Source organism: Amphibalanus amphitrite, unplaced genomic scaffold, assembly GCF_019059575.1.
Source record: "Amphibalanus amphitrite isolate SeventyFive unplaced genomic scaffold, NRLGWU_Aamphi_draft 000189F_arrow, whole genome shotgun sequence".
In the NCBI taxonomy this organism is placed as follows: Eukaryota; Metazoa; Arthropoda; class Thecostraca; order Balanomorpha; family Balanidae; genus Amphibalanus; species Amphibalanus amphitrite.
In genome coordinates this window covers 599,971-744,149 of record NW_024881684.1, presented here as the reverse complement: position 1 = coordinate 744,149, position 144,179 = coordinate 599,971, and the positions used below count along the sequence as shown (strand labels likewise).

The 144,179-nt window shown below is 47.2% G+C and overlaps 1 protein-coding gene and 1 long non-coding RNA gene across 4 annotated transcripts; one reads left to right on the top strand and one right to left on the bottom strand.

The window, feature by feature from the left end:
* Positions 1–40,835: 40,835 nt before the first annotated feature.
* LOC122384431 lies at positions 40,836–45,394 on the bottom strand. Its single transcript, XR_006257036.1, has 2 exons — positions 45,217–45,394; positions 40,836–40,993 (listed from the first exon to the last, which is right to left on the bottom strand). It is a non-coding gene; the product is annotated as an uncharacterized LOC122384431 (long non-coding RNA).
* On the top strand, positions 44,176–140,344 carry LOC122384430. Of its 3 annotated transcripts, none has more exons than XM_043371812.1 (4): positions 44,176–44,740; positions 72,825–73,014; positions 116,088–116,323; positions 140,034–140,344. In XM_043371812.1, exons 1-4 carry the CDS (start codon positions 44,545–44,547, stop codon positions 140,195–140,197), a joined length of 786 nt encoding a protein of 261 aa, XP_043227747.1. In that variant the 5' UTR covers positions 44,176–44,544; the 3' UTR covers positions 140,198–140,344. The 3 variants fall into 3 exon arrangements, with proteins under 3 accessions (XP_043227747.1, XP_043227748.1, XP_043227749.1); XM_043371814.1 differs by lacking the exon at positions 44,176–44,740 and adding an exon at positions 69,208–69,419; XM_043371813.1 differs by lacking the exon at positions 116,088–116,323 and having other exon boundaries at positions 44,357–44,740.
* The last annotated feature ends 3,835 nt before the right edge of the window (positions 140,345–144,179 follow it).

Sequence of the window (144,179 nt, the reverse complement as noted above, 5' to 3'; positions counted from 1 at the left end):
GCGGGAGTCCTGGACCTCATGCTCCGCTGAGGCCGAGCCCATCACGTGGGTTGGATTGCCCTGACACATGGATAGCCCTGGGCGGTGTTTCACGGCCCCGCGCTGCAGCACGCTGCGCTGCGTTGCTGCATTGTTGCGGCGGTTGATATGAATTGGGCTCCACGCTAGCGTTGCGAGCCATAGGCGCGGGAGCCGGGGGGGGGGGGCAGTGGGTGTAGCTTGCCCCCCCCAACTCTGGGGCCGTGGGGGCGGTGCCCCCACAGCTTTGAGACGGAATACCACACTTTTTTGCAAATGTTTTCTTTTTAGTTGAAAAAGCCGAGGGATGAAAAATAAGTGGCCTAAACCAGTGAGAAAACTAGATTTGGGGGACCCTAGGTTGATCTCTATTATGGTAAGTAGTTCCCGCGCCCCTGTTGCGAGCTTCCGAGTCTGTTGATGTTTCCATGGAAATTGGAAACCCAATGCACCGGTGCGCGCAACGCACCCTGTCTAAGCAAAATTTTACCATCGATGACCACTAGTGACATGACCTCTGGCTATGACCGGATCCAAAATTGGCTGAAGTATTTTTCTTCTTTTTGCTACTTTTGACGCTACTTCGAATACCACTTAAATGCCCAAAGCTGAGTTATAAGAATGATGCTCAATCCCCATTTCCCCTCCAACAGGGCGTGAGAGTCTAGGCATTCATGTGGGGCACGGGCTAACAATGACTATCTCATCGGCCATGAACATCTACTGCCATTCTTTAACACCGGTTTCGCTGCGCTGAGCGGTGGCCGTCCCGTTTGTTGGATTCTACAGCTGGCTGGTGGAAAGCGTTACCGGCCGCCCGTCCACCGCCCGCGGGCCGGACCGAGCGGTCCCGCTGACCCTACCTGACCTGAGCCCGGCGCGATATGGGACAGGCAGACGGGGGTTCGGGTCAGCGAAGGCAGCGCCCACTGGTGCTGGGGACTTTTTTAATAGACCTACTGTACGTCGTAACTCTATAATGACCTTTGCTTATTGTCACATGTGCGCCGCATTCGCGATTGTTGCCGACGCCTGTTTGCAGTAGAGGTGGCAAAACTGGAAAATTTTGGGAACTGGACCCGGACCCGGTCTGACTGGCACATTTCCGGAACCGGTCAGACCCGGTCTATGTCAGCGTTGGAACCAGATGGACCCGTTCCCGAAATCCATTACGAATATTGTGTACAGTTGTAGGTATAGCAAGAAGAAATTATTTTCTTTCCAATTGGGCATACTTGTGTTACAAAGTAAAAAACTCATGCCATGATCATTTTACTTCGCTTCACAGTTTGTATTTTAGAACCAGATTCAGGTCATATTTAAGAATATAAGAAGTAAGAAGACCAATGAATTTCATGCTTACCTAAGCCCCTTTTACTGCAGCTGCTAAAAATGATGTGAACTGGGGATCCATGGAGCAGTGCCTTCACCAGTCAGAACCTAACATCAACATTGAACAAGATACACATACTGATACATACCTTTTCTAATATTCTTGGTAAAAGATATTCGTCTTTAGAATTAAATACATTAGTCCTTACAACTATCCAACGTCCCAAACCAGAAAACATTCAAAATCAAAATCGAAACATCAAAACTTTGTGGGGTCCGCCAGAAATGTCGACACCGATAGCAATGCAAGGACAAAACAGGCGTTAAATCACTGCAAAATTCTGTTGGGGTTAAAGTACTGCAAAGTCGTAATAGCTTTAAACTTTAAAGTACTGCAAGGTTGCGATCATGATCATATCACGATCATAGCCAATTCATTAACGTAGAAAGCAAACTACATTTTGCTGTTAGTACCTAGATATAGAATTAATATCAAGGGTTCTGGACTTTGGTCTTGGCGTGTTTGACCTGGGATCCATGAGCAGTGTAACTGCATATAACAATTTACAAACGTATCACAATGCTGAACTAGTAGGAAAATCCGTTCCTGATGCACATCTACTCGTTAATGTATTTCGGGTCTTTGTATCCGATGTCATTAGGCGTTTAGTATGTTATGTGCTAGAGTAGAGGCTTTGTCCTCTTCCCGAATGTGTTCCAAAATTGTAGCCTTTATGCAGTAGATTAGCGTGCGTAAGGCTTAGCATATATGACGCTCAAACGCGCCATTTTCATATCAACACGGAATCATTGGCCTTGGAGAAGGGCATTGGTATTGACTCAGTTATTTGCCAGCTGATGCCGTATGATGGCACTAGTAGAGCGCTATATGTATAATACGCTCTGCTTAGCGCCACCATGCGGCGCCAGTTGGCTAAAAATCTGGTCAATACCACTGTTTCTGGAGAATGCCTTGGATTCATTTTGAGCTTTTGGATTTATCCAAGGGCATGTTGGTTTTTGAGTCGTCTTCTGGCCGTGATAGAAATAATTTCAAAGCTGTTTGAGTTATGAAATGCTTTTGAATATCAAACATGAACTCCGATTTCTGGTGGGCAGGGCATAGTGACTTCGGTATGTCAATGTCATTGAAAAGGCAGGTAAGAATGCCACTGGTCAGCCTTGCTTCAATTGGATTTGTGTCCATTTATAAATGGATTTCAATTATACCTACTTGCCTACATATGTCATTGGTATTTGATTTCTACAGCTCAAAATATTGTTAGGTGTGGTACAGCAAACTGAATGGAAGTGATGCATACAAACATTTGGTGAAATATTTTCTGGATTGCCAGCACTTAGTTTATTTTGTTGTAGGTGACAAGATAAGAAATTGAAGCAAGACTGACCAGTATGCTACAGAATAGGTAGCCCAATCTGCAGGAATATTAATTAAAATTCAAAAGTGGAATTGAGACTTATGGATTGGAAACTGCATCAACTATGTTTTCCAAAGTATAAAAGATATTAACATTTATGTACCATAAAGCACAGGGGAATGATAGGACCCGGTTGGACCCGGCCAAATATTTTGGGGGACCCGGTCTGGACCCATCCGGGTCCAGACCGGTTCCCCGGGTCCACATTTTGCCACCTCTAGTTTGCAGGTCAGCCCACTACAGTTGTTATTCATATCGAAATACCGATAAACTTTTAGGCGAAAAAGGCACTATCCCAGGCCCATTTCTGTTGTTTTTTTGCGATATTAGGTAAAAGCAGAAGCTTCTTATCCTAGTAAAAATAAAATGGGAAATCATTGGAAGGTGGCACACTACCTTTAATGTGTCAAAATGATGAGAGCAACGCAATAAACCAATAGCTGCCCGAGGTTTGGTCAGGTTTAGTTAGGCTATAGGTTACGTTGAGTCCAGGGGTAGCCAGTAACAGTTGGTAGCATTAGGCCAAATGGGCGCTCAAAAACTACTACCCCATAGGGTTTCCATGTTAAATCGACCTTTTTCAAGCGAGCCTCACACGTAAGCTAAAAGATAAAGTGCCAATATTATTGTGGGGAAAGGTAGCTTCAAGCCTCATCTACAACCTTTTTATCTAGCGTTTTTCGATGCGGAGGCCATAACAAGTCCAAAAAGCATTGGGCGCTGCCCGAGGTACCAAAAGCCCCTCCATGAGAGCACAAGTTCCTGCGCATGCGCACATTGCCTCAACCCTGTACTGGCGTACATAAGTGATACTGCTCACGGACTCGGTCAGCCAATCAGCGTCCCCGATTACATTAATAGATGTCGCTAGCATCACGTGAATCCTGCTTGCGAACACGTTTTAAGAATGAAACAGCTGCGCCATTTCCGCCTTCCATTGATTCCTTCCATCTTAGTATCAACTATACGCTTTTCAACTAACTTTAGACTAAGTTTTAAACTATGGTCAGTATGTTATTTCTGGTACATATATTTAAAAAATAACTGCTTTATGGATTTGGTTTTACTCGTCAGAATAGAATACTCTATTTTTTCCATATTCAAAAAATATATCACCTACCATGTAACTCATCCAGGTAAAATGGGCGCTTTCCGCGTCCTTGGTGTACCCGTTGTTCTATATACCCTGGTTGAGTCAGGGGGATGTCGTCCCGGTTCTCCCCATGCATTATTCGCCAATCAGCTTAACCCGGCAGTTGCTGGGGTATTTCGCCACCCACCGTTTGCTGGGGGGGGGGGGCGTTAAACGCCCCCAGCCGATAACTCGAGAACCAATAGGCGCAGCGAAACGCACGAGGCGGCAAACGAAAGAACGCGACGAGACGCTTCAGATGAGTACTTTAAAGTTGAAATTTGAGGTCATAGGTCGGGTCAAGGTCAGGTCAAACACCTGAAATCGGGCTTTCAGTAGCATGGATCTCAGGACTTCGCAATGGGCGCCTCTCGTCATAAACTCTGTCAAAACGGTGCACAATCCATCATATAAGATCTACAAGAGTGTCAGCTCCATGTAGGAGTCAGTCAAGCATAGGTCAGGGTCAAGGTCGTCAGGTCAACCGGGTAGGCACATATCCCCGAAAATCAAAACTGATATTCGCAGCCTGTGACACAGGTTTTATGGGTAATTTGGGGCGTAGAACACGATGGTGACATTCATTTTGTCATATGTGTACGTGTTTGGCTCAAAAAGTTCAATTTAAGAAATGCATGTATCATGGTCGTAAAGTAGTCACGAGAAATTGCCAAGGTTCAGTTCAAGATTTTGGAAAATGCGGAACGATAACCAATAATCGAAGATAGCCATTTATTTGTTCAAGATATTGGCAGTCTAATGGCGTTTACGGCATGTCTGTATGTCTATTTTGTGATTTTATATGATTTTTTGAACATATGCCGTTTTTGGTCGAAAACTCAGAAATCATGACGTCACTAAAACCTCGATATCTCAAAAATTTTCCGACCGATTTTTTTGAAACTTTGTCATAATAAACTTTATTCAATTCCCTACAGGTACCCAAAATTTGGCGCGCCTGCGGCGCGCCGTTTTTATGCTATGGCCCGGCGAAAAAAGTGGGGGCGTTTAACGCCCCCCCCCCCCCAGCAACTCGCGGGTTAACACTACCAGTGACGTCACTGGTGGACCGCCAATCGGGGCCGCCCGGCCAGCCGGCCGGGCCCGTAGAAGGCCAAACGCAGACGTTTTCAGAAAAGCGTATGCCGTATAGATACAGTCCGCAGTCGTGGATGGAGTTTTGCTGTAATTCGGCTCTCCAAGAGTGCGTCAGGGTCAAGGCTATAGAACTCCAGGTAAGGACACCAGCCGTTTGACCTTGAACGCCGCCGGCCGGCCGATGACGTCATTGGAGGCAAGCCGGCTCGGCGGACACAAGGCGAATGCATAACGGATGGGCGTTGGAACGTTGCGGGAGCCGGGGAGATATTTTAATGTGGTTGCATACCACCATTGTTTTGTTGATGGATCTACAGACTGCATTCTTTTAAACCTCGATGCATCCTAGGCCTGGATGGTGCGTACATTCGTGGAACGATCACCCCATCCGACGTTCGTGGTCGAAGCTGTCTATGTATCTAAAGACACTAAGACGGGTGCAATAACGGCGATCCGATCCCGTCTCTGGCGAATCTAGAGGGGTCGTAAGAACCCAGGCCGAATCTGACCGTCTATTTTTAGGGAAACGGGGTGGGTGAATTGACAACCGATGGCTTAGGAGATGATGAGAAGGCATCCCGTCGTCGATTGTTGTTTGACAGACAACACATGTTGTACTGGGCGTATGAGCAACAGAGGTAATGCCTGAACGTAGGCAAGCATAATTGGTCTGTCTTACTGTTTAGGAATACAAAATGGTAATGGAGATCATTGAGGATATGATCTCTACCATCTCTACATTACGGGAATTCACTAATTACTACGGCCCATAGGGGCACCGCCGGAGCTGTTGTTTTGCCATCGGTCCCAGGCAACTCCAGGGAGCTGCAGTACCCGGCGGCCAAAGCGGCCACCTCGTCGACTCGCATGTCCTGTGGGATTCCGTGATGCTTTAGTGCTTCACCCACAGAAGCACGGGCATAGCAGTAGGATGTGGGGCTAGGTGTCTGTCCACCTCTTCATTGAAAGAACAACGTATACAGCGCCTGGTCCCGCCGAAGCTCGGTATCAACCGTGACTTATTCACAACTGGCGGATCCAGGAAGCGGTCTTGGACACTGCAGGGGCTTACCCCAAAAAGGTTTCTCGGAATTAATTTAAAAAACTCGGATTTCGATTCCTTGCGCACTGCTGTGCAGTGTGATTAACCAACATTTCCTCAGAAAAGTTGTGAAGTTTTTTTCATTCTCGAAAAGCGATTTCGGGCGCTGCCCTGGTTGTGGGGGAAGACATTTGCCCCAAATGCCTTCCCCTGAATCCGCCAGTGGGTTGCCCCACTCCGAGCTTGACTAAAAACGTCTTCAAACCCCACCAGAAACCGATGGTAAGGTGAATTTAAATCCAATAACTCATCTGTCTGCCCGCCTAAATATACCTACCACACATGGTACGGCACCCGGCCCTGTCGGAGCTATGAGCCTATCGTGATATTTTCGGCTTTCCCCATCCTAAGCTCGATTAGAAACGTTCTCCTTCCCCACCCGATTGCTGATGTCAATCAAATTCAATACCTCATCTCTGTCTGCCCGACCATAACCCATTCATTGCACACCGTTCAGCGCCCGACCCCGCCAGAAGTATCCATAGCGCGCTGAGCAGTTGCCTCCAGCCGCGTCATCGCGAGGCCCCGCGCGGCCCATAAATGAATACATTGCGCGAATAGCCGTGTCGCCCCCCTGGTCAGGGTACTAGGACCCGGATAAAGGTCATAGTGAACCGGCATCTGATAAAACCCGCTCACAGCTTAGCAGCCGAATTCGACCCTTCGCCCTCGTAAAGCACAAAAGCTTGCCGGTCATCAATCCACCTGCATCTCCTCATCTGCTTACTGCCTAGTAGAGATGCCACAAATTTGCAATTTCATTACCCGCCCCGCCCCGCAGCTACCCCTTGCCCAACCACAACTACCCGCAAGCTGATTTTGGCTGAGCCGAACCCGCAAAAAACCCGCAATTTTGAAAACCTGCTTTTGCAAGAAAAAATACAGCTGGGTCAATGCTAGAGCCATGGATGAGATAATAATGTGTTATATCATCCATGCTAGAGCTATATAAACCTTACTTGCTTCATTGCTGTGCAGAAAAAGACAGCCAAACAAATAGTAAGGACTTGAAATTGCTATGCTAAGTCCTCAGGAAGTGCACACTGGATAGTGGAAAACGAATAATGCATCAATACATTTGAAATTCCTTTCTGAAAAGAGTTCAGTAAAATCTTTCTCTCACCTTACCCTTCAGCATTGGCTGAGGATCAAAATTTTACTCTGGCTCCCTCTCAATGTTAGGCTTCTGGAATGATATTGTTATCAAAATGAATGTTGATATAAAAGATATGCGATTTCCAGTTAAAAATAAATAGTGACACGGTGAATAATAGTATCCAGTCGATCTACACATAAAACAAATCATGCAAAATCCCAGCAAAAACCAACTAACCACCAATGAACCACGCGTTTCTGGAAACATGCGTCAGAAGCGTCACCAACAGCTGATTGCAAAGAATGTTACAGCGACTAAATTATTGCGGCCGTAGTTAGTGCGAACTTGTTGCGAAAACACCGATGTATAATGCATATTCATGTGCCATTCTGATAAAGTTATTTTACACAACAGCTAAAGTTTTACCATTCAGAGGTTAATAACCGGTAAAGAAATAAAGAGACAGTAAATACTAAATTAAATGTAATAATTTCATACATGGTCTTGGTAATGCTCTCCGGCTCTCTCGTCATACAAATGATAAGCACGTAAAAAGACAAAAGAAATAAATGCGACCAGCTACGTAGTTTTGTATGTAACATGTATAACTGCTATTTTGAGGTATTCAAAAACCAAGACAGAAAAATTGATTGTAAAATTATTGCGTCATCAATGACAGCTTTCCTTTGCCTCAGAGACCAAAATTGACGCAGTCAAATGCCAATCCTTGTCAGTTGTCAGAATGTCGGAAGTGCGCCAGTATTGTATTGCGTTATATTTGGGCCGCCCAGTCAATATTTTGATTTTTTTGTAAGGGTAATTGGTGTGTTATTTTCGTAATATAGGGTGGAACAGAACATAGGATAGGTAATCAATGAATTTGCATCAAATTTTGTTTAGTTGATAGCTCTTTTTTATGCCGACCAGACGCAAATAAAGTAGCATGTGGCATTTGCTCTGATTCTGGGTTCTTCCATAATGTATATCTAGTGCACACTGCACATAGACTTCAGTTCAGCTTCCTATAAGTTTGCTTTCAGGTTCTTTTATGTTTTATGGAATGCTTTCATCAGCAATTATTTATGCTTTGTAGTTTGTTGCTTATACCTTGGTTTGGTCATTGCTAGACTGTGGATGCTATTGCTGGTTGTTTTCAGTTTTGCATTTGAAATGTGCTTCCTTGATATATTTCTATATTTGGTTCTGTTTTAAAAGTTGTTTTGATGAATATTGTATTGCTAACCTGAGCAAATGCACTTGGCATTGTGTTTTGCATCAAAAAAAAAAAATATAGGTTCTTAAGTCTGACCGCCAAATACCCGCCACACGACAAGTTTTGCTTCTCGAACCCGCCAAAAACCCTGCGGGTTTTGAAAACCCGCAGAAAGCGGGTTCGCGGGTTCAAAAGTGGCATCTCTACTGCCTAGTGCCTATATCGACCAGTTACTGCAGCCGTTTTGGAGCGGCTCACGGCCGATAACACGCCGGGCGTGCGCTAGCCCGGCACCGACACCGGCGCGGCGCCGCTGACCCATGGGGGGGGGGACTGCTAATTAGTTGAGCCGGAATTGGGATAGAAGCCGGTATGGGATTGGGATGGCAACTCAGCGAGACTAAGAGATTGTGTTGTGCCTTCGGTAGGCCCCCAAATTCACCGGTGTAGTGCCCCTAGGGCCACCGGTTATGAAGCCTTTGGAGGCACTGGTGTGGGCACTCACAGGTAGGTCACCGGTGTGAGGCCCTCAGAGGCATTGGTGCGGGGCCCCGAGGTGCCGCTGTAGGCCCTCTGAGGTGCTAGTGTGTGGCCCTCAGAGGCGCCGGTGAGAGTCCTCACAGTTGCCAATGTGGGCCTTCAGAGACACTGCAGTGTGGGGTCATCACAGTCGGGTGTGGGACCCTTAGAGCTGCTGGCTCGAACCCTTTATAAGCCGACAGGGGCTCTCAGAGACCGACAAGGGGCCCTCAAGAGGTCTGCGGTGTCTTCAGGAGCCCTGTGGACTGTGGAGCAGAGTTGGCCTACGTTACGTTATTTTGAAGTTTTCGGTAACCCGTAGCTGTCAGTTCCGTTTCGTAGCGTAATTGGGATGTTTCGGTAGCGTAGTACGGAAAATAATAGAATAACGTAGGAACTACGAAATGGATTCCGTAGCAATTACAGGTCAGCTGTATTTGTATAAGGTACATATTTTTTTTTCTTCAGTTTACTCATATCGTCACCAGACCTCCGGCCGTTTACACTAGAGGTGGCAAAAGATGAAAATTTTGGGAACCAGACTCGAACCAGACCCGGCTGGACATTTCTGGAACCAGTCGGACCCGGTCTTAGTTGGAATCGGAACCAGTTGGACCCGTTCCCCAAAAGTCAATTAATACAAACTACTTGTAGGTATCATTAGTTGCATCATGTAAAACAGCATATTTCCCACTGGGAATACTCATGAGATACTGTGTGCAAAGAACCATTCACTTCATATTTTGCGGTAATGTGCAGTGTGCAAGATGTATAGTTAATGGTAGGACCCGGTTGGACCCGTCAGAAAAGTTCCAGGAACCGGTCTGGACCCATATGGGTCCAGACTGGTTCTTTGGACCGGGTCCTCGGGTCCACATTTTGCCACCTCTAGTTTACACGGATGTGAGACGCCTGCTATATGAATACCACTGAGTCTTTCTTCCGGCCGGACCGACACCGGGGATTTCCCACTGGGGAGTCCCAGGGAATTCCCTGTCGGAAGTCCAGCGCATCTAGCGAGTAGCGCGTAGGCACCGCCGCACCAACGATGCTGCAAAGCCGGCGATCATTGTGCGCAGTATTTGGCTTAGTTACTAGAGACTAACCGTTTCCACTGGGTAGTGGATGATGACATATTGCATAAAGTAGTACGATAAAATAATTTGCTGCGTTAATTAACAAATACCGTAATTCAGTAACGTAGAAATATATAACGTATCGTAATTCGGTATCGTAGTTTTGGCCAAAAAAGCAAACGTAGCGTAACGTAGTGCGTAACGTAGCGTAGCGCAGGCCAACTCTGCTGTGGAGTCCTCAGAGACCAGCAAGGTACTCTCAGACGCCGATGGGGGCCCTCAGAGTCGTCGGTGTGGGGCCCTCAAAAGTCACCGGTGAGTGGCCACTGGCCGTCCGATGGGAAGGTCCCGTCTGGGGCCGTCAGAGGCTCCGGCGTTCAGCCCTCAGAGCCGCCGATAAATATATGGCCAAGAAGCACTGGTTTGGGCCTTTGGGACTTCATTCAGGGGTGCCGGTTGAACTCAGAGGTGGCAGTGTGGGGCCCTCAGCTGGGCACCGGTTTGGGGCTTTCACAGCCGCCGGTGAGGGCCCTCGCAGGCGCCGTTGTGGGGGCCTTCAACCATTGGTTTAGGGGGTCATCACAGGCGTGTGTGGAACCCTTAGAGCTGCTGGTCCCTGATAGGCCGGTAAGGGCCCTCAGAGGTCGCCAATGGGCCCTGAGAGGCCGGCAAGGGGTCCTCAAATGCCGACAAGGGACAATAAAAAGCCGGTGTGTGACTCTTATGGAGATAAGTGTGGCTATTCGGAGCACATAAGGTGTTCTTTCGAGCCCTGTGGGGCCCTTCTGAGTCGAAAATGCCAGCGTGGACCCTCAGCCGCCAATTGGAGTCGCAGGGCCCCTCGGGCCCGAGAGGCCCCTTGATCTGATGGGGGCACGTGCCCCTGCCCCCCCCCCCCTCCGGGTTCAGATAGAGAATGCAATCGGCGGTGCGAGACACAACAATTGCAATCGTTCCTTCTCCCGTCGCGAGGTCGCCCATCCGACCCATATCCCAAAATTGTCAACCCTGGGACTCGGGTCGGCAATGTATCGGCAAGGAAATCAGCTTCAGGTGGGTAAACAAGTTATTAAGAGTCATTAGTTGTCGTTACGTTCAGTAATAACAACGATAAAGTGTCAAATGTACCCGACATACGGCTTGGAGCCGAGCGCGCGCGGTCTCCACCAGTGACGTCACGCTAATGCTTAGCGAGCGGTCCATTGGAAATTGCGGGGTGATTCTACCTCTCTTATACGGCCTTGCGTTGAGTTTGGTTAGAAAGCATATCACCTCTCCTTGGTTGCGAAAACAAGTGCGACGCCTGCTGAACACTGAAATGTGAGTGTTACATCACTTGCCCAACGCAGCTTTTGCTAATTAATGACGTAGGTAATCCACGGCAACTGGTGTTCATGTGTTACTGTTCCGGCATAGTTCATGCAGCAATGCAAAGTATCTGTGTAATATGAATAACTCAATCTTCTGCCAAGGTCAGGGCGGCAACATGAATAGTTTGGTGTATAAGGAAGTTGAAACTATTTTAGGCTGTCAATACAAAAATGGACTGAAGTGTTTTGCCACTGTGATTCCATAAAAGCATTTGCAATGACTCATCGGTAATTTGGATTGCTGTGTCGTTTGTCAAAATCCCCATGAATATTTTTATTGACAAAGTACAGGTATTTTGCTTTTGGTTAACACGGATATTGCTCAGATGAGATCAGGTGCCGTCACCCGTTTGTGAAAAGTCTCCAGACTTGCCAGTTCTTCCCTCGCCCGTATAGGGGGGGGGGAGGGGGTCGAACGGACCCCCCCCCATGGTTTTTCGCGAATAACTCGGGTAAAAAGCGGCCGATTGCGACGAAACTTTCAGTACCCTCGCTTTCATCAATTTCACACCTACCCTGAAAATTTCATGAACCTGACCCAAATGACCTTTGACCTGTCACCTACTTTTCGAGACCATGTTTGGCTGGAATCGCGATTCGGCGTATGTCAGCTCGCATTAGCCGCGCGTTTGCAGTCTTTTCGTGGTTTCAAGCGTTCAAACATGTGATATGATGTTGCCCCTATGCATTAGGGTGGGTGTCAAGGTCACCTGAAGGTCAGGTCAGGTCATTGACCTTTGATGACCTCGGTTCACTTTTTCGAGTTTTACATGTTTCTAGGCCAGTTTTTGGAGCTGAATTCGAATTTAGCAACCATATGAACATTTACGAAGTAGTTTTGGTGCCTTCGTAACATGTTACGAAGCTGTCAGAGGCGGTTGCCACCTACTACGAATACCCTTACTGGTTGACCTGACCTGACCTGACCCGACCTGGCCTAAATACATGAAGACATCATCTGTGATCAAAACTAACATGATATTCGTGATCAGCACCCCGAAAAACCTCATAGCAGCCACACTTTACGACGTTCTAACAGGTCCCGATTTTCCCGCCATTAGGGTCATTGACCTGACCTGCAAGGTCAATCAATGACCTAGGACCTTAAAATTGGGTATCATCGGCTTCCTCTCGTCACGGGCAACACGCTCGTTTTTTCCGCGAAGCTCTAGCTCGATCAGGGGCGAAACGGCAAGGTGGGGGTCCAACGGACCCCCCCTTATACGTTCGCGGCTGGAAAAACACCAATACGGGCGAGGGAATAAAAAATAATCCGAATTTCGAAAAAAACGGAATATGTGATAGTCCCTGTGCTCTTCTATATGCATACCAAATTTCAGATCGATACCTATCTCTCGTTTTTAGCCAAGTTATTGCAAAAAAAAAGCTGTTCGAAAATGATGACTTCAAATTTTTGAACTCAATTTTTTAACGATTCTAGACTACGTAGGGCAAAACAAAGACCACCATTGAACTCCCCGTGACGAGCTGCATCGATTCGCTACCCATTTAATGCAAAAATATCAACTTTGAAATTTGACCTAATTTTACCCGACCTTGACCTAAACTTGACCAAAACGTAACCTGAGCTGACCCCAAAGGCTGCCTGACCCACATAATCGCATTTGTCATGTAAAATGGACCATAAAACATAGATCACACCGCACACGACACTTTCATATTGTGACCCCCCAGTGACCTGACCTCTGTGACCTGACCTGGTATCAGTGACCTCAAATAGCAAAATATGTGTTTTAAGAACATTTCCCCATCGATGATTTTCAATGAAATGCATTTTACTCGATTTTACAACGCATTTCTTGAAATGCCTGTAAACGGTGAAAATTCGACTTTTGACCTGATCTGTGACGTCATCGGTTTGACCTAGGTCAATAAAATTGGGCCACAATGTAGTTCCCTGATAGGGCTATCCAACACCGTTTGCCGTTTGTCGCTAGGTTGCGTGGTTCTCGAGATCTTGGGTGGGGGGGGGGGGGCAAATTGCCCTCCCCCCCCCAACAAGGTGCGTTGCTCGGCAGAGCCCAACGGGGCGCGGGTTAAGATATTTACATTAAATTTGCTTAGAAAAGTCATCAAATAGTCTTACAGAACAAAACATGCCTTATATAACCTGACCCAATCTTACCTATAACCTGCAACCTACCACCTACCAACCTACCTAGTTAGTGCAACTTTTGGCGAAATTTGTACAAATTTCTTCAGAACTGGCGAGTCTGGTGACTTTTCACAAACGGTGGCAGCACCGGAGCCACTAGCTGTAAGATTGCCAAAGTAAGGTTATTATTGATACCATTAATCCTTTTTCCAGCTGCTGAAAGGTAGACCGGAGGGCCTTAAGCAGCAGCAGCAGTGGAACTTGGAAGGCTTCCTTGAGGCTGCCTGGCCTCTACAACAGAGACGAAGTTTAGATGGAATTTGTCAACAATGTGGTCCGTGCTGCAAGAGGTGAGATCATGTATACTTTAATACCTAGGGTAGGTACTAGTCACGGTAGGCAGTATCCCAAAATTTGTTTATTTGGGTGGGAACAGGCAGACATTAACCCGCGCCCTGCTGGGGGGGGGGGGTGAAAAACCCCTGTGTTATTTTCGCGAATATCTGAAAAACCTGGCACACCTATGACAAGGTGTGTTTTTGGCACACCTTATCATACATCAATTCTACACATGTTGTGAAAATTCCAGAACAAGGTCGTTCAAGGTCAGGTTACCAGGTCACTTGAAGTGACCCAGTGGCACGGGAACTTCTTCCAGACTGGGGGGGGGGGGGGCTGAACCATAATAGAGATCAACCGAGGGTACCCCCAAATCTAGTTTTCTCACCGGTTTTAGGCCACTTATTTTTCAGACCTTGGCCTTTTCAACGAAAAAAAAGAGAATATTTGCAAAAAAAGTGAGGTATTCCGTCTCAGCTGACTGAAAAAACTACCGTTTTGGCAACCTGGAATAAAGGTTTTAATCTGTGGCAGCGGCGGCCGGAGCCGGTCCGACCTTTAGCCGGCCGGGTCAGGTAACCGGGACGGCCGCGCCCGGGCCGGCCAGAGACGGAGTCGGGTGCCCGCCGGCGAGCCGTCGGCAAGGGCGCGGGGCACATTAGTTCACTGTTCAGTCTTGAGTGCGAGTGATGTACAGGGTGGAAAGTAATTACGCGAACATACTTTTTCGTTTTATAGCAATGGAAAAAGCGGCGGTGACATGAAAATTTCATCCTTTCATATACTCCTATTTGGCCGTTTTCACGACGGAACTTTCGCAGAGGAACTTATTTGATACCTAAAAAGTACCTACCCTTAGAGGCCTTAACATCCCTCAAACTGAAATATTTTATGTTCAAAATAATTTTAGAAGTTTAAATCTGGGCATTTTTTGCCCTCAAATCACTTATTTATTTACAAACACAGCAATTTTTTGTTCTAGTAGCCCACCTTTCGACTATGAGGTATTAAATCAGCGTGGCAACTTGCTCCCTCTTTAATCCAGTTTACATAGGGTTTGTTGCAAGCTTATATCTCCGTCCGTGATGTTGCAAAAGATGCCAATGGTGCTTAACAATTTACAAAATGATCCCCTCTAAATATATGAAGACCACTGCATCGAAATTATCGCCAAATTAACGAGTTAGAGCCTCGTCAAATATGCTATGTAAACCGGGGGTTTGCTCCCTCGGGTATCTAATTCCGGAATTCTTAAAAACAAGGAAAGTATATATCGAGTTCTCTTTTATACCTATTCAGTTATGTTTTAATGGTGATTAAAATATGACAAATTTTTTAATTACATTTCATATAAGAAAACACGCAAAACAATGAAACAAAATAACTACGGCAGATAATTACCTTCAGGTATCTAATTCCGACCAATCAGCACCTCAGTAGGATATGACGTCATACAAGAATGGTGGTGAAGGCCGTTTGCAGTCCCGGCCGGTAGGTCACGTGACCGCCGGGCGCCTCGGGTCACGCGGCGGTCGGGAGTCGGACGCGGGGCGTGGTCGCGGGCGGACGCGCGGGGCATCATGCTTTGCTTTGCTTGCTTTGTCAACTTCATATAACTTACTATCGCATTCGTGTGAAAGCCAAACACTGCTCAGTGCCCTTAGAAATTGAGTTTTGGAAAGCTCAAGTCCCTATAGCTCCTCAGGTCGGCAACAGTTGAAGCCTCATCTGAACCCATGTGAAAAAACGAGGGTAAGGAACCTTGTGTTGCTTTTTCTTTTACCGTCATAATTATCTCAAACCATCACAATTTTGAGTTGCCACATTGTCTGCTTCACTACATTCGTGTAAAACTTGGGTGAAGGCTGGTGGCTCAAAGAAAGGTGAAGATATTTCTTTAAGTGCCTAATCCGTGAAATTGAAATATCCCGGCTTTACAAATCTACACTTTTCATTTTCTCCACGATACATTTTTTAAAATTGTTTAAATTTTATCTACATTTGTTAAAATCGGGGCTTTGGTTTTTTGTAAACTAGATCATAAAGTTTAATATAGTTTTGTGTAACCTGATGGCTGAAGAAAATAGTAATTTTGCTAAAATGATGTGCGGAAATTTGTTGCTTTCCAAATCAAATTACTCATACCTATATTTCATTCAAAATTAGGAGGCATTATTACTGTTTTTTCTTGTAACATGAACTGAGTTTGGGTACGGTGCTCCGGAAACGTTGTGGAACTTAAAGCTAGCTAGAGCAGTTTCCATAAAAATTGTTTAGATAGTTGACATGGCTTGTTGACAACTCTTTTGCTGTTTCTAAAAAAGTGAAAAAATATTTTCCTGCATTAAGCACACAAGGCATGTTATTCTCATAAGCTATCGAATGTGTGTGTGTGTTTTTTTAAGCTGTTTTTTTAAGCTTTTAAGCTGTAACTTCAGTTACTTCACTTTAGAACATATTGCCCAGAATGCGTCACTGATCATGAGCTGGTATATCATATCATATGTAGCAAATACATAAATGAGAATAGTGTGTCATGAATTTTTGTGCATGCTTCTGGATCATCTGTAATTACATCAAAGGCTCGGCTCAAGAGTGTCCTGCCGACCAGCTTATGCCCAACCCTTTCTGTCCGCAGAACGTCGCCTGCGACTCCCGCACGCCGTTTGCCCCGGCCGTCCGTACTGGTCTTCGCGCTGCGAGCCGCGCTGGAGTTCGCGGCGGCGTCGTGGAGCTCCCATCGGGACGGCGTGTGATGCCCGCGTCGAGCTTATAAGCCGTGAGCTTCGATTGGCGGCTCACGCGGTCACCAGCTGTACATATGTACAGCCTCGGCCCCGACGACCCCGCTAATGGCCGAGACCGGCATACCCCCGGCATGGGTCCGCTGTCCGGCGCAGCGCTGGCCGCCCGCATGCTATGCTACTTTTGGCTGTATCGCTGCCCAGCGGGAGCGCGCTCCACGCTGCGGAAGAGGTACACGTTGCGACCCGACTGAGGACTGCAACCGGATGGTGACACGTCGGCCTCTGCGCCCTGGCCGGGGCAGGCGTGACCGACGTCACAGTGGAGGAACGCCCAAACAAGACCAGCCCACCGTCGGAGCAGCATGGAAATATCATGTTCTGCCTGGACGTCGGACCCGGCGGCCGCAGTGCACCTGCACACGTGCGGAGAGGGGCGCTGGAGGCTACTCTGGAGCTTCTGCCATTCCGCGGCGCGACTGCTGGCAAAACGGCGGCGATTGAGGCGGTTGGGAACAGCTGCAGCAATGGTGATGGCGGTGATGGCGACATGGCGGTTTGGGACTTCATCTCAGCGCGGCCGCCGCCCAGGCGCCGCTGCGCCCGGCTGCTCAGCCACCTACCGGATGGCGGGGTGGCCCTTACGGCCCTCACGCCCGTTCGGTCTGCGGCCACGTTGTGGGGTGGCGGTCGCGGGGTTAGCGGCGTTGGACTTCGTCCTTTATCCAGACTGCACCGTACCATCTGAACGGATGGATCTGCCAAGAAAGATGACATCCAAGGCGGCTATGAGGCGATCACAAAGCTTCACCCAGGGCACTAAAAGAGTCGGGTACCAAAGTTTTTCCTAGTATATACTAGAATTATACCATATCATCTAGAAAAACAACTAGAACTGGGAGCTTTTTACTATATACCGAAAATTATCCTAGGATATGGCTGCGCTGAAGCGCGGCGCAGCTGGCGCTCGTGTTTCAATATATTGCGCTTCATATTTATACACAAGGCGGCCTGTGGTTTCACGCGGTTCCATGGTGTTCTCCCTACATTTAAAGACTTACAAATTGTGCTGGCTAGGTATTTAATAACTATCGTGTGCATTAAAAGATTGGCTCTTCATTATGCATGGAATTGTGTGAACAAAGGCCTTTCTGAGTAACTGTTTACAAATTTGCAAACTGCTGTACTTGACTGGGTGGTGGGCCAGCCTCATGCTTTCTCATTCTTTTGCGTAGCAATGTGTTAAAAAAAGAAGTTTCAAGGAATTTTATCAATTGTGATGCATTGCGACACCTTTCGACTTATCTCTGAGCATATTTGGTATAATCGTATTGCAAAGATTGCGTACACCGGCTTTATCTATTTGCAATGGCAGCTTTCGTACGACATTTGTGTATTGTCTTTTCTATGTTTGTCGCTACTCGTTTGTATGTATTTTTAGAGCCCTGACAGGCTGATGAAGGATGACTGAAGTCTTCTGAAAGCTATCATAACTAAGAAATGAAGCTGGTGTTATGAACAGTGAAAAGTGTCCCAAAATTTTATTTCAGAGTGAAAAATTGTTCTTGAAAATTGGAGATGAAAGTGGAAAATTGATTTCAGTTGGATGTCACTTCCCACCCAAAACTGGTAAATTTTGGGACATTGGACTTTTGAACAAACTTAACAATACAATATCACTGTCCCAGGCTCCAGCTGAATAACATCAACATATAACTTAATACTTTGTGTAAGCATCTCGTACAACTGTGTTGCTGTGATAATGAAATCAAAACACATGCATCCTGCATCCATGAAAGTGGATAGTAAGTAGAAAGAAGCATTTGTTGCCTCATGTTAGTGATAATTGTGCAATTTCTTGGTATTTTAAGTTTGTATGAAAACGCGTAAGATTTAGGTGATTGAATCTAAACATGGAAGATAATTTTTAGGTCAATTTTTACTTTTTCTTTTTTAATGCTGTTCTTGATACTCAACCTCACTCAAAACACACCAGTTCATAAGTTATTTCAGGGCTTTCACAATAGCCATGTCTTTGTGGTCAATCATCCTCAGAGCAGCCTGAGTCAATTCCATTCATGACTTCCTTAGCCATATATCTCTGATCCTTTTTCAGGACAAGATATGCACTACTACATATGCTGTGCCTGGCTCAAGATTCCTATATGTAGCAAGGCTGCCCTACCGACACTGGCAAAATGAATGCTTCCTTGAACAAGGCTAACCAAAGGTGCCATCAACCGTCTTAATCTGAACAGGAAGGAAGCCTAGTTTTCAACATAGACAACAGCTTGTGTGAAGCTGTGACTTTCAGGGTGTGCACCACCCGGTGTTCATTTGTTAACATCAATAATGTGTGATTGATTGATTGATGAGGAAAGGAAATCCTTCTGAAGGCAACATCTCTCGACCATTCTAAGATCCTGTTAACAATCCACTACCTTAATATTTACAGGTCTTTTAAATAACCATGCATTATTCCTCTGATAATGCTTGTTATGTTTTCAAATAGGTTGATGTTCTTTCCTGATTTTTCAAAGATAAGTATCACTTGAGTTTGTTTTTATTGCAAGTGTGATGCATGTAATTTCATCTTCATGTTTTCTCAGATCGAAGATCTTGCTCGCAGCTATGCCTCATTGCCTACCATGGCCAAAACCTCTTTGAGGTTTACTGTAGGTAGTGTTCTCCATCTGATTGTTATGTGTTGAGGATGAGCTGAATGTTACTGATATTGATACCTGATATCTAATTGTGGTCAATGTTTAGTGTAACACCGTGACATCTTCCAATGCCAAAGTTTATTTCCAACGAGCCAAAGCTTATTTGCATTGCAATTACGAGCGGTAGTGTGATGTGTGGAACGTGTAGTATGTACGATTGGGAACCACTTACTCTGTAAACCAAAGTGGCATGTTTGCATATACATATGAGAATGTTCACTGTTTATCGTCTTTATATAATAAAAGCATTGGCATACCAGGAAGTGGATTGTTCGGTGGTCGCCTAAAATGGTATCAGAGCTGCAATTTTGACACCATCGTGTTCGTCATGCTCAGCCACGTCGAATGATATGTTTTGTGTATGGGTGAGGTCAATTTAGGATGTTGACCTCCGTCCAAGGTCAGGTCAGGTCATTACCTCATGATGAGGTCAAGTTGCACGTTATTCAATTTGGCAGGTCTTTCTGAGTCTATTTGTGTCTTTTCCGTCTAAGATGAAGATCACTGTCAGCGCCAAAATAACTGTCTCTATATCCCCCCCCCATCGGCTTATAATGGCCAGATCACCTGACCGACCTGACGTTAGGTGACCCTTAGGAGAAATCCGAAGTTAACGACTTTTGAGAATAAGGGAGTTTGATAAGTTCTGTAAGTTTCATCTACCTGTGATAGATCTCCTTGAATTGATGGAGTTGCTATGTTACGACGTTTTTGAGACCGTGCAGAGGTTCACTTATGACGTCATAGGTCAGTGACCTGACCTGACCTGAAAATGAGGTTGGTGCCACAAAATCCGGCTTGAATCAAAGGTCAGGTATGCCAACTTACAACCCTCCATCACCAGCGCGCTCACCCCTACTTTACTTTGCAGCAATGGTTTGCCGCACATTAACGATAAAAGTTTTGGTCTGTCCGAGATTCGAACACAGGGCCTTCCGATGTATCAAAAACATGGGGTCATATATGGACGAATATCTCGAAAACGGTTGGATGGGCTTGAACTTTTCATCCCAAAAATGGAAATAAAAATGTTGTAGCTATCTTTTGACATACTTTGCATGTGGATGCCCACACTACGAAACCTTGAAAACTGAGCGCGAAAAGTCGCATTTTAACACGCAACCCTATGGGCTAGTAGGAAAAGTCACGCCCATGCTGCCATATGACTTTGGAGGGGGCTGGCTTCACCAAGAGCTTCTCCTTCATGGGGCCGGCCGGCTGTTAAGTCGCAACACCGGCTGCCGAGTGCCAACAGCTGCGTGCGCTGGCGCCGACGCGTTTTGGGCCGCGCTGCTGACGCCCAAGCTGCGATATCAACCATCTATGAATAAGTGGCAGCGGTGGCGGCTTGTCAGTTGTTAACGTGCCTTAACAGACGTTGCGAATAGCCCGCGTTGGAATCGCATGGTTGGGAACACAACGCAAGTAAAAATGGGCTTCCTTGATGAACCTACTTTTTAAGCATTGTAGCCTTTGTAATTTTGGATGTTTTGCTGTAGATATTATTTTCTACATATATACTATATAGGCACTCACGTGCTTTAAATCGCGCAATGCAATTGAACCATGGTAAAGACAATAATAAATGAACTGAGAGCTGACATGCCCCATGCTTTGTGTGTGTATGTGTGTGTGTGTGTGTGTGTTTTTTTTTTTTGCGAGTCGATAAAAGTGGTTTTGGACACTGGATGAGTTTTTAGGGGTGTGGTGAGGGGGGATGTAATTCCACAGACATTCTGTCAGATTCACTAATGCAGTAGGTCTGTGCGGTGTTTAGTTATCGGAGCATTCATTGAAAGTCGTGAATAGGGCCACCGAGTACCTAAAGCCGTGATATTCCCCCACAAAAACTTCTTTTAAATAACCGGGGATAGGTACATGAGCAGAGTAAATGCTATTACGAACGCCTATCACAATGCTGAGCGAATAGGAAAATCCATAGATGGAGAATTGTGCCGCGTTACGGGTGCTCGGGCGCACCCAATCCACCGTTACCCCAGCGGTGACCTTGACCCGCATCGTCTGTCTCGGCTCCAAAGCCAAACCGGCGTGGAATTGGGAGCGTTCGAGCACTCATGGTCCAGCGCAATTCTCCACCTAAATCCATTCCTGATACACATTTGCTTGCTCATAGTCATGTAACCCCGGTAAATTCACCCAACTTTCATATTGGTCGCTCCATAGACAGATGGCCACAGAGATCAACTTAAAAGGCCATTGTTGCATTCATTTAGTGGAGATCATTAAAGAGCCGTGACAGGCCACAAGTCGCGTGACATCATACGTGTAACGACCAATGACGACGGCCTGCAAAACCCAATGGAAGCGGCTAGCAGCGTGCAATAAAACAGGGCGCTGCTTTCTAAATGTCTGTCGTGCGCCATAAATGAATATATTCTTTGTAGCCTGGCAACTCAGTATCTTTTTTTAACTATTGTACTAGTATTTAGTAATTTCATAATTTTATAATTGTGCTTACGCTTTATGTTGATATTAGTGATAAATCCTTAGATAAAGTAAATCGATGTGATATTTAATAGAAAAATAGCAAACTAACGCACCATTCATTCGAAAGCTGGGGAACCTACTAAAAAGAACTACTAAAATTCCTGAGGAACCAAAGGATCAAATGGGGATTAAATAGATGCCTGCTATTCCGTCGTGAAAACGGCCTTTATGTGCGATACACTGCCAAAGGCGTTCAGGCATAATTGACATGAGCATGTCAAGCACTGTTGGCCAAAGCTTAGTCCACGCCTCCTGGAGCTCTCTGGTGAGGCAATTGATGTTGGTGGCTACTAGCAGCGCTTAGACCCTCTCCTGAAGAGTTGCCTGGATATTTTTGATCAAATTGAGGTCTGGGCTATTCCCAGATTGACCATTATGTATATGCCCAGAAGAAGACAGTGCTGCCAGATGGAGAAGGCTGTAATCCTCCAGATCAGTTACAAAAATCCTCCAGATTCCTCCAAATCCCATTGGCGGATCCAGATAGGCGGTCTTGGACGCTGCGGGAGGGCATATCTCCGAAAAGGTTTCTCCAAATTCTAAAAACTCATCGGATTTCGATTCCTTTCGCACTGCTGTGTAGTTTAAAAGATGCTTTTTTATAATAAAAGTTGTTTAGTTTTCGTTTTATCCTTGAAAAAAAAACGAAAATTTTCTTCGATTTTGGACGCTGCAGGAGGGGGGGGGGGGGAATTTGCGCCAAATATCCCCCTTTGATCCGCCAGTAGTTCGGTACCTTCAAAAACATATGGTACAATCGTACACGAAATAGGAACAAATAGTCACCATGATATTCGTGGATATAGCTACAGACTGAGACATTCCAGTCTCACGGTGATAAAGGGCAGTGATATATCCTAACGGGTAGGGTGAAGCTGGGCAGGAAAATGTCTTTTGAGTCTTGAACGCGTTGTATTTTTTCATGAAATTGAATATATTAATCGGGTGACAAATCCTCCAGATTTTCCTCCAGAATCAAAAATCCTCCAAACGCGAAATTTGTCCGCAAATAGAGTTCAAAATCCTCCAGATTTGCGGAAATCCTCCAAATCTGGCAGCACTGGAAGAAGAACAGGTTCTCAAAGCACCAGTCTTGCGTCTTTTTGGTTGTGAGAGGAAGGACTTTATCAATCATGAAGAAGAGTTTCTTTGCGTCGGGCACAAAAGTGCGCTCATTCATTTTGCCCCTTTTGGTGCATTGGTGGATGATAAAGAGACTCGTCTGGAAGGATGTTCCACTAGTTGTATACTTTATTTTTGGTGGCCTTTTTGGTCACTGCATGCAATTCTGACACCATCCGGGCGCTCATAACACGCTGATGTGTGTTCCTTTGCCTGATGTTTGAAGGTTGGGACGGGCGGGACGTCGGACGCATCAGCAGCCCCCAACGCAGTTGTTCTGCAGGTTTGACGGATGAAATAGCTTCGAAGATGTCTCACCCAACCACAAAGCCAGTTGCCTGTCCTCCTCTGTTCAGGTTTGGCGGTCTTTAGAAAACTTAAATTGACAATCCTGCTGTTAATTCATGAATTTTGGCCATCTCGATTGTTTGTACGGCTTGATTTTCGAATTTTCACGGATTTATGTATGAATCGTGATATCTTAGATCGGGTATCCGGCCAAAGTAAACCATTTCGCCTGTTTTCGGGTCGACTGTTGTCGTTTGGTCGCGGAAATGGTGACCACCCATTCGGCGCCTGAATTCGCCGAGGTTTTGCTGCCGCCAACGGCTTTGCTTTTCAAGTCCTTTTAAGTTTTATTATGCTTCAACCAAACGTGTAATTGATTAATGCTGGTGCCGAGACCCTTCCGAGTCCCTTCCGCACCAATCCAGCCAAAATAATCACAAACGCTTTCCCTGGCAACACCAAATTGCGATATTTGCCCATTGTGGTCTTGTGCAGCGTATGGCGTTTGCACCATTCGAAGTCGAGACGTGTTAAAGACCTTCCAAGTCATTTTTCAAAGTAAGGTCACTTTTGGTAGATGAGGCGACAACAAACATGACCAATCATGTACCATGACATCCCGCGCTCATACAAAATCTCCACTGACGGGCGAAATTGTAAGAAATTACATGTTCGCGTAATTACTTTCCACCCTGTATGTGTGAGTGCAATACACTACAATCTGCCAAATGAGTTGCCGAGCCAGTGAAAGAGGTGGATTTTTCACTTACATGCTTTCTTCCCTTTGTGACCCACAACCCCTAATTTGGGGAGGACAAGCTGCCCAACGGTTCCTAGCCTCATGAAAAGTTGTGAGGCACCGCCCCCACGGCCGCAGAATTGTGGGGGCAAGTTTCCCCCACTACCCCCTTCCCCTGTTCCCACGCCTATGCATGAATCTATGAAATTATGTTGGTAGATTTCCGATTTCGATTCCTCCAGCTGGGGGGGCTCAAATACATTACGAGCCCCCCCAGCCGAAAAGTTGGAGGGGCTCAGCCCCCGCTAGCCCCCCCGGTTCCCGCGCCACTGAAGTGACCTCACCTCATAAATAGTTTCAATGTCTGCCATAGCTACACCAAGTGACCGATCGCTTTCAAACTTTCAGCGATTGCTAAGAGCAATAGCATGTACAAAATGTTCATCTCCGAATTTTGATATCGGTGACCTAATTTAAATACTTAGACTATACTTCGATGATCCACGGTATACTTTACTTCGTGCTATGGACGCTGGTGAGGTGACACTTTGGGCTATGGTTGATGTGTCGAAATGTTTTGACATGGTGCCTCACGAAAAGCTTATCAACAAGCTCAGTCTCTACCGCAAAGAACCATTTTGGTTTTTTGATTACTTAACCCGCGCCCTGCTGGGGGGGGGGGTTTGAACACCCCCCCCCCCTTGTGGCTTTTCGCGAATATCTCAAAAACGGCGTATCATACATCAATTCTACACATGTTGTAAAAATTTCAGACCAAGGTCATTCAAGGTCAGGTCACCAGGTCACTTGAAGTGACCTCACCTCATAAAAAGTTTCAATGTCTGTCATAGCTACACCGAGTGACCGATCGCTTTGAAACTTTCAGCGATTGCTAAGAGCAATAGCATGTACAAAATGTATATCTCAGAATTTTGATATCGATGACCTAAGGTCAGGTCAATTTTGCGACCTCCCCATTATAAGTCAATGGGAGAAAATTGAAATGCGCCTCTTTTGGACGAAAGACATTATAAACACTCCCAAACACTGAATTACAAGTGGTTTAGACACACTGAACATGAAAATGGTGTCCGTGACCCCTGTTTAGTGTTTATGCCCTGAGGTCATCTTAGGTCACGAATGGTATCTAACAGTTTTTCGCAAATAACTTTTGATAGAGGCATGCTAGAACAATGAAAACGCCTTAGATGTGCTCAGCTCGACGATACGGATCGACTGATATGCAACATGACCCTTTCCGGTCAGGTCATGACCTTGACCTGAGGTCAAATTTTCAAGTTGACCTTTCAAGGTCAAGTTATAGTTCATTCGATGCGTCTTGACGAGAGGAACACGATGCCGGTAAAAGTAAGCTCGTAGAAGGCTTGAGTCAAAAGTTATTGCAGAAAAACGGTTTCCGAAAAAAATCGGCTATTTTTGCAGTTTTTGCCCCCTGCAGGCAAAACCGTCGACGTTAGGTCAAATCTGAGAGAATTGTTCGGAAAGGGCGTTAATAGGGCTATCGAATGCGCTTTTCCGCGGCGCTGTAGCTCTATTGGTTCCCGAGTTATGCGTTGGCTTCTTGGAAATTGTCGACATTCGACCTGGAAATCGGCGAAATTTTGCCTTCAATGACCTCTGGTGACCTGACGTTTGACCTGACCAAAAAATTGACCGAAGTGATTTCCTCATTATTTTTGACGCTCTTTCGAACGCCGCCTTCTGCGTATCGCTACGTGGCCCAGGAGCCGAGTTAGAAGGGGTGTGTTCAAACACCCCCCCCCCCCCCAGCAGGGCGTGGAAATCCAGGACCCCCAGCTGGGCGCGGGTTAAGCGGTCATACCCAACATGTACAACTTGCGAGTACTTACGGATGCGAAACCAGATCAGATGTAAAGGAAAACTCTGTAGGAGTGTATCAGGGAGGATCTATGAGCTGCATTTTGTGGTCTTTTTCGCCAATGACCTATGTTTGTACGTACCAGACAATGTCCGCATTGTCCAATTCGCTGACGACACGCAGATCTGGATGACCGACAAAAAGTGTGAACTACCTAACCTAATCAGCACAATCGAGCCCGGCCTCCAATGTCTATTGAATTGGGCCTGTGACCACGAAATGCATGGAAATAAAGACTAGAAGGGTCAGCTGCCTCTGCGGCATACGTGAATTGCGTCGCCATTGAACCACAGTCAAAGGCTGTGGTTGTTTACATGGGGCCCTATGTCGAAATCGTGTAGTTGGGTGGTTTGGTGCTTTTTTCTATGGAATTGAAGGGGTGCATGGGAATTTCGGGTGGTGTCCCAGAAACAATTCATCAGAGAAGACGATGAAATGCATTTTGGGTAAGTGGTTTGATGTTTTTTTTATGATATTCGAGAGGTTAATTATGAGCACCTTCACGCGAATGGGACTTGGTAACAGTTCTGCTATTGAAGCATCATGTAATGATAAAACATGACATTTGTGGTATTTACTTTGTAGTTGACTGCAATATTGAAGTCTTTTTACTCACTTAAGTAATTGTTTTGTGTTCTGCAGAATGCTATCTGAGTGATCCGTTGTCATTGTCTGCTGGGTATATATTAGCCGTTTTCACGACGGGCTATCCGGCGAATGCACCTGATTTGACCAAATCTGCACCTAATTTCTTTTACAGCAAATGTCTTCATATTATGAATTTATTTCAGTGTTTTAACCCTCGCATGTGTAGGGGGGGGGGGGGTCGGATGGACCCCCACCATGGTTTTTCGCGAATAACTCGCGTAAAAAGCGGCGATCGCAACGAAACTTTCAGTACCCTCGCATTGATCAATTTTACACCTACCCTGAAAATTTCATGACCCTGACACAAATGACCTTTGACCTGTGACCTCTTTTCCGAGACCATGTTTGGCCGGAATCGCGATTCCGCGTATGTCGGCTCGCATTAGCCGCGCGTTTGCAAGCTTTTCGTGGTTTCAAACGTTCAAACATGTGATTTGATGCTGCTCCCATGCATTAGGGTGTGTGTCAAGGTCACCTGAAGGTCAGGTCAGGTCATTGACCTTTGGTGACCTCGGGTGACCTCGGTTCACTTTTTCAAGTTTTACATGTTTCTAGGCTAGTTTTTGGAGCTGAATTCGAATTTAGCAACCATTTGAACATTTAAGAAGTAGTTTTGGTGACTTCGTAGCATGTTACGAAGCTGTCAGAGGCGGTTGACACGTACTACGAATACCCGTCACGACGCCTACTGGTTGACCTGACCTGACCTGACCCGACCTGGTCTAAATGCTTAAAGACATCATCTGTGATCAAAACTAACACGATATTCGTGATCAGCACCCCGAAAACCCCCTTAGCAGCCACACTTTACGACTTTCTAAAAATTAAATTAAACAATTGCATTTATTATATTTGAGTTATTGTATTGTATTGTATTGTATTTAACATGTGGGGGGGGGGCATCCACAGGTAGTTGTGGCTATCACGCTCCCGCGTCATATGAGAAGGGAACAAAAAGACATCACACTCAACATAGTTATCACACAAAACTCACCAAAACGCATGGCTATGCATGAATATATACAGCTGACATACATGCAACCCATATGCTTAAGCCTAAATCAGTGTTGAAAGCGACGTTTGAGCGATGATTTGAACTTGTTTGTTGACATGTCCGGAAAATCACTGGGCAGAGCGTTGTACTGCATGGCTGCACGGTAGCTGAACCTTCGCCTCTGTGTGGATGCCAGGTAGCCACAGCCAGGGGGCGTCGAAGTCTAGTTCCTACCAACCTGGCACTCCCATGCCTACGTCACCACGAGGACGCCCGAGGGCATTTACATGTTGAAGATAGGGATATTGCCAAAGTTTAGAGCCGCCTGAAGGGGAGCCTTGAGATAGATGGTAATGTAAATGTGTGCTAATATGATCATCAACATGTTATTTATCCAAATCCAGGGCCAATTAATCGATAACCTGTCACGTTTTCCAGTGGTGATGCGCTAACGTTCGCGGTTCTTGCAGCCAATAAGGGTGTTTCATAGTGCGATTCAGCCGTATTATAGACTTTAATGCCATAAACCGCCACGGAACATACGATTTGCAGCTCCCTGGCGTGATAGCTGCCAGTAGGGCTCCGGAGTCGGAGTCATGAAGTCGGTCGGAGTTGACAGTTCTGACCTGAGTCGTCGAGTATGAGTCAGAGTAGATTTCAAAAGCCTGGAGTTTGAGTCAGTCACCGAAATTCGATCCCCTCCGCAGACCTTTCAGGGTTCCGTAGTCGGAGTTGTAGTTGGTCAGAGTCGACAGTTCTGACCAGAGTCAGTGTCAGAGTCGATTTTGAAAGCCAGAGTCGGAGTCGGAGTCACCAAAAAACCATTGCCTCCGCAGACCTGCTAGGGCTGTGGAGTCGGAGTCAGTCAGAGCCGACATTTGAAATCAAAGTCAGAGTTGATTTTTGAAAGTCTGAGTCAGAGTCGGAGTCATCAAGAAACCCATCGACGATCCGCAGTGCCATGCAGTAAGGGCGCTGCCGATCGATGCCCCTGAATTGCCTATGAATTGAATGAATAGATAACAATTAATCAGGTAGGTACCTACCTTCTATCATTCATCCCTGCCACTTGGAGGACTTACTTTCAGTAGAAAAAGACGCATTATTTTGTTTGTTTATTTATTGACAAATATTTTTTGAGCAGTTAGGGATACAGACACAAAACACAATGATAGCACCTCGCTGGTGCAAATAATTGCTAGATAGATGTTGAGATGTGTTGCCATTGAAGAATCTACTGATTTTCCTGGCGGCTCTCGTTTTCAAGTAACTACTGGTCTTGTAAGATCTCTTGATTGCTCACCGTCTGGCGTCTTCCAAGGTTTTCTGAAAGCTAATCAAACGTTACCATGGCTGCTTTTTGATTGCATGGCGCTTGCTGGTTCTGCAATTGGTGGTCCTTGCGTCTGATCCTGTTGCTTCATGTTCCATCACATCACATTAAATTTCTAATGGAACAGCAGACACTTCTACCTAGTGAAATAGGTATATTTCACTATCAGTCGACTTGCTTTTACCCCTGTGGCCTGCTCGCCCCTTTATTTTTTCCACGCTGGAATCTATCAATTATTGAAAAAGCCTCGGATAAAAAAGCAAGAAAAGTATGTCAAGTTCAATAATTGAGGGTCCTAGAAAACCAGAAAAAAGATCAAAAAGACTGTCCATCCCACTTCCCTCACTTCATAACAAAAACCAGGCAGCAAAACATGCGAAAGAGTCCTTAGCAACGCCCTAGCAACGCATTTGTCTGAAGTGCGCAATATGTGTCACATCTGGAAAATTTAGTAGCTACTTGATTATTCAACTAGAGTTGGACTATATCAGCTAGGCTTTTATATGAAAAATAAGTGTTTGCTTATCGAATTTATAGCAACTGGTTGCTTAACTTCAAAATAATGATTTATTACAGAAAAAGCTTGTTTGCGACATATTTGTAAAGAAACAACAGAAATAGCTTTGACTCGTGCGCTATTCTAGTACATTTTTGGTAGAAAACTTCGTCCAACCTTATGTTTTAGGGCCTTGGCCACAGCCTGCTATCCCGTCTAGTCGCTCGCTCGCGCATCTCCTCATTTCGGCAAAACATAGCGGCAATGTCAGCTGGCTCGCCCGTTCGGATAACCTTGTGCAGTAGCACCAGCGTATCGTACGACGATAGGTCACCAGCCGAGAGAGCCCCCCCCCCCCCCAGCGCGTCCCTTACATTAGCCACGTGGTCATACTTGCGACGGCCAGACACAACCCTTGCGGCAAAATTAATGACCTTATCAAGTCGTGCGAGGTTCCCTTTCGAGCAGTTCCCGTAAACGGGCAGGCTGAAGTGCTCTGAAGTTACTAAGTTACTAGTTACTCTGAAGTGCTGCTACCTACCTGTGTAACACAGCCGCTGTGTCACTGTCGTGTGATCGATAGGCGCTATCACAAGTGTATTCGCGGCCATTGGGGCGACGTAAGAAAAGAAGAAAACATCTGGCCCCAAGAGCTTTGAATTATCAGTTAGCATGCAACTTTTCCTTTATGTGTAAAGAATCTACCATTATTTGTTACAGAAAATTGCATTTAAAATCTTAGTTTTATGTTTTTCCATCGTTTGCACAATATATTCTTTTACTAAGCTAGAAACACTAATTAAAAATAGTTCCAGCATCATCGTCAAGAACAATAAGGAAGGCTTGAAGTGAATACAATAATCTAAACGGTTTTGCAAGATGTGAAGATCACTCCTAAAATTGCCTGTAGAAATATTGAAGGCAAAAGTTCAACTTTTTCACAAGACAGATGTCTATAAACCTATTCAACATGTGACAACTCAGCCGGTATTTCATCGCCTACAGCCAAGCTTTCAGTAGTGACCGCTAGAGGCGCTGCTATCGATGTCCTCCCGTGCCGCCTAACGTGTGTGCGCAGCTGCTTGGTGGCCGAGATGCCAGGTGGTGTTGAGTGCTTAACAGCAAGAGCTTGGGCTGTGTTTTATTTATTGCAAAAAAGAGCCTTAGATATCTTCAATTGAAATACCTACAACTTTACAAAAATGTTAATTTTACAGCACCTATTTCATTTTTTCTCTAATTTACTTTGCAATCTAGGTATTCATTTGATCCCTACCCACCACCTGCCCATAATCGCATATATGAAAGTAGGATCCTGAGCTTTTTAGGAGTGAGTTGTACATTAATTTGTGTCTCTTTTTCAGCACTGAAGAAGCTACCTAGTACCTAGCAATAGTCAACAAGACAAAAAGCAAACAAGAAGCTGTATTTTGTAGATTTTAGGCATGTTTTTCAAATGTCAAGCTACCCAGAATTGGTTTATGCAGGTATGTACCAGCTATTTAGCAAAAGTAGAATCAAGAATGTTCATATGCAAATACCTAATCACCTAAAATGAATGCTTGAATGTTGAACAATGAATGCAAGCAGCTGCTGATCAGTGTTACTAAGCATACATTACCCATTTTGACATTTTCTTTAGAAATAGTTGTTCACTTTCAGCTATCTTATGTTATTTTTATATTATATATGTGTTAGGTGTGGAAACAGTATTTATAGTGTAAGTAGTTGGTACATGTTTGCCTTACCAGTTTGGCCCATATTTGCACCGCGTATTTGGAAATTCCGACCTCGACGAGCGTCTGTGGTAGAAAACCACCACTTTGATAGGGGAAACTACTGCTGTCTGCTACCATTTGCACTGCATGTGTCGCTTTGGTTGCGACATCTATCATCTACGCATATACAATTACATATAAACCGCGACATCTGTGTGATTCTAGTTAGCGCTTAGCTAGGGCACCAGGGTGGATCCAGACTTTCGGTTTTAACTTGAGGGTGGGGGAACTCATGGCCGGCCCGATCCCCTGCAGTCCGGTTGCTGAGCGGGCGGCCGGGGGGGGGGGGGGGGAGGTCCAATATGATGCCACGCATTGCCTGTAGGCATTTACGTATGTATTGGTATGTATTGTTATTGGTAAAGTTACAGCTAAAAGTTATTAAATAAGTTAAAAAAAAAAAAACACCGACGGGGAGCGCGTCCGTTTTTAAGATATCCGCGAAAAACGAATCGTCAAATTGATGAATCGATAAAAATCACTAACATCTCAGGAGGCACACTGTTGAGTGCTGATACCAATCCATGCGTATATACCTATAGGCAATCAGCGAGTCTTTTCCGGCATCATATTTGACCTTCCTCCCCCCCCCCCCCCCCGCCTCCCCGCTCAGCAACTTTGACTGCCGGGGATTGGGCCGGCCATGAGTCCCCCACTGCACCCTCAAACTGAAAGTGTGGATCCACCCTGGTGCCCTAGCTAATCGCTGACTAGAATCAGCGCACACAGATGTCGCGGTTTATATGTATATGCATCACAGGGGAACACTACCGCTTCAACCCTATTGGCCGCACAGTGGGCCAGGCGCATCAAAAAAGCGGAATTAAGTCGAAAATCAACTTCGGTGAAATTCCTGTAATTATGGGATAGAGTATTGTAAAAATGTCCAAAGTTTCCAAATAAGCAAGTTTCCTTTCCCCAATGTCAAGGCAGATAATGCTATAACGTCGCAAAGTAGGACTTACCGACTGGAGATGGAAATGACTGCTGTGTACCATATTCCGTTCCCCCGATTCAAAAGCTCTCAGCGTAAAATCATTAAAGTTATTCCGTACAAAATAGCTTTAAAAAAACAGCCGGTATTTCTGCGCATGTTTCTCGTACTCAAGTTCCCGGGAACTATTTCATGCTTACTAGTAGCGGTGGGGTTTGCAGTGCCTGTTCGGAACCGTGGTAGTGCAACGACGCAATGAATTTATATAAGGATATAAAGAAAACGTCACCGAACAACACGAAGATATTTGCTGCCTGACTTTCCTCAAGGTGTATAGCTTGCTGCCCAATGCAAATATTTTGCGCATTTTTGCGCGAAATGGACAAATAAGGGTTTAACCCTCGCCGGCATAGGCCGTTTTGCATCCCTCGACGGCACAGGGGGATGCGACCCTCCTCGCGTTTGGCCCCTAATTGAGCTAGAGCCTCGCGGAAAAAAAAAACCATCGTGTAGGTCGTCACGAGACGAAGCCAACGGTACCCGGTTTTAAGGTCATAGGTCAAATGGTAACCTCTGAGGTCAGGTCAATGGCCGAAAGTCGGGACCTGTTTGAACGTCGTATAGTGTGGCTGCTAAGGGGGTTTTCGGGATGCTGATCACGAATATCATGTTAGTTTTGATCACAGATGATGTCTTCATGCATTTAGGCCAGGTCGGGTCAGCTCAGGTCAGGTCAACCAGTATGGGTCCTGCCGGGTATTCGTAGTAGGTGTCAACCCGCCTCTGACAGCTTCGTAACATGTTACGAAGGCACCAAAACTACTTCGTAAATGTTCAAATGGTTCCTAAATTCGAATTCAGCTCCAAAAACTAGCCCAGAAACATGTAAAACTCGAAAAAGTGAACCGACGTCATCGAAGGTCAATGACCTGACCTGACCTTCAGGTGACCTTTACACCCACCCTAATGCATGGGACCAACATCATATCACATGTTTGAACGCTTGAAACCACGAAAAGACTGCAAACGCGCGGCCAATGCGGCATAGTGCCCGCCTGTCCCAGGCATATGTGCAGCGCAGAAATTAAATAATGACGTCATAGGTCAGTGACCTAGCGTAACCAATCAAAATTGAAAATGGATATCGGATTCGGCTTTAGCATGATATTTTACCCTGTAACGAATCGTTTTTGGCACCGCAGCTGTGCTCAATGATTTAATTCCGCTTTTTTGAAGCGCCTGGCCCACTGTGGGCCGTAGTATCTAACGGTGGCGGCCATATTGCGCAGACCAGGAACCGTCTGCCGCCTGTGTTGAATAGGGAATTCGGGACCTCGATTTACGTTTGCGGCCGGCGCATTCGTTACGTTCAAGTTACGTAGATACGGAACCCGGCATCTCACGCAGAATTGAGTGGGGAACACGATCGTATCTTCAGAATTCCTCAAATTCACTCGCCGGACCTACATTTGCCCCGGCCGAGGGGGTTGATTGAACCCACCTCGCTAATGCGCCGCTAATTAAGCTAGAATTAAGCGGTAAAGTGGTCGTATGCGGCAAAGCATAATGCAGAGTGACTGGTAGGAGCCCGCTGTAAAGGTCTCAGGTCAACCGGTGACCTCTGAGGTCAGGTCAAGTGATCTAAGGCACGGGTTCGGTTTTTGGTAAATAACTTCGCCAAAAATAGCCGTAGAGCCGCGATTTTGGTATCATCATGTTCAGCTAGCTCAGGCGCATCGAGTGATATACTTTTTGCTCGGGTCAGGTCAACATAGGGTGTTGACTTCAGGTCAAGGTCAGGTCAGCACCCCCAGGTCACGAAGTTGGTCGAAAGAGGTCATGTTGCATATCATTCGATTCGGCAGGTCTTCCTGAGTCCATTGGTGGCTTTCCCGACTCGCTAGCTCAATTTGATCGGGAGTTATTGAAGAAAAATTGTGACCCTTGTGACGTCACAAATGACGTCACGCAAGGGCAACAATGCAAATATGAAGCATAGAACCTTGCAAGGAGTGCATGAAATGATTCTATTTGCTTGTGATAGTTTCAGATCATTCTCGGGGCCAAAATAGTAATTTTCATATTCCCCCATTGACTTATAAGGGTTTAACGTATTAGTTCCTTGTATCTGAGGATTTTTTAGGATTTCATCTCGTTCTCCAATCAATTCTGCGTAAGATGCCGGGTTCCGTGTCCACATAGCTTGAACTTAACGGATGCAGCGACCCACGGGCGTAGGAACGTCATGAAAAGTGGGTGGGCCACCCTGTCAACGGGCCTCCTTTTCCAGGGGGTCTCCTATTTTCAGGGGCCTCCAACTTTTGCCTCGTCCTGCTGGCTGCTTTCAAGTATGACCTCCAAATCTAGCTTCTGAGATCGGGCAGATGTACCCAGGGGCGTAACCGCTTAAGCGAACAGTGCGGAAAGTCCGCATCATTATAACACTTATTCACCCTCCGATTTTTTTTTAGAATCTATTTGCCGCAAACGGCGCATGACCCCTGAAAAGCCTTACACAAATGTCTTCCTCGTTTCCCAGGTGCCCCTATTAGCTTCAAAGGCGCCCTCTTTGTTTGGCATACCCATAGGTGGGCAAGTCCGTTAAACCGCTAATCCGTTAATTAACGGAACTAAATTTTGGGTTAACGATTAACGGACTCGCTAATTTTTTCCAGGTGTAACGGACCGTTTTAGTTCCGTTACTTTTCGGCTCCGTTAATCGTTAAAAATTAGTCCGTTAATCCGTTAATCGTTACTTTTATTTTGAAGCAAAAAGTTTACTGTAAAGTTATTGGTGTGTATGAAACCTTCATGCGGCGAAGTTTTTCCTTTCTGGATCTGGCAGCATTTGATTTATTTCAGTTGTAGCCAAATAACAACTATTACACCAACCTTGATAGTAGCACAGGCATTACAAAAGCGAAGCACACGTGTGCGGTTTGCATTGCTATTACGTGATTTGAAGTTGAGGTTTATTTCAATGATGATGACCAGCATTTAGGATGTCCACGGAAATTACCGTGTAAAATGTTAACGATTAACGGACTAAAGTAACTTCCGTTACTTTTGTTGTGAATTAACGGATTATCGTTTAACGGAACTAACTTTTTAGTTAACGGATTAACGATTAACGAAACTAACTTTTTGATTAACGAGCCCATGGGCATACCTATAAGCGCCCTATTAGTCATCAGATACATCCCTATATGTCCCACAGTTGTCGCATACAATGTGCGCTTATCATAGGCGTCTCTCTTTTATGGACACTTGAAGGCGCCTCTCTTTGCCATGCCGGCGCCCCTGTTTCTTATGAATGCACCCCCATGGCATTGATCAATTGCAGTGCAGACCTCTATTGCATGTGGATTGTGGACGCCCATATATGTAGGCCTCAGAGGCACCCCTCTTTCGCATTGAGGCGCCCCTATGGGCTTCATAGGCGCCCCTCTATTGCACGTAGGTGCCCTACTGTCTCAGAACCGCTCCTCTTTGGCATGCAGATTGCAGACGCCCATCTTTCGACGGAGGAGCCGCTGTGGTTCTTAGAGACGGCATGTTGCTCCCAGACGCAGAAGGGGCCCCCGGAGTCGACAGTGTGGGACCTTCAGTCGCTGATGGGTGCCCGCCAGATGTGGACCCTCGGAGACGCCGGTATGGGGCCCTCAGAGATGCCGGTATGCCGTATGTGGCCCTTAGAGACACCGGTGTGGAACCCTCAGATACTTCAGTGTGAAGCCCTTGCAATTGCTGGTGTGGAGCTATGAATGCGCTGGTTTAAATCCCTCAGAGGCCGGTACATGGACATTAGAGCTTAGTGGACAGTGAGAGCTTGTGTGGTGCCTGCAGTGGCCTTGTGGAGCCGTTAGACATCAACATGGTGCTCTCAGGAGCCGGTGAGTCCTCAGAGTCTCCGCTGCGGGGCCTTCAGAGCTCCGAGATACTGGTGTGGGGCCCTCATAGGTGTCGGTGTGGGTCCTTCAGATGTACCTATAGAGCCTTGAGATGCACAGGTGTGGTGGCCCACAGAGGCGCCGGTGTGGGGCCCCCAGAGCCACCGATATAGGGCCCTAAGAGACACTAGTATGACCCTCAAAGGCGCCGCTGTGTGGCGCTCATAAACACTGGTGTGGAGCCATCACAGGCGGGTGGAGCCGTTAGAGGCCGGAAAGAGCCCTTAGATGCCTACAAGGAGCCTTCAGAAGCCAGTGTGGCACCCTTATTATGGGGATAAGTGTGTCTACTTAGGAGCCCTTGAGGTGCTCTCATGAGCTCTGTGGGGCCCTACCGAGCCGAAATATGGCCACGGCCAGTTGCCGCCGCATGGCTCTTGATTGTCAGCCGCATGGATTATCATTCTCAGGGGCCTCATCTGCCTAGTTTGAATAGAAGGGCCTCTCAGACAATCAGTCTCATGGGCCTCCTCTGGCTAGTATAAATAGAAGGGCCTGTTAGACCATCAATCCTAGGGGCCTCTTCTGGTTAGTATAAATAGAAGAGCCTCTCAGACCATTAATCTCAGGGGGCTCCTGTGGACAGTATAAATAAAAGGGCCTCTCAGACCATCAGTCTCGGGGGCCTCCCTAGAAAAGTGTAAATGTGGATAGAGGGCCCCCTCAGAATCATTAGGAGTGGACCTCTCTGACTATCAGTCTCAGGGGCCTCTTCTGACTAGTTTGGATAGAGGCCCTCCAGACCACCGGTTTCAGGGGCCTCCAGTGGCCAGTTATATGAACAGAAGGGCCTCACAGCCATCAGACTCGGGGGCCTCTTCTGACTGGTGTGAATATTAGGGCCTCTCATACCATCAGCCTCAGGGGCCTCCTCTGCCTAGTGCGAATATAAGGGCTTCCCAGGCCATCAGTCTCAGGGGACTCTTCTGACTGGTGCCGGATTGAGTGACCTCCCAGACCGAAAGTTTTGGGGGTCTCCTGTGGCCAGTATGAATAGAAGGGCCTCTCAGTCTATCAGTCTCATGGGCCTCTTCTACCTGGTGTGATTATAAGGGCCTCTCAGGTCATCAGTCTCAGGGGCCTCCTCTGACTACAGTGTATGTAGATGGATAGGCCTCCCAGACCATCAGTCTCAGGGGCCTCTTCTGACTATTGAGGATAGAGGGGCCTCCTCTGACTAGTGAGGGTAGGGGGCCTCGGCTAGACCGCCAGTGTCAGGGGCCTATTCTGACTAGTGTGGATGGAGAGGCCTCCCAGACCACCAGTGTCAGGCCTCTGACTAGTGTCAGGCCTCCCAGACCGCCATTGTCAGGGGCCTCCCCAGACCAGTGTGGATATTGGGGCCTCCTCAGATCCACTAGGGCCTCTCAGGCCATCAGTCTCAGGGGCTTCGACTGACAAGTATGAACAGAGGGCCTCCATGGATCCACCACGGCCCCTTGGAGTCCGTGCGTGGGGATTCGTGGAACTTATTTTTACCAAGTTTGTTTATTCTGGAAGGTGACGATGTCCTCTCAAATCGAGACGAGGGGCCTCGAGTAAAAAGTGGGTGGGCCAAAACACATGGCTGCCCCCCCCCCCCCACCTCGAAAAGTGGGTGGGCACTTGCCCACCTGCCCCCCCCCCCCTGTTCCTACGCCTATGCAGCGACCGCAAACGTAAATCGAGGTCCCGAATTCCCTATTCCCCAACACAGGCGGCGGCCGCTTCCTGCTCTGCGCAACATGGCGGCACCGTTGGACACCATCTGGCGGCCGATGCGCCTTCCACATTATAGAGTTCAGTGATATGCATAGATGTCGCAGCTATAGCGACACATGCAGTGCAAATGGTAGCAGACAGCAGTAGTTTCCCCTACCAAAGTGATGGTTTTCTACCACAGATGCTCGTCGAGATCGGAATTTCCAAATTCGCATTTGCACCATGTCTTATCACAAAAGGACTACTAGATTTATGCATTAGCCCTGCAGCTTATTACTGATTGCCTGCTTGCACCATCTGTCCATTCCACGCACAGGCCTCATCTTAGCAAAATAGTTTCATCTCACTGTGTTCTTATTTTCCAGTTTTCTAAAGGGTCGTCGAAAAACTAAGAAGTGAAAGCGAACCCTAGTGAAAAAATCTTACAGGGTAGCCCTGTATGGTTTACCCTACAGGATTTTTGAAGAAATTGTTACCAGGGTTCCTACAGGGTATCGTACAGGGTACCGTGCACGGTGTCGTACAGGGTACCGTACACGGTGTCGTACACGGTGTCGTACAGGGTGCCGTGCACGGTTTCGTACAGGGTGCCGTGCACGGTATCGTACAGGGTGCCGTGCACGGTGTCGTACAGGGTGCCGTGCACGGTGTCGTACAGGGTACCGCCCTAGTGAAAAAATCCTTAAGGATAGTCCTATGTATTTCTTCAGGACGATCCTTAACAAAATCCTTGTACGAAATTGATACACAATCCGTAAGGATTTTGTAAGAAATTCCTTAAGGATTTTGTTAGAAATTCCTTAAGGATTTTGTTAGAAATTCCTTAAGGATTTTGTTAGAAATTCCTTAAGGATTCTGCGGAAAATCCGTAAGGATTTTTAGCTAAATCCTTAAGGATCTCTAGCAATGTCTTTAAGGACATTGGTAATAATCTTTAAGGACTTTGTGGTTTTTCCGTAAAGATTGGTAGCAAAATCTTTAAGGATCTTGGCGACAATCCTCAAGGATTTTGAGGCTATTCCTTAATGAATGATATATAAATCCGTAAGGATCAAACCCTAGCAAACACATTTGTACGGTCTCTGGTGCTATATTTTTTACTTGAAATAAGCACATTTAGCCATTTTTCATTGCCAGGAATGGAGCAGCCGCCAACCACAGGCGACCGGGTATACATATATGGAGCTGTAGGCATTCGCTGGTCGCAGCTGAGGCTCCGAGAAATATAAGCCAAGGACTTCCGAAAAACATATTTACAGGAAGATAAGTCTACACTTTTTCGAGTCAGCCACGCTTCAGATATTATCACGTCACACGTCCTCGGCCGCCTCTCCTACGCCATCCGGCATCCACATTCTACACATCTTGAGCGGTTGAGTCGCCCGTCGCCTGTCGAGTCTCGCATCCTGCGTTCCTGTAACAAGGCGGATATTCCTATGTAATAACAGTAATATACTGATCAACAATACCTACTCAAAGGCTCACGAATTCTGCTCTTAGGCTTAGACTGTAGTCCCAGCCAAAGAATATTGGTGAGCCTTTGAGTAAATTCAGTTCAGTCATTTCCAGCTTAGATGCCTGTGTATGTTCATCTAGCAATGCATCACATATGCACCTACGTCCTACTACCCTGAATCCATTCTATTATATTTACCTGGGCCTCGTTCCAAGGCATGACGCTAAAAGACGCTACCGGTAGTACTTTCATTTGCCGCAGCCAAATGAATGAGGACGACGATCGCCATTAATTGAAGTGAACGTTTCAGCGCCGTTTTTTTTTTTTTATCTATCAATGCAATAACTAGGATCAATTATTTCATTGATACACAGTATGGCAGAAACTTACATGGCCCGAAGAGGAGACGGCAGACGGCACAACACACTCAACAGACTCGTCCGCATCCCGCGAGCGGCGGCGGCACAATGCGACAGGGGGACGCGCGGTCTCCCCTCTTGCCGGAGGCGAGGATCAGACCGCCCGCTGCCGCCCGTACAGTCTTTGAAACGGTCAGCGGTCGCTAAATTCCAGTCGGTACGGTCTCTGAAAGAGCACAGCGCAAACGCTGTGGCACCGGTGACACTAAGGCCAAGCGATACATGCATACTGTGGCACTTGGTTGAGATACCAATAGGTACTTTTTATCAGAACTATTCGTCTATCTGATTTGGAGTCTGGGTGAACCCAGCGTGGACATTTGGGTGATCATCCCAGCTAAATATTAATTCTGAGTTAAGGTAGCCAACTTGTTATCCCTGGCTCACAATCACCGGTTTTGGCACTCGCAATATCGAGAAATGCCATAAATCGAAAATATTTAATTTCAAAGTTGCAGCACAAAAGTGGGGGCAAGCTGCTCCCACTGCCCCCCTCGCCTCCCGGTTCCCGCGCCTATGATGATAACGAACGCTGCTTTGGTCCGTCACAAAGTTTTTACATGCCGTATATGTCATATGGTTAAGAAATTAACGGATACGGAGCACGGAATAATACTAGGGATGATTCAATCACTCCATAATGATTGACGTACTGGCTGCATCGGCTATCCTGAAGGATTAAGCGACACTAGCAAGTAGCAATTTCCTTACGGAATGCTGAGCGATCCTTAAGGATACCAAACATCGCCCTAAAATCCTTACGGATCGGCGAATGTGTCCTTAAGGATTCTAGAAGGTCCGTAGAATCCTTAAGGATTTCATATCTGATCCATATGGGTCCTTATGGATCCTTAAGGATTGTGGGGATTCTGGCGAAATCCTTAAGGACTTTTTCACTAGGGCGTGTACGGTGTCGTACAGGGTACCGTGCACGGTGTCGTACAGGGTGCCGTGCACGGTGTCGCACAGGGTGCCGTGCACGGTGTTGTACATGATACCGTGCACGGTGTCGTACAGGATGCCGTGCACGGTGTCGTACAGGGTACCGTGCACGGTGTCGTACAGGGTACCGTGCACGGTGTGGTACAGGGTGCCGTGCACGGTGTCGTACAGGGTATCGTAAAGGATCTCGTACAGGGCACCACACTCGCCATTCTATAAGTATTCCGCATCTTGTTATTGTGCTGTTGAGCCGATTGACCAGGAATGCTAAAAAGACCCACGAGTTTCCGCGTTACCGACAAAGTCAATATTCGGAATAAATGTATTTCTGGGATAAATACACAGCCATTTCCGGGTCACATCCCGTCACATTACGACACACGTCGTCGCGTCGCGGCTGCCGCTCCGTCCATCGATCTACGAATCTCGAGTGGTGGTGTCGCCCGACGATCCTCGCATCCTGCGTTCCTGTAACAAGGTGGATATTCACATGTTACAATGATAATATATTGATTGAAGGGACCCCTGCCGTCGAAAGTAACTAATCGGCATATAAGTGATACATACAACGCGATACAAAGTGATCGGCATACTTTTTATTTATTTATTTATTTATTCAAATAAATCGCCAACAGGCTCATGGCCCATTAACAGGCGAAGTCATACCACAACATAAAATACACACACTAGGTAAACACTAAGCACTCATTCGCAATTAGATGACACTTAAAAATACAGAGATCCATGAAAGAGATCCATTAAATAATAGGATATAATATAAAAGTACACAGTAAAAATAAAATTAAATTAAAAGAAAAAAAAACAATAAGAATAGGAAAAGTACAAACAAACTTTAAAATCTCTAAGACACGGTTCTCAAAGGCATGTTCCTGCAGTGGACCACGACGAATGATTTAAAAGAGATAAAGGTATCCGACGTGAAATCCACCTGAGGATTCCTGGCGATAAAATCATTTGCCTGGGCCGCCAGCCTTGTAAAAGTTCCTGTCTTTACCGTCGAGACTCGAGCAAACGGCACATTAAATAACTGGACGTTCCGTGTTGGACGACTTGGTACATGTAGTGCGAACGAGGCTAATAAAAAAGACGAGTCGATGCGTCCAGAGTAAATGCTTTTCAGGAATAAAAGATCGAACTGAGTGCGCCGCGCCTCGAGTGACGAAACATGGAAGAAGTGTAAAAGATGACAGTATTCCAGGCAAATTGATCTGTCCGTGTCACCGGCCCGAGCTGCTAACCACATTAGGAATTTGTGCTGGACTCGTTCTAACCGTTTTAAATGAACTTTGGCTGCGCCAGACCACACAACACTACCGTATTCAAGAATAGATCGGACGTTTGCGTAATATGTAGCTACCAGAGCCCTCTGATCAAGTTTTTGTCTGGGCAAGCCGGTCTGGAAAGATCTGAATAGCTGTCCGAGGGCTCTGTTTGCTTTTGCTATTGAACTGGTAATATGAGCCGAAAACGTTAGTTTAGAGTCCAGCACAATTCCAAGATCGCGAACTTCTGCGACACGCTGAAGGGGGAAACTGTTGACAAGGTAGGTGTGCAAGATGGGTGCTCTTTTGAGAGTGACCGTGAACGAAAGGCACTTCTGAGCGTTGAGAGAAAGACACCAATCGGTGGACCATTTGCAAATGTTGATGAGGTCGGTTTGAAGGAGGCCGCAATCAGCAGGAGTTGAAATCTGCCGGTAGATTTTGACGTCGTCCGCATACATGACGCATTTGGACGACGACACAACCGTCGGCAAATCATTGATGAAGAGAGAAAAAAGCAAAGGGGCCAGAAGGGCCCCTTCCGGAACTCCGGATTTTACTTTAGCCCACTCAGAAGTTCTTCCATTCACGATCACTCTCTGCTCTCTCTCCGACAGGTACGAGACGAACCAATCCAAAATTTTGCCGCTAATACAGTAAGACTCGGATAGTTTGAACAGGAGTAATTTATGATTAACACTTTGGAAAGCCGCAGAGAAATCCGTGTATATTGTGTCCGTCTGGCACCCGTCGGAGATCGAGCCCCAGGCAGTGTGAAGGTAGGTGGTAAGGTTGGTGATACAGGATCGGCCAGGCAGGAAACCGTGTTGTGCTGGGGATAGCACTGGTGCAGCGTGTCGCAGAAGCTCGTCAACAACAATTTTTTCAATAACCTTGCCAAAAAGTGGAAGAAGAGACACAGATCGATAATTTCGGGGATCTTTTTTGTCACCCTTTTTGTGTATCGGCACAATGTTTGCCTGTTTCCATTTGGATGGAAAAATGCCTTGTCGCAGTGACATGTCGCAGAGTTTGGCCAGTGGCACGGACAGCTCTGAGGCACACTCATGAACAATACGAGCACTGATCCCGTCGGGCCCGCACGCCTTGGTTGCTGGTATATATTTCAGAATCGCACACACTCTATCCGCGGATACAGCGATACGGTTCAGGGCCGGCAGGTCGTGTCGCGTTACAGCGGGGTAGGTCGACACGTTGGGATCAGTGAACTTAGATGCGAATACCCTGTTCAGTAGGGAGGCTCTGCCAATATCGTCTGAGATGAGCGTTTCACCGTCTCTTAAAATTGGGTGTAAAGATCCCGTTTTCCTAAAACATTTCAGAAACGTCCAATATCTTTTCGGGTTCGACTTAAAGCTATCGACTAGATCACGCAGATACATGGCATAACGCCGGCTACAAATGTTTTTAAACGCCGAGCGCTTGTCCGAGTAATCGCGTCGTGATTCATCACTGGGACTCCGGCGTAGTCTCCGGAAAGCAGTCTCCTTCGCTTTGAGAGCCTGACGCGCAGCGGCGTCAAACCACGGCGGAAACAAACGACGCAGAGTCACACGTGGTACATGATCACATATAGCAGCCTCCAATAGTGAGTAGAACAAATCAACTGCGCTGTTCAGTTCCAGATCATCTAGCATGGACCAGGGCGAAAGTGCCAGAACTCTACGGAGTCCTTCAAAGTCTGCCCTCTTATAATTAAAAACTGTGGTCCGTGTGACTAAGAGTGGTGAAAATGCCGGTATCGGTATACTAGTGAAGACCTCCAAGTGATCGGAAACAAGCCAGCCGTCCCTAGCCACAGCACTGCAGGTAAGACCACGGGTAAACACTAGGTCGAGGGTGTTCAGTCCTCGTGTTGGCTGTAAGACCCACTGTTTCAGTCCAAGGAGGTCACAATTGTCCAAAAACACGCACGCGCGGTCAGTTCGTCGCTGCAACACCGGTGTCGCCGAGGAGTCGTCCGCTGGCCGCCATTGGACCTCCGGCAGGTTAAAGTCGCCGACCAGGACCAGGCTGTCACACCCCGATAAGCCGCTGATCGCCTCGGTCAGCCGCACCAGCGACACGTCGTCATCAGGCGGCCTGTAGCACACCGCCACCGTGACGGAGACGGCCGCCAGCCGAAGGAGCAGCATCTCTGAGCCGGGCGGGTCGGGCAGGCGGAACGGCTGCAGCTGAGAGCGGACCGCGCAGGCCACGCCGCCGCCCAGCGAGCCGCGGTCGCAGCGGAAACCAGGTGTGATTCGGTAGCCCGGCCGACAGTTCAGAGTCCGAGACGGTGTCATTGAGCCACGTCTCCGTTATGGCGATGAGATCCAGGCGGCTCAACTCAGGGCTCGCAGCTCTGAGCTCTCCCAGCTTGGCTTTGATGCTGCGAGCGTTTAGCAGAGAGGCAGTCAGAGTCCGTTGCTGCGTGCCGCCGCGCGGTGCTCGGGATGGCCGGCCGGTGTCTGTGGCGGGCTGAGAGGGCCCGGGATTGATCTCGACATCACCACATCGGATCAACAATCGGCAACCTTGATAGGTGGCATCGGTCTTGGAGTCGTACGGGACTCGGGTCGGCAGTAGTGACCACACCTTACCGCCCGGGTGACCGTGATCCGTCTGCTGATGATGGGTGGCGCCGCCTGGCGATCCGGGGCAGCTGTGCTCAGCAGTGCCAGCAGCAGGAGAACGGCGACCGTGGTAAGCTGCACCCACGTGCGTCTCCGATAGATGGCGCCACCGTCGAAGCGGAGCGGCGTGACCCCGTGGCATCCGCGGTCAGCATTGTATACAATCGAGCGGCGGGCAGACGAACGTGGCGCGCCTCCGCCTGACCCCATCAGAAGTTGTCAGTGTCGAAATACCGAGCGATGCACGGCGACCAGACCATCACCACGAAAACGACGGCACTCCACTACACCGAAAGGTAAGTCACGGACCCTGCGGCACTTCAATACGCCTCACAACAGAGCCACATGGCGGAGCTCTCCATCAGACGTCCGCACCTCACAGAGTCACCGGCCGCATTCATTATTTTGATGTTGTATCACACTATTGCATACCTATCAATCTCCTATCAACCAAATACAACGCAAATTCAACGTGAAATAAATGCTGGATCGATGTCGAAAAACGGTTGATCCTCAATGTTGACAATCAACCTGGATATAACCAATTTTTAATATTGAATTAATGTTGTGTGCTACTATGTAGTAGCGTCGACGCTACTAATGCGCTCTGGTATCTGATAGTAGACATTTAAATGTCTATTTTTTCAGCTATCTTTTTCGATCAGCTATTTTTGAGTGAACGTTTCGGCGCCATTTTTTTGTCTGTAATGCTGCCAATATTGAGAACAATTTTCGTATTGTTACACAGCAATACAGCATGGCAGAAACTTACCTTCAGGTCGGAAGAAGAGACGGCAGACGACACCGCACGGCACACACTCGACACTTCCGTCGGCTCTCCGCACACCGCGAGCGAGCAGTGAATGGGACGGACGGAATGCGGCGGAGGGGGACGCGCGCTCCCCTCTCCGCCCCAGGCGAGGATCGGGACGCCCGCCGCCGACCGTACGGTCTCTAAAACGGACAGCGGGCGCTAAATTCCAGTCGGTACAGTCTCTGAAAGATCACCACAGCGCACAAATGCACACTAGTTAGTCCCCGAATAATACAGTACAGCAACGCATCAAATTAAGTTGATAATGTTATGAAGGGATTGGGGAGTTATGAAGTGAATCGATTCTTTTATAGGGATCAATTCACAATTCGTAATTCCCTATATATCGGGACAATGTTGACAACATTCGAATGCTTATGTCCCCGCCAGTTCTAATAATGAGCAGTACCGTCCTGAGGAGATGAATAAATCCCGGTAGGTTGCAGATTGTCCATTGTCCATTGTGTCCATTGTCCAACATATCAACGCACCGGGGCGAGGCATTTCTCCCTAGGTAGGTACTCCTCATACTTTACTTGACAGGTGCATCGTTTATAACTGTTCTCCACGTAGTCCGTGTGGAGTAAATGATCGCATTTACTTGAGAGTTAAGCGAGCTCTTTAATTATGATTTGTGCGAAAAACGATTAGCGGGAGTAGCCTTCCATGGGATCAGCACATTCTTGTAAGATTCTTCAATCTTACCAGAATCAGCATTCTCGCAAGAATCTGCCTATGCCAGGCAGATTCTTATAAGATCTGTTTGATGTTGGCCAATCTTGTACATACAAGCTCTGCTAGGCCTTGCAAGACTGTCTTCAAAATCTTATAAGATCATGCAAGATAGTGAAGATTCTGGTAAAATCGTATAAGACTTTTTCACATGGGTGCGTACATGGCTCCCTGTATGACTGCGTACAGGGCTCCCTGTATGACTGCGTACAGGGCTCCCTGTATGACTGCGTACAGGGCTCCCTGTATGACTGCGTACAGGGCTCCCTGTATGACTGCGTACAGGGCTCCCTGTATGACTGCGCACAGGGCTCCCTGTATGACTGCGCACAGGGCTCCCTGTATCATTGCATACAGGGCTCCCTGAAGGATTCCCTACAGGGCCCTGTAGGATTCCCAATAGGGCTCCCTATCAGATGCCGTACAGGGCTCCTTGTAGGATTCAGTACAGGGTCCCCTGTTGGATGTCGTGCAGGGCACCCTGTAGGATTCCATGTACAGCCATATTTGCCTGCATGAAATCCTGTACGGCTACTCCAGCAACCCTGCACGACCCTGTAGGGACGTACAGGATTTTGGTACAAATCCTGTAGGATTTTTTCACTAGGGAAAGGGCTCTTCAAATCCTGGTTGGATACTCAGCACAGCCGACTCAGCCAGCAAAGCAACAGCAGCGGGTCAGCTGCCGGCTGCACGAAACACGCTGGCTTCTGGAACTATGAGACCGGTCTGCAGCGGCAGCTGCAGCTCTGTTGGTGCTGATCAGAGATGTCACTCGGATACCAACTTCTTGGTATACCGATACCAAACCGATACCAAGTTGGTATTTGGTATTTCAGTTCTTATGCTTTTGGTATTTTGTTGGTATTGCGAACCCTGACTAATATTGTATAAGAGGCTGAAAATTAGCTTAACAGTTGGTATTTCCCTCATAGTTATTCTCAAGTTGGTTTGGTTTCGGTATTTTCACGTTTTTTTTTGTTAGAGTTTGGTTTGGTATCGGTATTCCGATTTTCTGTAATTGACATCACTACTTGGGGCGTTCCACGACAGATCGACTAAAAAATCGCGAAATAACACACTACCTCTCATATTTTGATGAAATTTCGTCTATGGGGTTATCTTGCCCGGCGATTCGTGTTGTGACATTTTCAATCTCATTCGTCGAATACGTTGGAGATATTGCCCCAGGCAAATTAATGGCTAACATAAGAACTCTAAGTTTCATCCGCAGATATTAAGCTAAATACCCATTAGATTCATATAAAACTGCATAGCATCACAATTAAAACTAACCAAAGATTTTCGTGATATCAATTATTTTTGAAAATTTTGATGTTTTATTTTTAACATAAAATTGATTTATAAAAATCCAATTTTGAGAACGTGGCCATCTTTTTTACAATTTATTTTTGCAGCAAAAGTCTTGTCAACGTATTGACTTTCAATGATGAAAATATTAAAAACATGTTTTTCCCCTGAAGGTCGCTATACAACATTGAATTTCGTCGTACAGTGGAAAAAATAACAATAAATGTCAACCGATCTGAACGGAGTACACTGTAAACGAAATTGACAAGTCTTGTGTAATATAACCAATCATCTCTTGGTATGTTTACCAACTGATACTTTTTGAACAAGCCGTTGTCTGGTGCATTGCTTGTCAGGTGACAACTACGAGTCAATAGTTACTATGCACACCAACTTCTCAGTATCCAGACCAACTCTACATTTGTTTCAACGTTTGTTTCTTAACCAGTTTTGGAAACTTGTTGCCGCATGGTTATTTAACCGGCGCCTAACTTGTACTGGTCAGCTGGTCAGCATACACATGGTCAGCTGCGCCTATGACGTCAGACTTGGCGGACCAATCAGCGGTCGCCGCCCGCCGTTAGCGGGCCCCGGCGCGGCGGTTTCAAACCAGCAGTTGTCGCGCGGCCGCCGTGCAGCTTGGAGCAGCGACGAGGGCTGTTCCAGCATTTGTGCAGTAAAAAGTGAAATCTGTGAACTGTGGTGTTCGTGCTGTGAGTGAGGCCCCCTCTGGTCTGCGGGACGCACTAATCGTGCCTATACCCGCGTTCGAGACGCCTCCCTTCCCCTGCGCGCGCAATGTAAGTGGGCCAGACCTGTGCATGCACATGTGAGCAGATGTTTTGCGGTCGGTGTTTTTTATATAAATACATTTATTTGCCTTTAATTCAACTCTTTGTATTTTTAGCTTAACTGATTGACATATATGGGCTGTAAAAGCTAATCTGGTTGGCGATCATGATTTATTCGAATTATCTGCGTGATCGTGCAACTGCCATGATTGTTATGGTTAATGTTCAGGAAATATTCGTCATACGGGCAATGGGCTTCTGGCTTGATGCGGTGCACAAAAATATGTTCTTCCACATACGCAGCAGTTCTTGCTTCAAAGACTTATATGCTGACGGTGCACGATAGGTATACCTACTGGCCTATACCTACCTCATGCATTTACCACGTCCATTCGAAAATATGCACTCGGAATTGTCTCCAGTCAATAGTATTAATTACGTGACCGTAATAAATACTAATGATTCCAGAAACTTCTGAATGGATGTGGTGCATGCATTCATTGATTATATAACCCATCAGTATTTCGTTTCTTGTCAGCGCAAGCCTTTGAGCAATAACTGATGCCAGTCATGGTTTTGCGCACCACTTCCAGCCAAAAAATAACCTGTCCGTATAGAAAATATTTCCTGAATCAGTATCGTGGCTATTGAAAACGAACGCGAATCGTAAGTTCTTAAGGTTATCAACGCAAACAAAGCCATTGTTGACAAATTCGAACAGAGCGTTAGTACACTTACTTGTTGACAATTTGTAAGCTAGCAATGCCCAGTCAAAGGTAAGTTCATCAACAAACCAGGGGTTGGTGAACCGACAAGGAAACGAATATGCCTATCCAGAAGTTGGTAGGTCCACAAGGCCCAGACTAGTACTCAACAAGGTGACGCCTATGCGAATTGGAACCAAACTTGTAGACAAACTGTTAGTTTGTTGGCCAACAAGCCTGGGGTTGGTGAATCGACAAGGTATCGACAAGGTGACGCCTATGCGAATTGGAACCAAACTTGTAGACAAACTGTTAGTTTGTTGGCCAACAAGCCTGGGGTTGGTGAATCGACAAGGTATCGACAAGGTGACGCCTATGCGAATTGGAACCAAACTTGTAACAAGGAGCCAACTTGTAGATTTGGTTTACAGTGTAAGGTCAAATGTGATCAAGAGCTCGTTGCAACGCTGTTCATTTTTTATTAAAGATGCTTAAGACACCTACGAAAGCTAAGTTAGGACCCAAAGATCCAAAAACGTCAATAATGGCGTATTGTTTTCAAGAGAGCGAGGTTTAACCCCCTGTGGCCGAGGGAGCGAATGCTGTCCACCTTTGACGGTTTTCTCATCACTGCTGGGGACGCATTGGCGATAGAGTGCTGAAGCTAGAAAGTTATTACAATTTAGCTAGCTGATTATCTTGTGACATCAAATGAACTTTCATATAAGCTCACTTTACTGAACTATGACGTCACGTAAGTGAGCCTATCTTAAAGATGTCACTATTGCGAAACGCCAAACAATAGTTTACGGGGAGGACGTAGGTACTTCACGCATTCTTTGCAAGGTCCGATGCTTTAGTTTTGCTGCTGGACCTTGCGTGATGTCATAATGACGCAACGTCATTCATGACGTCACTAACGCTGATTGAGTCGAGAGTTTTTCGTTAGTAGATTCCAAACAAAATGACGACATTGAGGGGAGGGACATCAATGTACTCAGAATGAGCTGTCGAATCGACAGATACTTTTGCTGTAGGTAGGTATTATCTCAATCGACCAGTTTCGTGACCCGAAATACTTTGTCAGATACCGATATGACGGTGCTGCGACAATTTAGGGGGTTTATTGACCGAAAATTGAATCCCTGCCTCAAGGCATTTGACCTGACCTCGGTGGTCACCGGTTGGCCGTAATGATAAAACTTTATTTGGAACAGGTCAGCAAGATGTTTTCCTCAGGTCGAGGTCACACAAAAAAAAACGCTGAGGTCAAGAAGCTGGTCAAATGAGGCCATTTCAGCCGTTTTCACGACAGATATCAGACGAATCTAGCCAAATCTTTTACTGCAGCTATTTTCATAACGTAATTTTATTCTAATGTTTGAGTAAAAAGTAACGACTGATAATTTGATAAATAAGGTCAATGAGCAACTAGCGCAAACTAAGCTAAAATCAATTAAGAATTAACTATGAACCAAATTTGACCGAATCCCATCAAATATCAGTAAATGTGTGTCAGATAGCCCGCGCCCCGCTGGGGTCTGCTGAGCAACGTGCCCTGCTGGGGTCTGCTGAGCAACGCGCCCTGCTGGGGGGGGGGGGCAATTTGCCCTCCTAAGATCTCGAGAACCACGCAACATAGTGACAAGCAGCAAACGGTGTTGGATAGTCCCAACAGGGAACTACCTTGTAACCCAATTTCGTTGACCTAGGTCAAACCGATGACGTCACAGGTCAGGTCAAATGTCGAATTTTCACCGCTTACAGGCATTTCAAGAAATGCGTTGTAAAATCGAGTAAAATGCATTTCATTGAAAATCATCGATTAGGAAGTGTTCGTCAAACACATATTTTGCTATTTGAGGTCACTGATACCAGGTCAGGTCACAGAGGTCAGGTCACTGAGGGTCACAATATGAAAATATCATGTGATGCATGTTTTATGGTCCATTTTATATGCCAAATACGATTTTGTGGGTCACGCAGCCTTTGGGGTCAGTTAAGATTATGTTCCAGTGAAGGTCAGGTCAAGGTCAGGTCAAATTAGGTCAAATTTCAAAGTTGATATTTTTGCATAAAATGGGTACCGTAAAGTGGGGCTATTTGAGACAGTACGGCAGTGGCTTAGTAAAATTGCTGTAAAATTAAAACCGTTTGATATTTTTAATCAATTTTTGCTCAAGCGGATGTGGAATTGAACAATTATTTCCATGGATAGGGTTTTTTTAATTTTGATTAAAAAAAGAAATTCGGCATTGAATGAGAAATACAGAAAAACCACAATTTAAGTTATACGAAAAGCACCCCTACCTGCAGCTTAACATGGTTGAAGCTTTAAAAACTTTGCAACCGAATCTATCGTAACTATCGTTTTACTTATGGGCTAATCACATTTTACATGAAGACATTATATATTACTAGCGGTAGTGACAATTGTGTAACCCGATGTCTCAGAATCCCGATGATACCCACCTCGTCTTACGAAAAATGGTGACAGACGTTTGTGGAGGATTGTCGACGAACTCTTGTTCCGCGAGCAGTACTTACACGCTAGCGGAAAATTCACCAATCAGCGCTCGGCAGTACTCGACGCTGATTGGTCCGACGCACGTGACGAAATTGCGGGGGACCGCAGTTATTCTGTATGGACCCGAATAGGCTTTTGGATTTCGGAGGGGTTTCTTTAAGATTATATGCTGTTTCGAGCTGTTTTCGAGTTGAAATATATTTCTTATGACTGTTAGCTATATAATGGCACCATAAAATCATGATTTTAATAAATATTACCGATGTAATATCGGCCGAAAAGACATGAGGAGTAATGTTCGCTTGTAAATAGCATTTGGCCAGCCGGCAACTGTCGAGAGGGCTATACATATTTTAGAGTGTTTGATTAGGTCAGGTCAGGCTAGGTTTGCTTTAGGATAAGTTAGGTTACAAACAAGCAACTCCGGGCAGCGCCTCTCCTTGGTTGCTAAAACGAAGCAAGCGAGTGCGGATATTACGAATTTACGAAGTCCAAAAGACAGCTACATAAACGTCGGCCCATTCTGGATTTTTTCATATGATACAGCTTATGTATAAGAGAATAAAATGTATAGAAATAAGCAAAATCGAAGGGTACTCATTTTTCTCAAATTTAAAATTTGGTATTTGATTTTTAATTAAGTTCACCAACTAGTTAAGGACGTCATCACGTTAATCCTCAAATTAAAGCCTTAAATATGTGAAAATGATCAATAACATGGCAGAAATGTAAAACTTTTATTTTAAAATAGGCCAAAAATGAGAATGAGCTTTCGCTTTACAGCATCATCAGATTCATTGTTTTAAAAAATTAAAGCCTGGTCCATTTCCTCCATTTCAAACATTAATGCAATGCGACATGTCTAAAACTTTTAAAGTTATGACACTTTAAAGATGATAATGTGCCTTGCCTGAGTCCACTTTTGATGACGTGTGTCTCGGAAATGTGACGTCATATCTTGACAGAAAATTGGCTCCTTTCTTTTTACATGTAGATGAAAAGTTTCACAAAGTTTCAGAAAAATCGGAGGAGGTGAGGTTCAAAATGGTCATTTTTTGTCCCACTTTTGTGGAATGCCCCGTACCCGCGCACCCCGGCTGGGCTGGGGACTGGGGAGGGCCGGTCGAGGCGGCGGCGTCACCCGGACACGTTATTGCGGCCGGCTCGGCGCGGCGGCGACACCTGGGCCGCGCCGCGGCAGCAAACACGCACTGCAGCCGGCCGCTAACCTGGCGATATTAAACGTGCAGCTCGGCTAGACGCGGGCGCGTCCAGACGGCTGATGAAAGCCGGCCGAGTGGCCGGGCGCGCTCAGTTCTCTATATACCGTGGGCGCGCTATTCACCGACGACGGGGCGACACGGCGCAATGCGAACATATTGATCGGACCAATCGCCGTCGTCAGTGCATCCGCGGTGCCAGGATCATCGCTCTATATTTCCAGCTGAAAGCAATCGCTGCACGTGGCTTAACTGTCTTCATACGGGCAAAGCAAGTCATAAACGTCACTGGCGCTGTCAGCTTTATCACAATAAGCGTCGCACTGACCGGTTTAGTGCACCCAAATCGATGCAATCCATTGGCGCCGTGCGAGCACCTGTTTTACCTCCCCCGTCACATCCGTTTGCTCGAAATGACGCAGGTGCACACACGTTTCTTTTTTTTCGGAACAGTACGACCTCCAGACGTGCCCCCTTAGAGCTAAGCGAGGTTCTATCAAATGTGACACATTGAATAGTTGAGCTTTGACTCACATTTCTTGCGTAAAATCTATGAAATCCTAAATAATCCACCGTCGCCCACGCCACAGTGTGCTACGTAGTGCCCTTGTCGTGTTTATTCCGGCGCCGGCGGCGTGCGTCAACCTACCGAGGTGAAATTTTGAAGATGTATGGGTCGCATTAACACGTATATTTTTATAACAATTTGAGCATGATGCGGTTTGTGATGCAGCTTCGGCGCGTGCTCAAGTGTGCCATAGAGTTAGCATTAAAAACGTGAAAAACGGACTATTGCTCCGGAACGGTAAGGACTACGGGTGCGTATAGGCCAGGGTTCATAATATAAGCCGTTTTCACGACGGGCTATCCGGCGAATGCACCTAATTTGACCAAATCTGCACCTGATCTCTTTTACAGCAAATATTTTCACTTTATGAAATTATTTCAGTGTTTTAATCGATGATGCTCTCTGATAATATGACAAAGCAGGCATATAAGCAATTAGTGCAACCCTAGCTGATAGCTGCTAAGAGACACACTGAACCTCATCATCATCATCATCATCACTTCGTCTACACTGGCGGATCCAGGCCTGCGTTTTTGGGGGGGGGGCAACTCATGCAGGAGCCAAACCTAGGGTACCCCCAAATCCTGTTTTCTCATCGGATTTAGGCCACTTATTTTTCATCACAGCCCTGACACTATGAATTTTTTTTTAACTAAAAAGAAAAATATATAAATGGTAGCCCACCCGACCCATGCCTTTATATTACTTTGTAAACACTTACCATTGTTTTTATCGACCAGTTAAAGGGACCCTCCCACCTTAACATTAGATTTGAGCTGAGATAGCCAAAATGGGGTCCCTGGCTCACAATTACCGGTTTCGGCACGCACTCACAACATCGAAAAATGCCTTAAATCGGAAATATTGAATTTCAAAATTGCAGCATTTTGATTCAGAGGGGCTAATGCTTTTGGATACCCCTCTGAATGTGTGACGTCAGCGGAGATCTAATGATTTTTTAATATTTTACTAAAACGTTTGGTAGCATGCGGTGGTATAGGCTGCTTTGCGCGCAACAAATGCCGCACTTTCAAATAAAGTCGCTAGGAACAGCAGCGGATATCCCAAAAAGTAAACAAAAATAAAAGTCTAATCTCTTGAAAACCGGTGAATATTTTTCGATAAATTTGGTAGATATTCGTTTTCGCCCTTTATGAACCTAGCGACATCACTTTCATGCCAATTCATTAACTTTTTTAAAGGTGGGAGGGTCTCTTTAACCCGCTTCGAGTCAGTGCTTGGGTCCCTTTGCGGGCCGGGAGGTGGTAAAACAGCCCTGTCTAACTCGGCTCCTGGGCCACGCCCTGATTGTACTATGTTTCATTATCGTTTGGGGAGGGGGAAAACGGGCCACTTTAGGCCTCTGGGAAGGGGGCATGGCCCTAAATGCCCCCTCCCTGGATCCGCCAGTGTAAGAAGAGACCATTGGAGCTGCAGTTGGGTACCTCAGACATCAGGGTACGCCCTCAGATGTATGTATAGGACTCGCATGGAGACCTCTTATGCTATAGTGTACTGAAAGGACCCAAAGGAGCCTGTCTATATGGGCTCCCGGAGATAGACGTGGGCCCTCAGGAGCCCACCAGAGCCCCAATGAGGGATAAGTGAGGGATACCAAGTGCCTGCAATTGCATATTGCATAAGCCATAACGCCTTTACAAATCAATATATTACGCATCAGTGGCAGATCCAAGGGGGGCCACATGGGTCATGACCCCCTTGGTGCCCGGGGGCACCACAGGCCTGTCAGGGGCACCACCGGCCTAGTAGGGGCACCACCAGCCCGCCAGGGGCACCACAGGCCTAGCAAGGGCACCACGGGCCTGTGAGGGGCCCCACAGGCTTGTCAGGGGCACCCCAGGTCTGTCAGGGGCACCAGAGACCTGCCAGGGGCGCCGCCGGCCTCGCAGGGGCACCATGGGCCTGTCAGGGACACCAGAGGTCTAGCAGGGGTACCACAGGCCTTACAGGGGCACCACCGGCCTTGCAGGGGCACCTTGGGCCTGTCAGGGGCACCACAGTCCTGTCAGGGCCCAGGGGCACCAGCGGCCTAGCAGGGGCACCACAGGCCTGCCAGGGGCACCACCGGTCTAGCAGGGGCACCATGGGCCTGTCAGGGGCCCCACCGGCCTCGCAGGGGGCACCACCGGCCTCGCAGGCATCACGGCATCACGCAGGGGCACCTTGGGCCTGTCGGGGGCATCACGGGCCTGTTGGGGGCACTTTAGGCTTGTCAGGGGCACCACAGTCCTGTCAGGTCCCAGGGGCATCAGCAGCCTAGCAGGGGCACCCTAGGCCCGCCAGAGGTACAGCCCACCGCTAAAGTAATGTAGGGTTTTACCAAACTCAACGGTTGGCTTTGACTGGCGATTGTTTAATGCGAAGTGATTGAAAAGAAGATGTCAATAGCTAAAGTTGCAGCTGCAAGGGTGACGATACATATAAGCTACATTCAAAGTTTCATTGTAGTCTGGCTAATCGTTCCTAAGCTTCAGAAGCAGAACATACCCATGACTGAAACCCCACATTACTTCTGCTGTGGACTGTATCACAGGCCTGCCAGGGTCCAGGGGCACCACAGGCCTAGCAAGGGCACCACGGGCCTGTCAGGGGCACCTCAGGCTCCCGTGCCCCCCCCCCCCTCCCCCCCAGATCCGCCAGTGATGCCACACAACGCGAAACACCGCCAACTACCAGCTTGAGCTGCCGCGCCATAAACACGTGCCAACAACAGTCTTTTTTTTAAGGTCGACTCCGCTCGCGCAACTTTTGACTGACCCTCACTGTTTGTTTGTTTGTTTTGTTTTTTTGTTTTGTTGGGTTAGGCCCTTTCGGTCGACAAGACCATTGCAGAGCCGGAAGGATGATAGGAATTAGGGGGAGACATTGGTCTGGGCAGGCACCCTAGTGAGTCGCCGGGGCTGAGCCCGTCCAGAGGACAGGCCACTCAGCCCCAAGGCACTCACTGCAACCGGCTACGGGGTGCGCTCCCTCAGGAGCAGCGGTGCCGCTCCAAGGGAGCAGCCCGCATGAGATAAAGTTGCCTGTCCAGCCCGGAGGGGGGTTGCGGCGTGGAGGAGAAGGATTTCTGTTTCCTGAGGATAGAAGCACGGATAGGTGACCCTCACTGCTACTATATTGCTTCCATATTATGCTGTGGAAAGCTTTACTTCACCAAGTGGCTAAAAACCTCCATCAAGGTATATTTTCTTAGCAATTTTTCTGGCGTTTTGGGGGGGCCAAACAGGCCACTTTAGGCCTTTGGGGGGGGCCATGGCCCCCGTGGCCCCCCCCCCCCTGGATCCGCCAGTGTTCGTTTATTGATCAAGGCATGCAAAAACAAAGTTGAACAAACAGATAAGACATGATGCAAAAGCACGCAATGTACTTAATTCGAGGCACCATGTCTGGGTAAGGGTAAACCAAGGGATAAAACACCGGCCGCCGCCACAGCACCGGCCGCCGGGCACCAAAGCCTGATGTCGGTGTCAGCCGCCACACAACCCACCTCGGTCACCAGCCACATGAGCAAGTTTACCGCGTGCAAGAGTCTAAGTTAAAGTTAATCTACCGGTGTCAATCAAAAATTTTTGAAACGCGCGGGCCACCGCCCGACCACCAACACCGCCGAGATCAGTGTCGTGTACCAATGTTAGGAATAGTTGAGGTTGTTCAAGGTCAGCAAAAGAAGGCGAGATACGGGTTAGTGTATTAATCATTTCAGTTCTGGGATTCGCATATTTGGGACAGGAAAGGACGAAATGTTGGGACGTTTCGTCAGGATATCCACAGTCACACATAGGGGAAGGACATTTGAGGATTTTATATAAATTGGAGTTCAGATATGTCATTTCGGTACGCATTCTAGTATGTAATGTATTTCCCTCCTTTGTTCCGAAGCTGTAATACTTTGGTGGATCAGGTAACCCCAGCCGCTCGCGAATTTCTTTTTTAAATGATTTATGATTTTGATTACGGATGGTTTCTGGTAATTGGTTCCAGTTTCTGTTTGTCGCTGGAAAGAATGACTTATAATAAGATGATGTGCGATGAGGAAGTCTGGTGTGGGTGTTTGCATTTCTTAGTATGATGTTTGTGTCGCGTGCTCGTGTATTTGGTATTCTGGACGTGATGTAATTTGGTGTGGGCTGGTTTGGGTCGCTGAGTTTGTGATACAGGATGAGTTTGTGCATTTGTCGTCGTTGCGTTAAAAGTTCCTAGCCCAGTTCTTTTCGCAATTTATCGGTCGGTGTTCTAAAAAGTGTACCAATCACCAGTCTCGCAGCTCGATTTTGCAATGTCTCTAGTCTGGTTGTGTCCCGTATAGTAATATGTCCGTCGTAGATCGCGTCACAATAGTCGAAATGTGGTCTGATATAAATTTTATAGATTTGGTCAAGCATTTGTCTGGGTAGGTAACGTGCTATGGGGTAGAGGGGACTAAAGTCCATTTTTTTTTTCAAAAGGCGCACGGCCCGAAAATTGATTTTAGAATTGTCACGTGCAATGTGATGGTTTTTACAGAAATCAACGAACACCGGCTTGGCACGTTTCGAAATCAGACCAGACTGGTCGGCTCTATCGACCGGTCTCTGACTTGCGATAGTTTGGAAAAAAGTATAGACATACGACTCATAATGAGGAACTGTGAATCGAAAATGCTTTCATACGGGGTCTAGCCATAGGCACTAAACAAATGATTAAACTGCTCACGTGGATGACCTCAGGGGGCGTCGAAGTCTAGTAGGAAAATCTGGCAATCCCTGGCGTGACGTAACGTCGGGGATGACCGACGGCACCTTGCACTGAAAGATACGGCAGAACGGCTATTTTTGAAAAATGATTAAAAATACTTTTGTGCTGTTATGACACATAAAACGCTTATCAGCATGTTCCTCATCATGTGATAAAGCCATATCCGTGGTCGAAAATAGCTGAGCCCCTCCCAATTTCCAACCACCGACCTCATAAGCAAAGGATGTAAGCGTAATCCTTAAAGGGACTATCCCACCTTTAACATGGGGTTTGAGTTGAGATAGCCAAGTTTGCGGCAAGGCTCAGAAGCCACTATCTATCTAGGTTCCAACCCCCGCGGCCTCTTGGTGTTGAAGAAATTCGTTCACTTCATTTGAAAATGGGCCTTGTACAAGGCCCTATCGCCTTGTACAAGGCCCTATCTTCAACATGGAGCGACCGTTAGTGTGACGTCACCTCGTTTAGTCATTCTGATTTAAATGGGTTTGTTCGTTGAAAAATCGCTTAAAACTTGGTCTGAACTTTGTTGTGGTGCCTACAGAGTAAAAAGAATCAGCTTTATGACAGTAATGTGGCCTGGGGAAGGAGGTAATTTTGGGCTGTGACGTCACATATTTGAAAGTTTGTGTTTGGAATATGGGAAGCCTAAGATGTTTAATGAAAAATAAATGCCAGAACCGTGTTCCTGGTCATCTAATCTATAAAGTCGGGCACAATTTAACTGGTTTTAACAACATTTTAGAAGGTGGGATAGTCCCTTTAAGGGCGACTTTCCAATACATATCCGTACATATGCGTTCTTATGGAAATCGGTAGTGTGGCGATTGGCGACGCGCGCGACATCTGTGTGGCGACCAAGTGGCGACTGGGGCGACACCTGGTGGCTGCTTTTCAGCTGTATGTAGGCATTGGGGTTTTGCCAGATATCGTTCCTACTGCTACACAACTATGTTGACCTAATACTAGAAAGTTATTTTGCCAGTAAAAGGCAAGCAAATTGGAAGTCAATTTATAAAATTGCTTATAAATGTTAACGAGAAAATAATAAAGAAGTTTTGATTGAAAAGTTATTAAAATTTTCAACCGTGAAACTATATTCTGGTAGGTTTAGTAGAAATTAGTCCGTGCAACCTTGTATTTAGGGCCTTGGATGACCTGTTTGCAGACCTACAAAAGTAACACACGGACTGACATTTTGTTTTAGATTTATTTCTGTTGAGTACCAAAAAAAAAAAAAACATGAGCCAGCATATCTGCCGATCTATTACAATGCTGCTCGATCGATTTCTGCACTGGGAAGAGGTCGGGTATGCGCCAACTAAATCTGGAAAGACTTTGACTTATAAAAAGACGACTGAAGTTTGTAGGTAGCATGCGAGAACACAATGTAAGACAACAATATGGAACGTCACCAGCTTCAGCAGCTAACAATGACATGTTTTCCATGAGCTTGCCGCTCAGAATTTCGGCCCCCCGACAGATTCTGTGTTGAATGTTTAAACAGTTGCCGCTTGCTATTTCTCAAGTGATGGGCTGGCTGTGGAATCAAGGTTAATACAGGAGTGACGTTAAATTTGCATGCAAAATCAACAGGATGGCTCAAATCTATGAATTTACAAACATTCTGCAATGTGATACGATTTAAAAGCTAAATTGAACAACTTGCTCCGTTGCACTGTGCTTATCTTTCAAAAATGGCCGCGAAATTCATCTCGGCTTGCGTTATTTTCTAGCGTCTCGCACGTGCCAACTCCAATATAATGCTTCGGGCCATAAGCCTTTTGAAAAAAAATGAACTATAAGTGTTTTGTTTACTTTTTGGCATATATTTTTTATATCAGGCCCATGTCACTCCACTTTTGATGACATCATAAGGGGGCCTCAGGACAATAATGGCGCGGTGCGCAACGATCGCTTCAAAGCTACTTGCCAACAGTTGCCATTTTTTAAAATATTATTTTGAAATAAAGTTACAAGTAATAGAAATATTTTAATAAAGTTATTGATTAAATCAATACCATATCTAAAAACTTACTGAAAAATGATTTATTCATAGTAAACATATACTAGCTCGATGCGTTTTAACGTTGCTTTCCTGCAACTGCAGAGGATTTTTAAATCGTCTATATCTTCAAAACCGGCCATTTCTTAGCATATTGCTGCTCTTTTTTATCGCTAGAAAATTGGTTGGACTTTCCAATGACATCAACGGCTGAGCGATATGTGTAGAGTGTCACCAACAATCTTCAAATGAAGTTAGTCATTTTTACGTCGTAAAGGAATGGAGTACCCCTTGCGAGCATCAGGGGTGACGTCACTCAGGATCTGTCTCTGATTGGTCGGCGGGGGAGTGACTGTACCTTCTATAGATGGCCTTGGTTTATATGTTCGTGGAATCGTAGGTCGGTAGATAGAGTTACACCTAGGTGAGTGTGATTTTGTTTCATTGGTATGGGGAGTCCTCCGAATGTTAATTTTGGAATTTACGGAGTGCGTTGGTGGGAAAAAGCTTGTTGAATGGTTTTTGCAGGGTTAAATGTTATCGCCCAGTCTTCTCCATAGTTGTAAATAACGTCCAGGTCGTCTTGAAGTGAAGTCTGTGTCAGTTGTATGTCTGTCGCGTGGGGAGAGTATAGAGAAGTGTCGTCGGCGAAGAAGAGAATGCCATTTTTGTCTTGGTAGATAGTTTATTTAAATAAATTAATGCTAGTAGAGGTCCTAAAACCGATCCCTGCGGACAGCCCGCTTTCAAAGTCAAAAGCGGTGAAAGATCATTGCCTAAAATTACCCTTTGCTTTCTATCAGTCAGGTAAGACTTGAGCCAATTTAACAACTGTCCCGTTATCCCAAATTCGTGTTTGCATTTATAAAGTAATTCCTTATGCCAAATAGCATCAAAATATTTAGATATGTCCAAATAAATAGCAGTAAAATTGTGTCCATCGTCAAGTGATTTGTAAAGGTTATCAGTTAAGTAAAGTAGTTGATCCTGTGTGCTGTGTTTTTTCCGGTATCCGCTTTGTTTATCTGTAAGTAGATTATTTTCGGTGAAGTGGGAGTACATTTGCTTGTGAACTATTTTTTCGAATATTTTTGACAATGGTGACAGTAGGCTTATCGTACGGTAAGAAGTGAAGTCAGATGGTGAACCTTTGTTTTTAAATATTGGCCGAACATTGGCTTCTTTAAATGCTTTTGGATATATACCGCTAGACAGTGAAGCATTGAACAACATGGCCAAAGGTTTTGCTATTAGAAGTGCTGTCATTTTTAGGAATTTTGTGGGAATATTGTCTGGTCCTGTTGATTTGTTGGGGTCAATAGAGTTAAGATAATAGAGGACTTCCTGTTCTGTTGTGGAGATGTTGGCGAGGATTTGACCATTTGACCTGATTTGACCAAATCTGTACCAGACGTGCACCAAATGTGTACCAGATGGCCGTCGTAAAAACGGCTATTATGTCCAGGGCACGATGTGCCCAGTGCTCGAACTGGCTAGTACCTTGAATGGACTATAGCTCATAATGTCTAGGCCGTCCAATTGTGGCCAACTGGCTGCAGATAGGGTATATTCAAAGAGGCCAGTAGGGGAGAGTGGGGCAAAGCGGCCACCCGGGGCAAAGCGGCCACCCATCGTTTTAGCCCTTCATAGCTGGCGTCAGTTCCAATTTATGGTTTACAATTATACTTCTCTGCACGGTCGTTCGAATGAGCCAGACCGGGGTTTCAGGCCCATCACCATTGTTCTGTGAAACACGGAAAAGCATTTCTTGCCAGGTTACCAACTATGTTTACAATTTTTAAATGTTATGTTATTCCATAACCGTTTGGAATTTTTATAAGCGTTCTTGTCCATGCATTGCATGGGTATTGTACATGTATTCTACCAATTTTAATGTTTTTTACCCCACTAATAGCTAAGCTGGAATATTTTTGTCTCGGACGGTATGCGCGAGGCAAAGTGGCCGGGGCAAAGTGGCCACCCCCCAATTGGGCATAAGTTGCTTCCATCTGGATAAAAAACATTATTTATATTCAAATGTGTCGTCATGCATTCATCTTTGCCACTTTTCAGTTGCATGAGTTACCAAATAATGCAATTAAATGTTTATTTTCATGAAAATCCTTTCTTTGTTTACCTACAGGTGGAAGATGATAAAGTAAACATCCATCCTCGCTTAACCTTGTCACCATCAAATACCCTAGTCGTACACGAGGCAACTATTTTGTTTCTCATATCGGGACTTGAGAAGACGCCGGTGGCCGCTTTGCCCCAGGGTATGGGGCAAAGTGGCCAATATGCATAGGTTTAAAGTTTTGTCAATATCTTTCATATGTGAACGCCTTTGGAAATAAAACGCAGTTGAAATTAAAGGCAACTTAATAGGGATCACATTGGTATAGAAAGAATCTTTCCAAGTTTAAAAATCAAGCGTTGGCATCGTGAGAAGTGTTAGGGTGGCCGCTTTGCCCCACTCTCCCCTATTCACATTGTCCCAAAGAGGTCAGGTGCATATTATTAAGGCCAGGGCTCATAATGTCCAGGGCATGGATGTACTATTACTCTCTTTAACCATCTGTATTTGTATTTGTATTTAAAGGTAGTGTGCCACCTTTGAAAGATTTCCCATTTTATTTTTCCTAGGATAAGAAGCTTCTGTTTTTACCTAATATCGCAAAAAAAAATCAAAAATGGGCCTGGAATAGTGCCTTTTTCGCCTAAAAGTTTATCGGTTTTTAGATATGTATAACAACTGTAGTGGGCTCACCTGCAAACAGGCGTCGGGCAACAATCGCGAATGCGGCGCACTTGTGACAATAAGCAAAGGTCATTATAGTGTTACGACCATACGACGTACGGGAATGAGTTATCAGCTGTCTAATCGTAGACAACACAATGTCGAGCCTTAAACTGTAAGCCCGTATTGGTATTGTTTCTTTTATTTGGCTGTCGAACATTATTTATGGTTTGAAATATGATTTTATGTAAAATAATTGATATGAAAAAGCCGTCTTATAAGTTATGACCCCATTTCACCACACGCAAGTGGCAGAAATGACAATGATCAGCTGACGCATTTTTCTTGGCCGAAGTCAGAGCGCGCGGCCCGACGCACCACGCGTATTTGGAAATTCCGACCTCGACGAGCATCAGAAGCCAACTAACAGGCGTGTTCGAAACCGCAGGAGCTGATGATGAACGGGTTTATCGAAACTTGATTGGATGAGCATATCGGTAATAGCGATTTCAGTGTGTGCATTTATTGTTCATAGTGGTGTGAAATGTGGTTGGGGTACGACCGACAATCCGTCGGGGCGAATTTCGCACTGGGGTACTCAAAATTTGAAGAATTTAAGACGTTTCCATGAGTTTTGAAGGTATGGATAAGTTCTAAAAATCCGGTTCTCCTTATCTGGGCCATTAACTCCATACGGTCCAAGAAAGCTGGCACACTACCTTTAAAGAGCACTCCACAGCAGCAGTGGCTTTTCTGGCTCCGCGTCACAATGTCACATGCATGGTAGAAAGGATAAAAATATTCACTCATACATACAAATTACAGGTGCAACGGCACACCAACATGCATGTCACCAGTCACACACATCCACACTCTCATACACGGCGTCAAATCAGGTAATAGAAGGCAGCATTCGTCGTTTTAAAGCGCGTTTGAAGCCCTGTCCACTGAGCGAAACCAGTTCGGGTGGCAGCTGGTTGTGCAGCGCCGGCGCTCTAGCACAGAATCGTCTTTTACCCGCCTCGGTCCTCGACCTCGGCACACTGAGCAGACCGTCCTGCCTGGTGGCGCGCTGGCGTACCTCCTCATTACGATGGAGGACGGCTGCTAGTGAGTGGGGCTCTCCTCTGCGGAGCACCCTGTGCGCCAGGCAGAGTGTAGAGTGATCGGCCAGCTGCTGGGCCTCGAGCCAGCCCAGTCTCTCCCGCAGGTCCGCCACGTGATCAAATTTTCCTCGGCCGAAAATCACCTTTGCAGCGAAATTTAGGATCTTCTGTACTCTGACCATGTTCTTTTTAGTACCGTTACCATAAACTGATATGCAGTAGCGGACCTGCGAGAGAACCAGGGCTGTTACAAGGGAGGTGATGACACCTCGCGGCACCACATGTCGCACGTGCGACAGGCCGATCAGGGTCCCAGTGCAGCGGCGGGTGACGGCACCCACGTGACTGTCCCATGTCAGGTTTTTGTCAAACGTTACACCCAGATTTTTGACCTCGTTACAAGGGACGAGGGTTGTGTCACGGAAGGTGACTGAAATTTGGAAGGTTGCGCAAATTTTGGCGGTTTCCGAAAGCAATGAGTTGAGTTTTGTTCGCGTTGACCTTGAGAGCATTCGCGCAGAACCATTTGTCCAAAGAAGCAAGTGAGTTTTCCATGCTAGTGATGAGTGCTGGGAGTTCACTCTTTTTGCCTGAGACAATCACCTGGGTGTCGTCTGCGTACTGCAGCACTCTAGCATCGGCGGCGTGTAGCGACAGGTCGTTGGCGAACACCGTAAACAGCAGTGGTCCGAGGGCGCTGCCCTGAAACACTCCGTTGGTGTTCGGGAGCGGGGGCGAGACTCGCTCGGCGCCCGTGACGTCACGCAGGACGACACTCTGCGTGTGACCGCGTAGGTACGCCTCGAACCACGCCGTGTCGATGCCGTGCAGACGCAATTTGCTGATAAGTATATCATGGTCAATGACATCAAAGCACTTGCTAAGGTCGATCAGGCACAGAAGGGAGATTTCCCCACCGTCGGCGGCTGTCAGGATGTGATCGGAGACAGTAACCAGCGCGGTTTCCGTCGAGTGGTGAGGGCGGAAACCGTGCTGGTTGGGGGATAGGAGGTGGTTTGATGCAAGGTAATGATAAAGTTGGCGATGAACCACCCTCTCTACGATTTTGGAAATTATCGGAATGATGGAAATCGGGCGGAAGTTAGAGGGGTTGAATGGGTCACCGGTTTTGTGGATAGGATGGACGAGGGAATGTTTCCATGAGGCTGGATAGTCTGACAGGACGAGGCAGGTGTTGATGATGTGAAGGATAACGACGCCGACGGCAGGGAAAGCAGCCTTCAGCGCCCGAACACAAACACCATCAGCGCCGCGAGCGGGAGAGTTACGCATACTCAGCAACGTGCTGGTCAGAGTGTCGATGTCAATCGGTAAGAGCTTAAAACCACAGGCACCGACCCTGGGCAGACGGCACTCTACCTGTGGAACCGCGCCCCGGCCCCGGTCGGCTACCTCAGCAGCCACTCGCGGTCCAACAGAGACGAAAAAGCGGTTCAGCTCCTCGCTGGATAGCTGAGGCAGCACCAGGCGCGGATACAAGGGGGGGGGGGCCATGGGGGCCATGGCCCCCCCCCTTGGCCGATTTTTTTCAAAAATAAAATAAAAAGTTAAAAAGTTAAAAAGCTGAAAAGGGGGCCTCCTGAAAATAAAGTGGCCGAAATCCGATGAGTTTTTTTTAACCTACCCACTTAGTTATTTCTTAGAAGACTAGCTGAGAAGACTTCTTTGTTAGAAGATTGGTAAAGCTTTTCATAACTTGGAGGTCTCTTATACTCACAGAGATGACCACTTTTACAGGGCCTCCTAACCTGCACAGAGGGCCTCCAAGCCTGCACAGATGTTGATATGTTGCCTGAACAGCTAGATAAGCTCAATAGACGCAGTTTTTTTTTGGGGGGGGGGGCCCAACAAGTGGGAAGATGGGGCCTCCAACAGGTGGGATTATGGGGGGGGCCTCCTGGTTTCTAATGGCCCCTCCCTTGGAGATTTTCTGGATCCGCCCCTGGGCAGCACCGGTGTACCGGAGCGCTTCCCACCCACCACGCTCCGAATGCTCTGCCAGACAGACTGCGGCCCGCGCTCCCTGATACGGTCCTCAATCCCCTCGCGAGTGTCACGGCGAATGGCAGAGCGGACGGCACGGTTCAGATCGCGGTAGTCGGCCGAGCTACGCCCGCAGGCACGCAGGGCGGCACGGCGGCGAGACATGAGTTCACCGGTGGCAGCCGAGATGGGAGGGGCCGCCGGATTTCGCACGCGAACAGATCGCAGCGGCGCGTGCTGGTCGAGTATGTTCGTAAAAGTTGATAAAAAGGCATCCCACTTCTCGGTCACGGTTGGCGATCTAAAAACGTCACCCCAGTCGGCATAGTGTAAATCTAAAAGGAAGGCGTCCTGATCGAGTCGCTTTAGACAGCGAGACTGAGTGATGACAGGTTGGCGACGGGTACGAGGCAAATTAACACGTAAGCGAATGAAGTGATGAGGGCTAAAATCGCAGTAAATTGCACGACAGTCAGAGACTAGGTTTTGACTAGATGTGATGCAGACGTCAAGCAGGGAACCTGAGGTAAAAGTGGGCACGTTTACGAGTTGACACATTGAGTAATCATTTAAAAACTCTTCGAGACGAGACCGAGCCGGAGCGGGCGCACTTTTTAAAAGGTCACAGTTGAGGTCACCGCACATAAGAAGTGGCACCGTCGGATGAGTAAGTGTTACGCTCTGCACCTGCGTCTCCAGGTCCCTGAAGTCAGCGTCCAGCGCCGTCACCGTGTAGCGCGGCGGCCTGTAGAGAGAGCACAGGACGAGCCGGCGCCCACGGTCCGCTCTCACCAGCGACCAGATGGTCTCCAGTCGGCTGTCGGGCGGGCGCTGGGTGGCCGGCTTGAGTGGCGTCACGGTCAGGTCCTCCCTGGCGACGACTGCCACTCCCCCGTAGCCTCGGCCATCGGGACGGTCCTCGCGGTGGACAGAGTAGCCGGGAATGACCAGCAGGCGGTTGGGCACGGTCGGTTTGAGCCAGGTCTCTGCTAAAAGCACGATGTCGTATTTCTGTCTGTGGAGCACCTCTGACAGCTCCAGGAGCTTCGGCCGCAGAGACTGCACGTTGAGCGCGCCGATCAGCAGGCCGCGGCTCGCCGACGTAGGCCGCGAGCCGCGCCGAGACCCCCGTCCGCGCGCCCCGCGCCGCTGGGGCCGCCGGCCGCCGCTGCGCCGCCCCGCGGGGCGGCCGCGGCTGACAGGAGCAGATGACAGGTCAGCCGGCCGCGGCACCGGGCGGCCCCGGACCGCCGGCGTCACGCCACCAGGGTCGGCTGGACACGCCGCGGGTCGCAGGGCAGGAAGGGTCACGTGACCGCAGGCCAGGGCCGTGTCAGCCGCCGAGAGGTCACCGGTCAGCCGAACAAACCGGTTCAGTTCAGTTCAGTTCGTGTATTCACATTAAATCCGCTGGTAGGCGGCTTTTCATTAATGCAATGTCAATTGATAAGATAAGAACAGGCTAAGACATACACCATTCATCGTATCACACATTCATCACAATGAATCGTTAAACCGTGTCTACCTACGTCTGATTTTGTAACAAGTGAAGTTTGACTGCTCGTTTAAAAGACACTCGCCCTTCGTAGGTGGCACAGAACACATTGTACGCATCGACTCCGCTATATAGTAGCTGCCTTCGTCCCGCCTCAGTGCGTATCCGAGGAAGCCTGAGTCGCTCGGCGTTACGGGTGTTGTGGCCGTGATCGGTTACGCTTTCCAGGGAACTGGCAATAGCGGAAGGCTGGCCAGTCTGAGCAATGGCTCGCACGTTACATATTCTGTGGTACAGTACCAAATTTGTCGCGCTGAGCCACTTCAGATCTCTGAGGACATCGGTCACGTGGCTATACCTTCGCCGGCCACTTACAACCCGCGCACAAAAGTTAAGCACTTTTTGCACACGATGAAGTTCAGTGGTGCCGCATGTACCATAGATCGATATACAATAGCGCAGTGTAGACACAACAAGAGATGTCACAATCGGTCTCAGTGTGGCAGGCGGTAGCACGTGCTTCGCATGGTTGAGCGCTAGAAGCGCCCCCGTGCACTTTGATACCACATGGTTGACATGGTCATGGTACGTAAGATGCTTGTCCATGATAACGCCGAGATTTTTAACAGTTTGGGACTCGTGAACGGTAGCACCAGCAAATCTAATGCAAACGGGTGGCAGTCCTTTGAGCATCTGGCGTGTACCGAGCACTATCATCTGTGTTTTTGAAGCGTTGACTTTCATATTGTTGGAACAAAACCATGCAAAAATCCGCGACAGAGCACGCTCCATTTTCATGACTAGGTTGGTCAGGTCGGCCTTTTTTCCGGAGACGAGGAGCTGAGTATCATCGGCAAACTGCACAATCGTGACATCGGGCACATGGAGACACATATCGTTCGCAAAAATGGAGAACAAAACACAGCTGAGAGAACCACCTTGGAAGATTCCCGATTCAACTGGCAAAGACCTTGAGAAAAGGACAGAACCATTGGCGTTTTGCACTTTGACCTGCTGTGAATGACCATCAAGGTAATGCCTAAACCAAGTGGTTTCGATGTTGTACAAACTGAGTTTTTCTAGCATCTTTTCATGACTAATGACATCGAAACATTTGGAAAGGTCTAGGAGCACAAGAACGGAAATTTCTCCAATATCCATCGCTCTATATACACTGTCGGTGACAACTGCCAGCGCCGTCTCTGTAGACCGACCCCGTCGGTAACCGTGCTGCGCATCAGTGAACAGTTCGTGCTCCTGGAAGTATTCGGTGAGCTGACACTGTACTACGCGCTCGACAACTTTCATGACACTGGGTAGCATGGAAATTGGTCTAGTGTTACACGGTTGTGAACTGTCTGCTTTAGCACCCTTGGGAATAGCCGTGACTAAAGCGTGTTTCCACGAAGTTGGCACTAATCCTGTTTCTAAAGAACTATTTACAATGTCCAACAAAACATGGCCCATACCGTAAAAGAACCGTTTGATCATGTCTATGCTGATTCCGTCCAGGCCGGTAAAAGTAGATTTTTTCATGCACTGGATGAGGCTGAACAGAGCGTCATACGATACAGTCCGTACTCGGAATGCGCATGTGAGTACACGCGGAATCCTGACGGGTGGAACCGTCTCTGGTACGGGAACGCTAGCCACTGTAGTGGGGCCTACACTCGCATAGTACGCATTGAGAGCATCCGGCGTGCAGGCCGGCACTGTAAGTGTGCCCTTTCCCGCTCCAACAACTGGTCGCAATACAGTCCACATTTTCGCTGGTCCTGCCTCAAGTAGCTGTTCGGCAAAGAAGGCTGTGTGATCGCGTCTTATGGCTGCTCGGCACTGCCGGTTCACCACTTTGTACTCCGCGCGGCCGGCGGCCCCGGAGCTGAGCAGCGCGCGCCGCCGTACCAGCAGCTGTCGAGTGGTGTCCGTGATACGTGGCGCGCCGGGACCCCGGCCAGCCCGAGGCGGCGCCGCGCGGCCCGGGGAAGGCTCGGCCGCGCCGGGCCGAGAGGGCCGCGACTCCGAGGGCAGGCCAGACGGCCGCGGGTCGGCCGGTCGTCTGCGGGTGACGTGGTGTCGCAGCTGCCGATCCGGCTCCCGACGGCGCGACGACTCCGCTGTCGACGGTGCAGCTGCTGGGATGCACGCGAGAGAGAGCACGCGCACCACGGCGAGTAGGATCAGCAGCCGGGCGACGTCTCGATGCATGGTCAGTCAGTGTTAGTTGCCGTCGGTGGGAACACCCAGTTCACACAGTCAGGACGCGCACTCCACTGTCCACTCTCGCACGGATTCGCCCTACCAAAGCTCACTCTCACAGCTCACTAGCCGATCGTTTCAAACGTTCGCTCCCTCCCACACAATCGCGGGGAACAGGCAGGCCGAGGGGGAGACGGGAGAGGAGCGAGCAGCGCTCGCGACCGCACACGGCGGCGCACTCAGCTGAACATCGCCCGTATAGGGCGATAGTTAAAAATTGTGAAAAGCCTGAAAAGCCAGCACACTCATAACTCATGTTTTTACCGGCCAGTTTTCAAAATTCTTTGACCATAAGATTGCCTGTGCATTTCTTAGCCCGCGCCCCACTGGGGTCTGCGTATAACACGCCCTACGGGGGGGGGGGGGGGGCTCTTCATAGCCCCCTCCTAACTCCGAAACTACTGGGCTGATCGTCAAAATTGAAACGGCGTCTGATAGCCCCGGAAAAAACTGTCGAGCGAAACCTAATTTCATTGACCTCGAGGTCACTGATGACGTCACAGGTAAGGTTAACGTAAAAATTATTGGCATTTTGGCTTGTTCTCATTTTCGGCTCTGGCCGCCGTCTTACAAGTCAGATCAGGCTCATTTTTGCTTTGCACACTCGTGAATAGATGCTTCAGATACCCTGAGGGTACCAAACTTGTACTTTGATTTTCAGGTTAGGGTCGGGTCATCACAGGTCACGGAAATATTATATCATGTGTCGGTCACGTGACACATGTTTAATGGGCCATTTAGGTCATATAGTTCGATTTTGATGTCGTTTGTGTCATTTGAGGTCATTTTGAGTTGAATTAACCTTAGGTCAGGTCACTTTCAGGTCAAAAACTTTTGGTCCCCAAACCGTACTGATTTTGAAATAGGAAATTAGCCTCGGATACCCCTCCCCCACCACGACTCGTTCAGTGTCAGCTATGTCATGTGACGGTCGGATACCCCTGCCCCCCCCCCCACCACGACTCGTTCAGTGTCAGCTATGTGACGGTCGGATACCCCTGCCCCCCCCCACCACGACTCGTTCAGTGTCAGCTATGTGACGGTCGGATACCCCTGCCCCCCACCACGACTCGTTCAGTGTCAGCTATGTGACGGTCGGATACCCCCACGACTCGTTCAGTGTCAGCTATGTGACGGTCGGATACCCCTCCCTCCCCCCACCACGACTCGTTCAGTGTCAGCTATGTGACGGTCGGATACCCCCACGACTCGTTCAGTGTCAGCTATGTGACGGTCGGATACCCCTGCCCCCCCCCCCCCACCACGACTCGTTCAGTGTCAGCTATGTGACGGTCGGATACCCCTGCCCCCCCACGACTCGTTCAGTGTCAGCTATGTGACGGTCGGATACCCCTGCCCCCCCACCACGACTCGTTCAGTGTCAGCTATGTGACGGTCGGATACCCCTGCCCCCCCCACGACTCGTTCAGTGTCGGCCATGTGACGGCTGGTGGCGGTCCGTTGCAGTGGCGGCAGTGTACTGTCAGCCATGTGACGGCTGGTGGCGGTCCGTTGCAGTGGCGGCAGTGTACTGTCAGCCATGTGACGGCTGGTGGCGGTCCGTTGCAGTGGCGGCAGTGTACTGTCAGCCATGTGACGGCTGGTGGCGGTCCGTTGCAGTGGCGGCAGTGTACTGTCAGCCATGTGACGGCTGGTGGCGGTCCGTTGCAGTGGCGGCAGTGTACTGTCAGCTATGTGACGGCTGGTGGCGGTCCGTTGCAGTGGCGGCAGTGTACTGTCAGCTATGTGACGGCTGGTGGCGGTCCGTTGCAGTGGCGGCAGTGTACTGTCAGCTATGTGACGGCTGGTGGCGGTCCGTTGCAGTGGCGGCAGTGTACTGTCAGCCATGTGACGGCTGGTGGCGGTCCGTTGCAGTGGCGGCAGTGTACTGTCAGCTATGTGACGGCTGGTGGCGGTCCGTTGCAGTGGCGGCAGTGTACTGTCAGCCATGTGACGGCTGGTGGCGGTCCGTTGCAGTGGCGGCAGTGTACTGTCAGCCATGTGACGGCTGGTGGCGGTCCGTTGCAGTGGCGGCAGTGTACTGTCAGCCATGTGACGGCTGGTGGCGGTCCGTTGCAGTGGCGGCAGTGTACTGTCAGCCATGTGACGGCTGGTGGCGGTCCGTTGCAGTGGCGGCAGTGTACTGTCAGCTATGTGACGGCTGGTGGCGGTCCGTTGCAGTGGCGGCAGTGTACTGTCAGCTATGTGACGGCTGGTGGCGGTCCGTTGCAGTGGCGGCAGTGTACTGTCAGCCATGTGACGGCTGGTGGCGGTCCGTTGCAGTGGCGGCAGTGTACTGTCAGCTATGTGACGGCTGGTGGCGGTCCGTTGCAGTGGCGGCAGTGTACTGTCAGCCATGTGACGGCTGGTGGCGGTCCGTTGCAGTGGCGGCAGTGTACTGTCAGCCATGTGACGGCTGGTGGCGGTCCGTTGCAGTGGCGGCAGTGTACTGTCAGCCATGTGACGGCTGGTGGCGGTCCGTTGCAGTGGCGGCAGTGTACTGTCAGCCATGTGACGGCTGGTGGCGGTCCGTTGCAGTGGCGGCAGTGTACTGTCAGCCATGTGACGGCTGGTGGCGGTCCGTTGCAGTGGCGGCAGTGTACTGTCAGCCATGTGACGGCTGGTGGCGGTCCGTTGCAGTGGCGGCAGTGTACTGTCAGCCATGTGACGGCTGATGGCGGTTCGTTCAGTGTACTGTCAGCTATGTGACGGCTGGTGGCGGTCCGTTGCAGTGGCGGCAGTGTACTGTCAGCCATGTGACGGCTGATGGCGGTCCGTTGCAGTGGCGGCAGTGTACTGTCAGCCATGTGACGACTGGTGGCGGTCCGTTCAGTGTACTGTCAGCCATGTGACGGCTGGTGGCGGTCCGTTGCAGTGGCGGCAGTGTACTGTCAGCCATGTGACGGCTGGTGGCGGTCCGTTGCAGTGGCGGCAGTGTACTGTCAGCTATGTGATGGCTGGTGGCGGTCCGTTGCAGTGGCGGCAGTGTACTGTCAGCCATGTGACGGCTGATGGCGGTCCGTTCAGTGTACTGTCAGCCATGTGACGGCTGGTGGCGGTCCGTTGCAGTGGCGGCAGTGTACTGTCAGCTATGTGACGGCTGGTGGCGGTCCGTTGCAGTGGCGGCAGTGTACTGTCAGCCATGTGACGGCTGGTGGCGGTCCGTTCAGTGTACTGCCAGCTATGTGACGGCTGGTGGCGGTCCGTTCAGTGTACTGTCAGCCATGTGACGGCTGGTGGCGGTCCGTTGCAGTGGCGGCAGTGTACTGTCAGCCATGTGACGGCTGGTGGCGGTCCGTTGCAGTGGCGGCAGTGTACTGTCAGCCATGTGACGGCTGGTGGCGGTCCGTTGCAGTGGCCGGCCGGCCGCGGTGGACGGGCCGGCGCTCGGCCACTCTCCTCTGGCGGCTGCAGCTGCCGCAGACGGAGACGGACCTGGACTACCCGGCGCCCACAGAGCCCCGCACAGTGCCGGAGACGGACCTGGACTACCCGGCGCCCACCGAACCCCGCACAGTGCCGGAGCTCGACCGACGCACTAGCTGGTGAGAGACGTCCAGTGGCGTAGCCAGAAATCAGCGAAAGGGGGGGCATGGTGCTCGAGGGGGCGACTTTTTCCCTTGAGAGGGGTGCCATTGTCAGCTCGCGACAGGGGCGTCGGTCTAAAATGTAACGTCATGTCCATGCATGATTTACCAAGTGTTGCAAAATACGAGTATAAAAACCAGATTTCGCTGTTTTTTTTTTCATAAAATCCAATTAATACAATTTTGAGCCCGGTGCTTTTTTATCAAAAACCCTTGATCTTGATGAATACTTACCACGATATGGGAAACTACGGACATTTTATTCTCAAAATACACATCCATGCGAATTCGAAACGGTAAAATATACGTTGATTGATAAGCACAATCTTTATTCTTTGCAAAAAGAAATATACAGGCTCACTCACTGATCCAAAGTGACCCCCGCGTCGTGCTGGTGGCTTGTGTTTTCAGTGTCACGTTGGGGAAGAGCGTTTTCACGCGCCCCCTCGAACTCGGCTCCTGGGCCACGTAGCGACACGCGGTAAGCGGCAATCGAAAGAGCGTCAAAAATTATGACGGAAACACTTTATTCAGTTTTAAGGTCAGGTCACCAGAGGTTATCAATTCAAAGGTCAAATTAAGTACATTTCAACAATTTTGGAAACTGGCAACGGCTAACTCGGGAACCGATAGAGCCACAGCGCCGCGGAAAAGCACATCGATAGCCATTTTACAGGCCTTTCTGAAAAGTGTTCTCAAATCCGACCTCGGGTTCACGGTTTAGCCTCCAGATGTCAAAAACTCCAAAAATATCAGTTTTTATGAAAAACGTTTCCTGCAATAGCTTTTGACTCAAGACAGTGACGACATTTATTTTGCCAGTATCGTGTTCCTCTCATCGAGACGCGTTGAATGAAGTATACGTTGACATTGAAAGGTCATTTTGATGATTTGACCTCAGGTCAAGGTCATGACCTGACCGGAAAGAGTCATGCTGCATATCAGTCGATCCGCATCGTCGAGCTGAACACATCTGTTATGATTTCACCACTCTAGCACGCCTCTATCAAAAGTTATAGCCAAAAGACTGCTGGTGACCGTTCATGACCTCTGAGATGATCTCAGGGGCATACAGAAGGGTCACATGTGCATTTTTTTCCGATTCAATGTGTTATGTTTTCCAATGAACCGATGTTTGAGAGGGTTTTGAACGACATTCGTCCAGAAGAGGCGCATTTAAATTTTCTCCCATCACTTATAGGTAATGGAGGGGTCGCAAAATTGACCTAACCTTGACACAAGTATCAAAAGTTCGAGATAAACATTTTATACATATTGTTAGTCTTTTCAATCTCTGAAAGTTTCAAAAGTGATCGTTCAGTCGGTGTAGCTATAGCGAGTCTTTTTCTTTTTCTGAGTCTTTTGACTTTTTCACCATGTCACGTCAAGTGACCTAGTGACCTGATCTTGAACGACCCGGGTCTGAATTTTTTTTCACGATGTGTGGAAAAGATGTATAAACAGATGTACAAAAAACGATGGCGCTGCGCGACGCCGTTTTTGAGATATTCGCGAAAAACCTAGGGGGAAGGCGTAAAAACGTCCCCCAGCACGGCGCGGTTTTATGGGAAAAATTGAAATGCTCTTCTTCTGAACGAAAACACCCTCAAACATCGAGATACAGGTAAATATGACACATTTCATTGGAAAATTTCACTCGTGATGTGACCATTATTATGTTACTGAGGTCATCACAGGTCATGAAAGGTCTACAGTAGATTTTGGACAATAACTTCTGATAGAGATATGGCAGAGCCATGGTGTGTCAAAAGTGGAAATAGCCGCCCGGCTTTAGTTCGCCAGCCTTGTCAATAGATGGCAGTACCACAATGTGGGCAGCGGATCGTGCAATTGACGTCAAATTTTCGTTATCTGCTAAGAATTGAATGGCGGATCTTTTCATGCAAAAATCAAGTAAATCGGTCCACAACTTTTCTAGCAACAGAGATATGAAGTCAAACACCCTGCCAGAGCGGCGGCGCGGCGGCCGGCGGCGCCCGTTACGCGCCGCCTGGGAGACTGGCGGCGCTGAACGGTTCTGACTTGGCACTGCACTAAAACCTGTTAACTGCTTGGAATAGTTATTATAGCAAAATTTTCATTCAAGTGAGGAATAACCAAGGGCAGGAAGTATGTATGCTTGTGTGCGTACTGTGTAAGCCAAGAAACTGCATTAGCAGATACTCGCTAATATTAGATCCAGCCAAGTCCAAACGCATTCCAGGGGATATGTTTCTGATGGGTCAACAATATTTATCGTTCGAGGGCGGATACAGTTTTAACAATACAAAATATATTTTTGCACAGCTCTATTCCTTGAATAATTCTCTTCAACGCCTCATTCCTAGTTAAGCGAATTAGCCCACCCTGGTTGAATAAATAAGGCGATTTCGCCACAAGGTCGCGGAAAACCGACCGAAAACGGTCGCGCTCAACGTTAATTTGGGCATGCAGACTCTTAAAAACTCGCATTGGGCGGGTAGGGTTTCCCAGGTATTGGCTCCAAAACACCGTATTCGGCTCCCGAATACGTCCAAGTGACCCGCCTCGTTCCTAGTTAAGCTCTAATTAGATCAAGTGACTCATAAGGAGCGAAAAAGCGACAAAAAGCATGAATTTCCCTATGGCGGCGGGCTGCCGGGTTGCCAGACGGCGCACCGGCTATTTCCACTTTTGACACACCATGGCAATGAAACACCTTTTTTATTTTCCTTCTCGACAATACGGATCGACTAATATGTAATATGACCTTTCTCGGTTGGTGATGACCTTCACCTTAGGTCAAGTTCTCAAAATAGCCTATTAATGTCAAATTCTAGTTCATTTGACTAGTCTCGAAAAATGGAACACGATGCCGGTTAAACTAATCTCGTGCAGGTCTGAGCCAAAAGGTATTACAGGCAAAAGTCCCCCGCGTAAACGTATATTTTGAGGCTAAAACGTTTACCTTAGGTCAAATCTCAGATAACATGGTGTGTCAAAAGTGGAAATAGCCGGTGCGCCGTCTGGCAACCCGGCAGCCCGCCGCTATAGGGAAATTCATGTTTTTTGTCGCTTTTTCGCTCCTTATGAGTCACTTGATCTAATAAGAGCTTAGCTAGGAACGAGGTGGATCACTTGGACGTACACGTATTTGGGAGCCAAATACGTTGTTTTGGAGCCAATACCTCGGAAACCCTATCCGCCCGATGCGAGTTTTTTAGAGTCTACATGCCCAAATTAACGTTGAGCGCGGCCGTTTTCGGTCGGGTATCCGCGACCTTTTGGCGAAGTCGCCTTATTTATTCAACCAGGGTAGACTAATTCGCTTAACTAGGAATAAGGCGTTGAAGAGAATTTTTCAAGGAACAGAGCTGTGCAAAAATATTGGTTGTATTGTTACAACTGTATCCGCCCTCGAACGATGAATATTGTTGATGTTTCCATCTCGGTGGAAACAAGCCAACGTGGTGCCAGTGCACAAGAAAGGAGATAAACGTCGCCCGGAAAACTATCGTCCGGTCTCACTGCTACCGCTCTGTTCTTAAGTTTTAGAAAAGGTTGTTTACGACTGTCTGATGTCTCACTGCCGTCCTGTGCTGCCGCTGAGCCAACACGGTTTTTTATCAAACCGATCTTGTGTGACCAATCTTACATGTTTCATGAGCGATGTATGGGGTGCCATTGCCGAAGGCAAACAAACTGATGTTATTTATACCGACTTCTCTTCCGCTTTCACTAGTGTTAAAGGGACTATCCCACCTTTAACATGGGGTTTGAGTTGAGATAGCCAAGTTTGCGGCGAGGTTCAGAAACCACTATCTATCTAGGTTGCAACCCCCGCGGCCTCTTGGTGTTGAAGAAATTCGTTCCCTTCATTTGAAAATGGGCCTTGTACAAGGCCCTATCTTTAACATGGAGCGACCGTTAGTGTGACGTCACCTCGTTTAGTCATTCTGATTTAAATGGGTTTGTCCGTTGAAAAATCGCTTAAAACTTGGTCTGAACTTTGTTGTGGTGCCTACAGAGTAAAAAGAATCAGCTTTATGACAGTAATGTGGCCTGGGGAAGGATGTAATTTTGGGCTGTGACGTCACATATTTGAAAGTTTGTGTTTGGAATATGGGAAGCCTAAGATGTTTAATGAAAAATAAATGCCAGAACCGTGTTCCTGGTCATCCAATCTATAAAGTCGGGCACAATTTAACTGGTTTTAACAACATTTTAGAAGGTGGGATAGTCCCTTTAATCACGAACTTAACCTCTATAAGCTAAACAAGTCTTTCAACGTAACGGGTCTTGCATACAACTGGCTTCATTCATACCTTAGTGACCGTAAACAGCGTGTTGTTGTCAACGGGAAGCAGTCAACATGGACACCTGTGCTGTCGGGCGTGCCGGAGGGAAGTGTGTGCAGTAGTTTGTTGTTCGCGTGCTACACAGCCGACATCCCGCTTCATGTCAAGCACGGGTGCACGATGTATGCGGATGATATCAAACTGCGCAAAATGGTTCGCTGTGAAGATGATGTTCATACATTGCAAGCTGACATCAATGCATTGGTAGACTGGTCTCGCGCTTGAAACTTGCACCTGAACCCTGTGAAATGTCATGTGATAACTTTTACTTTGCGCACCTCACCTGTATTAGCATCATACAAGATAGGTGACGCCGCGCTGGAACGATGTACACAGGTGCGCGATTTAGGAGTTGTGCTTGACAGCAAACTGACCTTTGCTGGTCACGTAGATGCCACGGTCGCCAAAGCGAAACGCATGGTCGGTCTGCTGATCAGAAGCATGCAGCGATCGGCCGTTCCGCGCCGCGCCAGGGTCAGTTTTAAACCTTTACTGTCTGTGTTTTACGCTCATGTTCGCTCCATCATCGAATACGGCAGTGTGGTCTGGTCTGGTGCAGCTGTGACTCACCTCAAAAGACTCGAACGTATTCAGCACACTTTTCTCATCTGGCTGGCCTGTTCTAGTGACACTCGCTCACAAAATCTTAGCTATGATCGATCACCTACTTCAGCATTATAACGTTCCCTCGATCAAATCACGTCTCATGCAACATGACCTGATGTTCCTTTACGGTGTGTTTCACGGCCACATTGACTGTCCTCAGCTGCTACATCAGTTTCAGCTGTCGACGCCTGTCATACGCAACAGGTCCCCAGCTCTTTGGCATGTGCCGTTTGCTCGAGTGGCAACGATAAAAAAACAATACCTTCTACCATATCCCATCGAGGTGCAATGAATGAGCTTTTAAGAGACAACACATCTATGACTAGATAAGTGAAACTTTTTTAAATATAAAGGTACTGTATTATAGAAAGCCTTCGCAAACGCGTTTCGAATATATCATCTTCAGTGCTAGCTTCCCATAATACAAAAAGAAAATGATACAAAAGTTCACAACACATTACAAATACACACTCTGCAATTTTTCTCACAATATCACGGGTAGAATGTTTTTATATACTTCTGGAATGCAAGACCGCAAATCGCCCCTCCTAAGGTGTAAAAGCCCCCCTTATGGTTCGTACATGACACACTTTGAATTAATGCCGACTCCAGAATTTTTCTGTGCGATCTCTTCAGACCTGATTTCACCGCACTGGCTTTATCCCACTTAGGTAGGTGACCCTCTGTTTCGGCATGTAATGTAATTGAGTTAGACAAATTATGATTTATCAAATCACGCTTGTGTTCAGTTACTCTGGTTTTAAGCCCTCTGTAAGTTTCACCGATATATACTTTTGGGCAGCCCCCACAAGGAATTTGGTAGACTACGCTGTTCGCCCTTCGCTGTCCTTCAGTTCCTCCCTTAATCATGTCACCTATTTTTGTTCCAGATTTTTCTATCAGTCTAACACCTGCCTGTTTTAACCCTTTTGCTAAGCATTGCACTTGTTCAGAGTGTGGCACAACAATGACTCGTTTGCTTTTTTGCTGTCTTTCTTCATTTTGGTTCCTTGTATTTGCTTGTTCTTTCTTCTTTCTTATGCGTTTGGCACTGTTCTTGCATCTAATGAGAAAAGCTCTTGGGTATTTGAGCCGTTCAAATACCTCGAAAATGTGTATGATCTCATCTGCGATGTACTCTTCGCTGCAAATACGGTATGCGTATTTGCGTAAATACGCTGCAAACAAGTGCAATGCTTAGCAAAAGGGTTAAAACAGGCAGGTGTTAGGCTGATAGAAAAATCTGGAACAAAAATAGGTGACATGATTAAGGGAGGAACTGAAGGACAGCGAAGGGTGAACAGCGTAGTCTATCAAATTCCTTGTGGGGGCTGCCCAAAAGTATATATCGGTGAAACTTACAGAGGGCTTAAAACCAGAGTAACTGAACACAAGCGTGATTTGATAAATCATAATTTGTCTAACTCAATTACATTACATGCCGAAACAGAGGGTCACCTACCTAAGTGGGATAAAGCCAGTGCGGTGAAATCAGGTCTGAAGAGATCGCACAGAAAAATTCTTGAGTCGGCATTAATTCAAAGTGTGTCATGTACGAACCATAAGGGGGGCTTTTACACCTTAGGAGGGGCGATTTGCGGTCTTGCATTCCAGAAGTATATAAAAACATTCTACCCGTGATATTGTGAGAAAAATTGCAGAGTGTGTATTTGTGATGTGTTGTGAACTTTTGTATCATTTTCTTTTTGTATTATGGGAAGCTAGCACTGAAGATGATATATTCGAAACGCGTTTGCGAAGGCTTTCTATAATACAGTACCTTTATATTTAAAAAAGTTTCACTTATCTAGTCATACATGTCAAAATGAACGTTCAGACAACACATCTCTAGACTTCTTTTATCCTCCGATATCAGTGTACAAGGCCTCTGTAAGGCTCCATGCTGCACGAGCTGGCTTTTATTGAGCTTTTGTCCATCCGAAGGGTTGCGTGTATTTATATAGATTTATCTTATTTTTATCCATGACTTCACCTGTAAAAGGGTTTTATCTGTACCTGTTGGTGATGAGCAAATAACATAAACATCAGAAACACATCCCGTGGAATGCGTTTGAACTTGGCTGGATGTAATATTAGCGAGTATCTGCTAATGCAGTTTCTTGGCTAGCACAGTATGTACACAAACATACATGCTTCCAGCCCTTGGATTATTCCTCACTTGAATGAAAATTTTGCTATAATAACTATTCCAAGCAGTTGACAGGTTTTAGTGCCATGCAAAGTCGGAACCGTCCCGCGCCGGCAGGCTCCCAGTCGGCGCGCCGGCCGCCGCGCCGCCGCTCTTGCAGGGTGTTTGACTTCATACCCCTGTTGTTAGAAAAGTTGTGGACCGATTTACTTGATTCTTGCATGAAAAGATCCGCCATTCAATTCTTAGCAAGTACCGAAAATTTGACGTCAATTGCACGATCCGCCGCCCATATTGCGGTGCTGCCATCTATTGACAAGGCTGGAGAACTAAAGCCGTTTGGCTATTTCCACTTTTGACACACCATGCCGCGCCCCGTAGGGGGGGGGGGGGAACGGCCCCCCCTGTCCTTTTCCGTCGATATCTCCTAAACGGCTAGAGATATCGCCGCCAAAATTTCAGGACCCCTCCGAGCATCAATTGTACACATTGTGACTAAAAAAAATTCCAGAGGCTTTGATAGGTTGGCTACAAATGACGTTAGAATGACGTCATGTTCTGCCATTTTCGACCGAAAAAAAGACCTTCGCGAGAAGAGCTGTCAGGCCTACAGCTTCGAAGATACAGAAAAATTATTGGGGCATAAAAGGTGAAGAATTGACAGGGCTACAAAACTGCTATCTCGGATTTTTGAAATTTTTAATTCTGACCCCCAAAAATAAAAAAAGCAATTTTTTGGATATTTTAGCCAAAAACTCAAAAAGTTTTTTTGAGTTTCGAAAAAACCGGAATATGTGATAGTACCTACCGTCTTCTATCTACATACCAAATTTCAGATCGATATCTCGTTTTATGGCCAAGTTATAGCGAAAAACTTCAAAAATGATGACTTCAAATTTTCAAACTCAATTTTTGGCAATTCTAGACCTCGTAGAGCAAAACAAAGACCACCATTTGACTCCCCGGGGCGAGCTGCATCGAATCGATACCCATTTTATGCAAAAATATCAACTTTGAAATTCGACCTAATTTGACCTGACCTTGACCTGACCTTCACCAAAACGTGACCTAAGCTGGCCTCAAAGGCTTCCTGACCCGCATAATCGCATTTGTCATGTAAAATGGACCATAAAACATGTATCACACGACACTTTCATATTGTGACCCAAAGTGACCTGACCTCTTTGATCTGACCTGTGACCTGACCTGGTATCAGTGACCTCATATAGCGAAGTATGTGTTTGACGAACAATGTACCATCGATGGTTTTCAATAAGTTACCAATTTACTCGATTTCACAAAACATTTCTTGAAATGCCTGTGAACGGTGAAAATCCGACCTTTGACCTGACCTGTGACGTTATCGGTTTGACCTAGGTCAATTAAATTTGGTCACAAGGTAGTTCCCTAGTGGGGATATCGAACGCCGTTTGAATTTTGAAAATCGGCCGGTAAATTTCCGAGATCTAAGGGGGGCCGAAACGTCCCCCCCCTACGGATGGTAGGGTCCGCCGGTAGCCCAAGGGGCGCGGGTTAATAAGAAAGAGCTATCAAATGCGCTTTGCTGCGGCGCTGTAGCTCAATCTTATTCTGAATCCTGACTTATGCGCCGATTTGTCGAAAAAAATGCCAAAATCGGCGAAATTTGATTTTCGGTCATCTCTGGTGACCTGACCTTTGACCAGTTCGAACTAACCTAAACAATGACCTTAGTAGTTTTATAATAATTTTTGACGCTTTTTCGAACGCCACCTACTGCGTGTCTCGACGTGGCCCACAAGCTGAGTTAGAAGTGGGTGTTCAAACACCCCCAGCAGGTTCAATCAAAAAGCGCGTACGCTGGGGTTGGTACCGCACTGGTAGGCAGGGGTGGCATCACAATAATGGGCGGCACTGCGCTGAGGGGCACCAACGCCAAATTTACAGGGTAGATGTGTCCATAGAAGATATCACCTCTGTGCAAATTTGGTTGTTCCAGGTCAAAATTCAGGGTTTTTTTTGGGAGGGGGTATAAATGCAACAATTTCGCTAAAACAGGTCAAAAGTTTTCCGCTTATTCCTTTTCATGTAGTTAACACAGAGCAAAAAGAAAAGCACTAGTGAACTCAGCACATCTGTGCGCATGGAATGGTATACTGGTCGAACGTACAATGAGGTGAAGTACTACGAATATATACAGTTAACCATTAGTGATAGTCTATTCTACGAAACCTTAATAATGATGATAAGAGGCGAAACATTTAAATTTTCTAAGAGTAAAGCAAGAAACACACGGAGTCTAATTTAGAGAAGGAAGTTGCAAAAGCAGAAACGAAACTTGTAAGATCGGGCGAACAAAGTGATGCCAATCACTTAGATAGGTTAAAGAACGAGCTGGAAGAACTGAGACGGCCTATGATAGACGGACTGATGTTTGATCTCGAGTATCGTGGCACGAAAAAGGAGAACGAAACTCCAAATACTTTTTGTCCTTAGAAAAAAAGTAACTCAGATAGGAAAAGTATCCAATGCGTTCAGGACGGCGACAATGTCGTTTTAAACAATAATGACATACTCCAAAACTTTTCAACTATATATCAGAACAAATATTGCGAAAACAGAGATAAAGTGGCAGATCAACCATTCATATCAGCTCATATAACGAACAAACTCAGCGAAGAAGAACGGCTTGAACTTGATGCGGATATCAACCCGGCAGGCGGTGGGCCACCCGGCCACCTTCCGCGCGGTGGGGGGGGCATTTTTTTTTGCCCCCCCCCCCGAAAAAATATTTATCTTATTTCATTATTTCATTTCACAACTTGGGGCTGTAATAGCCACGATGCATTGTGGATTGCCCTGCAATTGTAATACAATACAATACAATAATACAAGGTCAAAGATTGACCTCAGGTCACGTGACCTTGAGGTCATCGTGTATATCATTCGATGCGCCTTGACGAGCTGAACACAATGAGACCATCCGCGCGGCTGTATCTTGTACCTGTACGGAGTTATTGGCAAAAAAAAACCTTTGGTGAATTTTGATGACGTCACATGACCTTACAGCTGCCCAACAGCAAAACAGACCTCACCTCAAGGTAGTGAAGGTTGATCGTATATGAAGTCATGTATGGTTTATGGGGCCATTCCGACCCGTTTTAGTGGTAAAAACAGGGAGTTGATTTTTCCCCCGTTGACTTATAATGGGTAGGTCGAGAAATTGACCTGACCTTAGGTCATCGATATCAAAATTCCGAGATGAAAAAATTGTAGCTACTAATGACGTTATAACATCCTGCGACTTTCAAAGGCCTCCGACATCTACTGTAGCTCTGGCACGGTGACAGAGTTGCAAAAAAGTGACTTGAGGTTTGGTCATTCAAAGTGACCTGCAGTGACCTGACCTTAAGAGTTAGGAGATTCAAACTTGCACACCATGTGTAAAATTAATGAGATAATAGTCGTACCAAATTTCGCGGCGCTACACGCCGCTATCCGCCCCCCGTCGGTGCGCGGGATAGTGTTGCAGCGTGACCTCCAGGAATTGCCCGAGGTAGATCTCGGAAACCGTTGTTCGAAGAAAAAACCCTTGCCACAGTTGGCTTCCCGCCCATGATAACCCTTTGGACCAATTTTGAATAGAAAATAAAATATGCGGGTGTCAATTTTTTTTGTTGATCTATCGTGGAATGCCGCTCATATATGTCTGCCCGCCCATTCGTTGCACACTGTATGTACTTACAGCACCCGGCCCCGCCAGAAGGATCCTAGCGCGCTGAGAAGTTGCCTCCAGCCGCGTCATCGCGAGGCCCCGCGAGGCCCATAAATGAATACTTAACGTGAATAGCCGTGTCGCCCTCTGGACTCTGGAGTCTACATACATGCCCAAATTAACCCATTAGAGCCGAAAACTTTTTTTGTCGACTTTCACTGCGATTTTAACATATGTTTGTCAGGCACCCTTTAGGGGAATACATGTGCATTTTTAGCCAGATCACGAAACCGGAAGTGTACGTTTCCGGTCTGGCAGCTTTTGCTGCCAAGCGTATCTTACATAGTCAAAAATGGAGTGGTTTGTCATATTTCAAAGCACACATATCAAAGGAAATGATCTTTCGATACCAACAACCTTTGCCACAGAGTGTCTCCTGTTGGTGCATGTACAGTTTTCACGAACTATTTTATTTACGTACCGGATATGATCTTGAATATGTGCAATTGTTCGGATTTCCATTCGACCGTAGCCTGCAAATAACGACCGTAGCCAATAATTCTCAAGAATAATGAACTCAAAATCCAGACCTCAGCTAACAGTTCAGCTCGTTCTGAGAGATCATGTTCTTTCTCTCATTATTTCAGCTCACACGCGCTTCCCCTCCCCACAAAATCTTATATAGGATGCGACGAAGGTTTTGATGACTTCCGTCGACCGTTTATTTAAAGCAACTTGGCGTGTTTCCAATGTGCTCCTAAATATCGCGTTCCTTTCAACGAATTGTGTCCCTGGGTCTTTCTCTGAAGCGGAGATTATCTGAAAAGCTGACCTTTACCAATGGGGTTCACTGGCATGGGTAATTGTTTAACCATTGAACGGCGCATTTACTGAACGCCTAAGCATGAAGGTTTAGCTTTACAGTTGGGAGGTTCGTAGTTGCGCTGTTGGCATGCTCCAAGCTGGCAAGTGGCAACACATGGAAGGACGCTGCCTCACACTTCTAAGCCCCCGTTTTCACCAACAAGCGCTGGTGGAAGCAGTTTAGGGACAAGTAGCGTCACGCATAAGCCCCAATCAGCATGGTCCTCCTGCGTCTCAACCGTCGCCAAGATCGTCATGAAGAAAGCACCTGGGAAGTCTGACCATTCTGCGGAGAATCTGAAGTCTTATTCATAATGATCACTCGGATAATGTTGTCCATTGATAAGGGAGGAACGCCCTTTGACTGAAGGCGCTTGACTATTGGTGCGGCCAAAATAACGAAAATCAGCAAGCCCAGAGCCCTCAGATTTGCACGAAACGGAGAATCTGGCCGGTAGAAGAGTGGAAACGGAGTAGGTATGTAGAAGCGGGTCTAGTTCGGCGACGAGTCTCCGTTTCAATGGTTTCACCACACGGACCCCCAAAACGAGCATGGGCTGAAAACGCGGCCCAAGTTCCGACAGATTTCTGCGAAAAATTCTCGCCGCAATGGTATGTCGAACGATCACGATGTCCTAGCAGGGCCTGAGCTGAACCAGCTGGACGTGATCTAGCAAAAGACGAAGTCGATCCCGACTACTACCTAGAAAACATACTGAAAAAGCGTGCATTTGGCATTAAAAGACGAGTCCCCTCCACTTGGACTAGTGTCAGTTGGTCTAGTATCGTTTGGGCTAGTTCATTTGGTCTAGTGCTTTATTTGGTCTAGTGCCACTTGAGCTAGCTTCATTTGAGCTAGTGTCATATTTGGTCTAGTTCATTTGTGCTAGTTCCCGAAATTTATTTGAAATATATAGTTCCCTGAGATGCTCGGCCATGTTTACCATGAAAAAGTTCGGTCTCGTTGTCGTATATATTTCGTTCGTTCGATTATGTATAACATCTTGATAACCCGCCCAAATCTTGGATGTTTCGGATTTAAACGTACAGTGTGATAGCATATCCCACGCCACGAAGGAATTCCGCCCGCTCTATGGTGCCTTCCGCTAGTCTGGTTATAAGTGTTGTCAGGCGTTTATTCATATTTTTAACAGTTTTCTTGGATTTTTGAACGTCATGAAAGCTGCCTCGTTAAGTGCTGTAAAAAAATAAAATAACCGCAAAATCTTTTCCTCGTGAGTCTAATTATTGTGCCAAGCATGATAATACACCTCCATCATGGAAATGAGTCTGCTGAAAGCTAGACGAAATTACGGCACTAGACCAAAGGCACTAGCTCAAATGAATGGCACTTTGGCACTAGCTCAAACGAAACTAGCCAAACTGGCGCTAGACCAGCTGAAGCACTAGACCAATTGCACTAGCTCAAAAGGCACTAGACCAAATGATGCTAGACGAAGAGAGTGGCACCCTTAAAAGACCACTACCCCGTGCTCCAACGGCGCCTGGTGTCCCGCAGGTCGGACAGCATTTTCATGCTGGACGGTACTCCATCTCATCGATCTTCCGGAACTAGGCGGTGTCAGGACCATCTGTCCGATATCTGGGGGAAGGACACTTGGCTAGGGAACAGTCCTGGCCTAAATCCAATCGAATTATTTTGGAGGATAGTGCAGCAGGAGCTGGACATATACGAACTTTCCGGCGACCTCGGACAGCTCGGAAGGGCGCTCAAGTCCCAGGCGCCCCTTTTTCACATGGAGGACGTCCCTTTAAGCTTTATAGGCACCCCTCTTTTCCGTGTAAGCGCCCATTTGGTCATCAAAGGCGCCCCTATAGGTCTCAGAGGCGCCCCTCTTTCTTGTGCAATGCGCCTCTTTTTCATATGCAATGCGCCCCTTTTTCGCATAAAGATGCCCTATGAACATTACATGCACCCCTATAGACCTTACAGGTGTCCCTCTTTCTCGTAGAGGCGCCCCATTGGGCTTCATAGGCGCCCCCAAGGCCATATATAGTAGGTAGCGACACTGAGCGATTTGTTTACAGCCAGTTTCGATCCCGATGACGCAAATGTGTCGTCACGAGACAAAACAAGATGGCCACCTCTAATGAGAGCCAAGTGCAATAAGTTCCCGGATGTAGACAGCACTGACGTCACCGGGATCGAAACCGACGACATCAGTACTGGACCTATGGCGAAGCAAAGTAGTGACATCCCCCTGGGCGCCCCTCTTCGGCATGCAGGCGCCCCTCTTTCGTGCAGATGCGCCATTATGGCCAGGACCTTCGTAGGCGCCCCTCTTTTACATGGGGGGCGGGAGCGGGGCGGGGGCGACCCCATAGTTAGGCCTCAAAGGCGCCCCAACAGGCCTAGGAGGCGCCCCTCTTCCCGTTCATCTATAGAGCCACGGCACCACCTTCCCTTAGGCGACGGCGCGCCCCTTGAGGGATGGCGCCTCTGATGACAGTTTGTCCGCACCACTCCGTTCAACGTCCCTGCTTCAGCAATGGCGGAATACATTACACGCCTGGTAGTGTGTCGGTATGCAATGCTCTGCAGACAAGAATAAATAGCAGAAACCCCGGTAATGACCATTTTTGGAAAGGCAAAGAACTGGGGCATTATTACACTATGAGCCATAAAGCCAGACATTGTTGCTCACTTACGAATGCCATAGCAAAAAGAAAGTAACTGCTCCATTTTTGACTACGTAAGATACGGTTGGCAGCTTTTGCTGCCACTTAAATATAACGCACGATTCGCGGTACTTAGAGAAATTTATGTCGCACCTAAGCTCTTCCCATTGATAATCACACATTTCTTTACAATAATCAATAATAAGAAGGTAACATTTATTCACACCACCTTCGCAACTGACTTCTTTGGTGTCCGCCGCACGGCCGCCATCGCGCGCCCCTTGCACCCCCGCGATAAATTGTTTATTTCTCAGCCCATTCGCTTTCTCGATCAATAACCCGCGCGGGGCTGGGGTCTCCAGCCGAACGCGCGGGGCTGGGGGGGGGGTAAATTTTACCCCCCCCCCCCCCCCCCTGTTATCTCCCGAACTAATGGTCCGATTTGGAAAATTCAAACGCAAATCGAAAGCTCTCATCACGAACTACTAAAAACGTGTACTTAATTTAAAGTTTGAGGTCAAGGTCAAGGTCAGCTCAAGGGTACAAATTGCAAGTTTCTACAGTATCGGCCTTGCACCGTAGTTGCCGAAGAATGGAGTCATTGACTGAGACTGATCGCCCAAAACGTGTTCTTATGCTACCAAGACAATATTCCTTGCATACAATATCATTCAGAGGTCAAGGTCAGGTCAGGTCAGGTCAGGTCACCAAAAAACAAAATATAGAAAAGGGCATGTGCGACACATGTTTTATGGGTCATTTTACTCATAGAATTCAATAGGCACACTCAATAAGTGATATGGACCACCTCTGGATGAATTTCAGGTCGAGGTCAGGTCAAGGTCAGGTCAAGTGAGGTCAAATTTTGAAGTTGGTTGTTAAGGCCTAAAAAGGTGTCTATCTGATGCAGTTTTTCACGGCGAATCGAATGGTGCTATTTTTGTTTCCGTACGAGGTCTAGAACTTCCAAAAAAGTATTTTTCAAAAAATTTGTGTGTCGTGACGTCATAAAATATTGAATAACTCCCACATTTTTGAACCGATTCTTCTAAAATTTGGTATGTAGGTGCACATAGACCACTTCTCTGACATATATTCCGGTTTTTTCGATAGACTCAAAATTTTGGATTTTATAATGATTTTCCCAAAAAAGTCAGTTTTTTGAAAAAATTTAGGCCAAAATCCAAAATTTTAAAAAAAAACCGAGATAGCCATTTGATAGACAAAGTTAAATTACGTATAACCTTTTTTGTTACGTCTTGATTCCTTTAAAAATGAAGATGTTAGCGGCGTTTGAACTTTTGCCGTTTTTGAGGCGAAAATGGCGAACATGACGTCACTAAAACGTCAATTTCTCAAAAACATTTCCGACGGATTTCGCTCAAATTTTCAGGGAACGTGTCAAATTGATGTAAGAAAAGGTACTGAAAAATTGGCGGCGCTGCGCGCCGCCGTTTTTGAGATATCGCAAAAATTCGCGAGGGGGGTAAAATTTACCCCCCCCCCCCAGCCCCGCGCGGGATAATTCGGAGCGCACATGTCGTGCATTGTTTTGGTCTTCCGTTCGGGTGAGAACTTTGAAAGTTCACCGCAACGTTTAGGAATGCGGCGCTATTTTGTCCTGTGGCAGCAAAAGCTGCCAAGCGTATCTAATGGGTTAACGTTGAGCGCGGCCGTTTTCGGTCGGTTTTCCGCGACCTTTTGTCGAAATCGCCTTATTTATTCAACTGGGATGGACTAGTTCGCTTAGCAAGGAATAAAGGTGTTGAAGAGAATTATTCAAGGAATAGAGCTGTGCAATTTTTTTGTGTTGTTAAAACTGTATCCGCCCTCGAACGATAAGTATTGTTGACGCATCAGAAACACATCCCATGGAATGCGTTTGGACTTGGCTGGATCTAATATTAGCGAGTATCTGCTAATGCAGCTTCTTGGCTTGCACAGCATGCACATAAACATACATGCTTCCTGCCCTTGGATTATTCCTCACTTGAATAGACATTTTTCTATAATAACTATTCCAAGCAGTTGACAGGGTTAGTGCAATGCAAAGTCGGAACCGTCCCGCGCCGCCAGTCTCCCAGGCGGCGTGTAACGCGACCCCCACCGGACACGATTTGGTAGCCGAGGTCTGTGACGTCAGCTGGGCGTGAAGTTTTCCCTTCACCATAGGCTTTACACACAAATTGACCAAAGTTCATGCCAGGATATCTCAGTCTGGAAGTGCAAAAAGGATTAAATGTTGGCGTCATTAGATTCAGTGTTTCATTTTATGTCTGAAAACGTCCATTATTAGGCCTCAAAGAAGGTACAAGTACTCGAAATCGAAGTTCAAGAAGATGCTGTCGTGTACATAATCTGGTAGCATCACGTGACCTCTTTACAGCAGTTTATAAATAATTTCAAAATCTAGTTACACGATTGCTGCTTCAAACAACATACCTAAATAATACATCACCAACATTTATTACTTCCGTTTAGGTCACAACATTGCAAAAAGCAAAGTTTACCACCGTAGTCACGTGACCAAAGGTGTAGCGGGGGGTTGGGACAAACGCTTGAAGGGCTTTAATTTTCAAAATAAATTATATAGTTTCGTGATGAAATTGAAAGATTGTAATTTTTCATTACATAATACGAATTTTGGTATGTGGGATATTTTATTTGTAGCCAGAATTCTCCACATAAAAAATGATAATGACGTCACGGGGGCTTTACTCAAAACATCCGACCTACCTGTTTCTTATAGGTATCTTGGTGTAACGGCCGCCGCGCCGTCGCTCTGGCAAGGTGTTTGACTTTATACCCCGGCCCTGTTGTCAGTAGCGGCGGAACACCTTCAATTAGGGGGGGGGGGCAAGGCCGTATAAGAGAGGTAGAATCACCCCGCGATTTCCAATGGACCGGTCGCTAAGCATTAGCGTGACGTGACTGATGGAGACCGGGCGGCGCCCGGCTCCAAGCTGTACGTCTGGTACATCTGGCACCGTATATTGTTAGTATTACTGGACGCAACGACAACTAATGACTCTTAATAACTTCTTTACTCACCTAAAGCTAATTTCCTTGCCGGTACATTGCCGACCCGAGCCCCAGGGTTGACAATCATGGGATATGGGTCGGATGGGCGGCCTCGCGACGGGAGAAGGAACGATTGCAATTGCTGTGTCCCGCACCGCCGATTGCATTCTCTATCTGCGCCTGGGGGGGGGGGCAGGGGGCACGTGCCCCCATCGGGTCAGGGGGCCTCAGGCCCGAGGGGCCTTGCGACGCCAATTGGCGGCTGAGGGTCCACGCTGGCATCTTTCGACTCAGACGGGCCCCACAGGGCTCGGAAGAACACCTTATGTGCTCCGAAGAGCCACATTCCTCTCCATAAGAGGCCCACACCGGTTTTTTAGGTCCCTTGTCGGCCTTTGAGGGCCCCTTGCCGGCTTCTCAGGGCCTATTGGCGACCTCTGAGGGCTACTTGCCGGCCTCTGAGGGCCCTTACCGGCCTATCAGGGACCAGCAGCTCTAAGGGTTCCACACACGCCTGCGATGACCCCCTAAACCAATGGTTGAAGGCCCCACAACGGCGCCTGCGAGGGCCCTCACCGGCGGCTGTGAAGGCACCACACCGGTGCCTAGCTGAGGGCCCCACACTGCCACCTCTGAGTGCAACCGGCACCCCTGAATGAGGTCCCGAAACCAGTGCTTCTTAAGGCCCTGAATGAGGTCCCGAAACCAGTGCTTCTTAAGGCCATACGAGGGGGTATCGAAAAGTTCTGATCATCACATAGAAGATATAGACCGATTTTGATGATTTTTGGTTGGTATTATATTTGGTTCTTAAGAAAAATGCTCCCGCAAAGAGAATCCTGAGAAGTGGATTTATCTTATGTAGGAGAGACTTAAAAGTAAAAAAGATGAGTATTGGGCCCATTGAGGACCGAACCGTCATCCAACTAATGCATTTGAAACGGTATCACACTGAAAAAATACATCAAGAACGTGAAAATAGCTTATGGCGAGGAAAGCCCATCTCATGCACTTATCGAAAATGAAGAAATTATTTTCAACTTGGTTGCATGGCCCTTGCAGGGGAGTCAAGAAGTGAGTGACTACCAGTGACTGACAAGGTGGTGACTGTGAAGGAAGTGGAGGACCTCATCCTTACGGATCGTCGTGTGGGCTTTCAGATGATTGTGCAACAGAAAGGTCTCAATGCTGGCAGTGCCTGAAAATATTATTAGCGAAGAACTAAAGACGATAAAGGAGTCAGCCCGCTCAGAAGTTCATGTGTCTTCTTTGTTCAAGAGAAAAATGTGTCTTGGCCTTTCGAAATGAAAACTTGGTCTTTTTTAGGAAATTGAAGACATCTTCGATCATTTGATGACTTGTGACGAATGCTGGGTCTATGTGTATGATCCAGAGACAAAAAGATGATCAAGAAGTTTAAGCACGGCACATTTGTCCTTCTTAAAAGGCGAAGATGCAGAAGCCGATATGGAAGGTCAATGCTATCAGTGTTGTGGATCTGGCGTAGGATAGTCATTACCGACTGTCTTGATGATGGTCGGATAATGATAAGCAAGCACTACTGCACACCAGAGCCTATTTTAAGGGAATTTGACTGGGGGGGCAACCTGAAAAATTGTCTTTAATAATCCATTAACCCTCGCCCGTATTGGTGTTTCCAGCTGCGAACGAATATTGGGGGGGGGGTCCGTTGGACCCCTCCCCCTTGCCGTTTCGCCCCTGATCGAGCTAGAGCTTCGCGGAAAAAAATGACCGTGTTGCCCGTGATGAAAGGAAACCGATGATACCCAATTTTAAGGTCCTAGGTCATCGGTTGACCTTCCAGGTCAGGTCAATGACTCAAAAGTCGGGAAAATCGGGACCTGTTAGAGCGTCGTAAACGGTGGCTGCTATGGTTTTTCCGGGGTGCTGATCACGAATATCATGTTAGTTATGATCATAGATGATGTCTTCATGCATTTAGGCCAGGTCAGGTCAGGTCAGGTCAACCAGGGGTTTTGCCGGGTATTCGTAGTAGGTGGCAACCGCCTCTGACAGCTTCGTTACATGTTACGAAGGCAACAAAACTACTTCTTAAACGGTCAAATGGTTGCTAAATTCGAATTCAGCTCCAAAAACTAGCCTAGAAACATATAAAACTCGAAAATGTGAGCCCAGGTCATCAAAGGTAAATGACCTGACCTGACCTTCCGGTGACCTTGACACCCACCCAAATGCATGGGAGCAACATCATATCCCATGTTTGAACGTTTGAAACCACGAAAAGACTGCAAACGCGCGGCTAATGCGAGGCGACATACGCCGAATCGCGATCCCGGCCAAACATGGTGCCATGGTGCTAGGCCGCCGGTGCATTTAAAAGAACTGTGGTGCCCCTGACAAGCCTAAAGTTCCAACGACAGGCCCGTGGTGCCCCTGACAGGCCCATGATACCCTTGCGAGGCCGGTGGTGTCCCTGCGAGGCCGGTGGTGCCCCTGCCAGGCATGTGGTGTCCCTGCTAGGCCTCTGGTGCCCCTGACAGGCCTGTGGTGCCCCTGAAAGGACTGTGGTGTCCCTTGGCCCTGACAAGCCTGAGGTGTGTAACGTGGCGCCCCTCGTGCTTCTCGGTGTTGGTGAAGCAGACTCGGCTTCGAAGAAAACTCAGATGTCAGTTGTTCTTCTATTCCGCCAAGCAGGGGACACGCTAGCATTACGACCCGGTGGATCTTGCGCCGCCCTAGGACAGAGGTCTTGATGGTACAGTGCCTCGGTCCGAACTGAACTCCTAACCTAGCGACAGTCAGCTTTTATACGCGCCGGTCACGTTGCTGGCCTCGTGATCTCTTTGTCTATACAATGATGAGATAACACAGATGCTACCTAACATATACAAAGCGTTATTACAAAAAATAGCAGTGCGTACACTGGAGACAAAGAGCAGAACACATCTGTCATAACAATGCCGCGTACTTGTCAGTTAACGCTGGGTGTGGCGCATGTTGACCCCATACTTCTTTATACATCTGTCGACGTTTGAAAAGAACAGGAAGGGCGAGTTCGCTCTCTTTTATACACCTGTCAGTTTGATAAGAGCCAATTATAAACAGTCCCATAATAATAAACCGCTTCCCGGAACGGGTGTGTCTCGGTGACAACAATTGTATAAATTGTTTACGTTCAGCGGTGGAACGGCCTTGGTGACGCCCAGCGCACAGTGATGAGTCACATCGCCGCCGGGGCCGCGAACAAAGACAAGCCGATTTGAAATTTTTGTGGAGTGGGAGCTGGGCCAGAGGTGGACCAGATGCTACAATACCTCCCCCCCTTATAAACAAAGCAATTTACGGGTAAATTGCGTTGAAGCCGGAGCCTGAAGGGCACAGGAGTAGCGTAAAACATGGCATAACCCGTGAAAACATGACATGTGCCGGTAAGGTAAGACATCAAAAACTTAACCTAACGCGAGAATAATCTACAGTAAATTACACTGAGCGAGTACAGAAACAAAACACACGCGGAACACTATCATTGTATCTGCTTAGTGAAACCCTTAGTCTAAAACTTAACCTACCCGCGTCTAGCGCAACCGGGCTAGACCACGTGCACACGGCGGAGGCCGAGGCACCTTGACCATGGCTGGAGGGCTGAGCCATGTCGGAAAGCAGCGATGGAAGAGCGGTAGATGTACCTCACACCAGAGGCGACAAAACAGTGGTCGGTCCAGTGCCCGGTGGCACGAACGCGACTCGGGTCAACGGTGAACTTGGAGCGGCACCTCGTTGCGGCGCTGCATCCTGGTTAACTGAATGCTCAAGCTCAAGCTGCTCAACAGGAACAGAGTCATTCTGTACGGACGAAACCATTGGCGGCGATTCCTGCAGCTCGAAGGTTGGCTCCGGGGGCTCTTGCGGGACAGTTCGGAATGTGCGGCGGGTAAAGTAGGTACCCCGTGAGGTGCAACAATGCTAACGCAAAATGCGAGACAGCAAAACGAGAGTACCCCTATGATGATCATCATGAGCATGGAACGTGAGAAAGCTGATGGGGAATCAATCGTGACCTGCTCCAGTGGTTGGGCTTCGATCGTGTTGAAGTATGAGTCGGCACGCATGCCATGAATATGCAAAGGAGGGAGCAACGAAAAATTGTAATGTGTGATGTTGGAAAGCGTGGCAGACCAGTGAGAGCGCCAGATGGGTAGAGAGGTGTTGTCGAACACGGACTCTGGCGTGAACTGGGGGAGTTCGAGGTGTGTTTCGCTAGCATAGTAGGGCGGAAGGTAAAAGGAGTCGCTCGAAGCAGCGCATTCCGGTTCGAGGGTTAGAATATCGATGGCACGAGTGAGGGATAAAGTACGACTGAACGGGGTAGTCGAGGTAGAGCACATAATGGTGAGGCGTAGCGGTGGACGCGAAACAATGAGCCATTTGCCAGTGTTAAGATAATATGCTTTGGGAGAATCGTTGGACGGGAGGATGCGAGGAGCGCAGTAGCGTTGGGATCGTTGTCGGTCTTTTCGGAAGAGAGACACGACACAGGAGACCGAGCCAGCTGTGGAGTACGCTGGTTCGTGTAGGGAGCAAAAGGGTTGTTTGGCAAGTATACATGTTTCTATTTCGGACGCTTCGGGTTGTATGTAGTGTTGTCTGTCCTCCGACATCAAGAGGTAACGGGGTTCATCAGGATAGTATGACAGGGACACGTTGTGCTCGTGCATGGGCACGTTGTATGGGAAGAAACGGTATACATCGAATGCATGGCGGGTATGTAGGAGTGGGATGTAAAAGAGGACATGATAGGTATCTCCGTCTTCGACAAGTTTGGTCTTAGCGATGCGAATAAATTCGCTGGGCTGATCAACTGGGTATGGTAGTTCAAAGTTGGAAGGAAGTTTCTTAGCTATCCGACGCAGGAGTTTTTGGAGGTCTCGTTTGGGAATGAGGTTTTTGTGAAGGATCCCTACCTGAGCCAAGGCAAATTGATGGGTCAAAGAGCTTAGCTCTGCGTACAAATATTGAACAGCCTGAGTTGCGCTGATAATGCTGTTGGTAAGTTCAAGAAGCTTGAATGACAGTCGGACATCGTCAGTGTCATTCTGGATTGAAGATATTGCGTCCGCATAGGCTGCGTTGAGGTTGCGAACTGCACTAGTAAGTGACTGGAGAGCTAAACGATTTTCTTTTACTGCTATTCTCGTGGAGTTCAGAACTTGTAGGGTACCGTTAAACTGATGTGCCATCGCCAAATTCTTCTGGTTTAAGAGGATCACATTATTAGACAAGTGTTTAATTTCACTTTCGGTGGCTGTGCCAAACAGATAATTAAAGGCATTTCCTAGTCCATCAATCAGACCGCGTTTTGCTCTGCTTAGTGGCTCATTGCCTATTTCAGGGTTATCGGGTGTGTTCAACGGATGAAGAATGTCAAGGAATGTTCGTTTCAGTCCTGCTGTTTCACTATGGAGTTCTGTTAGGGCATCATGTAGGTGATTTACATACATGAGAAACATTATACGTTTGGTAGAATTATCTACTGATTGGTGTTCTCTGTTTGCTACCTCTGTGACTACTTTGACCAATTTGTCTAGGTTCGTTTGCGTGGAGTGAAGGTCTTCCGCATGCCTTTTGAATGGTGCGATGTTAACCCTCGCCCGCACATGCCATTTTCCCATCCTAGAACGCACATGGGGGGGGTGGTGGTTGCCACCCCCCCGCGCCATTTCGTTCCTGTTGGAGATAGAGCTTAGCAGTAAAGACCAAAAAGATTCTTTGGGAAGAGACGAATCCAATGATACCCAGTTTTACCTTCTCAGGTCAGTCATTGACCTTCCAGGTCAGGTCAAACTAAAAAATGTTGCTGTTTTGGGTCACCGTTGGATATCAAGTGCGCTGCTTATCAAATACCGATGACGATGCTGTTTTCTGGTGCTAAGCCAGCTAGAACCTCTTTGTCACACTATCCGACCAGAATTTTGCTGCTGAGGTCATTTCAGGTCAAGTTAGGTCAAGGTCAATTATATGTGTTTGTATGTCTGTGTGTGTCTGTGTGTATACTGATGTGTGCACAGATTGTTTTTGGGTCCATATCACATGAAATCATGATCTGAGAAGCTTTTACCAAAAATGCAGTCAAAAAACTTCATAAAAAGTAAATTCAGCTTGCCTAAAACGCAATTATCTTAGATGACCTAGGTTGACCTTGACCCTGACCTTGACCCCTGTACATCGTCGAACAATATGTTCCATGATAGGTGGGAGGTAAGACTGGCAAAAAAGGCCGAAATCAGGGTGTCAAAAGCTCACAAGGCCCATGGCAAACGCAAGATGTTGAGAATTGGCCATTTGGGTCATGACATGACCTGAAAAACAAGGTCATATCTCTGAAACCAAAAATCACAGAAACTTGAAATTTTCAGTGGACATCAAGAAAGGATAGACGAGCAGCTATACGAAAAATCAGCCTTCTAGCTCTAAAAATGTTGAGTGCAGAGCAGAAAGACTGCCTGGGGGGGTGGCAACCACCCCCCCCCCCATGTGCGGGCGAGGGTTAATCGAAATTGTTATTGCCCAAGAGCTGTAGCTCGGATACGTTTTTCCTACTGGTATGAACAAATGACCGGGGTCGTTCGGGGTGGTGGTGGTTGTTACCACACTTACTGTCGTGAGCCAACCTAGGAGTGCAATCATCGCGGGTTGCCACATGGTTACGCCTGCAACGATAGAGAATGCATCATCAGCCAAAGCTGGGAAACATGAGTTCACAAAATATACATAGCAACATATTTGATACCATCGAGTGCCAATTTCGGAACAGATCATAAGATTTGTCCTCTTTCACAACTGGTTGTTTGATCATGGCAACACTGGGGTTTGGTGTCCCGGTGGACACGCAATCCAAATCAAACTGGACTCGTGGTCTTTTGTCAGGGGTCCGCTCGGTCGATGGGTCACGTTGTCTCTTTGGTATATACCGAGAAGTTGCATAACTAAAACCTTCTGGAGGAGGCTGAGTATCAACGGGGTCAGTGACCGGGCCCCGTGATCGTAGAGCATATCCATGCTGCGGCTGTCGTTCCTCCTGTGTACAGTAGGTCTATTAAAAAAGTCCCCAGCACCAGAGGGCGCTGCCTTCGCTGAGCCGAACCCCCGTCTGCCTGTCCCATATCGCGCCGGGCTCAGGTCAGGTAGGGTCAGCGGGACCGCTCGGTCCGGCCCGCGGGCGGTGGACGGGCGGCCGGTAACGCTTTCCACCAGCCAGCTGTAGAATCCAACAAACGGGACGGCCACCGCTCAGCGCAGCGAAACCGGTGTTAAAGAATGGCAGTAGATGTTCATGGCCACAATGATTATGAGATAGTCATTGTTAGCCCGTGCCCCACAGGAATGCCTAGACTCTCACGCCCTGTTGGAGGGGAAATGGGGATTGACCATCATTCTTTGAACTCAGCTTTGGGCATTTAAGTGATATTCGAAGTAGCGTCAAAAGTAGCAAAAAGAAGAAAAAAATACTTCAGCCAACTTTGGATCGGGTCATAACCAGAGGTCATGTCACTAGAAGTCATCGATGGTAAAATTTTGCTTAGACAGGGTGCGTTGCGCGCACCCTGTCTGTCATCACCCTGTCATTGGTTTTCCAATTTCCATGGAAACATCAACAGACTCGGAAGCTCGCAACAGGGGCGCGGGAACTACTTTCCGACTGGGGGCACACCATAATAGAGATCAACCTAGGGTCCCCCCAAATCTAGTTTTCTCACCGGTTTTAGGCCACTTATTTTTCATCCCTCGGCTTTTTCAAAAAAGAAAGAAAACATTTGCAAAAAAAGTGTGGTATTCCGTCTCAAAGCTGTGGGGGCACCGCCCCCACGGCCCCAGAGTTGGGGGGGGGGGGCAAGCTGCCCCCACTGCCCCCCTCCCCACTCCCGCGCCTATGGCTCGCAACGCTAGCGTGGAGCCGAATTCATATCAACCGCCGCAACAATGCAGCAGCGCAGCGCAGCGTGCTGCAGCGCGGGGCCGTGAAACATCGCCCAGGGCTATCCATGTGTCAGGGCAATCCGACCCACGTGATGGGCTCGGCCCCAGCGGAGCATGAAGTCCAGGACTCCCGCCCAGGCCCCCTGTCTCCCCCTAATTTCTATCATCCTTCCCACTCTGAAATCGACCGAAAGAGCCTAACCTAACACAACAATCAGCTCGTTTACCGCTGTCTGAAATCTGAATAATATTGTCAGATTTAATTAGGGTCAACGGCTTAGCATGTAAATAACAACAACTGCCACCATCGGAATTATGAGAAAAATAATTGCTTTTCTACAAACACTTAACCCGCGCCCCGTTGGGCTCTGCCGAGCAACGCGCCCCGTTGGGGGGCCATTTTGCCCCCCCCCCTAAGATCTCGAGAACCACGCAACCTAGCGACAAGCGGCAAACGGTGTTGGATAGCCCTATCAGGGAACTACCTTGTGACCCAATTTTATTGACCTAGGTCAAACCGATGACGTCACAGGTCAGGTCAAAGGTCGAATTTTCACCGTTTACAGGCATTTCAAGAAATGCGTTGTAAAATCGAGTAAAATGCATTTCATTGAAAATCATCAATGGGAAAATGTTCTTCAAACACATATTTTGCTATTTGAGGTCACTGATACCAGGTCAGGTCACAGAGGTCAGGTCACTGGGGGGTCACAATATGAAAGTGTCATGTGATACATGTTTTATGGTTCATTTTACATGACAAATGTGATTATGTGGGTCAGGCAGCCTCTAGGGCCAGCTTTGGTCACGTTTTGGTCAAGGTCAGGTCAAGGTCAGGTCAAGGTCAGGTCAAATTAGGTCAAATTTCAAAGTTGATATTTTTGCATAAAATGGGTATCGAATCGATGCAGCTCGTCACGGGGAGTTGAATGGTGGTCTTTGTTTTGCCGTACGTGGTCTAGAATCGCTAAAAATTGAGTTCAAAAATTTGACGTCATCATTTTTGAACAGTTTTTTCGCTATAACTTGGCCAAAAAACGAGATATCGATCTGAAATTTGGTATGTATATAGAAGAGCGTAGGGACTATCACATATATTCCGGTTTTTTTTTTTCGAAATTCGGAAAATTTTGGATTTTTAAAAAGTTTTTCTAAAAAAATCAATTTTTTGAATTTTTTTGGGTCAAAAAACCAAAATTTTGAAAATCCGAGATAGCAGTTTTGTAGCGCCGCTTTTTGTCTACTAGACCTTATAAAGAACTTTGAAATTGCTTGATAACTGTAGATTTGGTGAGCGTTTAAAGATTGCATGTCTTTTGCTCATTTTTGCTCGAACATGACCTCAGTTTGACCTCAATAACTCCTGACCTAAGGTGACCTAGCGCCGCCGTTTTCTTGCTATTCAGGAAAAACCACAGGGGGGGCCAAAATGGCCCCCCCAACGGGGTGAGGGTTAAAAGTTTTTAGCTTAAAACTTGCATGAAATTAATTTTACCAGCCTTGTGTTCCTCTTATCAAAACGCTTCGAATGAATCAAAAGCTGATCTTTAACCCTCGCCGGCACAGGCCATTTTGCGTCCTTCGACGGCACAAGTAAAGTGTGGCTGCTATGTGGTTTTCCGGGGTGCTAATTGGGGTGCTAATCACGAATATCGTGTTAGTTTTGATCACAGATGATGTCTTTAAGCATTTAGACCAGGTAGGGTCAGGTCAGGTCAGGTCAACCGGTAGGGGTTGTGACAGGTATTCGTAATACGTGTCAACCACCTCTGACAGCTTTGTAACATGTTACGAAGGCACCAAAACTACTTCGTAAATGTTCAAATGGTTGCTAAATTTGAATTCAGCTCCAAAAACTAGCCTAGAAACATGTAAAACTCGAAAAAGTGAGCCGAGGTCACCAAAGGTCAATGACCTGACCTGACCTTCAGGTGACCTTGACACCCACCCTAATGTATGGGAGCAACATCAAATCACATGTTTGAACGTTTGAAACCACGAAAAGCTTGCAAACGCGCGGCTAATGCGAACCGACATACGCCGAATCGCGTTTCCGGCCAAACATTGTCTCGGTAAAGAGGTCACAGGTCAAAGGTCATTTGGGTCAGGGTCATTAAATTTTCAGGGTAGGTGTAAAATTGATCAAAGCGAGGGTACTGAAAGTTTCGTTGCAATCGGCCGCTTTTTACGCGAGTTATTCGCGAAAAACCTTAGGGGAGGTTGCATCAACCGGCTGTGCCGGCGAGGGTTAAAGGTCATTTGAAAAATTTGGCCTATGTTCAAAGACATGACCTGACCAGAAATGGTCATAATGCATAGCAGGATATTAGATTCGTATCGTGGAACTTTACAAACACTTCAGATGATTTCATAACTTAAGCATGTCTATCAAAAATAATTATTACATTGCTCATATGTAAGCTGGGTGTGTGAACATGCTTGCGAGTATGTTGAACGCAACTGATAATGTTCTGTCGGCCACAATTTCTATAATTAATTTATCCTCCCGAATTTCATATTTTTGTTAATGACACCTTGACGATGTCGAGAAAAACACTTAGGAGATTTAACAGCCTGAGATACATTCAGTATGAGGAAGGTTCAAGGGTGCTAGATTCCTTCCGTCCTCGCTATCCTCAGGAAAAAACAATCCGCATCGCCCCTAGTCTTCATGCTTCCCTCTCTGGACTGGAGGTCACCCCACCAGCTAATCTGTAGTTGATGTCGGATCCATTCCAGGACACATAATCCTCTTCGGGTGACCGTTTGGAAGACGGCTGGACCGTCCTGACAGGGCAATCGTCCCACGGGAACAGTCTCGCTTCCGCAGATCACTGTCGCTGGCTCTCACAACCCAATTACTACACCACAGCATAGTTATGTCATAGCTTTGCAAGGGCCTTTTCAGACCGAAAAAGATGGCCCCCAACAAAACAAACAATTTTCTCATTCAGTATTGTATCTCATCAAGCACCACATGTTTTCAGAGTGTTTATTATGCGTTCCGTCCAAAAAAGCGCTGTTCAATTTTCTCCCATTGACTTGAGAGTTGAGCGATCTCAAAATTGACCCGGCCTTTCTGTCAACAATGTCAAACTTGCAAAGTAAACGTTTCAAATACATATACTGTTGCCCATTAAAATCGCTGAAAGTTCTGAAGCGATCGGTTAGTCGGTGTATTTAGATATGATGAGCACAGGAACTTTCCTTGAGGTAAGGTCACTTGACGTTACCTGATGTTATGACCTTGAATTGAAAGACTTGGGCGGGAAAAATGGGTCATTTGAAATCTTAAAATGCTAGATTTTAACAATAATTGCAAACACTATCCCGGCCAAATAGTGAGTGAGAAGATAGCGATTCCCCGACCCCATGTTTAGCTCCTATATATAATTGAGCTAGCTGCTAGAGCCTCGCGGAAAAAACGAGCGCTTGCGTCGTTACGTGACGCAGCGACTGGCACCCCATTTTAAAATATCAGTGACCTCTTAAGGCATGTCAAGGGCCCCAAGGCATTTGATCAGTTCTTGGTAAATAACTGAACGCATTATCGTCATTTCGATACAATCGTGTTTTCTGTTCTCAGACGCGTCGATTTATATGCTTTTTTGTTTAGGTGAAGCAATTTAGGATGTTTACCTCAGGTCAATGGCATGTTAGGGCAACGCAGGTCACGAAGCTGTTGAAAGGAGGACATGTTGCATAACATTTGATTCGGCAAGTCTTGCAAAGTCCATTGATGGCTGTCCCGACTGGCTAGCTCATTTTGATCTTGAGTTATTGACGAAACACTCCTATGACCCTAGTGACGTCATAAATGACGTCACGCAAGGTGAACAATGCAAAAGTGAAGCATTAGACCTTGCCAAGAATGTATGAAGTCACGATTTCATGTGCTTGAGGCATAGTTTCAGATCATTTCCGACGCCAAATTAACAGTTTCCATAATTCCCGATAATGCTTATACGACACTAAGTGCATTGCGGATTGCATCATTTTATGACCGACAACCGTGCAGAGGTTTACCTAAGACCTCATAGTTAAGTGACCTGACCTGAAAACGTGGTTGATGTCAAGTGATCCGGTTTGAATGAAATGTAAGGCATGTGAAATGTCAGCCTTCTATCATCAGTGTGCTTTGAGCTACCGCAAAAAGAATGCATGGTGGCGGCATCCACCCCTTCTTCTCTCGCCGGCGAGGGTTAAACCTCGCTTCGAATTATTGCAGATTATGATGTGACCGAAAACAAAGCACTATTCTGTGTCTAGGACGGCCGCTGACTTGTTGGACAAGATCCCCAATCTTAATTCGCTAGATGGGAAGGGAATAAAATACTCGGTATTTGATACATATAGTTATACCCCTCGATTTGCCCTCGCGCTAAGTCTATTCTAATCATCACTGTCGCTTTTTTATCCATGATGATGTCGCCGCTAAACGAGTTGTTTTGTTTGCTTGCTTGCGCTGAATGGCCATTACAGATTATTGAAGGATTATGATAAAATAGGAATGGGGCAAGGGAGGATATGCACTGCAGGTGTTTAATTTAGATCACAAAGGCATCATTTCCGGCATCGTGCAGAGTTATTATCTTCCCCTCCTCTGCACTGCGGCATCTCTGCGCCCCACACACGGCGTCCTCACTCCACGGCCGGCCGCCGCCAACTGACCCACTCGCCGGGCGCCGCGACCTGACCCGTGTCGCTGCCGCGGCCTGCGCAATAGAGTCGGGGCTGGAATCCGGGGGTTCGGCCGGCCGGCCGCCTCTGGAGCGGGGGACTTTTTTAGTAGACCTACTGTACTCCTCTCTAACGATGGTGTCAGTTTACCGTGCTCACCATTCTCCGGTAAGTATGGCGAGTTGACAGCGGGACTGGCGGTTATCGTCGAAGGTTGTAGCGGACCTTGTTGCTCTGCATTCTCTTCGTCCCTTTGGGTTTCCACTTGTGGATTGGTGACGAGGGGTGTGTCCGGGAGTTCAACCGGTGTCGGCTCGTAACTTGCAAACCAATCTCGATCGCTGTAGGGAAGGCGAGCAGCGCGAAGAGGTTGTTGTCGAACTGGCTGTTCCTCCGGCATACTACTTACCTGAACAGGGCGTCTGATTGACTGATACGACCTGTCCCATACATCGTTGGAATCCCTGATCCTCAAATTTTCTGAGTGCACTATTTTGGTTTTGCCCGTGATCATGTTCTTAATACAATAATTTTCAATTCCCAATTTGGAGATGACACGGAAGTGATTTTTCCATGGTAGTGATAATTTAGACGAGTCACCTGGTGGTATCGAGGGGTCAAAATAGAATACCAGGTCACCGGGTTTAAAGTTAGAGGGGGTGGCTGAGCTGGCGATGAGTGACTTGTTGTGATTCCTAGCCTGTTGGATGTTGCTAGCCACTTCTGTGTACGCGTTGTGTAAACGTTCAAACATGGCTGGGACGTACTCTTCTCCAGTATAGCGGTGACGAGGCTGAAGGAGTGTGTCAACAGGTAGTACAGGGTCACGGCCATACATAATGAAATATGGCGAGAATTTGGTTGATTCATTTTTGCTCATACGATACGCTCCTAAACATGGTTGTAATATCTCGTCCCACTTTGTCTGATCTTCACTGATTTGTTTTTGAATCATGTCATTCATGCAACGATGAAAGCGTTCGGTTTTCCCATTTGACTGTGGGTGATTGCTAGAAGTGTGGATCCTAGAAATGCCTAATTCTTTGTGAACTAAATCCACTAGTGCGTTGCAATATTCTGTACCTTGATCACTGATCACCAGGCGAGGGCATCCATGACGTGGAATGAATTGATCCAAAATGATACGTGCGATGGTATTTGCAGACTTGTCTGGGATAGCGTACGCCTCTGGCCATCCACTGAAATGATCCACAATCGTGCACACATATTTGTTTCCCCTTTCTGACACGGGAAAAGGTCCACACGTATCGATACCAATAATTTCCATTGGTGCTGAAGGCATAGGCATGTCCTGCATTGGTCGCCTTTCCTTCACCAGCTTTTTCCGTTGACAGATTTCGCATGACTGGACGTACTGTAAAACGTCCTTCAAAACACTTGGCCAGTAATATGACTTCAAGACTTTGTCTGTGGTCTTTTCAATGCCTAAATGACCACCGAGATACCCGTCGTGGGCTCCTTCTAAGACAGTTTTCCTCAGAGTTAACGGGATGACAAGCTGCTTTTTAGCGAGGGGCCGTGTTTTTGTGCCTTTCTCCAGGTGGTATAATAAGCCATTTTCAACAAAGTACTGGGTATTTTGCGATTTAGCTGTGTCATTTTCTAGTTGACCGAGGATATCCTGCAGTTCTTTGTCTTTCTTTTGAGCTTTTCGCAATGATTCCATACTAAAATTGTGATAGTCTAGTGGTTCAGGTTTTTCGTTGTCAATGGCAATCTCAGTATTTTCACGACTAGCGGCATTGTCTACCACATTTACATCAGCTTGACCCCCTTGCCAATCTAAGTGACAGTTGTCGTTCAATTCGCCGGCTACTGGGGTATTGTGGAGTCTAGAAAGCATGTCTGCGGCTGCGTTTTTCGGACCAGAAATATACTCGATTTTACAAGCATATTCTCCAAGAATGATAGCCCATCTTTGAATGCGCGGATTTTTCATTTCACTTGTGAATAAATGCTTCAGAGGTTTGTGATCAGTATATACCGTGATGTCGGTTCCAATCAGAATAGGGCGTAATTTTTCCAAGCTGTAAATGATAGCGAACGCTTCGCGTTCTATAGTGGGCCACTTCTGTTTTTGATCTGAAAATTGATGGGAGATGTACTGGATGACTCGATCCATGCCTTCTTGCTCTTGAACTAAAACTGCACCCATCGCATACTGTGATGCGTCGGTGTATAATTTGAAGGGTTTTGTGATGTCTGGAAACGCGAGAACTGGAGCTTGAAGCAAGGCTTCTTTCAATGTTTCAAATGCATTTTGGGCTTCGTCCGACCACTTGAAGCGAGCATTTTTCTTGGTGAGGGATGTCAATGGTCGTGCGATCTTACTGAAATTTTGTACATACTTGCGATAGTACGATGCCATTCCAAGAAAACTGCGAACTTCGCGGATATTTTCGGGCGCTTTGAGATTTTTCATGACTGCGACTTTTTCAGCATCCACTGAGATGCCCTGATCTGAAATGACATGACCTAAGTAATTTAGTTCCTTTTTAATGAATTCGCATTTTGAGATTTTGAGTTTGAGGTTGGCCTTTCGTAGGCGATTCAGAACTTCCTGCAGATGCGTGATATGCTCTTCAAACGTTTCGCTAAACACAATGATGTCATCAACAAACGCTAGGGCAAAATGACGAACGTCTCCTAGTACAGCATTCATGCAATTTTGAAAGATTGCAGGCGCTCCCGTAGTTCCAAATGGCATCTTGTTGAACTCATATACGCCTGATGCTGTTCCAAAAGCTGTCTTTTCTTTGTCTTCTTCTTTAATGGGGATCTGCCAAAAGCCTTGTTTCATATCCAAACAAGTCCGGAACTTAGATTTGCCTAGTGCATAAAAGATGTCCTCTGCTGACGGTATACTAGCTGCGGGTCGCACTGTGATAGCATTGATTTTGCGAAAATCTACACAAAGTCTCATTGTTCCATCTTTCTTGGGTACCATGATAACTGGTGATAGCCAAGGAGAGTTACTTCGCCTGACTACGTTAGCTTTCAACATTTCCTGAATTTGGTCTTCCAATATATCTCGGTAGGCTAGTGGCGGTCTACGTGGAGCTTGATATGAAGGTGGGTGATTTTGAGTGTTGATCGTCATTTCCGTTACGTTAGTGGTTGTTAATTCTGAATCTTTTTGCACAAACACATCTAGGTTCCTTTTCAAAAGTTCTGTGAGAGGTTCGCGTTGATCCTCCGGAATATGATTCAAATTGAAAGTTGAAAGAATGTCTGAAGGACTTTCTTTTGGTTGTGACGACCCGGTTTCCTCATCTGATATTGTAGAGATGTTGGGTACTGGGTCCTGGGCTGTTGTAGCAGTTCCTAGCACTTGCCCTTTTCGGAAATGAACTTGTCTACCTGTTTCATTTACTATAACCCATGGGACATGGTTGCTTTTGGAAACTCACTAACGCATTGGGGAGCAGAAGACCTGGTTCGTTTTCGAAGCACGGTGATGAAACTAGTTGCGAGACCACAAAATTCTTGTCTGACTGCTTCCTTTTTGACATGAAGCACTTCACTTGTACCCCTGAACGTGGGAAGACGTCTACGTCCTCCGCCAGTCTCACAAGGTTGGTTTCTGGTTTGCTTGGATCTGGTTTTTGTTTCAACGGTTGCACGACTTTTCCCATTTTGAGGATTTGAGTTTCGAAATCAATGACGGCTTTGCGGGCTTTCAAAAAGTCTACGCCAAGGATCATATCATGCTTGAAATCTTTGACCACGATGAAGTCATGATACATCCTGACCTTGCCTAACGTAATACGGATTTTGACGCTTTCTGCCGCTTCTAATACATGTCCGGTTGCTGATCGCAGAGAGACATTGGGTGCGTTTTGGGAAGATTTGATAAGTTTTGGGTCGCATAACTCTAGGAATTCTTTGCTTACCAGGGAGAGTTGTGCACCAGTGTCCAAAAGAGTCCTAAACTAGGGTGACCCGCGTGCTCCGCAACGCGAAAAGGGATATTTTCGATCGGCGGGTGTTCGGTTGTTCTTGTGTCGGTTGGGTTATCTATCCATTTCGGTCGATTGCTTTTTGACGGCTAAACGTTTTGGTTTGTGGAAAAAATATCCACCGCATCGAGGTGCCCGTGTCTGATAAGCATGCTTTCCACTTCAGAATCTGCCAAATGTGCTTTATAATTGAGGTGCGTAGTTTTCAGACAAATGAAAGGCGTAGATATTTTTCGCTAAAAATCGCTTTGCAGAGGTTTAAAACATTTATATTTTTAAGAATACTGTTGCTTGTCATGCAAACGTGATGATTGGATCTTGGAGAGAATTGAATGCTCTTTCTAATGATAGCATTTTCAATTGTCAAGCGTATCAGGTTAAGCAGCAAATCCCGTGTAACTTTTTAGTGGCACATTTTGGACAAATACCATTTAATTCAGCGATTTTTTCCACATTGTTTTTGATCAATTAGCTTTTCACAATTTTTCCATGAGAGACGGTACATTTTTATTGCTAATAGGCGCTGTTTCAACTCATTCCGTCTGACGATCACCTGAAATTAATATAAATTCCAAAATCCGTTTAAAATGGCACTTTTTGAAATGAAATTGCCCTCACACTTGCACGTGGCGCGTGCCACCCCTGCACCGCACACTATTCGATTGCCCGTTCGATTCTCTACACGATGCTGTTTTCCCCGTGCCGATCGGGCGCACGGCTACCGAGATATTGCACGGGGAACGGACCCGTGTCGGGCAAATTTAGCCATTTTCGCCCGTTTTTGCCAGCCGATTTATACATGTAAAGTCTATGACGCGAATTTGCACTTTTTGGGCACGCGCCACGCGCTCGCTATCGATCCGATCGAGCCGAGACCGCTCAAAGGCACGTTGTCCATCCTTGTTCTATAACTTGCGCAAATTTCAGCGCGGTAGGTGCAACGGTGTGATCTGTAACCCGCGCTACGTAGCACCATGTCGCGACCTTCGTAATAGACAGAAACTACGCCCTCCTCAAATAGTAATATAGATGAGTGTGTACCTATGTGAATGTCTATGTAGGGGCAATCCTGGCTTACCTGTAGTACTTGAATTTCCTGCTTTGTTTCTTGAGTTTTCTGTTTTGTCTCCCGAGGGTGAGGTTTTGCTAGTTTCCCTGCTGCTGACGGGGTGCTTCGTTGTCAGCCCTCCTTTTGCGACACATACGCTGGGTGTGTCCGGCTATTCCGCAGTAATAGCAGATGGGTCTGTCGTCATCGGTCCAACGGTACTCTGGACGTTGTGACCGTCCATTAGGTCCTGCTACATTTCTGTTGGCGTTACGGGGTCGCTGCGGGTTCTGGAAACGTGGAGGCGTTTGCTGGTACTGTTGCCTTACCTGTGGCTGGACTTGAAACTGGTTAGCTGTCGGTGGCGGTGGACCTGTTGTTGGTATCGGTGGCCTCATCTGTGCTGAGATTTGGGCCATGAGGACGTCGGAGATGCGTTTAACGTCACTGTCCGTGAGTCTGCTGGTTTCTTTGGACACAATGTCGCAGTCCATGGGTTCGGGTTCCTGTACCGTCGAGTGATTTTTGACGAGGGAGAGATGGTCCCTTACCTGTTGTTCGTGAATGGCTAGTTTGAAGGCGTCGTCTAAAGTTTTCGGCATCTTTCTCGCTACATTTTCTTGGATACGGCGATCACGGAGTCCGTTGATAAAAGCATTGGTCAGGGTTTCGATTACCTCTTTCTCCTCCAGTCGGTCTGAATAGGCCTGTTGTCCTAGCTTTTTGATCCTTTCGGCAAAGTCTGACACGGTCTCGTTTGTTTGTTGGACGGCAGTCTTAATCCTTTGTTTTGAACGGGGCGCGAGATTAAGGTGGGAATAGCGAGCGGTAAGAGCGTCTTTGAGCTGGGACCATGTCGTGCACTGTCTTTTGATATCGCGAAAGAAGTCATGAGCGGTGCCTTTCAGAGTGAGGGATGCGGCTTTTAGGATCCTAACGTCATCATGCTCTAATTCGTCACACACTTCTTCCATCATCGCTAACCATTTTGCGAAAGTATCGGCACTCGATCCATCAAATATGACTTTTCCGATGTCCAATGCATCTCTGATAGTTTGACTGTTTCCCAACCGCTGAACTGATCGTGCAAGCTCTACGAATGTTGCCTGTTCCATGTTGATATTTTGCTTGAACTTTTCTATATCTGACTTTGACAAAATTATTTCTGACTGAATTTTACGTTTTGTTGCTGTTGGTGTGAGGCACGTACCTGACCTGTGGCGATCGGTGCTTTGCGACGGCGTCGTCTCCCTCACTGGCCGGTTCTCTCGGGGAATGGTGGGACTATAGCCACCGGTGTTGGCGGCTGTACGGTGGTACCCTCGCTGTCAGATACTATGACGTCGTCGATGTCGTAGTCGTCTCCGATGTCGGCTGCAGTGGAGTTGATCTCGATGTCTTCGTTGGTCGTCGTTGAATGATCCTCAGGCTGGGCTTGTTGCGGTGCCCCGAGGCCTGTTTCTGTACGGTCCTCCTCCACCAGAGTGGCGCAGTTGAAGCGGCTGGGCCAGCGGTTGTTGACTGGCGGCTTTAGGGGCTGGTTGATGTTGGTACGTAGTTCCAGCCGGGTTACAGGGGCCTCGACGGATGCACGATATCCGTAGATTCTCGGTGAGGGTGGCGTGTTTGGAGGGCAGCGGATGGCGGCGTGCCGGTTGCTTTTGACCAGGTGGGTCAGGTACACTGCTCGCGACAGGAAGATGTGCTGAGATGGATGTCGTGGGCAACACCTCTCCAGGCAGTAGGTGCAAGAACAGCGATGGAAGCCGGGTGCTGATGTTGTTACCAGGTCACAACCGCAGTGGTGACAGTACCCGCAATCGAGGCACCTGTGCACGTCTGGGTGATAGTGGCACTGGCACTCGTGGGTCTGGCTGAGGTGGTAGCGTCTCGCAAGATACTGCTTGTGATAGTCGCAGACTTTAGCTGATGTTAGGTCTGGGTCTTGTAGTAAGTAGATCGATTGGATGATCGTATCCCAGCAAAGACACTGGCCGTTGGGGTTATCAATATCGTTGAATCCAGTTCCCAGGTTCGGTCTTCTAAGCCCGTTATTCGGCGGTGCTGGTAGCACGGGGATGGTAAAACGTACCTCAGGGCTGGGCGGCGGCAGTGACATCGAAGTCGTTGACGTCACTTAATCCGGGTCACGGCACCAATGTAACGTGGCGCCCCTCGTGCTTCTCGGTGTTGGTGAAGCAGACTCGGCTTCGAAGAAAACTCAGATGTCAGTTGTTCTTCTATTCAGCCAAGCAGGGGACACGCTAGCATTACGACCCGGTGGATCTTGCGCCGCTCTAGGACAGAGGTCTTGATGGTACAGTGCCTCGGTCCGAACTGAACTCCTAACCTAGCGACAGTCAGCTTTTATACGCGCCGGTCACGTTGCTGGCCTCGTGATCTCTTTGTCTATACAATGATGAGATAACACAGATGCTACCTAACATATACAAAGCGTTATTACAAAAAATAGCAGTGCGTACACTGGAGACAAAGAGCAGAACACATCTGTCATAACAATGCCGCGTACTTGTCAGTTAACGCTGGGTGTGGCGCATGTTGACCCCATACTTCTTTATACATCTGTCGACGTTTGAAAAGAACAGGAAGGGCGAGTTCGCTCTCTTTTATACACCTGTCAGTTTGATAAGAGCCAATTATAAACAGTCCCATAATAATAAACCGCTTCCCGGAACGGGTGTGTCTCGGTGACAACAATTGTATAAATTGTTTACGTTCAGCGGTGGAACGGCCTTGGTGACGCCCAGCGCACAGTGATGAGTCACATCGCCGCCGGGGCCGCGAACAAAGACAAGCCGATTTGAAATTTTTGTGGAGTGGGAGCTGGGCCAGAGGTGGACCAGATGCTACAGGTGCCCCCGACAGGCCCGTGGTGTCGCTGACAGGTCCGTGCCCAGTAAACATGCCGACGTCGGCCCGACGTCGGCCGACGTCGGGGTGACGTCGGCAACTCGGCATCTGCATGCCGACGTCGGCCCGACGTCGGTCCAACCTCGGCACGACGTCGGCTGGATGTCGGATATGCCCGCATGTTCCGACGTCCAGCCGAGGTCCAGCCGACGTCGGGCCGACTTCGGACCGAAATCAATTGCTGAGGTCCAGCCGACGTCGGGCCGACGTCGGACCGACATCGGCCGCTGTTTTGACCGTTAAAATAATATAAAATACATGTCTCATGTTTCATAAAGAGCTTCTGTATTCAAAATATCCTCAGGAAACTCAAATCTTCCTCCACGCCGCAACCCCCTGATCCGGACTGAACGGGAAACTTTATCCCATTTGGGATTGCCCGTAAGCCGAGCTCGCCCGTAGCCGGGTGCGGTGAGTGTTTGGGGGCTGCTCGGCCTATCCTTTGGTCAGGCTCAGCCCCGGCAACTCACCAGGGCCCTGGGCCGGGCCCAGTTCATATAGAAAGGCCAGTCGGCAAGTGTCACTTTGCCAAAGTGCCATTTATCAAAGGGACACTTTGGGAAACGTTGGTGCAGGTGTGTAAGAGTGGCTAGGTATATGAATCCATTGTGGGGTCGCCCTTTCCAATAAGTGTCACGTAACAGCAATGGGACCAGGGACTCTATATGAACTGGACCCAGGGTGCTCGCCAAGAAGACCAATGTCTCCATCCTATGATCCTTCCGGCTCTGAAATGGTCTTGTCAGACCGAAAGGGCATAACTCAACAAAACAAATCAATTCCGCTAGCTGGCTGCGTGGTGTAGTGGTTAGCGCACTAACCTCGCGTTCGAATGCCACTGGGTTCGAATCCCATCGCCGGCTGATGCTTTTGGCGTGTTGTCCCAGTAAACATGCCGACGTCGGCGACTGGGGGGCTCGAATTCCGCCGCCGGTTGATATTTTTGGCGCGTTGTCCCAATAAACATGCCGACGTCGGCCCCGTCGGTCCAACGACAAACGATCTCGTCAACCTCGGCAAACGATCTCGGCCCGACGTCGGCTCGACGTCGGCTGGACTTCGGCTGGACGTCGGAACATGCGGGCATATCCGACGTCCAGCCGATGTCGGGCCGAGGTTGAACCGACGTTGGGCCGACGTCGGGCCGAGCCTCGGCCCGACGTCGGGCCGACGTCGTCATGTTTACTGGGTGGTGCCCTTGCTAGGCCTGTGGTGCCTCTGGCAGGCCTGTGGTGGTACCCCTGACAGGCCCAAGGTGGTGCCCCTGCGAGGCCGGTGGGGCCCCTGGCAGGTCTGTGGTGCCACTGGCAGATCTATGGTGCTCTTGCTAGGCCGATGGTGCTCCTGACAGGCCTGTGGTGCCCCTGACAAACTTGTGGCGCCCCCGACAGGCCCGTGGTGCCCCTGACAGGCCCAAGGTGCCCCTGCGAGGTCGGTGGGGCCCCTGGCAGGTCTGTGGTGCCCCTGGCAGACCTAGGTGCTCTTGCTAGGTCGATGGTGCTCCCAACAGGCCTGTGGTGCCCCTGGCAGGCCTGTGGTGTCCCCGGGCCCCAAGGGGGCGGGGGTCATGACCCATATGACCCACCCTTGGATCCACCACTGGTCATTACTTGCAGACTGACTCATTTGACATCCATTGCAAAACAAGTCACAGTAGTATGTTTGTCACCCTGTTCCTTTATGCCCATTTTTATAGTGGGCAAATCTCGACGACTGGGGGGGGGGGGGGGCAATGCTATTGAGTGCGGGGGCATTTGCCCCCCCCCCAGTTAACATGTTAAAATAGGCCCTGCTGCACACTTTTGAAGAAGTTGCGAGATGGCCTCAAGCAGAATCTCCGCCAAAAAGCCCAAGAAAGATGTTTTATCCGCACTGACAGCGCCCCCGCCCATTCGTCCTGAGCTGCGATTGAAGAAACAACATGATGTGGACATTAAATCCTACCGCATCTAAGAAATTCACCTGACCAGGTATTAACTGACTCTTAATTGCTACGGGAGATGAAGAATCCACAGCATGGCCGGTGATTTAAGGACAGGAATGACGTCATTGATGAGGTGGAGCAGTGATTTACGGGACAGTGCGAGGGTCCTACAGTGACCGCCTGAGGCAGCTCAAGAAACGATGCAATAAGTTTGCGGTCGTGTGTGGTGACTTGTAAAGGAGTAATGAACATCATGTAAAAAAATCAAACTTCTATCACATCTAATTCATGGTGATGATCAGAACTTTTCGATACCCCCTCGTATATCGGCGGCTCTGAGGGGTCAACCCCTTAGCCTCTGACGGCCTCAGACGGGACCTGCACATCGGACGGCCACTCACCGGTGACTTTTGAGGGCCCCGCACCGACGACTCTGAGGGCCCCCACCGGCGTCTGAGAGTACCTTGCTGGTCTCTGAGGACTCCACAGTCCACAGGGCTCCCAAAGGCACCGCAGACCTCTTGAGAGCCCCTTGTCGGTTTCTGAGAGCCCCTGTCGGCCTGTGAAGGGTTCGAGCCAGCAGCTCTAAGGGTCCCACACCCGACTGTGACGACCCCACACTGCAGTGTCTCTGAGGGCCCACAACGGCAACTGTGAGGCCGATGACCCTCACCGGCGCCTCTGAGGGCCCACAGCGGCACCTCTGGGGCCCGCACCAATGCCTCTGAGAGCCTCACACCGGTACCTGTGAGGGCCCACACCAGTGCCTCCAAAGACTTCATAACCAGCGGCCCCGAGGGCCCTACACGGGTGATTTTGAGGGACCTACCGAAGGCACCACGCAATCCCTTAGTCTCGCTGAGCTTCTATCCCAATCACAAACTGGTTTCTATCCCAATTCTGGCTCAACCTATTAGCAGCCCACGCCCCCTCCCCCCCCCCCACTCCATATGGACAGCAGCGCCGCGCCGGTGCCGGGGCCAGCGCCATCGGGGCGGCAGTCGGCCACGCGTACTTACATAATGGTTAGCGCTTAGCACCGGCGGCTAGCGCACGCTCGGTGTGTTATCTGGTCGATATAGGTAGTAAGCAGATGCAGAGATGCAGGTGGATTGATGACCGGCAAGCTTTTGTGTTTTACGAGGGTGAAGGGTCGAAGTCGGCTGCCAAGTGGTGAGCGGATTTTATCAGATGCCGGTTCACTATCATTCTTTCCATGCAACGCCCTTAGGGCTAATGCCAAAATGCCAAAATCAAAGGGGGCACGGTGCCCCGGTGCCCTCCCCGTTCCGCCGCCTATGCCTGTTGTTAGAAAAGCTGTGGATCGATTTACTTGATTCTTGCATGACAAGATCCGCCATTCAATTCTTAGCAGGTACCGAAAAGTTGACGTCAATCGCACGATCCGCCATCCATATTGCGGTACTGCCATCTATTGACAAGGCTGGAGAACTAAAGCCGTGCGGCAATTTCCACTTCTGACACACCATGTAAATATTTCACCTCGTGAGTACATCGACGGCGCCGCAATGAGCGTTTTTGATAAGCGTCAATAAGGTCACGAAGCTGGTCGACGGAGGTCATGTTACATATCATTCGATTCAGCAGGTTTTCCCGAGTCCATATCGCCAACGTGTTCGGAGCTATCGCAAAAGAAAAACCCTATGGGGGGGGGCACCTCCCCTCGGCCGGCGAGGGTTAAAACGGTTAGAGCGAGTCTAGCTCAAATTCCTTACATGGTTAGCAGCTCGGGCCGGTGGCACGGGCAGATCAACTTGCCTGGAATACCCTCATCGTTTACACTTCTTTCAGGTTTCATCCCTCGGGGCGCGCCGTACCCAGTTCCATCTTTTATACCTGAAAAGCATCTGTTCTGGACGTATCGACTCGTCTTTTTTTATAGCTTCATTCGCGCTACATACACCACGTCGTCCGACAAGGAAAGTCCTCTAGTGCGACAGGGCCGGGTCCTCCCCCCCCCATAGGTTTTGTTCGCGATAGCTCCGAAGTCCAAACACGCTTGAGATAGAGAGCTGAAACTTAGCATACCTGACCTTTGATTCAAGCCAGATCTTTTGACACCAACAGTATTTTCGGGTCAGGTCAGGTCACTGACCTATGACGTCATAAGTGAACCTCTGCACGGTCTTAAGATATCGCAACTTCGCAACGCCCTCCCTGCCATAGGAGCTTTCACAGGGAAATGAAACTTACAGGATCTAGTATCTATTACGAGTCTCACGACTTGTGTATCTCGGATTTATCCTAAAGGTCATATGAGGTCAGGTCATTTTCGTGACCTCACCATTTTAAGTCAATGGGGAAAAATGAAAACTGCTATTCTGGCGCCGGGAACGATCTCCAACTATCTCAAGCACACAGAATCGTGATTTAATGCACTCATTGCAAGGTAAGATGCGTCACTTTTGCAATGTTGACCTTGCGTGACGTTATTTATGACGTCATAAAGGTCATATTTGTTTTTCGTCAATAACTCCCGATCAAATTGCGCTAGCGAGTCGGGAAAGCCACCAATGGACTCAGGAAGACCCGCCGAATCGAATGATATGCGACATGACCTCCTCCGACCGACTTCGTGACCTTGGGGTGCTGACCAGACCGTGACATGAGGTCAACACCCTAAGTTGACCTGACCCAAACAAAAACTATATCATTCGAAGCGCCTGAGCGAGGCAAACACGATGCTGCCAAAATCGCGGTTCTGCGACCGTTTTTTTGCTAAGTTATTCACCAAAAACAGAACCGTACCTCGGGGCACTTGACCTGACCTCAGAGGTCACCGGTTGACCTAGAACCTTAAAATTGGATATCAATCTCTGCGTCTCGTAACGGCGCACACGCTCGTTTTTTTCCGCGACGTGCTAGCTGAGTACTGAGAGAAAGACACCAGGCGGTGGACCATTTGCAAATATTGGTGAGATCAGTTTGAAGGAGGCCGCAATCAGCAGGAGATGAAATTTACCGGTAGGATCTTGAACGTTGATTTTTGTCTCGCATTTCTTTAAACTTCCTATCGCGGGTGCTCAGGAGCGTTTGCACGTGCCCAGTTTGACTTTGTTGGTTGCCCATGCACCCACAAACAGAAATAAAACCCCATTCCTGCAACAACACCCTTTTTTCTGAGTGCACACTGCACATAGATTGTACGGTGGCTAACAGCGTGACCGACTGGCTGTGCAGGTGGGAGGCTGCCGTGTGGGCGCCCCCAGATCCCTGGGTGAGGAGAGAGCAGCAGCACTTGGCATCCATTCGGGCTGAGCCGGAGCGGCCGACCAGCGCCCTGGTCTGTCTGCTGGGCCGCCTGGTGCCGCGGAGCCCGCCGCAGCAGCCTCGTCACCAGCGAGCGCGCCGGCGGCGGCGGCCTCCGGCGCCGGCCACCGCCGTCCGGGCACCAAGCAGCGCGGCCGCTTCGGCAGGTCAGTGGCCACGGAGCCGACCACCAGCTGCAGCTGCCACAGGCCAGCCACGCGCCACGCGGCCGTCTCACATCGCTTCGATGCAGCTGTGGCCGAGTTTGTTTATCCCTATTAGTGGCACTGTCATAAATAGATACTAAGGTAACACGGAGCCGAAGCTTCAAGCCAGGGGACGCGGGAGGCATGCCGTCAGCTGTCCATTTATAAACAATCGTTTTCTTTGACATAATTTCTAATGTTTTTTATGTCTTGCATGAATTAGGTTCATCAAAAATTATATTTTTTATTCATGAGGCAGGAAATATTTTGTAGTCCGAACTAGTGGTGTCAATCGGTTACCGAAATTTCGGTATACATACCGATAGCGAACCAATACCGATTCGGTGTTCGGTATTATATACCAAAAGCATTTGGTATTTTGTCGGTATTATGAAAATCAACTACTGCCATAAAATATTTGAAAGCTTTTTTGATAAACCCTCTGAACACAAATTTGATTTGCTAAATGACGTTGGATGAAGAAAAATGGCAATCATGACATATTTCTCCCAAATGCATGATGTCCAAACAAATGGGCAAACACGTTAACTGTAATATCAAACACATCAGTCTACCAAGGTTAAATGGCAACTGTTCGTGTGATTCGTGGTCGTTTACTCTGATCCAGCACGACAGACCAAAGTGTTCATGTAATCGTCCAGTTCACTAAGAATTGCGTAGCTGATCGTATCGTTTCATTAACCTGAGGACCAAAAGAGTTCTTTGATGAATGTCTATTTCTGGATTAGTCGTCACACACTGCACGTCAATTGAATCGTACGACACCGGCGCCGTTGCGCCGGCGGAGCCGCGCCGTCGTCGTCGTTTCGCTGCGAACTGCCGACACACATATGTGCTCCAGATCAAGGCCCTAAATACACTCCAGATGACCCCCCAGGCCCCGCAGAGGACCACGTGGACGGCGGGGCTCGGCCGTGCCCGCCGCGCGCTGCCGTCGCTGTGCGGCACGGTACGTTTTCTCTCGAACAGCAACTTATCAGTGCTAGCAAATTCCAATACCATGAGGATAATTATCTTACAAAGAAAGCTAATGTGCAAGACATAGACAATGTTTAACTCACTGTATGCTGGAAAACATACTTTAACTACCTTACTCAAAATTTCCAAAGCATTTATTAGCAACAAATTTGACTGTGTTTTGCAGTTTATACAGCACTAGCTTCACCATTATCATCTGATATTGACGGAAGCATTTATCAATATCATCACCCCACAATTCCTCAACTTCGCTCAACTTCAAACAGCCTCTGTTAATGACTGAGCGATTCTGTGGATAATTTATTTTATTTAATTAGTGTTCTCTTTCCTGCTCTCCTCAACAGATAGAGATCGCTAGCAATGTAATCAAAATCATTCCTAAAACATAATTGGTTTTTGGCTTGATTCGCACACAGCAGTTTCAAAACTGAACACATCTAAAAAAAAAGTATGTCGCAGCTGCGCCAAGTACTGATGTAGCTCAATAACTAATTGAAAATAATTGAACATTTTCTGGTTCTTCATTTTTCAGCAATAGCAGCCTACAGTCTTTCTTGAATTAATTTTAAGATTCCAAAATATAAACATGGAATTTTTTACTTAAGTGTACTAAAGCAAAAAAGAAAAAAATATCTTATACAGTTCCGTGCCTAAATGCAAATGGCCGCCGCCATCAAGGCTGTCATTTGTGGAAGAGATGACATGTGACATGTGTCAATGCTTCCATAAAATTATGGACATTTTACTTAGCTTTCATCGCGATATCATTACAGTGGTGTTTGCTATCTATCAGTGTGCCTCGTAAGTAATTATTTATCAAGTTTTGTTGTGTTAAACATTTGTTTATGAAAAAAATGGTTGCTTCAGTATCGTCACCCTCGCCCTTGGGTTGACTACACTGAACTCTATAATGTGGAAGGCGCATCGGCCGCCAGATGGTGTCCAACAATGCCGCCATGTTGCACAGACCAGGGAAGCGGCCGCCGCCTGTGCTGGGGAATAGGGAATTCGGGACCTCTATTTACGTTTGCGGCCGCTGCATCCGTTACGTTCAAGCTATGTAGACACAGAACCCGGCATCTTACGCGGAGTTGAGTGGAGAACAAGATGCAATCTTTAAAAATCCTCAGATACAGGAAACTTATACGATAAACCCTTATAAGTCAATGGGGAAATATTGAAATTACTTCTGTTTAAGTCGTAACATTGCAAAACGCAAAGTTTATCATGACAGTCACGTGACCAAAGGTATAGCAGGGGTTGGGACAAACACTCAAAGGATTTCAAGTTTTTTAATTAAATCATACATATAAGTTTAATGATGAAATCGGAAGATTATATTTTTTCCTAATAAAATACATATTTTCGTTTGTAAAATATGTTCCTTAACGGCGAAATTCTCCATAAAAGAAATGTCAGTGACGTCACCAGGGCTTTACATTCGACCTATACACTCATACATTCGACCTACCTGACAGATGCCTAAGAATATTTTTCGGGGTACATAACTCGGCCCTGGTGGCGCAGTTGGTTAACCCTCGCCCATGTAGGGGGGGGGGGGTTGGTGCAACCCCCCCCCCTGAGGTTTTTCGGAAATAGTGCAAAAACGGCGGCGCGCAGCGCCGCCAAATTTTGGGTCCCTTATAGGGCAAACCTTGCGCATCTTTTGATAAAAAAAAAATTTGACCGGGTCATGTCAGGTCACGGAGTTATGACGTCACAAAGGGAACAGCCTCCGGCCGGATTTTCACAAACTGAGTGCCAACGCCCGAGGTTTCCTGCCGGTGGTACGGACATCGGTTGATGGATCGTGATGAAACTTCCCATGCATGTTGGGGTAAGTATTGGCTATCATATGGTATAAGAAACTTGACCGGGTCAGGTCAGGTCACGGAGCTATGACGTCACAAGAGGAACAGCGTCCGGTACTATTTTTGAAAAGCGCCCGAACCACTAGTTTGCTAATTCTTGTCACCTCAATGGGAATATGCAGCAATATTAGCTTCTATAGGGAGCAAATGGACCTTCTAAATCCAAAAATACAATCAGATTTCAAAAATTTAAATTTTGATTTTTCGAATTTCTGCCGCCGACTGTGACCTTGCCGACTTCCGGCGCTCCCAACGCGCCATTTTTAGAGCTAGGGAAACGAAATACATACCAAACGATAGAGAATTGATCAAGGAACACGATAGTGAAGATTTCAAGTCGATATCTCCCACCGTTTTGCCGCAATTGCCGCGGAAAGTTGAAAAAAAGTCTATTTTTCCGAAAATTTGACCTTTGACCGGTCAAAAGTAGGTCAAATGTTGACCTAGGACCAAAAATATACCACCAATCGCGAGATCTCGGCGAGAGCAATCCGTTGGTCTTTTCCGCTAAGCTCTACGACGCTCCGTTTTCAAACGCCAAGGGGGGGTCGCACCAACCCCCCCCTGCATGGGCGAAGGTGGCAGATCGCCGTTTACGGGCGAGGGTTAAAGGTAGTGTGCCACCTTTGAAAGATTTCCCATTTTATTTTTCCTAGGATAAGAAGCTTCTGTTTTTACCTAATATCGCAAAAAAAAATCAAAAATGGGCCTGGAATAGTGCCTTTTTCGCCTAAAAGTTTTTCGGTTTTTAGATATGTATAACAACTGTAGTGGGCTCACCTGCAAACAGGCGTCGGGCAACAATCGCGAATGCGGCGCACTTGTGACAATAAGCAAAGGTCATTATAGTGTTACGACCGTACGACGTACGGGAATGAGTTATCAGCTGTCTAATCGTAGACAACACAATGTCGAGCCTTAAACTGTAAGCCCGTATTGGTATTGTTTCTTTTATTTGGCTGTCGAACATTATTTATGGTTTGAAATATGATTTTATGTAAAATAATTGATATGAAAAAGCCGTCTTATAAGTTATGACCCCATTTCACCACACGCAAGTGGCAGAAATGACAATGATCAGCTGACGCATTTTTCTTGGCCGAAGTCAGAGCGCGCGGCCCGACGCACCACGCGTATTTGGAAATTCCGACCCCGACGAGCATCAGAAGCCACCTAACAGGCGTGTTCGAAACCGCAGGAGATGATGATGAACGGGTTTATCGAAACTTGATTGGATGAGCATATCGGTAATAGCGATTTCAGTGTGTGCATTTATTGTTCATAGTGGTGTGAAATGTGGTTGGGGTACGACCGACAACACGTCGGGGCGAATTTCGCACTGGGGTACTCAAAATTTGAAGAATTTAAGACGTTTCCATGAGTTTTGAAGGTATGGATAAGTTCTAAAAATCCGGTTCTCCTTATCTGGGCCATTAACTCCATACGGTCCAAGAAAGCTGGCACACTACCTATAACCCGCGCCCCGTAGGGCTACCGGCGGACCCTACCACCCGTAGGGGGGGGGGGCCGTTTCGGCCCCCCCCCTAAGATCTCGGAAAGTTACCGGCCGATTTTCAAAATTCAAACGGCGTTTGATAGCCCTACCCGGGAACTACCTTGTGACCAAATTTCATTGACCTAGGTCAAACCGATGACGTCACAGGTCAGGTCAAAGGTCAGATTTTCACCGTTCACAGGCAATTCAAGAAATGTGCTGTGAAATCGAGTAAATTGGTAATTTATTGAAAACCATCGATGGTATATTGTTCGTCAAACACATACTTTGCTATCTGAGGTCACTGATACCAGGTCAGGTCACAGCGAGGTCAGGTCACCGGGGTCACAATATGAATGTGTCGTGTGATACATGTTTTATGGTCCATTTTACATGACAAATGCGATTATGTGGGTTAGGCAGCCTTTGGGGCCAGCCTAGGTCACGTTTTGGTGAAGGTCAGGTCAAGGTCAGGTCAAATTAGGTCAAATTTCAAAGTTGATATTTTTGCATAAAATGGGTATCCATTCGATGCAGCTCGTCACGGGGAGTCTAATGGTGGTCTTTGTTTTGCTCTACGAGTTCTAGAATTGCCAAAAATTGAGTTTGAAAATTTGACGTCATCATTTTTGAACAGTTTTTTCGCTATAACTTGGCCAAAAAACGAGATATCGATCTGAAATTTGGTATGTAGATAGAAGACGGTAGGTACTATCACATATATTCCGGTTTTTTCGAAACTTAAAAAAACTTTTTGGATTTTTTGGCTAATATATCCAAAAAAAATGCTTTTTTGATTTTTGGGGATCAAAACTCAAAAATTTCAAAAATCCGAGATAGCAGTTTTGTAGCCCTGTCAATTCTACACCTTTTATGTCTTGATCATTTTTCTGTATCTTCAAAGCTGTAGGCCTGACAGGTCTTCTCGCGAAGGTCTTTTTTCGGTCGAAAATGACAGAACATGACGTCACTCTGACGTCATTTGTGGCCAACCTATCACAGCCTCTGGAAAAATTTTTGGTCACAATGTGTAAAATTGATGCCCGGAGGGGTCCTGAAAGTTTGGTGGCGATATCTCCAGCCGTTTAGGAGATATCGACCGAAAAGGACAGGGGGGGGCCGTTTCGGCCCCCCCCTACGGGGCGCGGGTTAAGGCGTCGGCCCGCGGTGCGGGTGGCTCTGGGTTCGATTCCCGGTGTCGCCCGTCCCGCGGGCGTCGTCCCCAGCTGTGTCACCAGGAGTGGGGTGGGCTCCCACGTTAGCCGTAGCCTAGGGGGGAGGGGTAAGGAAGAGGAGGAGCAGGAGCCTTCCTGTAAGTGGGCGCATCAGCCTGTTGAGCCTTCCTGTAAGTGGGCGCATCAGCCTGTTGGAAGGATGACGAAAAAAAACTCAAGTTGACTTAAGCTTTAGACTTACCGGAGGACTCAAAACAGTCGAAAATGTCTTAACCCTCGCCCGCACATGCCATTTTCCCATCATAGAACGCACATGGGGGGGGGGGGGGTGCCACCCCCGCGCCATTTCGTTCCTGTGGGAGATAGAGCTTAGCGGTAGAGATCAAAAAGATTCTTTGGGAAGAGACGAATCCAATGATACCCAGTTTTACCTTCTAAGGTCATTCATTGACCTTCCAGGTCAGGTCAAACTAAAAAATGTTGCTGTTTTCGGTCACCGTTGGATATCAAGTGCGCTGCTTATATATGTATACCGATGACGATGCCGTTTTCTGGTGCCAAGCCAGCTAGAACCTCTTTGTCACACTACCCGACCAGGTTTTTGCTGCTGAGGTCATTTCAGGTCAAGTTAGGTCAAGGTCAATTATATGTGTTTGTATGTCTGTGTGTGTCTGTGTGTATACTGATGTGTGCACCGAGTGTTTGTGTCCATATTACATGAAATCACGATCTGAGAGGCTTTTACCAAAAATGCAGTCAAAAAACTTCACAAAAAGTAAATTCCGCTTGCCTAAAACGTTATTATCTTAGATGACCTAGGTTGACCTTGACCCTGACCCTGACATCTGTACATCGTCGAACATGTTCCATGATAGGTGGGTGGTAAGACTGGCATAAAAGGCCGAAATCAAGGTGTCAAAAGTTCACAAGGACCAGAGCCAACGCAAGATGTTGAGAATTGGCCATTTGGGTCATGACATGACCTGAAAAACAAGGTCATATCTCCGAAACCAAAAATCACAGAAACTTGAAAGTTTCAGTGGACATCAAGAAAGGATAGAGAAGCAGCTATACGAAAAATCAGCCTTCTAGCTCTAAAAATGTTAAGTGCAGAGCAGAAAGACTACCTGGGGGGTGGCAACCCCCCCCCCCCCCATGTGCGGGCGAGGGTTAAAATGGTCAAGTATGTGTTTCGTTATGCCTGAGGCCAAAAAACTGAAGGGCCGATGACATCAGCGTGCTCATCTGGACTACCTAGTCCATGTTCGAGATGAAACACTCGTCCAACCCTAAAACGGTCCCAGGCGAAAGAGAAGGCCTCCGTTTCGTCCCTCTTTTTTCCTATGCAAAAGGCCAGGGTCACGGTATTGCGGGGTTATAGGCCTCCAGACGCTGACCAGGATGCGATTGGTGATCCAGAAACAGTTTTGGGACGCAGAATGCTTCTCCACGAAGACCTGGAAGGAATATCCGCGTTCTAACTCAACTCAAACCGCAAGCATGAACACATTTTTGGAGAAGAAAATGACATCCGGAAGGTCGTAGGCCCATCTTCAAGCGAGACACTGAATCGGTGAACAGGTCAATAAAAGCTAAAAAGCGGTGCCAGGAGAGTGTGGCAGGCATCTGTCGCAAGATCACATGTCAGGCAACTCATGGGATCAAAAATTTCATGAAAATACGTTGGGGATACTGAAATCGTGGCTCGTCGAAGCGAAGCGCCGTTCCAGCCTCCAGGAGCTCACGGCGAATGTTAAGTCAGTAGGTATGGGCTAACTTCAAGCCTGCTACGCTGCGAAACATGCCGGTTGGCATGCCGCATCATGTAGTCATGTGTTTGACCATGAAATGAGGAGCACATTGACGTGTCATGAATATATCAAAACGCAATATGCTCTGTTTTACATGCAAATTTAATGTAAATTTAATCATTGTTGATTTTTATCCCACAAACAGTTAACGATTGATTCGTCGTTTTTACTCATAGCGGATGGTATTCCGGTACCTATGAATATCTGAAATAATTACAACGCTTTACGTTAACGGCCAATGTACCTTCTTACACCTGATTTCCCTATCCCTCCGGTACTACTACCATCACGTCTACTGAACCGAAACCTGTCGGCTACCCATCATGTTGGCAGCTCCAGCCGACCGGAAGGTGAGTCGTAACGACTGAGCAGCCGTATAGTGCAATGTGGTGAACCGTTATTGGTTATGAACCACTACTATTTGGCGAAAATGCATTGCATAGCTTAATGCCATATGCAATGTGAACAAAACATCACAAATCATTGTATAATTTGAATTCACATAATGTATCTAATCACGTCAGATCAAGTCAGCACCACTCTTTGGCAGTATCCGTCACGTTGGTGTCCTAATATGTCTCCTGTCTTTTTCTAATGCCATCCAGCTCCTGCAACCCGTTCCACATCGGATCCTGCCGGCGGCCCGAGCCCGACTCCGATGGTCCCGCACCCCGACAGTCCAGCCGAGCCGGGAGAGAGCGCCGACGACCCGCCCCCGCCGTCCGAGACGCAGCGGCGGGACACCGATCCTGAGACAGTGGACGAAGAACTACTATGCTTTTCAGACCCCATGAGACCCTAATTTTCGGCGATAATTTATTTACTATTTGTCCAATTTGCTTCAAATTTTCACAATTCACATTTCAGCTCAAGCGCCAATTTTCGCCAATATGGTCTCTTAACAAAATATCAAATTTTAGGGTACTTGTCGTTGCCTCGTAATGTTAAAATCGGCTCCGTAAATCCGTCAGTGGAGTAGAGGCTATCCGCGCGTAGGTGTGACGTCACAAACACGTGACCATTAAGCTCCGCCCTCCCGGCGGACGGAGTAGTGACCTTGGCCGGTCAGTCGGCTGCGTGGAGCGGGCGGGGCAGTAGCTGTCGCACCGGGGCGGCTCGCATGGACCGTAGCTGCCGTGCAGTTGTCGTTGCAGCCGTAATGTCATCGAATGAGCTAAATAGCGCGCATAAGTAACGCACCAGCTGAAGCCCTCGACTAATTGTATCTATCACAAATGTACGTACACCTTGTTCAGTCACAAAAAAAAATATATTTCCACACAAGATTCGGGGCTTGTGAAAAAAACGCGCATAAAAGACGCTGTTGATTTCAAATGATTGCGTAAGATTATGTATCGCGTCAGACTACGTCAAAATTGCAAAACAGAATCACCATTAACATGATGCAATTTATGTGTTTGATATATGAAATTTGATTAGGAATGTATGCCGGCGTGATCGATTTATATCATCCCGGTGCAACCATTGAACACCTTCAGGACTAATTCATTTGATCATCGACTTAGGTTGAGGAGGTCGCCAGACTAACTTTGCCCCCAGTGCTTGTGTGTTGAAATGCAAACATGAAAAGTAAAAGCCTAAAGATAGCTTCCTCACCATTGAGGACATACCTACTGTTACTTAAGTTTTACAAAAAAAGATACGAGTTTATTGATGATCGTTCTCGTGTAGTGCCCAACGTCCGCCTGCCACATTGCTATTTCTTTTTGTGCACGTCTTAACAATATAACACACACATGACACCGCGATAAAGGCCATTTCTACCATACGACACATTACGCCTCTGCCCCACCCGGCGCCCCGCACCGCTTCACGAATCACGAATACGGTCGTTTCGCTGGAGCGATGCCCCAGGCAATCGGCCGTGCCCGAGACTCTTCATCCTACTTTGTTGCTTTCTGCGCCTTCCTCAGAAACATTTATTGGCACTGCCAAATATATCAATATTTTCGGGTTAAGCACAGGCTTACACATGATCTTATAGGTAATCGGGTAGTGACCTGACCCAACCTGACGATGAGATAGGTGCAACTCCGGCTTAAATAAATGTTCAGAGTCCAAGAGTCTATCCATCTTTCCTTCTACGGTCGGTTCCGTTCCAAAAGATCCCACCTTGATTCTGATCATTCTGAATATTCTGAGCTGGTTCGACGTTTAAATACCAAAATAAGGTGGAGGATACCAAATGCCCTCAAACGGATAATTTTTTGGCTTTCGTCCCGAAACAACTTTGCCAGCTTCACTTGTCTCCAGTATGTGGTCCCGCTCCGACCTCTCCGCGGTGCTGACACCGACTGAAGCGGCATAGACCCATCGCGGTCACGGCCAGTGGGCGGAGTTTAGTTGGGCCCGGCGCAACGTGATTGGCCAGCGCTCCTATCCAATCCGGTGCGGTAGCGAGCGAGCCTCTATCCGGGTGCAAAAACTGATTAACATTACGAGCCAACGACAAGTGCTCTAAATTTTGATATTTTGTTAAGAGACCATATTGACAAAAATTGGCGCTTGAGCTGAAATATCGTCTGCCAAATTTTCAAGCTAATTGGACAAAAATTGAAGAAATTATCGCCGAAAAGCAGGGTCTCATGGGGTCTGAAATGCATAGTAGGTGAGCTTCACCCTCACCCCACTAAAGGTGAAGCACGAGGCCTCCCTGACCGTCCGACCCAGCCTGTGCTGGCCTTGTTTCCGGTCTCCAAGGGTCGGAGTTTTCGGCGGAATTGGTACAATCAATTCCCGTTTCTGAGCTATCATGTTGATACTGATACGGTGACTTGCCACACATGTCAGTCAGCTTTGTCAAAGAAGCTTATCAATGCCGAACAAATAAAAAAGAAAACATTCGTGACAGGTTCAAGTCGTGGAAGAAGGCCACCATTAACCCGCGCCCCGTAGGGGGGGGGCCGAAACGGCCCCCCCTGTCCTTTTCGGTCGATATCTCCTAAACGGCTGGAGATATCGCCACCAAACTTTCAGGACCCCTCCGGGCATCAATTTTACACATTGTGACCACAACATTTTCCAGAGGCTATGATAGGTTGGCCACAAATGACGTCAGAGTGACGTCATGTTCTGTCATTTTCGACCGAAAAAAGACCTTCGCGAGAAGACCTGTCAGGACTACAGCTTTGAAGATACAGAAAAATGACCAAAACATAAAAGGTGTAGAATTGACAGGGCTACAAAACTGCTATCTCGAATTTTTGAAATTTGAGTTTTGACCCCCAAAAATCAAAAAAGCATTTTTTTGGATATATTCGCCAAAAAATCCAAAAAGTTTTTTGAATTTCGAAAAAACCGGAATATATGTGATAGTGCCTACCGTCTTCTATCTACATACCAACTTTCAGATCGATACCTCGTTTTTTGGCCAAGTTATAGCGAAAAAACTGTTCAAAAATGATGACGTCAAATTTTCAAACTCAATTTTTGGCAATTCTAGAACTCGTAGAGCAAAACAAAGACCACCATTAGACTCCTTGTGACGAGCTGCATCGAATCGATACCCATTTTATGCAAAAATATCAACTTTGAAATTTGACCTAATTTGACCTGACCTTGACCTGACCTTCACAAAAACGTGACCTAGGCTGGCCTCAAAGGCTGCCTAACCCACATAATCGCATTTGTCATGTAAAATGGACCATAAAACATGTATCACACGACACATTCATATTGTGACCCCCGGTGACCTGACCTCGCTGTGACCTGACCTGGTATCAGTGACCTCAGATAGCAAGGTATGTGTGTGACGAACAATGTACCATCGATGGTTTTCAATAAATTACCAATTTACTCGCTTTCACAGCACATTTCTTGAATTGCCTGTGAACGGTGAAAATCTGACCTTTGACCTGACCTGTGACGTCATCGGTTTGACCTAGGTCAATGAAATTTGGTCACAAGGTAGTTCCCGGGTGGGGCTATCGAACGCCGTTTGAATTTTGAAAATCGGCCGGTAACTTTCCGAGATCTTAGGGGGGGCCGAAACGGCCCCCCCCCCTACGGGTGGTAGGGTCCGCCGGTAGCCCTACGGGGCGCGGGTTAAGGCCCTGTAACGTAGGGAACATTACGACGCGGAAAATATCAAAATAAACCCTTGAATATTTCTACTTAAAAAATTGTGACGGTTGTGACAAATAATGTAGCGTACATTTTACTTTTTTCAAAGATCTTCCATATTCCTATCCTAGCTATCGGATTGATTTGGACATGTTCTTTTACATACGGGCCCAACATAATCAAACCTTACCTAACCTGACCTACTGATGTTTGCCTGCTGGGGGATAAGGAAAAAGCCGCTCCCAGGAATAGATTGCAAGCAATGGTAAGTCAAATATTTTTAGGTTAAGTGGTTATGGATTTCGGGCTGAAGCCTGCTCCATAACCACTTAACCTAAAAATATTTGACTAACCATTTCCTGTTATCTCTCCCACGCAATGCCTTCGGCACTGCAATGCTTCACTACGAGTATTTTAACGTCAGTTTCCTTACAATTTTGTATCATCGTTAAATTCGCTCAATCCTATGACGTCACTTCTTTAGCAACTTAGCATCATTCGTAAATTCTCTCAACCTTGGACGGTCTTTTGACGCGCGCACTGAGCAGTTCCGGTCGGAGGTGAGAGGGATAGGTTGGTGGTGATGGTAAATAGTAAATAGTGTACTGGTGCTTTTGAATTGGTTTCTAGAAGGAATAAGTATCAGAAATGAAATCAGGAGGCCTTAGAATATCTTGGGAATGGCTTTTACTTATCCGTCTGTTTTGCGGACCTAAAGTAAATGAATACCCAACCTACTAGCTTTGACCTGAACCTGAGCTGAGAAAGAACAAAGAATTGGTCTTGTGAGTACTAATTCATACGATGCTGAATATTTTTCGGGTGCAGTACACGGTGAGGCAACTTAAAGCAAAATCGCTCACCGCCGTGCCCACTGGCAGTTCGAGAGGCACAGTTTGAGCACTTGTCCCTCTCACAGCGCTCCAAATGTACGAAATTATACATTTTCCCTCGCATAGAAAGGAAGCGAAGCCCAACAACCTTTACAAGACGAAGTTTGATTTAACCCTAGAACGCCTAGGGGGGAGGGGTTGTACCCCCCCCCCCGAGGTTTTTCTTAGCTACACGCCGAACCGTTTCAGATAGCCTGCTCAAATTTTCAGTACCCTTTGGGGCATCCTTTGCGCAACTTTTGGTAATTTTTTTGTCAAGGTCATGTCAGGTCACGGAGTTATGACGTCATAAAGGGAACAACCTCCGGCCAGATTTACGCTAAATTGGAGATTGCTTCACATTGGTATAAATGCCGACTGACCTGACGCACTGATGGATTGTTTTATAGAATCACAACTGGCTGATTTGACATTGGCACAATGTCCGTTGACATTTTGAAGGTCACTAAAGGTCAAGGTAAGGTCATTGACCTCGGTTGACCTGTAATGACTTCTTGCACTTGTATGCCATTTCGGGGTATTTTGATGCCCTGAATTCAAATTTGCTATCCATTTCAGGCATCGTCGGTTGTTTCTTGTAGTTCATTTTGGGTCAGGGTCAGGTCAGTGACGTCACACGCCTGACGTGACCCAATGGACAAATGACCTTGCAGACTTCCGATGCTCCCAACGCATCATTTTTAAAGTTATGACATCGAAATACACACCAAACGATAGAGAATTGATCAAGGATCACGTTAGTGAAGGTTTCAAGTCGATATCTCTTACCGTTTTGCCGCAATCGGCGCGGAAATCTGAAAAAGTTAGATTTTTCCGAAAATTTGACCTTTGACCGGTCATAAGTAGGTCAAATGTTGACCTAGGACCAAAAAATATACCACCAATCGCGAGATCTCGTTGAGAGCAATCCGTTGGTTTTTTTTTTTTTTTCGCTAAGCTCTACGACCTTCCGTTTCGAAACGCCAGGGGGGGGGGGTCGTAACACCCCCCCCCCCTGGTCGTTCGTGTTATGAGAAATGGCCTGGTCGTGCGAGGGTTAAAATGAACAAATAGGCATAACAGATCAAAATCCGATAAATTTTCGGAGAAGTAAAGATGAAGCACGTTATTGGGAAGTATATCCCTTAACCCGCGCCCCACTATTCATAGCTATTCATAGCCCCCCTCCCGTTTTTCTGCAATAACATCCAAACCACTTGACGTATCGACGCCAAACTTTCAGTACCTTCGGCTGTATCAATTAGACACCTTGTGTTAAAATTTGAACTTCGTAGCTACCATAGGTCGGCCGGAAATGACGTCAGAGTGACGTCATGTTCGGCCGATTTCGACGCAAAACATTGAACCACGGCAATCGCTCCCAAGAGCTCAGTTTTTAAGCTAGATCCAATTTTTTTTTTTGCATGAAAGGACTCAGGATTGACTGCGCTATCAAACTGCTATCTCGGATTAAAAAAAAAATAATATTTCGAAAATTTTATATAATATAATATAATATAATATTTTATAAAAAAAATTATATTTTTTTCAAAAAGTTTTTGACTTTTCGAAAAACCCGGATAACATGTGACAGAACGCATGCTTATGAGTTTATGACTAACTCTAGCAAGTTTTAGCTAAATATCTTCAAAAATGGTCAAGTTATACTCATTATTGCAAAAAAATCAGAATTATTAATTTTTCAAATCAATTTTTCAGTACATATTTGACATCGTATACCAATATAAATATCACCATCGTGTTCCTTAGCTCAAACTGCATCCAATAGACACTCTTTTTGTTGAAAAATTTTAACTTCAAAATTTGACCTTTTTTACCTGAAAGTGACCTGACCTAAGCTAAATTCGACTCAAAATGACCTCGAATGACACAGACGACATCAAATTCGAAATCTATGGCCTAAATGGACCATAAAACATGTGTCACGTGACCGACGCATGTTATAATAATTCCGTGACCTGTGATGACCTGACCCTGACCTGAAAATCAAAGTACAAGTTTTGTACCCTCAAGGTATCTAGAGCATCTATTCACGAGTGTGTAAACCAAAAATGAGCCTGATCTGACTTGTAAGACGGCGGCCAGAGCCCAAAATGTGAACAAGCCGAAATGCTAATAATTTTTACTTTGACCTGACCTGTGACGTCGTCGGTAACCTCGAGGTCAATGAAATTAGGTTTGCTCGACAGTTTTTTCCGGGGCTATCAGACGCCGTTTGAATTTTGACGATCGGCCCAGTAGTATCGGAGTCAGGAGGGGGGGGGGGCTATTGAGAGCCCCCCCCCCCCCCCCCAGTAGGGCGTGATATACGCAGACCCCAGTGGGGCGCGGGTTAACTAACATATAAAATAACTTCTGGGTCTCCTATGGCTGTGTCGGTTAGCCGACGGAGTTATATACTTTACAGCGGCGCTATCCACTCGGGCTATTGTGTGCGATGTTCTCCTATACCTACCGTCCCACCTACAAGCAGCTCTGATTAAGTACGGCAGACGCTGCCGGTACCTTATGATGCCAACTAGGAGCAGCTATCGACAACGATTGGTATCTTGTCAGCTATCGAAGCCATCTGTTCAAATAACCAACTGTGTGCAGTGTGAAGGGAGAGGACCGATGAGCAAGTAGCAACTTAAACCGCGACAGGGAGCGCCTGTATATACGAGTTCATTGAACCACCCGGCGGCTTGTGGAATATCACTTTTCTCGCTCATGTGTTGTAGATACTTACGTACAAGTGTATGCGAGGCTGCGTGTTTGTAAACTTTGCTACAAGATACCTATAAGGAACAGCCAGCTGATAATCCATCCTGAAAAGCCAGCCTATCAACTTTTAAACATTTTGACCTTTTTGATGGCCACTTCGACGCCAGACAGTTTTGGCCACATGGCTCACTCCTGAGGGCTGCCTGGAAAGAGGATTAACTTGCAGCGATTGACTCCCGGCAAATCATCGGTGTCACTTGCTGACTGCGCGTACAGTTAGCGACAGACATTACATTGGCTACAGACTGAATGGCCTCAATTACCCTCAATCGTCGCGAATGGTCACGTGGTGACTAAATACCGAGACGTACCCGTATCCGAGACCTCTATGTTGCGAGTTAGCCGTCTCTATAGAAGTGGACTCTCTAGCAAAAACTCTTGTCTAGAGAAATAATTTACTGTGGAGCATATTGCTACCAGCCATGGCAACCGCATAAGCTCAGTTACAAACCAAGTTCAGCGTGCCTTTAGGCAAGAGAGCCTCTAAACTAAAATTTAGGTGAGAACGAACTTATGGAACACCCTGTAGGATTAGGAAAATATTCGAAGTGACGGAAATTATATCGTGTAGTGCTTTTGCAAGGAGCATTGATAATACTATAAATTAACTTTGACGCGACCTTCTCCTTGATATTATGTCAAAAATGAAAGAATTATGAAAAATGAAAAATGAAAGAATTAACCTAGTGATAAATGCAAAGGCTTGGTGATATTGGACAAAACAGATTATGTTAACAAGGCCAACGACGTGCTCGGTGATGCCACCAACTACAGGCAACTCGACCGTGACACGACTGCTAAAGTGGAAGCTTCCACCAAGCGTGTGTTCAAACAGACAGTGCGTGACAAACTGCCGGATAAGTGTATCGAGGATCTGACACCCAATCACAGTCGGACCCCGGTCTTTTATGGACTACCCAAAGACCATAAACCGAGTGTTCCGCTGAGGCCAGTGATATCTGCTTGCGGCGGTCCGACCGAGAAGACATCCTGGATGTTGGACAAAATACTGCAGCAGCTCCTTCAGCATGTGCCGCTGCATCTCGTCAGCACGGACGACTTCCTAGAGAGACTGCGTGTATTCTGGGGTGAGCACAGTGTTCCTGCCGATGCTATTTTCTTTAGCATTGACGTGACTAACTTATATGGCAGCATACCTGTGGACGAGGCAGTGGGGGCAGTGCGGGAGGCATTGGAGAGACACCACACAGATATAGACACTGCAGGACTAAGTGTGGATGACGTGTGTGAGCTCCTACAGCACTGCTTGAAAAACAACATTTTCAGATTCGGGGAACAATTCTACCTGCAATTGGAGGGTATCGCCATGGGTAATCCGGTTGCACCAGCTGTCGCCATCCTGTACATGGACCGTTTTGAGAGACTGGCACTGGATGGGGCCGATTTGAGACCTGATTTCCTTGTCAGGTACATTGACGATTTTGCTGGTGTCTGGCTGCATGGTAAAGATGCCCTACTTGACTTTGTCACCTATCTGAACAGCATTAACCCCAGGATACAGTTCACCTACGAGATGTCTGGGGAAGGGGAGGGCGCCGTCCCGATGCTGGACACCTTGATCACATTGCACCGGGAGGGTGATAGGTGTCGATTCCAGTCGGAGCTATATGTCAAGCCTAACAATGCGGGGATCATTCTCCACTACCGCTCAGCGCATCCCAAGCAGACAAAGCTCTGCACTCTGCGGTCCCAATTGACGCGCGCGATCGCACTGTCCTCTGATGAGGAGTCTAAGCAAAGGAGCCTTGATAAAATCTGTGACCTGTTCTCGAGAAATGGTTACCCTGCGCACGTGCTAAGGAGCACTCGGCGACAAGTGGAAAGAAAAGAGCGGCTGCGTAGGGTCAGTAGAGACGGTAGAGGAGCTCGTGGAGGGCGAGGGAGACATACGACTAGGGATGTCCCCGACGCTGCCCCTGGCGCTGATGGTAGGGAGGGGCAGGGCGCAAGAGCAGGAAGAGGTCACACGTCTGGCGGGATCCTTCTTTTGCCTTATGTCAATGAAACTGTGCTATGCAAGGTGAAGAAGGCGGCTCGTGCTTCTGGGCTGGATGTTACGGTGGCCTCATACACGCCAGAGACATTGGAACAAAAGCTAGTGCATTCATCGTTTGGCGATCCACCGTGCCCTTCGGGCAACAGGATCTGCAACACTTGCAGGAGGTTGCAGAATGGTAGGTGCACGGACAAAAACGTGGTTTATGAGCTCTCCTGTACGCTATGTGGAGCTAAGTATATCGGCGAGTCGAAACGGCCTCTGCGCCTTAGATACAATGAGCATTTGAGGTGTGCTGCCAACGAGACACAGCTTACCCCGATCGGTGACCATTTTTCAGAGTGTCACGCGGGGATGTCGAAGGCAGATAAGCTGGCTGACCCGCCACTGGAGGTTAGGATTTTGAAGAAAACTAAGGACCATCCGGATAGGAAAATTACAGAATCACTGTACATAAGGGAAAGAAAACCTGGGCTGAACGAAAATCTGTCCTCGTGGCGTATCATGTGAGAACAAGTTTATCGTATGTATGTGCCCCAAAATTGTGCTTGTGTGTGTGTTTATAGGTGTGTTTTATATAGATAGGTACCATACGGCGCGAAGGATACTGATGTGTCATTTTCACGAGCTGAATGTCGATTCTTGTTTTTGTGACGATGTATATGCTGTCTTTTCAAATATACATCTGATGATGGGCTGTGCCCGAATGCAAATGTAAATAATTCTTTCATTTTTGACATAATATCAAGGAGAAGGTCGCTTCAAAGTTAATTTATAGTATTATCAATGCTCCTTGCAAAAACACTACACGATATACCTGTGTCTAATAACGACCATAAAATAGTGCTTGCCCAAAACTTGAAGATAGCCGAAAAAGTTGCGAAAACGAGTTTAAGAATCGAATTTTTAACAGCTTGTCGAAGATCGAATCTGACGCCACGCTTTATCGAAGACTCTTTGAAAACGGTTCGGAAGAGCTTCTCGAAACTCACGAATTTCGACAGTAAGTACATCGATTTTGCTAAATATCTGCTGAACGGATCGATTTCAGATGCCTTTAAAGAGAAGGCTTATCTTGAACGTAAACAGAGACGACTATATCAGGAATTGCGAGACCTCAATCTTGACTTACCTATCTTCAATTGGGTCAAAGTCAACTGCAAACGCGTGTTTTGTTCAACAATTGATGACATTCGCCCAACACATGAGAAGAAGTTCTATTCACTTCTGAGCAAGTCAGCCCCAGATCAGCCAGCCGCGAGTGGTACCGACCATGGCCCGCAGTTCAATGAAGCACGGCCGGCTGACACTGCAGAGAGAGAACAGGCAAGGGTCAGGAACCTGTCGTCTTTGGTTCTGGATCCTGCAACAGAACAGCTGCTGGCCAATGGACCGAAATTCGGCATCACACCGAAGCTGGATGGTCGATTGATGACTGATGTTGAGAAAGGTATAGAACGATTTGCCTACGGGAAGAGATGGGCGGATGAAATTGAACGAGCCAAGAATGTTCAAAATCAAAACGCTGACCATCGTGGTATCCTGGGACCATCTATCGAGAACGGCATTGGAGCGGTGAGCACCACGTCTCAACAGTCCACTGCGCCACCGACTTCACATCTGCTTCGTGATGCTCGCTTTCCAGACGCCACCAAACCGCAGCCGCCTGTAACCAACAGGAACACAGAAGAACAACTGAGCAAGCTGAAAAGCTCGGTTTTGAATATTTACAAACATCACGGGAAGTCAGATAGAAATGTTTCCCAGGAGCAGCTCGCGGGACTAGAACGGCTACAGAAGAACGAGGACATAGTCGTCAAACCTAGTGATAAATGCAAAGGCTTGGTGATATTGGACAAAACAGATTATGTTAACAAGGCCAACGACGTGCTCGGTGATGCCACCAACTACAGGCAACTCGACCGTGACACGACTGCTAAAGTGGAAGCTTCCACCAAGCGTGTGTTCAAACAGACAGTGCGTGACAAACTGCCGGATAAGTGTATCGAGGATCTGACACCCAATCACAGTCGGACCCCGGTCTTTTATGGACTACCCAAAGACCATAAACCGAGTGTTCCGCTGAGGCCAGTGATATCTGCTTGCGGCGGTCCGACCGAGAAGACATCCTGGATGTTGGACAAAATACTGCAGCAGCTCCTTCAGCATGTGCCGCTGCATCTCGTCAGCACGGACGACTTCCTAGAGAGACTGCGTGTATTCTGGGGTGAGCACAGTGTTCCTGCCGATGCTATTTTCTTTAGCATTGACGTGACTAACTTATATGGCAGCATACCTGTGGACGAGGCAGTGGGGGCAGTGCGGGAGGCATTGGAGAGACACCACACAGATATAGACACTGCAGGACTAAGTGTGGATGACGTGTGTGAGCTCCTACAGCACTGCTTGAAAAACAACATTTTCAGATTCGGGGAACAATTCTACCTGCAATTGGAGGGTATCGCCATGGGTAATCCGGTTGCACCAGCTGTCGCCATCCTGTACATGGACCGTTTTGAGAGACTGGCACTGGATGGGGCCGATTTGAGACCTGATTTCCTTGTCAGGTACATTGACGATTTTGCTGGTGTCTGGCTGCATGGTAAAGATGCCCTACTTGACTTTGTCACCTATCTGAACAGCATTAACCCCAGGATACAGTTCACCTACGAGATGTCTGGGGAAGGGGAGGGCGCCGTCCCGATGCTGGACACCTTGATCACATTGCACCGGGAGGGTGATAGGTGTCGATTCCAGTCGGAGCTATATGTCAAGCCTAACAATGCGGGGATCATTCTCCACTACCGCTCAGCGCATCCCAAGCAGACAAAGCTCTGCACTCTGCGGTCCCAATTGACGCGCGCGATCGCACTGTCCTCTGATGAGGAGTCTAAGCAAAGGAGCCTTGATAAAATCTGTGACCTGTTCTCGAGAAATGGTTACCCTGCGCACGTGCTAAGGAGCACTCGGCGACAAGTGGAAAGAAAAGAGCGGCTGCGTAGGGTCAGTAGAGACGGTAGAGGAGCTCGTGGAGGGCGAGGGAGACATACGACTAGGGATGTCCCCGACGCTGCCCCTGGCGCTGATGGTAGGGAGGGGCAGGGCGCAAGAGCAGGAAGAGGTCACACGTCTGGCGGGATCCTTCTTTTGCCTTATGTCAATGAAACTGTGCTATGCAAGGTGAAGAAGGCGGCTCGTGCTTCTGGGCTGGATGTTACGGTGGCCTCATACACGCCAGAGACATTGGAACAAAAGCTAGTGCATTCATCGTTTGGCGATCCACCGTGCCCTTCGGGCAACAGGATCTGCAACACTTGCAGGAGGTTGCAGAATGGTAGGTGCACGGACAAAAACGTGGTTTATGAGCTCTCCTGTACGCTATGTGGAGCTAAGTATATCGGCGAGTCGAAACGGCCTCTGCGCCTTAGATACAATGAGCATTTGAGGTGTGCTGCCAACGAGACACAGCTTACCCCGATCGGTGACCATTTTTCAGAGTGTCACGCGGGGATGTCGAAGGCAGATAAGCTGGCTGACCCGCCACTGGAGGTTAGGATTTTGAAGAAAACTAAGGACCATCCGGATAGGAAAATTACAGAATCACTGTACATAAGGGAAAGAAAACCTGGGCTGAACGAAAATCTGTCCTCGTGGCGTATCATGTGAGAACAAGTTTATCGTATGTATGTGCCCCAAAATTGTGCTTGTGTGTGTGTTTATAGGTGTGTTTTATATAGATAGGTACCATACGGCGCGAAGGATACTGATGTGTCATTTTCACGAGCTGAATTTGAAATGTCGATTCTTGTTTTTGTGACGATGTATATGCTGTCTTTTCAAATATACATCTGATGATGGGCTGTGCCCGAATGCAAATGTAAATAATTCTTTCATTTTTGACGGAAATTATGACTAATCAGAACATTGACCTTTTACGATAAGAAAGTCATTGTTCCTGAGACATCTCTCAACTGCCGAACATGCTAACATGAGGTTAGATTTTTAAAAGGGAAAAACGGCAAAAGTTAGACAGTTTTCATGATAATGCATCGTTGAAAATTGCATTTAACTTGCGCAAAAAAATTGTCAGCTTCATAAACTTTGATGCCTCCACCGATGAGTGGAGCTTTTCCAGGAAAGTCAAAAATATCAGGAGGGCACTAGAGGCTGCACACATCAAACCCAAGAACACACCTAACACAAGAGGGGGATTTTATTCGATGGCAGTAGCGACAGCTAGATTATCCTTGCTGAAAGGGAGCACCATTGTGGGGAACGAACGTGATCGAATGTAAAATATCGAAATGTCATTACCATGAGTGATTTATTAGTGGATGTTATTTCAAAATGTGATTTGTGACTTCAGGTATATTTTGGCTCAATTACTGACGATGGCACATTGTTGTCGAAACGTCTAAAATACAAAAAAAAAGATTTAGATTTTAATTATCATTTTGGTTTGCAACTATTGGCCATCAGATTTTACAAATATGTCTAACAATACCGAACAACTATCAGACACCGTTTGAATTTTGGCTATCGGCCCAGTACTTTCGGAGCGCGTTGTGGAAAATTCCCCAGTCATGCGCGGTTAAAGGAACCCTCCCACCTTAACATTAGATTTGAGTTGAGATAGCCAAAATGGGGTCCCTGGCTCACAATTACCGGTTTCGGCACTCACAACCTCGAGAAATGCCTTAAATCGGAAATATTGAATTTCAAAATTGCAGCACTTTGATTCAGAGGGGCTAATGCATAGGAATACCCCTCTGAATGTGTGACGTCAGCGCAGATATCTAACGATTTTTAAACGTTTGACTAAAACGTTTTGTAGCACGCGGTGGTATATGCTGCTTTGCGCGCAACAAGTGCCGCACTTTCAGCTGCCAAACTATTGCTTCCAAATAAAGTCGCTAGGAACAGCGGAGATCCCAAAAAGTAAACAAAAGTAAAAGTCTATTATCTTGAAAACCGGTGAATATTTTTCGGTGAAATTTGGTAGATATTCGTTTTCGCTCTTTCTGAACCGAGCGACATCACTTTCATGCCAATTCATAAACTTTTTTGAAGGTGGGAGGGTCCCTTTAAGAGAAGTCGCCAAATTTTGAAATGCTACCTTACCCCTCGCGGGCTCGGGGGGCGTTTCCCCCCCCCCCCTCTCTGGCGAATATTTCCGATAGCTCCCGAACGCGGGTTAGGAAAGCAAAACTTTCAGTACCTTTTCTCCCATCAATTTGACATCATCTGAAGTAAAAAATTTGGACCTAGCCACATTGATGACGTCACAGGGTCGATTTCTCTAGACCCCTGCACGGCAAACTTCGGCGTCACAGACGCGAACTTCAAATAGCTGCTAAAAATAGAGTTTTAGAGATAACGACAAATTACGAGCACAGTTGTGTAGCGTTTGACCTAGATCAAAATATAAAAACTAGTTTTGGTTACCTGAGAGGTCAGGTCAACGACTCCGAGCTCTGGTTATAGTTTTTTTCGCAAATAACTTCGACAAAAAATTTCCTAGAGCTAAGGCAGTGGTACCATCGCATTTGCCTTGTCAAGCCGCGTGGAATGAGATATATTTTGTTTGGAAAAGGTCAAAATATACCATTTTGTTAGGAAAAACTTTTCTTGTTATACGTTTTTGAAAAAGGTCAAGTTTTATGTTTACCCCATGTGACCTCGAATGACCTTTGGTTGACCTTGACACATGAAATGTCGTTTATGATGGATTCGTATCCGCTGATCACGAAGCTGGCGTCTATTTTCCTCTAAGCCTTCATTTAGAGCCTCCAAATTGCAAAATTGTCTTATTTACAATCACTAACTTGAATCAGTGAAATAGCCTCTAGTAAGGATACTCTTCTGTGACCTTGACCTTTAACCAGCTTTGTATCGTAAGATGAACCACAAATAGGCACCTGATAAGCCTCAAAACATTTCAAAACAACTTGGAAGTTAACACGCAAGATGTACGAAAAGGTGCAAAATTTGAGGTCAATTTTGAGGATGACATAGGCCTTGAGCTTTGATTTTGAGCACCTTTTCGGAATCCTCAGATTCTCTTCTTTTGTTTGACACCCAATTTTGCCGGTTTTAGGCATCCTGCCGTCCTCAAGAACGCTTACTTTGGATCACTAGGTACACATGTGCCGGTTTTTGCCTTTGACCTTGACCTCTGACCTTGAAAATTTACCTGAGGTCAAAAATGTTAGGTGCCTAAGAATCGTCTTGTGAGGACTTTTTGTTTGATGTCGTTATTGTTTTCGTAGCTCCCTTATTAACTGAGTTAGACAGGGGGGGGGGCGAAAAACGCCCCGCCCGCCCCCCGGATGCGGTGGTCGGGATTACCCCCCCCCCCCCCGCGCCCGGCCGGGTTTAGGGTGTTTTGTGGAGAGCAGAAAATCCATCCTGGGCAGGAGGAAATAGTCACTAGCCCCCCTTCTCCTCCTATCCTGGGCAGGGGGAAATAGTCACTACCCCCCCCCCCCCCTCCTCCTTCCACCAGTTAAAGATAGAACGGTGCTTTGTGTGGCCGGCTATCTAACAGTGCGCGCCGTGTTGCAGCCGGTGGCCCCGCCAGCTGTGTGCGCCGCTGCGCCTCCCGGGCCGGCTGCAGCGCTCTCTGCTCGACGCTCCAGCCGCGCGCCAAGAAGAAGAGTCCCAGCTGCCTGCGGCGCTGTATGATGCAGGGTCTGCTGCACCCGGCCCAATGCCACTCGCTGTGCTGAGCGACAGTGCACGGCCGGACACGGCTCCGAGACGACGCCGTTCGGGCAGCACCCGCCAGTCTGTGCCATCGCACCGGATATACCCAACACTGTCACGACAGCTAGTTTGGTGATATAAGTTCAAGGAATAAATTTTTCGCATACTAACAGAACTTTGCTTTTTTAAAGTGACACAACAAAACCATATTTTGTGGTACATACTACAGACACTAAAAAAAAACGAATATCTGACACAGATTTAGGTACCGTAAACCGGGGTGAGTTGATATGGATTTTGAGGTTTTTCTAGATTTCTTTAAAAGTCACATTCATTTACGGAATTCTTTTTGTGCCAGTTTCATGGCACATGCCTTGGGGAGGCAATCAGCAAAAATGAATAAAAAATGTATATATTAAGCCCCTTTTTTAAAACGCCAAAGTTCATATCAACTCACCCCCTGGGGGGTGGTGAGTTGATATGGTTTTGGATTTATCAAAATTTCTCGGCTAAAGAAGCTCAGAGGTGAGTTGATAAAATGCCAGTGTTTAAAAAGAGGATGTGAGAACACATCCTAAAAGAAACCATCAGAAAAATGGTAGTGGTTTGGCAGCAGACCTCACATTCATGAAAACGCAATCATGTCAAACACAGCGCTATCAAAATGGCTTTATTTTAGCAGCATCATTTTTTCGCTTTATGATACTTAGTTTTACTTAGAACATTCTGAACTTGGCTAGTCACGTGTCCTCAAGCCAACGGTATCAAAACTGGCAATATACTTTGGAATTACAAGTGTATTTTCTTGTAATTAAAACACATTGTCAGTTGCGGGTCAAGGTTGATATGCCTCTGACAGAGATAATGGATTGAAATGAAAGAATACATATACTTCTGAGCTTTTGTTGACTGGTAGTCAACAAAATATTAATGAAGTGAAGTGAAGCGAATCTAATTCGGACTGTATTCTATAAGGTGAAATAAGCGACATAAAACAGAATTCGGCATCAAAAGCCAAAATTAACCCTCGCGCTTAAAAGGCGGGCGAACGGACCACCTCGGCTTTTCGCACATAACTCGCGCAAAAAGCGGCCGATCACGACGAAACTTTCAGTACCTCTCGAGTTGATCAATTTTACACATGTTCTAAAGATTTCATGACCCTGACTCAAATGGTTTTTGACTTGTGACCTGATTCTCGAGACCATGCTTGGCCGGAATTGCGATTTGGCGTAGTCGGCTCACATTATCCGCGCATTTCCAGTCTTTTTGTGATTGTAACGTCCAAGCATGTAAATGATGTTGGTCCCACGCAGTATTGTGGGTGTCAACTGTTAAGGTCACCTGAAGGTCAGGTCAGGTCATTGACCTTTGGTGACCTCGGTTCACTTTTTGGAGTTTTACATGTTTCTAGGGTAGTTTTTTTCGGGCCGATTTTGAATTTAACATGCATTTGATCATTTATGAAGTAGTTTTAGTGCCTTCGTAACATGTTACGACACCGTCAGTGGTAGCTGACACTTGACACTCCCTATGGATAGCCGGCAGGACACCTACTGGTTGACCTGACCTGACCTGACCTGGCCTAAATGTACGAAGACATCTGTGATCAAAACTAACATGACATTCGCGATCAGCAACAGGCAAAAAATAATAAACTCGCTTTACGAACTTCAAATAACCCCCTATTTTCCCGACTTCTGGGTAATTGACCTGGCCTGGAAGGTTAACCAATGACCAAGTTGGTTATCATCGGCTTCCTCGCGTCTCGGGCAACACGCTCATTTTTTTCCGCGAAGCTCTAGCTCCACCAGGGGCCAAACGACGATGGGATTCCAACGGTCCCCCCCCCCCATACGTTAAACGCTGACAAAACACGAATACGGGCGAGGGCTAAACACCAGTCAATTTCTTTATATTGTTTTTTCCATTTCATTTTGTCACTCATTCTCGGTTGGCAACTACCAAGCAGGAAAACTAATCAGTTTCACGAGATCAGAATTCCCGCGCTGTTAGCCATACAGAAATGACAGTTCTGTCATTTTCGAAACTACGAATAATTATAACAATTTTTTAATCTGTATGTAATATAGGTGTTCTATAGTGTTCCTTTGTAGCTTGTTGGGAGCCATCTTGAGACTTGACAGGGAGTTGTGCTGTGTCTTTTGCATGTTAGGTATGTCCACAGAAAAAAAAAACTTTGGGGTTACTGATGTTAGTTGTGGGACCTTCGTCCCCGTCTTGAGTTGAGATGTTAGTTTCACAACGTTTCGGCCAGTTACTCTCCGGCCGTCGTCACTCGTCAGGTGTTCTTTGACCCTCAAGGACCTGGATGTCGGTGGCGTTGCGCCGTACGCGTCAAACAGTTCGAAAGCTCCTGTAGTCAGCGGGAATCGAACTCGGGTTTCCCCGGTGATGGTCCACGGTTGTAACCACTCCACTATCGAGGCAGGTTTGACTACGGCCGGAGAAGCTACTGGCTGAAACGTTGTGAAACTAACATCTCAACTCAAGACGGGGACGAAAGTCCGACAACTAACATTGCAGTGATACTAACAGGCCTCGTCTCAAGCATTCAGAAAAAAAAACTAAAGCTTTTGGGGGTTGATGGAATGATGTGGGGAAAGAAAAGGAGAAGAGTTGGTCTAATTGACTTTGTCTTACCTGCAGACCCATATTTCATGCTAATTTGCATGCCTACCAGCCTTGGTATCAGCTTTTATCATGCATATCAACTCACCACCTGATGGCATATCAACTCACCACCTGTCACTTTTCTTAAAATTATTAAAAAACGTTGTTATAGGTGAAACCCAAAACTACCTGGGATCAACAGTAAATTGATGGTAGTCTCTTTCCCAGTGCATGTTGTTTCATGAATATCCACCGTCTTTGCTGTAGGGTGGGGACTTTTCCTTAGTTTCAAAATCAGAAGAAAAAAAGGACTTTGAAAAAAGTAATGTGTTAAGAAGGCACTGCACCACATGCATGCCTTTCTCAGCTATATGCATCACTTATTGATTGCTTCACTTCGCAGAAAAATAAAACTGAAAATTGGTTTACAAATGGATGAGCAGCACACATTTTAACATTTTTCCAGCAATTTATATCAACTCACCACCCCATATCAACTCACCCCGGTTTACGGTACTGCAATTATCAGAAAGGTAGATGAAATATTGTTGGCAATAAGTTGCTGTGACCAGGGGGTCGCCACGGTGTTTGCAGTGTGAGGTCGGCTTTCTGGTCACCGCTGTGGTGGGTAGGTGTGTTTTGGCCACACCCCAACACCTGGGCCATGCAGAGATAAGCGTTAGTTGGTGCTCAAAAGAGCATAAACATAATCACGAACATACTTTGGTCAATTTTAGGTCGGGTCAAAGGTCATGCCACTAGAGGTCATCGAAGGTATCACTTTGCCGTATAGACAGTTTTTGACAAAGCGGCGCATAACTACTATTATGCATTTCAGACCCTGTGGAACAGTCCTTTTCGGCTATTTCTCGATGTATATGCGTTTGATTTTAACGAAATTTTGGCATTGGTAGTTTGAGATCCCTACCTAATTTTTATCAATATGGTCTATTAACGAAAAATGAAAAATAAAGGCACTTGTCATTGACTGATAATGTTAAGGTCGTCAGAGCCCTGCTTAGAGGCTGACACAGGCTGGACGCTGTCTCCCCTCTGATTGGTCGAGACGCACTAGCACACTGCGGCTTGGCTCCGCCCACTTGCGGTCCAGCCTCGGGTCATGTCGGCGGCAGTCGCAGTCCGGCCGGCCGGCGTGCGGGCCGCGCACGCAGCGCAGCGGAGTGGAGCACTTGTTTGCATGTCATGAACTTTTAATAAGTTGTTCTACGACAAATAAGGACGGAGGAAGAAAGAGAAAGGAAAAGGAGACAAAGTGACAATGAGACGAACGGTAAACGTTGGCTAGTGGACAACAAACAATATGCATATAGCCGCTAGAGCAGAGACAGGAGACGAAGACGATAGACCAGA

What these genes read in the sequence shown, in the direction of transcription:
- LOC122384430 (XM_043371812.1), top strand. Translation starts at nt 44,545, where the DNA reads ATGGCGCCACCGTCGAAGCGGAGCGGCGTGACCCCGTGGCATCCGCGG. An exon ending in GCACTCCACTACACCGAAAG is followed by an intron (nt 44,741 to 72,824) that starts GTAAGTCACGGA and finishes GGTCCGTTGCAG; the next exon opens with TGGCCGGCCGGCCGCGGTGG. An exon ending in CAGCGCGGCCGCTTCGGCAG is followed by an intron (nt 116,324 to 140,033) that starts GTCAGTGGCCAC and finishes GCCGTGTTGCAG; the next exon opens with CCGGTGGCCCCGCCAGCTGT.